We start from the raw sequence: 144179 nt of genomic DNA, 5'->3' as shown, positions 1-144179 counted from the left end.
TACTTCAAGCCAAGTTTATATTTTCAGCAAATGTATGCCAATTTTGATAACAAAATTATATTGAATATACGTGTAAGCGTAATTTATGAAATTTTTGAAAATTTCATGATAATTTCATGGGCAGATAAATATCGACAAAAAAAATTTTTTCAAAATGTTTTTGAAAAACTGGATATTTCTTTATGTCCAAAACGATTTCTTTCTTCTTATATTTTACTTAGACAAAGTGACACTCAATGAAGCTGATAAGGCTAAACTGTGAATTACAAAAGTAGATATTTTATAAAATATTAAAAAATAGCAGTTCAAAATAAATCAAATTCAACATCTGCTATTTGTCATTTGGGCAGCCCCCCCCCCCCCCCCCCCTCACTTCTGGGGGGGGGGGGGCTTCACTACTGTGGAAGGCAAACTTTCCGTTTTGTAAGGTAGACACAAAATAAAACTATTATTGTTCAATGTGGCATGATCACTCAAGTGTGTGATAGCGGTGCCTTTGTTGTGTGGATATTATAACTCAGTAATCAATGAACTGTAAACAAGGGAAGTTTTCCAAAAATGTAGACTGCAAGATATGGAAGTTATCAGAAATGTTTTCCAGCTGAGAATGTAATTAAATCAACATACATTTAGTGTTTGATATCAACATGTTTGTGTCTAACATAATTAATATCTGAAAGCTCACTTTCTGCCATCATAACTTTGCCCTCATATTAAAAATTGGACTCAGTGTGTTATATTTCTGTATTTGCCATGTTTAGCAACAAATAAGGCCAAACATCTACAATCTAAAAATATAGATGTTCTAACCATTAGTTATCATACATATCCCCTCACTGAAGAGGAGGTGGTCACCTGATAAGGGTCTCTCATCCAGTATTTGGACAGTACCAGTTTGCCAAATACCAGAGTAAAATAATTCCATTTATAATATAACATATCCGTGTTCTATGGATTTAATGTGCTAATAGTATATATAATAGTTCTTACATCTTATCAAGGCTTGATTTCAATGCTCCAACTAGAATTTTATGGAATCAGACTGTTTTTAGGGAAAGGCGAAGTCACATAAATATTAGTAAATACTAGCCTTTAATTAGGAGCATGAGGTGTTTTAATGAAACTGTACAGAGTAATTCTTTGATTGATATTTTTAGCGCTATGCCATGTTTTAAGACTTTACTGCATCAGATTATTTAGATTAATGTGTTTTAACATTTCAGTTGATGTGTTTTAAGTGTTAATATTGTAATATACATTGTTTTTATTTTAGGTGTTTATTTTTTGTCCATCTTCCCATTCAAGTGCACTTTTAGTTTGTGCATGTTGTGGTGTTTGTCTTTTACAATTTTACTGTTGGAGCCTGTAAATGGGATTTGTCCTGTAAGTCATCCTTGTAAGTAAATAAATAAATAAATAAATGAATTTTTAAGAGATTTACAAATTGCACAAATATAGCAAATGAAACAACATTTTCCTTGAGGTGTTCACTGCAGCATACTGGTATACTAACTGAATACTACTGAATGTAGATTTTAAAAAAGGTCCAAGACATATGTGGCGCAAATCTAGAATTATGGAATGACTTTATATTCTTTCGATGTCCAGCCAACAGGTACTAACCAACTACTGGACAGAGGAATGGATGTATATAAATATGCTAAAAAGATAAAAAAAAAATATATATATAGTAAATAAAACAAATCTCAGTGGTCGATTCACCTCTTGATCAGTTTTTAATCAGGAATTGATATGCACTTTATTTGTATTATCAGACTAATCCTTTGTAAGCTATTTGATGAATAATGCAAAGAATAAATTATGATGTGTCAGTATTCTGGTAGGCTAAATTAAACAAATGTTTGTTATGTTGTTTTTTTAAAAGATGAAAAATTAATATATTTTGAAATAAAATTACATGTATAGGTGTGTGAATGAATATCTATTAATTTTTAGTTTTGTACATTTGATGATAACAGCTGACAAATATTTGGCTATCATGAATCATTAATTTGAGAATGACATAATGTAACATCTGATTGGTGGATTTTCCATTGTTATAGTAAAAACCAGTCAATGAGAATAGGCCTGTAATGAATTAGTGTGGGTCAAAGGTCATAGACCATATTTATAATATGCGCCCAAGTATCATACATCCTGGTATATAAAGCTGAGTTTATGCAGGGGGGGGGGGGGGGGGGGGTGTGTGCAGGTTATTGTCTGTACTTTGATATTATACCTATGGAGCATACTTACAAATAATTTGATAACATAGTCTGTATACTAACGAGTTGTGAAAATCTTCACTATGCCATGAACTGTATAAACAATGTCAGAATACAGTTTTAATGTCATTCACGGCATCCATATTAACATAGACCAGTAGTCCAGTGGATATACATGATATTTATGTGTTGAGAACAGTTCTTGAATCTTACAATAGAACTTACCATTGGATAGCGCCCTCTAGTGACAAACTAATGTTCATAGCTACATGTAGTTTTATTTCAACAGCTCATATTGCAATCTGTCTAATTGCGAGAAATTAGTTTATAAACAAAAGTGAATGTTCATAAGAACAGAATATCCACTAACAAATTTATTTCTATGTTTTAACTATAGAGGGTGCTATAATGGTTTGAAAGGTCTATATTTTGCAGTGATGGGTTGAACAATCAGAATACATAGAGTACACATAGCTGTCATGTCAAGTTATTGTAAATGTGTTCAAAACTTGACCCTTGCAAACACTAGAGAATAATATATGCTACTGTTACAATTAATTCAAATATCAGTCTGTACATTTTTGTGTCTGCCTGATAAAATGTGTCTGTCTGTGTCTGTGTGTGTGTGTGTGTGTGTGTGTGTGTGTCTGTCTGTATGTATGTATGTCTGTCTGTCTGTCTGTCTGTCTTTGTCAGTGTCTCTGTCTGTGTGTATGTGTGTGTGTGTGTGTGTGTGTGTGTGTGTGTGTGTGTGTGTGTGTGTGTGTGTTGCTTTATGCAGAAAGACCTCAGAAAAAGTTAAGTTGCATGGTGAATTGAAAAAACAAACAAGTACAAATCTCCCGAAAACAATGATGTTTTTATTCTACATTATAATCATGCATTAAATTTTCCAGTTGGTCTTTGAAATTTTTTTAGTGCTCTGAGGTAAAGTGAGCAACTTGCCAAAATATTGCTGCTCTAAGACTTAATGAAATGAGTGCAGTGATAAAAAACAAGAACACTAGAGACTTTGCGAGAGATCATAGTGTCTGCTTTGTTGATATTTAGCTCTCTTTTTTTTTAATTACATTATTAACTTTTATGGTGAAGTGAAAATGGTAGACTCAACAAAATTCAGTCAGTGAAGGGAAATAACAGGTTCCATTAATTCATGTTAATATGTTTAGTCTGCCTACCTCATTATTTTTTGTGAAACTACAAAATGTACAAGAATGGTCAGCTTGAAATATTCAATAAAGTGAACACAAAATGATTACCGAGACAAGTCTATATTTCTGTTATTTTTTCCCTGTATTTCTGGCATCAATCATCAGAAGTTTTGACATGATGTTATCCGAGTTTTTTGTATTATTTATGCTAATTTTACTCTTTTAGATTATTTCAGGTAAAATTCAGATTTATGAGATTGAACTTTCAAGGAATCTAAAAATGTAAAGACGTGTTTTGTGTTGCAATTAAAGTACACCAAAAGATGTACATATTTCCATGGCAACCAAAGTATTATAAGAGTTTTTTCAATGCTTCTGACCAAAATTTTAGTTGCACGCTTTTTGACGTACTTAAGTTTGTGTAATAAAATGAGCAATATCATGAAAAATTAATATTCATAATCCCCTGACCAGCCTGACTAGCCTTAATGATGTAGAAAATGTATGTACTATTACGACTGAATAATCTTTTTTTACAATGATTTTTTTATTGGGCTTCAAGAGAGTCAACAATTGAGTGTAACTTATTTTGAATTTTTATTGCTGTACTTTTTTAAGATTACAAGCAATTAAGAAATAAAAAACCTTGACTTAAAGTTTAACGAAATAGGTACTACATTTTTATTTTGATAAAGAAAACTGACAAGATAGTTTGTTATTTTAGTCAATTTTGCACGATTGAGATCTGTTTCAAAATTAAAGTGTTACGATAGACATATACAGAATATTCAGCTGCAGGTAGAACCCAAAGTTTGGTGCAAAGGTCAGATTATTATGACCTTGATGACCTTACTATTCAAGGTCAAATGACCTACTGGCTTGTAAAGTTTGTTAACCACTTCAGTATTTGTGTGCAGAAATGATAGACCTCACCCCGAAGTGTCAAGAGGCTGTAAAATATAAGTAACATATTGACAAACAAAGTTAACTCTGATCTCTGGAAATCCAAGCAATTTTCTGAGAATATGAAGGGTATGCAAACAATTACTGGAATGGCGATTCAGAATGATTTGAAGGGATACATTGCAGTGAAAATAGGTCACTGGTGATAGATATGAATGGATTATACAAGAGTTCATGTCTGTAAAAGGAGGTTATCATGTTTAATAGGAATTCAAATTAGTGACAGTGGGAGCGTTTAAAAAACCCTTGATGTTTTGATAATAAAAAGAGACTTTTAGTAGAATTATCAGGATTATAAATCATAATTAATATACCAATATATCTGTTGTTACTGTTGTATTAATAATATCTATTGAAGAAGACTCCGATAATAATAAATATACAGAAAGCTAGCTTGCACATCGAAGCTTAAACTGAAACTTTGATAATTTAGCGTTATCGCACCGTACATCTTTCCTCCTTTGACCTTTTTATAGTTGTGAGGTCAACGTACGACAACAAGGTCTGCAAGTGAGAAATCTCATCAGACTATTACATTAAATAAACACAGGAGTTATTTTAGTCTGTTTGCAAGTTAGGACCTGTCGCTTTACATTCAGTGACGTACGTGCTACACTCATGAGCACCCAACTCTCATGTAGGTGCATGAACACAGAGATACAATGTTTCCATCCGGAAATGAACGTTTTATAGAAGCAATTTTTTATTGTTTGAATGAATTATTTTAGTTGAGAAAATGTTCAGTAAATTTCAATTTTGCAGTGGCAGGGATTGAAGTCAGATACAGTATGTGAGATTGGGTATAATATATTACACTACTTTATGCTAATTAAAGACTCACATTGCAATTTAGGTTCACTGTACTGACATATATAGAAACTGTAAATTTAGAGAATGTATTATAGACAGATTATAGACTGTACAGTGTATATAGACAGATTATAGACTGTACAGTGTATATAGACAGATTATAGACTGTACAGTGTATATAGACAGATTATAGACTGTACAGTGTATATAGACAGATTATAGACTGTACAGTGTATATAGACAGATTATAGACTAGTGTATACAGACACATTATAGACTACAGTGTATATAGACACATTATAGACTACCAGTGTATATAGACATTATAGATTACAGTGCATATAGACAGATTATAGACTGTACAGTGTATATAGACAGATTATAGACTAGTGTATACAGACACACTGTAGACTGTACAGTGTATATAGACACATTATAGACTACCAGTGTATATAGACATTATAGATTACAGTGCATATTGACAGATTATAGATTGTACAGTGTATATAGATAGATTATAGACTGTACAGTGTATATAGACAGATTATAGACTGTACAGTGTATATAGACAGATTATAGACTAGTGTATACAGACACATTATAGACTGAAGTGTATATAGACACATTATAGACTACAGTGTATATAGACAGATTATAGACTACAGTGCATATAGACAGATTATAGACTGTACAGTGTATATAGACAGATTATAGACTGTACAGTGTATATAGACAGATTACAGACTACAGTGTATATAGACAGATTACAGACTACAGTGTATATAGACAGAGTATAGACTGTACAGTGTATATAGACAGATTATAGACTGTACATTGTATATAGACACATTACAGACTAGTGTATACAGACACATTATAGACTACAGTGTATATAGACAGATTATAGACTGTACAGTGTATATAGACAGATTATAGACTAGTGTATACAGACACATTGTAGACTGTACAGTGTATATAGACATATTATAAACTACAGTGTATATAGACATTATAGACTGTAGTGTATATAGACAGATTATAGACTGTAGTGTATATAGACACATTATAGATTGTACAGTGTATATAGACAGACTATAGACTGTACAGTGTATATAGACAGATTATAGACTGTACAGTGTATATAGACACATTATAGACTACAGTGTATATAGACAGATTATAGACTATTGTGTATATAGACAGATTATAGACTGTACAGTGTATATAGACAGATTATAGACTGTACAGTGTATATAGACAGATTATAGACTGTACAGTGTATATAGACACATTATAGACTACAGTGTATATAGACAGATTATAGACTACAGTGTATATAGACAGATTATAGACTAGTGTATACAGACACATTGTAGACTGTACAGTGTATATAGACAGATTATAGACTGTACAGTGTATATAGACAGATTATAGACTGTACAGTGTATATAGACAGATTATAGACTGTACAGTGTATATAGACAGATTATAGACTAGTGTATACAGACACATTGTAGACTGTACAGTGTATATAGACAGATTATAGACTGTACAGTGTATATAGACAGATTATAGACTGTACAGTGTATATAGACAGATTATAGACTGTACAGTGTATATAGACAGATTATAGACTAGTGTATACAGACACATTGTAGACTGTACAGTGTATATAGACAGATCATAGACTGTACAGTGTATATAGACAGATTATAGACTGTACAGTGTATATAGACACATTATAGACTACGGTGTATATAGACATAGACTGTACAGTGCATATAGAGATTATAGACTGAAGTGTATATAGACACATTATAGACTTTAGTGTGTATATAGACATTATAGACTACAGTGTATATAGACAGATTACAGACTGTACAGTGTATATAGACAGATTATAGACTGTATTGTGTATATAGACACATTATAGACTATTGTGTATATAGACACATTATAGACTGTATTGTGTATATAGACAGATTACAGACTGTACAGTGTATACAGACAGATTATAGACTGTATTGTGTATATAGACACATTATAGACTATTGTGTATATAGACAGATTACAGACTGTACAGTGTATATAGACAGATTATAGACTGTATTGTGTATATAGACAGATTATAGACTATTGTGTATATAGACAGATTACAGACTGTACAGTGTATATAGACAGATTACAGACTACAGTGTATATAGACAGATTATAGACTGTACAGTGTATATAGACAGATTATAGACTGTACATTGTATATAGACAGATTATAGACTGTACATTGTATATAGACAGATTATAGACTGTACAGTGTATATAGACAGATTATATACTGTACATTGTATATAGACAGATTACAGACTACAGTGTATATAGACAGATTATAGACTGTACAGTGTATATAGACAGATTACAGACTACAGTGTATATAGACAGATTATAGACTGTACAGTGTATATAGACAGATTATAGACTGTACATTGTATATAGACAGATTACAGACTGTACAGTGTATATAGACAGATTACAGACTACAGTGTATATAGACAGATTATAGACTGTACAGTGTATATAGACATTATAGACTGTACAATGTATATAGACAGATTACAGACTGTACAGTGTATATAGACATTATAGACTGTACAATGTATATAGACAGATTATAGACTGTACAGTGTATATAGACAGATTACAGACTACAGTGTATATAGACAGATTATAGACTGTACAGTGTATATAGACATTATAGACTGTACAATGTATATAGACAGATTATAGACTGTACAGTGTATATAGACATTATAGACTGTACATTGAATATAGACAGATTACAGACTGTACAGTGTGTATGGTTATGTATACAAATACTAATAATAACATTCCTTTGCACTGTTAGCACCTGTTACATACAGTTTCAACAAGTATTAATGTGCAACAGTAAAATGAATACAATTCAACTTATAATCTTATTTATATTGATCTAACATTAAATCATGCCCTATAGCTTCAAATGAAACGTATATGTCGACCAATCACATCAAGAAGAACAAAATGCATTATTTTTAATGTAACAAAATTTGATCAAATTAGAAAAGCTTATGTCCTCTGCAATTATATAATATAATACTAAATTATAAATGAATGAATAAATAAATAAATAAATAAATAAATAAATAAATAAATAAATAAATAGAACAATTGAAATAAAAGTACATAATTGTAGTCACTTTAGATTATTTTATTATCTGAATCTAAAATAGAAATATTTTAAAATAACATTGATGAGATGGGCATAAGATAATAAACAATGTTTGTACAATATGTTCAGAGGGACATTATGCAGTACCTGTGTTTGAATGACCTTTGACCTGTTGTAATAGGAAGTTTTATATACTGATGATAAAAAGATGTGAATTTTATCAAATGTCTTCAAAAGTTATTGAATCAGCGACATATAGCTATCTTGGTGGACTACCCCAGAGACTGGCTATATACTGACTTGATTTTGACTTTTCTGGTGACCGACATTGTTGACATACTGGCTTGATTTTGACTTTTCTGGTGACTGACATTGTCGACATACTGGCTTGATTTTGACTTTTCTGGTGACCGACATTGTCGACATACTGGCTTCATTTTGACTTTTCTGGTGACCGACATTGTCGACATACTGGCTTGATTTTGACTTTTCTGGTGACCGACATTGTCGACATACTGGCTTGATTTTCACTTTTCTGGTGACCGACATTGTCGACATACTGGCTTGATTTTGACTTTTCTGGTGACCGACATTGTCGACATACTGGCTTGATTTTCACTTTTCTGGTGACTGACATTGTCGACATACTGGCTTGATTTTCACTTTTCTGGTGACTGACATTGTCGACATACTGGCTTGATTTTCACTTTTCTGGTGACCGACATTGTTGACATACTGGCTTGATTTTGACTTTTCTGGTGACCGACATTGTCGACATACTGGCTTGATTTTGACTTTTCTGGTGACCGACATTGTCGACATACTGGCTTGATTTTGACTTTTCTGGTGACTGACATTGTCGACATACTGGCTTGATTTTGACTTTTCTGGTGACCGACATTGTCGACATACTGGCTTGATTTTGACTTTTCTGGTGACCGACATTGTCGACATACTGGCTTGATTTTGACTTTTCTGGTGACCGACATTGTCGACATACTGGCTTGATTTTCACTTTTCTGGTGACCGACATTGTTGACATACTGGCTTGATTTTGACTTTTCTGGTGACCGACATTGTCGACATACTGGCTTGATTTTGACTTTTCTGGTGACCGACATTGTCGACATACTGGCTTGATTTTGACTTTTCTGGTGACCGACATTGTAGACCTACTGGCTTGATTTTGACTTTTCTGATGACCGACATTGTCGACATACTGGCTTAATTTTGACTTTTCTGGTGACCGACATTGTCGACATAGTGGCTTGATTTTCACTTTTCTGGTGACCGACATTGTAGACCTACTGGCTTGATTTTGACTTTTCTGGTGACCGACATTGTCGACATACTGGCTTGATTTTGACTTTTCTGGTGACAGACATTGTCGACATACTGGCTTGATTTTGACTTTTCTGGTGACCGACATTGTCGACATACTGGCTTGATTTTGACTTTTCTGGTGACCGACATTGTCGACATAGTGTCTTGATTTTGACTTTTCTGGTGACTGACATTGTCGACATACTGGCTTGATTTTGACTTTTCTGGTGACCGACATTGTCAAGCCAGATAGCAAAGTCTCTGGACTTTTCAAAAACTTTATGAGAAGGTAATTACACTGTAAAATTTAAATTATTCCATCTGTTAATTTTAAAGACTATTTACTATATTCTGCTAGCTATCCTAACTGACATTTTCAATTTGTTGAATTCTTGCTATCATTCCAAGTCTATTCTAACAACCATTCAGAGCTAGTCTCAAATGGCATTCCTATATACAACGTGATTGGTCGAATACATAATTAGACATATTTAAATTGCGCAATTACCATGTCTCAAATGGAATTCCTTACGTGATTGGTTGAGTACATAATTAGACTTATTTATATCGCGCAATTAGGCCACAGGATGAATCCATAATTAGATGCCATTGACCCATGTACGTCGATTCTATTCAAATTTACACTTCTGTTTTGCACATGTTATCTATACTAGCTCTGAATAGATCACCAGGGTAGACTTGGGAACGATTATGAAAAATTCAAAAAAATGTCAGTTAGGATAGCAGAATAGTGTAGTTGTGATAGTGGTTCAAGTCTACAGGTAGGCTACAGTTAGGATAGCAGAATAGTGTAGTAGTGATAGTGGTTCAAGTCTACAGGTAGGCTACAGTTAGGATAGCAGAATAGTGTAGTAGTGATAGTGGTTCAAGTCTACAGGTAGGCTACAGTTAGGATAGCAGAATAGTGTAGTAGTGATAGTGGTTCAAGTCTACAGGTAGGCTACAGTTAGGATAGCAGAATAGTGTAGTAGTGATAGTGGTTCAAGTCTACAGGTAGGCTACTGTAAAATATAACTGACAAGGATATACTTGACTAAAATATGTATATATTGTTGACCTACATCAAACTCTAGCCTGATATCAAAATCCCGTCAAACTGACCTAACTTTTATGCCCCCACACAGATGAACAGTGTAGACTTGTGGGTAATTACCAAGTGAGATTCTCAGATAGCTTAATTGCATACATGGTTTGTAAATGTTTATTTCTTCATTGCAACACTTTCCTCACCAAAGACATCTAGTATGTCCCACTTGAAGTATTTAGGTACAGTTTGAAGCACCAGAATTTAATACTGACAGTACAGCACCACTCACATACAACGAGAACAGGGAAGCATGAAAATGCTTAATTACAAATGAAAACATTCCCAAAAATAGAGATTTCTAAATTTGAAGATAGTAAAACTGATGTATTTAGGGTGTGGGTGCAAGTTGGTTTGTTTGTGTACGTCCCAAATCCACAAACACATTGCCTATATTGCTCTATAGAGGGCAGTATACAATTTCACGCCAGTCACGTAGCTCAGGTCCCTGAATTATGAGGCAGGCATAAAGGCCATTGACCTCTGGTATTAACACTTGGAATATTGATATGTCTGCCAGGATAAAAATAGACATTGTTAGGCATGTCAAATAACATTCATGAAAGACTCCTGAAACAAAAGATGAAATTCTCCCCCAAGGAATTGAAACACTTTTTTTTGTGGTCGATTTCTTTGTAGGAGAGAGAAGGTTATGGATTTCTGACAAAGAAAAATTTACATCAACTCCTTAGAGATGGACAAGAGGTGATGCATACTAATAGTGATGAAAATGACAGTATTGCCATGGTAACAATTGATGAAGAAGAAACCATAATTCACGAGGTAAAGCAGGTGAAGTTTTTCATGCCAATTAATTTGATAGGTGGTCGCATACTATACGTTTTACTAACTGCTTATTATCAACTACTTCGTCAGATACAAAATTTCACACAATTTACAATATCTTATTTCGACATGGTGATCATCTCCAGCTTTGCCATTATTTCATGTAAGAGAGAAAGAACACAATATGCTAATTAATAATTCTTTGGGATATTGAATAATAATCATGTATCTATATACAAACATTTCTACATTGCTGCAAGTCAAGAAAAAATTTTCAAAAAAAACATTTTCCAGTGACTAAATTCTCATCAGCATCATCAGTTGTGTATTACCATGAATCCTGAATCCATTCACATTCATTCTTACAATTGTCATGTACTTGCAAAATGAATGTACCAAATAAAACAAAAAACAGTTGTTTCACTGAAATGTGTAGCGCATGTATTGTCAATGTATTTATCTATATATCTATATATGTGTGTGTATGTATGTATGTATGTATGTATGTATGTATGTATGTATGTATGTATGTATGTATGTATGTATGTATGTATGTATGGATGGATGGATGGATGGATGGATGGATGGATGGATGGATGGATGGATGTATGTATGTATGTATGTATGTATGTATGTATGTATGTATGAATACAGTGTGTTTATATATACGGGGGGGGGGGGGTATTCATGATTTAGGATCATTCTTTTTTTCAGGACTGTTTCAATAACTCTACAACTGATATTTTTTACTCAAGTGTTAATTCCAAATCTAGTATCAGTTTCATAGACTGCAGTTATTTATTCACATGTAAATTAATGTCAAACCCAAAGACACTCACTGTCTGATGAACCTTGAAATCACAAAAGGAACAAGTCCATTAATTAATGTAATTAGTCACAATTGTTCAAAACTAGGCATGATGCTATCCTTTCTTTTGTTATGCAAATTAATAGTACCAGCTGTTATGGCAACATGATGGAATGTCAAAGGTTATATGAATAATTTACAAGACTGTTGTCCACATGTGGTCACAGATGATGTTCAGTGTTTTATGAAGTCACATGAACACATCAATATACGAAAAACTAGCTCTGGATTTATACACTATGGGGTTACGACACGAGAAGACGTGTCAAAACCCCATAGCATATAAATCCAGAGCTAACTAAAAACACAAAACCTGACAGATAAAAAACGATTGAGAAGATCTGTTGGAAGATACAGTAAGATTTCACAAACCAGCATATATGCATAAAACATAAATTATACATCTTGCAGACACTGATTTCAAAATAATTGACTTTTATGAAGGCTGATGTCAGATTAGGATAGGACTTTTGCTGTAAAAAAAATACTTGTTCAGAAAAGATAAAGAAAAGTGGTTCTGAAGGAAAGAATAGTGGATATCTCATCCAAAAACTGATACATGGAATAGAGAGAGCTGTGTCCCAGCCTGGAATTTACAAAATAATGGGCTTTTAAAAAAATCATCTCTTGAAAAGAACTAGCAACCATCATCCACATCCTTGTCAGTCTTGTAACTGATATATACTGCAGGTAAAACTGCATTTGTTCAGTCAGTTTACAACACGGCTGTAGTATATGAGGGGCTAGCTGTTACATCATAGTTGCAAGCATTCATGAATTCTATTGCAGTTTTAGCGCCCTCACATTGTCATATATATTTTCTTTTGTTTTTGTTTAACTTCCTGCCTTAAATGTTTTTTTTTTCAACAGGATGACAATGCCACCATCCAGACACCAGGATCCATATCATTATGTCAGTATGAATACCATGTCTTGTATAGCCTTAGTTATTCTGTTCCTGTATTATATTTTAACGCTTCAAAAGAAGGTAGGTAGTTATGTTTTCAAATTCTGTACTTTTTCCATGTTAATGAATCTTATAATGATATCTGGTTTTGGTATTTTTTGAATTTTTAAGTTCAAAATGTACAAAAGATATGAGTATATTTGAACTTGCACTCATTTTACTTTTCCTCACCATCATTTTGAAATCCATTTTGAGGACCACAATGAAAACAAGAGTTAATTGCTTTCTTGTGTTATCCTTGGCAGGAATTTCATCTGTAAAATTTTTGCAATATTTCATTGCCAAATAAATGAATCAATCAAAACTTGAAATCTAAAAATATATCAATAACTTGTGTCTCCTGTGGAGGAAGTAAGAAGAAAACAAAAGGAGAATATTTTAATTTCAAAACAAAGTTTGAAATCTAAAAATATATCAATAACTTGTGCCTCCTGTGGAGGAAGTTTAAGAAGGAAACAAAAGGAATTTCAAAACAAAGTTCAATATGACATAATTGTTTCACTAGAAATGTGTAGAGAGTAAATACAAGGAATGGTAGATTTGTCATCCTTTAGTTTACAAAATATGTACAGAGTTAGAAAACAGACTCTAGCAAACGTCAGCCAATAATATAGAACAACCTCAGGTCACTTCTCACGGTTTGAAAGAATTTTACTGTGTATGGCTGGGAGGAAAGGGGGGGGGGGGTTACTCTATTAATTTGGTCATGTGCAAGAAATGGGGCTTACCCCTGCAAAACCTTACATGTACACTCTTCACAAAAATGACTGATTTATCATGTTTCTTATACATCAATTTTGATGACATGTCATACCACAGACCTAAGTCATGTTTATATTGGATACTATTCTGTCCATAGATGGAAAACTCCTGTCACTGGAGGAAGTTTGGAACAATGTACCAGGCAGTTATCAGTCCAGAATTAGTGATGATAGGTGGTCATTTATTACACAGCAGGTAAAGCACCCTTAGTTTCGTGGATTTTATACAAGACAAAGAAATTGTGATAAATATGCTGTCACACACACCACATGAGGGTCTCCCATAAACCCTTGCAGGAAACTCACATGTCAAGTAGGCTTTTTTACAAAGTTAATTAATTACCAACTATTTAATTGTTATAAAATAGTTGATAGCAGTAATCAATACAGGACAGGAAGAAGGCTGACTGGACTTCTCATTTTCCTTTGATTAGCATTGCAATAGTGAAAAAATGTACTTTATCCCTGCATCTTTGAGTCAACAAATACAGCCATTCCATGTCAACAAAATTATCAATGTCATTGTGTTTGTTATCATGCACAAATACAGCCATAACGGGTATCATGTACGATGATACTGTATACTGATGTATATATATTGTACAATACTGTATACTGTTGTATATGTTGTCCAATACTGTATACTGTCGTATATGTTATACAATACTGTATACTGTCGTATATGTTGTCCAATACTGTATACTGTCGTATATGTTATACAATTCTGTAATTACATGAGAACATAAATGAAACAAAACATTTCTAAGAACAACAAAAGATTATAAGATACAAATATGGCGTGTGAAATTATAACAAGCAATCTGAGTATAAGAACAGTGAAATTCTACTATAGTCAAAAAATTGTGCAAATCATTGTAACAGTTCATAATGGTCTCTTTTTTTACCAGGAGCATCCCTTACTATGCAGACCATTCTATCAGCTACATCCATGTCATACAGCAGATATGATGCAAGCCATTGGAATAGACTGGTCATGCCAAGAGTAAGTATATAAATTTACAATACATGGAATATTTGGTAACGATGTAGGTATACTCACACTGCAATCACAACACTTGAACATAACACAGAGGGTAAATATAGGCAATTACAAATAGGGGTAAGGTAGAATTCATTGTCCTTGATAATTTCTCGGTATAGCTGCCACCAGGCAATGACAGATATGTTGTCTAAAGTAGAACTTCTATTCATCATCAACCATCAACTTTTATTATATATACTCTATTTTCAATCTCTTACAGCAACAATTACCTTATAAGCTGGTTGAGTACTGTTGGGCCTGTGGTAGGTCTGAACTTGGCTCTTAGCTATGGAACACTTGGCAAAGGATGATGATAGAGATGACAGCATGGACGACCGAACTACACCAGAGAGATCAAGATCCTGGTACTTCAGTGGGGCAAATTTGGAGTCTACATGATGACTGTTGCATAGGCTAAGGTCATGGTACACAAGTGATGGAAAGGATCACCATGCTACAACTGAGAGGCCTTCTCAAACTGGTACACGAGTGAAGTTATACAACATTAACTGCTGAGAAAGCTCACAAAATACATCTGAGAGGCCTTCTCACACTGTAAAGTATACATTGGTATGACAATTTGGTCAGTACTCCACTGGTGAAGCACGTTGGTGTACTATTTTGTGGATGGTCAGTCCGCAATATATGTCACGCTAAAAACACCAGTATCATACATGTAATTTGAAACTCTATACAGGATATTTCAATATCTAGCATATGTGACGGTGACTGTGAAGGGAATGTTGACACTTGATTAGGAATGGATACAAGCAAACCTAGCACCAGAGCAACATATCTGCCAAGTTGAGATGTGTCTAGTCATGCCATATATCATGCTATCACTGTCTTTGTGCATCCTTACAAGGTTGAACAGTTGAAGCACGTTCAAACCTTTACTGTGATGAAAAGATTAAGAGAGAAGACATTTCATTACTCACATTCCATATTCACCACCCTCCCAGAAATTACTGTATTCTGGGTTGTCGGTGGCCGAGCGGTTAGCTCGTACACCTTTTACCTCTGCAGCCTGGGTTAGAACCCACAAGGTGTTGGCTGGGTTTGATTAAAATTTAACCAGGTCTGCATGTAGAAGGGTGATGCTCAGTTTGGCCCTGCTGAACAATGCAGGTTTTCCGTGGGTACTCCGGTTTCCTCCTGCTTCTTCAACACTAGGGCACTAGGGCGCTGCTCTTGTGGCAACCATTCAACAAATTTCCGAATTTATTTGGACGATTCAAGTTTTAAAAAAAAAAAATAAATAAAAAAAAATATAAAAAAAATAAACTTACTTCATATGTCAAGTAGAGACTGTCAAATATTAAAAGTTGTTTTATTTATCTATTGATGACTCTCTTTATCAGTTATTGTGATATCCAGACAACATTAATGTAAAATGGATAAATGCCACCTGTCCACATGGTATCCAATCAAAGGATTTTTGGGTCCACACCCTAAAATCAGTACCTCAAGTGCAACCATGATTTTAAATTGGTACAGTAACTGTACTACTTATGGATAAAATCAACCTGTAATTAACATGTACTATCTCTCATTATTGGTATATTTTAACAATTTTCTGAGAATATAAAATCTGATTAAAATCTAATCTAATCTAACTTTTTTGAAAGTTTACAATGAAAAGTAAATTCATGCACATGCGCAGTACAGGGCTTACTCTTACATTATTACAATACTAAACAATGATGTCATACCAAAGAGGTCAATACTGAGGTCATCCCTAGACAGACGGCAATTACAATAAATGACACATTTACACCCGATGAATACAACTAGATTTCTTTATTTACCACTACTTCCTTTGTTTATTATTTTGTTTTGTTGTTCTAGGAGTGATCGCCACCTTCCCACAAAAGGAAAGACTGTGCGACCACTGGAACAACAAAAACGAAAAAAACCGACAATAAAACCAAAAACATGGCGACCACTCTATCACTTATTTCTAAAACATGATGACCCCCCCCCCCCCCTTACATTATCATATTCACATGTCAGGTATTTCATGCTTGACTATGTTTTGCAAATATTTTATAAGACAGCACTATCATGTATAATTAGCGACTACACAGGGTTGAAGTATAAAAACAAAATTTTAATAGCATCTTGACAGTGAAAGGGAGAGGGAATTGGGAAAGTTGAGATAGGGATATGTACACCCCACCGTCCTCTTACGCCTAAAATGGTTGATTCCGATTACCCGACCCCCACCTGCGTCCTGTGTAGTATCCCATACTGAAACCTGAGGGCAAAATATAGACTATTCCATCGCAGCGAACAGTAGATAAGCAAAAAAGGGATAGCCCCCGACGACGCTGCTAGCTAGCCGCACGAACTTATCTAGTTAATAAATACCGTGATGTATGGTCCATCTCACGCACTACTCTCTCCAGTAGAATATTTCATGTGTCACATTGTAGAATTTCGCCACAACCTCTTGATTATCTTATAACTGGTATTTCATTCCTCCAACATAAAACTGACATCGTCATCGTCATAGATATGTTACTACCAAGGAGGTCATAATCAGCCATGCGTCTATCTCATAATTACGATGAAAGCTAAGTACGGAAAGGTGAGTACTCGTATGATCGATGAAGTGAAAGTTGCCTGGATACTTGAAGTTGAAGTGCATGTACCCTAACAACGTGTCATCAATTCTATTTCACAGTCCCACCACATGAGTATACCTGCTATAAGAAAATAACTATAAGAATGTCAATATGGTGGACCATAGTGAGATACAGTAATACATCCATATGAGGACGGACAGACCATGGGTGGCGTGATATGTTGATGTTGTAGTCTAGCTAGTAGTGTCTTAGTTTTTATACCCAGTTTCGCGTTAGTATGATCGATGTCAGAGTCTTTGGAACGTAAAATATGTCGATACCGCGTGACTGTAAGAGAAAAATCACAAATGTGTCGTACACAAGAAAAACGAAAGTTGAATTTTCCATTCAATTTGATAATATTATTGTTTGGATGATTCCCTTCACCATTGCCTGAATCGGGGGTTCCCCAGCAGCCTCATTCTGACCACAATCTTGTCGTCACATTTACTCAGCGCTAGCGCCACCAGCGGTGAAAATATACGTTAAAAACTAACTCTTCCCGTACAATAAAAGAAATTTATGTTACAGGTGCGTAGTATTAAAATGATAATTTTGATTGATATATATATCCTGCTATTACGAAAAACAATGGAAATTAATTTACCCAATAGACTCGTCATTGGTGTCGAATCGAATATTGGATTGTCGAGAGATGCCGCAATAATTGTAGCGTCTTGTTGCGGTTTTGAGGGTTTTTTCGTCTGTTTTGGTGACTTTTTAAGTTTTAGTGTTTAACCCGCACCTAACCGTTAGGTACGGGTTAAACACTAAAACTTAAAAAGTCACCAAAACAGACGAAAAAACCCTCAAAACCGCAACAAGACGCTACAATTATTGCAGTTAGATTGTCGATGGCCCAGTGCAGTGGTTATTGAAGTACGTACTAGTACTTGCTTCTTACCACTAGCTGCGGTCAGGATTTAAGCCATGGATCTTGGTTTGATTAGAAAATCAATGACGAGCCTCTAGGCTAACATCATTTACGTTTTCACTATAGCCCCTGGGTTTACAAAAAAATAACAAGTGACATATGAACTCAAATCACATTATTACAGCGTATTTCCTGACTATCCACAAAAAACCGTTACGTAAGATTTTCCATTGGTGTCTAATTTCTAGAAGATCAACCAAAATGTAAACAAATGCAAACTTCAGTTAATTAAACTGTTTTCATACCGATATATACATGACCTAATACAATTCTTTATTCCCAATTACTATACAGGTGTTCTGATTTCACATTGCGGTCAATCACACACTTCATGGGCAGTTTAGACCCACGGGGAAGAACGGTATTCATTGGTCACTCTGTGCGGTCAATGATCACACACTTCATAGGCAGTTTAGGCCCACGGGGAAGAACGGTATTCAGAGTGACCAGAAGTGACTATCACCTTCATCTAATCTTTCCAATGCATTTCATTATTGGAAGATAATACAAAACTTCGCTAATAACAGGTAACGACCCAAGGTGTTACACATAACTTCATGGCTTTTAGAATTTTTATTTACAAATATCTGAAGGTGAGGGTAGGGGTTTTTCTTTATAATTTCAGGATACATTGGTTGGGGCTACTTACAACAAAGACCGAAGTGGCATATTATGGTGTTTCAAAGTTCGTCTCAGACTTTTTACTGAATATAATTTTAACATGTCCCATTACAATTATAGAAATGTGTTTTATTACAGATTTTTCGGACAACAGAAATGAATCCCTCACCAATACAAAGATGGCTGACCGAAAACTTCCAAATGAATAGAAGTTTCAACTGTGGCATTTTGTCTCAAGATGAGGAGGTGAAACATATTTATCGAGATGCGGAGACTACTGGGACACTACCTTTTAATCGGTGTAAGGTGTTGGAGTTGGGGGATCCCCGTTGTGGGAAAACTAGTCTCAAGCGATTACTTACTGGAGAAGAATTCCGACCAGACGAACCACCGACAGAGGGTATTGAGACAGAAATTTACGAAGCTACCGAAGTCGATGAAACGTGGAGACAGTGCAAAGACGATGAAAAGAATGACTTTGAATCGGGTGCATCTTGGTACACTGCACAACAACTATTGACCACACCCCTCTCCCTGAAACCATCAGTATCGTTTAGGAGATTCAAGTATTTGTACAGTTTTAGATCTCTTAAAAGAGACGTCCTCTTCATATCAAAATTCTTTGTCGCTGCTTTTACATTATTAGCTATCTTTTTCAGAAACCCCTTGAATTTTGGTTTTGCGTTTCTGGAGTGGGTAACTATGTTATCTCTTAAGTTTGGCGGCTCCGATTGGTACAATGCTTACAGATTTTCATCAGCGCTTGCTATTATAATGAGTGTCGATAATTATATATCACACCGTGTAGCTACGACTCAATTCTGTGACTATATTGAGAAGTCTACCGCTACAACCTTCACATGCATTCCCGTTCTCTTTTTAATATGTCTTGCTTTCGGTAGTGTTGTCGGCGTTTTCGCTGGTTCGGGTTGTCGATCAGGAATGGCATTTGGTCTTTGTCTACTTGTCCCTCCAGAACAAGTCATCAAATTCGAGTGGTCGGCATTAATTTCATTAGAAATAGTGAACGTTGTTGATGCACTAATATTTTCCATCTCATTTTTCATTGGATTGGTTCTCTTTCGATATTTGCATATGGTTTCATTACTTTTGCCGTGCGTTGTCGCTGTGATTGTACCCATCTTGTCATTATCATCATTGAATGTAAGTTCATGGTTAGTATCTCTTCTGATAAGGATATCCCTGAATTTTGTGATGGTTTTCATGTCTTGCTTCGTAAGAAATGTAGAAATGAATCTCAATCTGCGATACATACCGAAAAAATGTTTGGGTTTGATTGCTGGAATTACCATTGGGGTTTGTATGGGATGGCGGTTTGGCCCCCTAAGTGCATCAAAATTATCAGTATTACTGTACATACTATCTGTACTAACTCACCCAATCGTAGAATTGTGTGTTTTCCTTCGTGTCGCTATACAAGACAAACCGATTGTACAAATCCGAGATGCAATCAAAAATCAGACAATGGGGAAACAATTAGCAACAAGATTAAGCCTGTGGGATTTTGGTGGCCATGAGTTATACTATTTCTTGCATCCAGTATTCCTACCGAATCACGGCGTATTTGTGATAGTATTCAACCTTGAAGAAGCCGTGGTAAACAAAGAAAAACAACTACAGCGGATTTTATTTTGGTTGTATTCGGTATTTATCCACGCAAAACACAAGGATAGTGCGATATTTCTTGTAGGCACTCACAGGGATAGTACTACTCCAACCGAAAGATGCGACTTGGCAAGTTACCTAGATAATGAATTAAGCAAAGTTAGTAAGTTTTATGACCGCTTAGTTGTAAACAGAGACAATACACTTTTGTTTTCCGTGGAAAACTCCATACCGTTTGATTCAGACGCAAAACATTTGCAATCAGAAATTTGGAATTGTATTCAAGAAACCGAGTACACAAAACGTAAATTCCCAATACGGTATCTACGGTTTTATGATCTGGTGAAAGAAGCGAGAAAACAGAATTCAACCGAAGCTGTTCTTTGTAATAGTGTCTGTCAATACGACCAGGTTTTAGAGTTAGCTACAACGAAATATGACATACACGGCGAGCGCGATTTCCTAAGTATGTTAAATTTCTTTCACGAAGCAGGTGAGATTATTTATCATACCAATGATGATATTTTAAAGAATTATATCGTATTTGATCCCCAGGATCTAGTTGATCTTTTAAGGCATTTTGCGAAAGCACCTCCCTTAGCTAAACAGTCCCGTAACCTGAAATCAAGTTGGAAAATGTTGGAGAATAAAGGAATTGTCGATGGCCGCCTTTTAAGCCACATTGGGAATTTGATGGGGTTGTCAAGGCAACTGACAGAATCGTTGCTAAAGGCCTATGATTTGATATGTCCTATGTCACATGACAACAGTGTTGGTACATTATTCATAGTACCAAGTTTATTGTCCGAATGTGATATTACTGAGTTTGATTGGTGGATGTCTGCCACCGATGACGACATCTATTATGTAGATTTCAATGGATTTCTTCCAGATACGGTATTTGTGCGTCTTTTGGCCAGATGCCTTAGTTCTTATGTGGCTCTAAATCCCACCGTTCGGAAATATGTTTATTCAAATGTTGGAGTCTTTTATTTCGGAAAAGACAAATCAGTTTGTTACAAGTTAGAGCTTTTGCACCATCTTCCAGAACAGAATGTGATTAAGGTTACTGTACAGAAAGCGCCTGGTTGTAACTCTAGAGGATTCATACAATGGCTCCTGCAACAGCTGGAGACCATAAGAAGGCGAGATTTTCAGTACCTCGAGTACACATTTGGTGTTCCTTGTCCGTATGAACGCCATTCAAATTTTGCAAACAGGAGCAAAATTCACATTATTGAGTTAGCGAATGAAAATCAGCAAATCGACGATAAGGAAGTCCTCCCAATTCTCTGTGAATCAAGAAAATTTAACATTCACTTGTTCCAAACTTTAACATTGGATAACAGCCAAGCAACAGAGTTACCAACGGAATCAAGAGACACTCAAGCTACCCTGGTTTAATGAAGTTCATGATTAGTAGATGAGTTGAATTTAACAACCCAATGAACCATGTATAGCATCAAAATGAATTCTGTTGATGTATCGTTTCATTCATTACGTAATCTTTGGAATGGAATTTGCAATTATATATATATATGTGTGTGTGTGTGTGTGTGTGTGTGTGTGTGTGTGTGTGTGTGTGTGTGTGTGTGTGTGTGTGTATGGTAGACAGGAACAACACAATGTTGAAGGGTAGCGTTTATTCTTTATTTTCATTCTTTGGCCTAAATCAAAACAATTGGCTGATCATGAAAATTTACAGATGTCACAAAATATATACGATTCTACTTGCGATTTACACCGAAAAGTGTTGTCAAACTTTGATTTCAACTCAGTACAAGCAAACATAATAAGTAAGAGTTATCACAAACATATACTGAAGTAAAAAACGCTAGCATTTTACGTATACATGTAAGTAACAAAGGCACAGTTGTGAATAGAACTGAAATCAATACTGTCATATACCATGATTTGGAAGTAATAAATATATTGTCAATATGATTTTTATCGTCGATCAATGATGGCGTGATGTCTCATAACAACACCATAGATCCCCTAGCAACGATTGAAAGGCAGTTGACAAAAAGATATTGTTATGGTTTTCTAAAAAAAAAATGAAAGAAATCGATCATTTTATTCACGTATACTCCTATATCGATTACACAGAATAGCTGTGCGTTGAAAACGTTCGGTAGGCAAATCTTACGAAATTGATAACATTCAAATACATTATGATAAGCAATCCAATGTGTGTGTTGGAGCATTGTGTATTCAAATATAGACAGCTTTCGGCTATGTTCAACAGTGTATAGAATTGCCAATACAATATAGAGACAAAAACAGAAAAACAACCAGACTATTTTGAATGGAAATACTGTATACTTTTTGTAGCGAACCATCGAATCATTGATGTCATAACTACTCAACAGTTTAAAGCATAGGCCATTTATGGTAATAGTTCGGTTCCTAGTAATTAGTCATAGAAAGAACATATCTTGTTTGTATTTTCTTATAAAAGAATAATGACAGTTGTAAAGAACTTGCAACAATATAGTAAAAGCTTTGTGAACACCCTGTTCATGTGGTGTTGTACATGTAGGGAGACATACATACATACATACATACATACATACATACATACATACATACATACATACATACATACATACATACATACATACATACATACATACATACATACAAGAAACATTGACATCGTTGTTACACTATCGTCGACAAACCATTTAAGGAAAAATGGTCGAAATAATTATGACATCAATCTCTGGAATTGAACAGCCAAACGTGCATTACCAAATTAGACAGTCAAGTTATGCAATCTTGCACTAGATGATCCGTTCCGTACCTGGTTTTGTTAATCTTCTAAAGGTTGTGTGCTGTCCCTATCTTCTCTAGCCTCCTTGGACCCTAATCCCACCGTCAAATGACGACCATGCATAGAGTATATTCAGTCGTACTGTTTCGCTAGCACGTTACTTCCATCTTCCCAGCAAAGTTTATTTCGAATCGAAATCTTGATTAACAAGTAGTTATTTCAGAATTTTCAAATCACAGAATGTGGGAATCAGATGTCACTGTCGTCAGGCAGTTGCGCCATACTTTTGTAAGAAATCTCTTGATTGTTTTCAGAATAGATAGAGTTAATTTGATATACAATCATGTACACTAACAGACAAATTCTAGATCTACTTACATTTAAGTTATCAGCACATATACATAATACGTATTACTTGGTATATCGATGTATGTAAACAATGTTCGAAAATTTTCACTCTGTGACATTCCAACACTCAACAGGTTGACACCAAATGTACAATGCGTGAACTGTATGTATGTATTTAGTAAAATGTCTACATGTATTTGCAGTATAAAATACAACAAAGTAAATATAAGAAGGTGTTCAGCAAATCTGCTGTGTAGATGTTATCAAAGGAGTAGCAGTCATTCAACTTGAATAATTCGACTTTCATACATAAGATGTAGTCAACCCAAGTCAAGTTAATCACAATAAATTGCATACGCTGTTGCAGCACAAAACAGAGTGGCGTTTTCATACGTTGCTGTAACATAGCCATCAGCTTCGGTGGACCACAGACATCTACTGCTGATAATCAGTGCTTGTTGGTGTTTCTCGCCCATACACACGTGACATACCACTTTGTATCTGTTAATCGAGAGTACAGTCTTCAGATGATCTTTAATGTCATCACTAAATTGTCGACACAGAGTACTGCTATTCGCTCCATCGTACGTCATTCCAGTTAGCCGTTGCTCCAAGAAATGTGTCATCCAATTGTGTAAAGTTTCTCGAAATTCCCCAAATTTGACTTTAGGTTCCAATTGGTAAGTCGGTTGTAAATTGACTTTCGGGGTAGACTGACTCGGGCGGGTAGTTGTTGTCAACGTCGCTCGTCTCCTATTCATTCGCCATCGAGATGCCCATCGTTTTGCTGCCAAAACGCTAGTCACTGTGACCAGCATACGAGCGGGTGCGTTTCCCTTATCCATATTCAAAGTGTTCAAATTTGTGTTAACTTTCGCTTTCTGCAAACGTGTAACGACTACAGTCGTTATAATCAATGCAAAGACCACGAATGTCTAGATATAACTTGTGCTTTGTTACTTTGGAAGTGTAATCAGTGCATACACATCGTTTCGATCAACATATGGAGTGAGAACGCGTATCCCCTTGGTTACCGCTATACACAATACAGCGATGTGGCGAGCACTACGATGGCATATAATTAAGCGCCAATCAACGTTAATTCAAATTCCTGTCGACAAAATCAAATGTCAAAGGTCAACAGGAGCATTCTGCATCCAGACTGTTAAATAGAATATTAACTACGGTGTTGTACAAAGGAAAGTGTAGAATTTGTCAACCCATTCAGTAGCGTGTGTACTTAGTTTTGTAGCCCATCGCCTACCGTACCGTTATCAATGATAGAGGGACGGAGCACTTTTTAAGTTAACAAATGACGATTTCACAGCCGGTGTAGAATTTCAGCGGAGTTATTGACCCGATCTAATAGAATATATACTTTGGGGACACACACATGCATTGCATTTGATCTGGGTCAAGCAAATACAGTACTCAGCTAGTAATTAACATTTCTACATGAGGTAAAGCAAACACGTCACAACTTGACTGATTTTTACTATGCTTAAGACATTTGAGAAATAAACAAAAGCAAACAAATACACATAACGAACAAAAACAAAATGCACTCTGAAGCTATACACATAACACACATGTACGCACGCACGCACGCACGCACACACACACACACACACAAACAAACACAAACATGGACGGACAACGCACCATGCAGAGCACTATACTGATCCTTATCATTTCAGTTGTGCTAAAAACCACGACTTGCTTCGGTCCTTACTGTTCTAAGATTAAAAATATTACCAAAGGCGTAGTTATATTTGAAAATGCTATCCGCCAGCCAATCCATCCCTGTTGTTACCTATGCAATATGTCATTTTACTGTTGTTACATTAGTTGCTGGGTGACTGTGTTTATCTACTTTCCTAAAGTACCCGGCTGTTATCTTTGTCATATACACCATCATTTGGCTGTTTAGTGCTATGATATATACAATGCATATGTGTTCCCTTTTTGGATGCTTATGCATCTCAGTTTTTATTTGTGCAATACACACCATCAGTTAGGTTGCTATGAGTGTGGTCTTGTTGCTAGGCATATTTGCATATATGTTTAAATGTTTATTCACTTGCCTACCCATTTCCTGTATTTTATCTTTCCATCATCATTTGACTGTTGCTATGAGCATAGTCTTGTTGGCATGTTTATATCTTTGCATCATCATTTGACTGTTGTTATGGGCATAGATCTTGTCGGCATGTTTATATACATTTTTAAAATATCTATCAACTTGCCTGCCCATCCCTATCTTTGCAATATACACAATCATTTGACTGTAGCAATGGGCGTGGTCTTGTTGCTAGGCATATGTGCATACATTTTTTTTATCTCTGCAATATACATCAACATTGCATTGTTGCTATGAGAGTAGTCTTGTTGCTAGGCATAGATGTAAATATTTTTTTGGAGGTCTATCCAAATGCCTACCCATCCCTGTTGTTTTCTTTGAAATATAAACCATCTGTATACTGTTGCTTGGAGCCAGGTCTTGTGTCAAGGTCAAGGGTCAAGGGGCAAAGTTTCAAGAAAGAACAACTGATGTAAATATGGAGGCTGCCACTTGAATGGAGAAAAATATTGCAACAATTCAATACGAAGTGATATGAGCATCAAAAGTAACGAATGTGATTATTTAAGAATCCCTTCTTCTGTATTTCCTGCAAACAAAATTAAACAGAATAGGGAACTTGGAATCCAGACTGAGCATGCTCAGACGCCAAGGACTATAGTATTATCTGTGGTTATCGTAATACCTAATCTGGAGCTAACGATAAATTAAACCTCCCACCATGGTCAGGGTAATTATGAATTGATTATTTGTGGTTGCAAACAATGTAACAGTATTGTTTAGAATACCAATTCATTAGTATTTCTTATCACATTTCCCATGATGCAACATTCAACATGGTGGGTTTGCAATTTCCCTATTGGCCACAACATCAAAGGTCAAGGGTTATCAAAACACCAAAACATGTACAGATGAATGACTACTGCATAGTGAGTGACTGTAAAAGAATATACAGATAAACACAAGATATAAAACTAAAAATATTTTATTCTTGCAAATAAAATGTTAAAAATAGCAACAGCCCAGTCTTACTTGGAGAAATACATTGCATTCAGGCTATTAGGAAAAACAAATATGATATTCTCTGAAAAATAACATTGGTGCAAGCAATATTGGGTGTCATAGAAGTTATATTCAATTAATAAACTGCTTCCATAAATAAATAAGATTAAATTCAGAGTTTTCAATCTTTACAGCCAAAACTAAAGTCAAAAGATCTGAAAGTCTTACAGCATAACAGAATTCCATGAAATTGATTTTAAAAAGTCGCTTGGAACAATAACCGTGTTATAGATAAATACTGAAACGTCCTGTAAAATGAAATTAGTTGATATATCTTTGCTATTTTGCAATTTTTTGTCAATGTCATTGTTAAAGAGTATGAATGACAGTATTACATATTTTGTAAACACACTGATTTTACAACTAAGGCTTTATTTTCCATTTCTTTTCTTGAGCAATTCTTGTAAAATATAAATACTAAGTGTACAATCAGTAATACAGACCATGAAAATATGTCTTCAAATTAAATACCCTATCTTACACAAGATGTTGTTGTATCATTAACTAAAATTCTGATGGAAAAAAATAATGTTATTACCGATTTCAAAATTACAGAGAATATCATCCAAGTGCTTCATGATTTGTAACACATGGGAATGCTGTTGTTAGAAAACTATAAACAACATTAGGTATTCTACATCATTACGTATGTATCGGTGATGACGGTGGTGCATATGTATAGTACAGACTAGTATTTGCACTATAGTGTAATACCAAGAATGTTATTGTACACCTGTATGCAAATGATATGCAAATGAGTATGTGATCATTTCTTGAACATGAAATTATGTGATCACACAGTATGATATACAAATGTATAAGGAAATTTGCTTTTACAGATGACCATTTGTAATATACCATGCTGTGTGTGAGTGCCATTGTGGGTACTCAAGAGTATTTTACACTTGTGTTTGCGAGTGTCTACTCATGAAGTTGGGCAACAAAGAACACCACATTCACAAGAATAAATATCTGTAAGTGTGCAACCTTGCACTTAGGTGAAGTTGTGGGCTGCTGTCATACTATTATTCAGAGTAAATAGACGGTGTGGTATGAAAGCAAAGAATTTGTTTCGGTATTGTTACCAGCTGATACTAATGGACACTATACAGGTACAGTAGTAGAAACAACCAACATTAATTCATTCACTTTTAGACTACAATTCATATTGGATGATACGTTCTTAGGTATGATCAACTGCAATTTTGTGTGTGTTTCTTTTCTTTGCTTCCAGCCCACTCAACACATTGTTTTCTTCATAAAGCAAACAACTTGTAGAGAAGTGGGCACACTCAAAATGAAAACTATTCTTAAAATACACATAACACAACACAGCAGATAAGCCAAGTAACTGTTCATTGTCAAACCTAACTGAAGACAAATGTCAATCGCATTGAGATTTGGGCTACTTCAAAACCTGTAAATGTTGTTGATTGGCGATCTATTGCATAGATTATATTTATAAAAGTGCTGTTATGGTTGTTAACCTGAGTAGTCATGACAACTAAGAGGTGTTTTGACTTCAACAATCTCTTCCTGCCAGAAGAAATACATCATCATAAGCCAAACCAAACAGCAGAAGTAAGTTTCTAATATCTTTATAGCTTGCAATAGTGGTATAATACACAAAGATCAAATATACATGTGAACTTGTCACAGAATGTAAGATACATCGTCTCACTCTGCCCTCAACAGTCTTGATCGGAATGGCCAAATCAAGAGGGCGCCCTAACATGGCATATCTTACAGACTAGTAACCAAGTCATACACACACTTCTATTCAATACATTTTTCACCCATGTCTATACATCTATTTTCTTGTGTTACATTTCTGATAAAAATCTATTTTAAATTTGTACATTGCTTACAACTCAACAGTGATTGGAGCACGGCAAAATATATTGGACAGTTTTACATTAAAGGTGAAATAAAGTGGTTACTAATTCATATACTAGTATATCTCATAAATGAAAACAGATGGCAACATCTACCAGTTATAAATGTTTCTTTTTGAATGGTCACAAGTTCTAATATACTAAATGCAATCATAGATGTTTTAGTTTACCAAAAATACCCACAATTTTTAAAAAAGATTTGAATATAGAATCCACAATTTTGAAATTCAAATGGAGTTTGTTTCTTTTAATACTGTGTTTATCATATACTGCTAAAAATAATAAGTTTTCTCTTTTTTTAAATTCGATACCATATGCTTTTACACTGAATGTGATCCAAAATCTGTATTAATGAAAATATTGTATATTTCCTAAAAGGAAAACACATACTCAAAATGTTTAGTAAAGCTACTGATATCAAGCCAACCCTATTTTCTTTTGATATTTGGTCTGACCTTGTGGGTTCCTATAGTTGGTCATTTCATTTGTTTGGAAAATAGGGGTGGAAGACAAATTCTCTCCTGATATGTTAAAGACTAGTATCCATTGATAAATTCTTCTACAGAAATCAAGTTGTAGCAAACTATGACACTGGTAATTCAGCCTTTGGTTTACAAAGATAGACACAAACTAAATCTATCATTCTTCAATGTGGTAGATTGCACAAGTGGTGGTTCCTCTGTTGTATGATTCTAATCACTCTGTGATCAACATAGTGTAAACACTGGAAGTTCCAAAACAGCACTCCAAATTCATGGAACTCTAAATAAACTAATTTTCTCATGATGCCTCTCTACTGAGATCATAATTAAACAAACGTCTATTCATTAGCTTATCACTGTTGTATCAACTTGTTGTAACAATAGTTTTAGTTTGCGTCTATCTTAGAAAACTGAAGGTTCAATTACCAGCATACTAAGATATTCACAAGTACTAAAACCATTGAAACAACGTTAGTATAAGCCATTGATGGGTGTAGATGTAATTTACACTCACAATATGGTGGTGTCTCTGATAGCAAGTTTTCCTGGTGTGGCTCTACATTCGACCTCTTTCAATGTTTACACTATCTTGAACAGACATGGATTATATCGACATAAGCAAGGCACAGCTATCACTTACTTGTGTAATTTACATTGAACAACACTAATTTTAGTTTGTGTATGTACCATAATCACCAACATGTCTAATCTACCACTTGCAACAATAAGTTTCAGTTCATGTCTATTTTAGTTTGCTGATAGTTTGCTTTCCATAGTAGTACTTGCAGACATAGAGTGACAGTGTGGTAGACTCGTTAAGTATTAAAAGTGATTGGTATACTGAACACAAAATAAGGATTGTCTTGTTACATTGATCAAAACAGTCTTAACTTACAATCATCTCATCTATGAACTTCACTATCACTGCTGAAAGCTTTGTACATTTCTTAAGTTGTTAGTTTTTTTTTTAATTTTTATATCAACTATTCCTTCAATGTATGTGACCATAGTCAAAATCCTACTTCTGTTCAAAAAAAAAACAGAGAAAAAGATCAATCATCAACATAACAGTCGTTTCAAACAGAAGCCATTTCCACATTTCTCTCCATCTTTGCAAGAGAAAACTTCTCTAGGTCCACTTTTTTTATTATTCAAAAACAGAAAATAATATTGTCTTTTAAATACAAAATTCTACTTTATATGTACATGACTTCTGACTTTAAATATCTAGAAATGCAAGGAGGAAACTTTCAAACCCAGATATGTTTGGGCTACCTCAAGCATTATCACTTCGTCTTTAATATAAAGCAGCAAGTCTGATTGCTCAAGAAGCCCATTTTGGTGAGACTTTTTAAACAGTAGCATTTATGGGAGGTTCTGATAACTTGTGATTCTTTCAACACTGTTTGCTTACTATGATGAGTAGAGCATTGTCTGTATGGTATGGTGTGACAGGGCGCCCTCATGCATCAGTCAACCCCTTGAGTGTTGGCTGATGCACATTGGCAGGACACAACAAAATGTCATGCAGACCAAGTAGGGCATACCTTCAGACAATTTGAGATAACTGTATTATACTCAAGATCATATCCTATTATGTTGAATGTGTATTCCTATGACTTTACACAGTGACGCTAACAAATTAATGTATTAGTCTATTCCTATGACTCACACAGTGACAACTAACAAGTTAATGTACCATCAGACAACAAGAATCATAACTCATTAGGTATTCATACATTAACCCATGTCTTGAGTTAACAATACATGCCAAACAAGCAATGGATCTGTCTTGTCCAGTGCATCACAGACTTTCTTAATGTACAGAACTTGAACACTTCCACAATACAGACGTTCCAAACTCCTAGTACTGTAGCCGAAACACTTGGCAATTTGGCAAGACACAGGTGTTCATATGCTGTGTCACATAGCCAAGTCTTTGGGCAATATGTACTGTTATCTTAAAATAGTTCACTTTATGTGAAAACCTGAAAACCTGAATACCACATTTGCTTGTTTGATATTTGGTAACTTTTTATTCTCAATTTTTATCTCAATTTTGGCATTTTTTTTTATATCAAGAGCTCTCTGTACATGTATGTTGTAATCTATAAGACTGTATGGTACACTACTAACAAAGTAAACTCCTGTCTACTACCCTACTAAATACTTATCAGATTGTGTCTCAAAACAATACAACCATTGTTAACCTTTGCCTATTGTCTCAAAAGTCACAAATTTTAGATTAAATTTCATTTACATCTCATTCTAAATTAGGAATGTAATGTGCAGTACTTTTCATTCAACTTTGTTATTCTCAGCTATCTTAGTCATAAGCCATCTCATAGTTTTTTTTTCTCTGTACAAAAGGTTTGACAATCGCGACTTGTGTTTAGAAAACTACACATGAAATAGCAAAGTTTTCACCTAGCTAGTTACAAATGATATGATGGCACAGTGTTCGGTTCTACTGACACTAGAAAACCTTTCATGGAAGACAAAATTATAGTACTGGTGTCTGAGGTCATTTTTATCTCCTTTTTTTAAAAAGCTGGATGATAACACAGCACACTGCATTCCCTGGTTCTCCTGACACGCACAGATAAAATCTACTCAAAATTGTGTATAATGTACATGCTACCACAACATATATAGGTTTGAAAATTTCCCCATAGGCACTATCATTGAGCTGTGTTTTACATCTGTGACTTTCCATGTTATTTCTACATTCTAGCTATGATATACAAGGTAACAAACACTTGTAATTCCAACAGATTCTACATTCTAAAGGATTAATTGGTCAATCCAACAATGTCAACTGACTGAAATACTCAAAAGATGTCAATCTCTCAATATATATGGACAGAATTTTTTTTTTCCAAAAAAAAGGGACAACATTACCAGTATAAAATGTTTTTGAGCTGTACATAACCACTGCCATGTTTTCAGCACCAATATATAAACATATAAAACAATGAATGAAAGATGCTTTATTCCACACAGGAGTTGAACAAAAAGGAAAATTTGGACTTAAAGGGGTAAATAACAATCCCACGCCTCCTTTATTTTCTGATTCCTCCCCCACTAACTTTACACACACAGAATGGAATAACTTTGAATCTTTGTACAATATCCTTTCTGTATTTGAACGATTGGTCCTCTCAAACTCAATACTGGAATGGACACACAGCATAGAAGGGCAATTGTTATTACTTGACATCATGCCAATGAATGAAATGAAATATTAATTTCACTTCAGTTTTTCCATCAAGAGACTGCCCCAAGTCCTTAGATGTAAAATAAAATTCCATATATATTTAGCTCTGGAAAGTCCATCCAACTTGTACTTACATGGACATTTTTTATGTCTCTGTATACAACCAGAATAATCTAAATATTCATGTACAGTGAATGCTGCAATTTGACCATGTTATTACAAAAAATTCATGGACATGCAAATTCATTATTTATGTTTGGAATTTCACTTCCTCAAGCAGGATGGTTCATTTTGCATATGTCCATACATAAACATGTTCCAATATTGATATAAAATACCATGATTTTGCAGTCACTGATACTCTTGAAGTCATTTTTTTTTTAAATATCCGGGCGGAGGGGGGGAAAAGGGGAAAATGTTCAAGAAAAGAGAAGGTTCTGTAGACATGGCAGTAGGCATAAAATTAGATGGCAAATGAAAGAATTCTGTAAACACAATCTCATTTCACACTATCTACAATGTTCTGGCAGCGCCTTGTTGTATAAAAGCTTACAAAAAACTCTTCTTTCAATCTCTGGTAAATATATCATCTTAAAATTACTATTCAGCACCGTTGACCTTCGACCTGTAGCATACACAAGTACATGTAGACACATTGTTATCATGGCTGCCCCCTGGAATGTTCACTTGACCTATATCTTTACCAATAAATTAAGTTACCAACTTTCAAAACATATCTTTACAATGGAAAGGAAATGAAACTGTTCAAAAACTATGTACAACATGAACTTTGTGGGTATATGAATAGTCAGTTTATTTTTGCATTTTTTTTAATGAATTTATTCCCATCATGAGGTGCTCCTTCATCATAAATAATTCCAGTAAATACCATCTTGGTTTTGATGTTAATGGCAATAAACTGAACTCAGTTGATCCCTTCATGTACCAGACACGCTTAATCAAAATCTTTTTTCTTTTTTCAAAAATGTATTACAAGAAAAAATGGACATTATCCTTCAATTGCAAGAATGGTCTCTACTATCTTATTCAAAGTAGGGATGTTATAAATGGTATTGTTAAAGGTAAATGCTCCATATTCTTAAATTATCAAGACTTAACAAAAATACCGTGTTGTGTTTACTGTGAGAAGTACTGAATTCAACCTATTCTTCTGTTTGCAATCATGACCACTTGATATGAAACATAATACAAAGTCTCTTAAAATCAAGCTTAACAGAGCATGTACCTTTAAGATTCGGAAGAAAATGATTTTTTTTAAATATATTCCTGATGGGATTTAAATATTATATGGCCTGTGGAAAATGTTCAGGAATATTTTTTTTTTGTACATAATGATTTTCATAACAGCTAATGTCCAATAACTGTTTTTAAAGTACCGGTAATGTATCAACTTAAATAAAATTCTTATGTGAAACTATGAACAACTATATACAAAAAGCTTAAAAACCATATTCAATATGACGCTGCATAAAATGCCACTGGTATAACTTAATCAAACTGTAATTTCACATTCCTTTTGCTCCTTGATTTTATAAACAGGCCCCATTCAAATGCTAAAATTTTGATGTGAAAATGAATAAACGTCTTTGGTTGCAACCATATATTTTGAACCTGAGTATTGCTGACCATGATAATTCCAGGGGGCATTCCCCTATTTGTTAACATTCTATTTACATCCCATTGCTTCCAATAGTAATGCATATTCCTCCAGATGATTTGGAGTTATTGACTTTTGCTCTTCTCTTGGCTAGGGCAGACTCCCCTGGTGGTGACAGACCAAAACTGGGTGGTGGACTTTCTTCATCTTCTTCGACAATATTCTGCCACTCAGTAGACATTGACATGTGTTCTTGGTGTTGTGCTACTAGTCTACCATAGGCTACAGCTTCTGCAGCAAACTGGGCTAAATCTTTGGCACTGTTGTTTCGTTGCAACACATTTGGAGTGCTCAGTGGGTTTGTTGGTGCCTACGATTGAAATGTGATCGAAAATATCGTCAATTTACTTTTTGAAATGCTTATTAACAATGTGACATAAAGCAAATTTAAAAAAAAATTCCAATTGATGTAAAGAAATAGCCTGAAATGACAATATTAAGAAAAGCGAAACATTACATTAAAATTTTTCTTATCAATACAATAATATTTAGGAGAGTCTATTTACCTGGTTGACCCAAGGGTGACGGAGAACCTGGTCTGCAGAGTATCGTAGGTGTGCATTCCTGACTAGGAGACGAGAGATGAGATCCTTAGCTGCATGGGAGATGTGACCCCATTCCTTTTCTGGGAAGTCATATGTGCCTTCCTGGATACTGTTCAACAATGTGTCCTGTAGGGAAATTAAAGTATAGGATCAAGGTTAATCAATGATGAAAATCACACATCTATTTTGCACTTTTAAATAGTAGTATCATATTTGTCATAAAACATAAAATTCTTGGATGCGTTATCTCCTGAGGTACTAAGTTTATCTTCAGACAAGGGTACGCCATTCAAACTGAAAAGTAGAAAGCCACTCTCAGCTATTTTTCATCCCATTGTGACCCATATCTAGGGTATCCCAAGCACACCATTGACAAAGGTTTTGGAGACATACAGTATGCATGAATTGAAAGTATAACTACTGCACTAAATGTGTGGTAACAACCCACACAAACTGATTCACAACTTCAGAATTTCATCCCAAATGTCATCAGCAGAAAGCACTTTAACAGATTCACTTCAAATCTTAGACAAATGGAAAATATAGAGATCACTAATGATGGAGATCAATGTTCAAATAGATATTTGAGTTCTGGGAAGGAATTCAGCTTACCTGACAGCCAATGCATGCCTCCCCTCTCTCCCAGCCACAGTCACTACCACACTGACCATAAAACGGTGGTTTGCCACTCAGCAAGATATAGAGGATCACACCAAGACTCCACAGGTCACATTTTTTATCGTAAGGTGTGGCTTCACCAATAAAGGCGTCCACTACCTCAGGTGCCATGTACTCTGCTGACCCAACCTATTAACATATCAGATCACATCAATGTCAAGACCCATCCTATTAACATATCAATGTCAAGACCCATCCTATTAACACATCAATGTCAAGACCCATCCTATTAACACATCAATGTCAAGACCCATCCTATTAACACATCAATGTCAAGACCCATCCTATTAACACATCAATGTCAAGACTCATCCTATTAACACATCAATGTCAAGACCCATCCTATTAACACATCAATGTCAAGACTCATCCTATTAACACATCAATGTCAAGACCCATCCTATTAACACATCAATGTCAAGACCCATCCTATTAACATATCAATGTCAAGACCCATCCTATTAACACATCAATGTCAAGACTCATCCTATTAACACATCAATGTCAAGACCCATCCTATTAACATATCAATGTCAAGACCCATCCTATTAACATATCAATGTCAAGACCCATCCTATTAACACATCAATGTCAAGACCCATCCTATTAACATATCAATGTCAAGACCCATCCTATTAACACATCAATGTCAAGACCCATCCTATTAACATATCAATGTCAAGACCCATCCTATTAACATATCAATGTCAAGACCCATCCTATTAACATATCAATGTCAAGACCCATCCTAGTAACATATCAATGTCAAGACCCATCCTATTAACATATCCGATCACATCAATCTCAAGCTATGTTGACTGTTGCCAAATGGTCAAGAACACAGCATTATAACACATCGTTTTCATATAAAGTTCAGTGATTGGCTTAGATCATGTCATGAGGTATGAATTAATGACCCATTGTAACCTGAATTTGCATAAAGTGGGCACTAGTCATACACTATTTTCCCTAGGGCACTAGTCATGTAGCGTAGTAGTCCATCCAGTGATTTGCTTTGACTTTGGAAAGAATATGTGCCTGAGAATGTCATCAGTTATCAAGCACTTACTGCTTGGCTTTATTCTGGCATTCATAGGCATCATATTACCCCTCATGCTGTTATGTAGCAACTACTTCCCTCAGTTTTCAACCTCAGGAAATATTGCTGCATAACAGCCCTTGGGGTAATAGACATCAACAAGTGTTATCGTAGAAAGGCAATAAAGTGTGTAACATGTTCAATCTTTTGAAATACGGTAAGATTGAACTATTTTACAAATGTCTAATTATACTGTTACAAACATTTTTAGGGGATTGACGCAAACATCACCATTTACAATTTTTGTTTTCCAGATTACCTTGTTATGGATCTTCATTTTGTTAAAACCTTGAGAAATATCATATCAGGCTGTCTAAATTTGCTGGACAAGAACACAGTTAACAACAGAAATACAAAATTGACTCACTGGAGTAAGTAGTTCTGGCGTAGTAACTGGTGTATTCTGAGTACTGTTCATTGTCAAACCGCTGCCAAGATCAAAATCACATATCTGGATAGGTGACACCTTGTCTGTATACTCGCACAGAATATTCTCTGGTTTCAGGTCTCGATGAGCAATGCCTATATGGAAACATATGACAATATACATGTATTTCAATACATTATCATAGAGTATGGTTGATTTAAAGAGGAACAAAGGTGAGGTCGATTTACTTCTGTTTTGGTCGATGTCCAGTAAGGCATGAAGAGTCACTGTACACCTCTACATGGCAAGACTTCTACATAAAATATGACAAATAAAATTATTTATATCACCAACGAACAGACCCAGACACTGATGTAGGGAATTCTGGGTAGGCAAGCAACGGAGGGGCTTCATTACGTATTTAATGTAAAAGCAGACAGGTTAGGTAAATGGGACATGTTAAGTTGGAGATTGTTCCAAATAAGCATACATCTTTGGAAGTGCTCCTAATTAAAGTTGTCAGGTTGGTTCTGTACACAATCCCCACACATATAAGCTCACCTTTGTTGTGCAAGAACCTCAAGGCTGACGCAATGTCTTTCACAGCCAACGCGGCTTCTTGCTCTGTAAATGTTTTCTTTTTCTTGATGTGGCTAAGGAGGTCACCTCCATTCATTTTTTCAAATACAAGATAGAATCTAAAGATGGTAAAAAAAACAACAACATATTTTTACCAAAAATCACATATTTTGCTCCATATCAATCCTGTGCTGCGATCATTTTGATTTGAAAAATTCCCTAAAAAACCCATCATATCCCAAGGCAATCGGTAGTTTACACAGACACAGACAGAGACAGAGACACAGACACAGACACAGACACAGACACAGACACAGACACAGACACAGACACAAACACAAACACAGACACAAACACAAACACAAACACAAACACAAACACACACAGACACAGACACCTTGTCATGCCTATAGCACAACATGATCTCAGTTCAGTTGTGCTAACAAAAGAACTTTAGTGAAGCCATGTACTATAGTATGATGGAAGATGCTATATTTCGGAAAACAATGGCAAGATTAGTGGTCCACTATTAAAATATACTATCATTTTCTAATACATTTTTAATCATTCTTTTGGACTGATTCTATTCTTTGTTTGAGTTTCTACCACTTCTATCTTTAACTCACCTATTTTCATCTTCAAAAAACTCAATCAATTGTAGGATGTTTTTCTGGCTTTGGCAGTAATAAGCTGTCTCTATTTCTTTGAACACTCTACCCCGACTTCTGCCTGTCTTTTTCTCAATCATCTGTAGAATAAAATACAACATGAAATCATCAATACTCCCAATAGCACACAAGAGGGTCAATAATTGACAGATCCCATGACTGGGTATTCACATAAGTGTTCAGCCTCTATTCTGCAGTCATACTTTCATGAATACCCACACTGACGCTCACGTCATGAGGTTCTGTTCTTAGTACATACGTTTATCTAAAACAACAGTACCATTCTATTTACCGGTAAATCATACTATGTAATCACACAATCGCATACTAGTACAAAGAATGAACATTTGCATATCATTTGCATTCGTGTAATGATTTCAGCAATGCAGTACAAAATACTATTAGTATGGGTGTGCTAAGTTGCAAATAATCACTCAGTCTGGTACATCTGTAATAATTGACAAATCTCAGCTGACATGTAATTAATAAATGATATAACAAGATTGTTTTTTCTCACCTTGACTGCATACTGTTCCCCTGTAGAAATGTTGCGACATGTTTTTACACATGCATAGGCACCTTCACCGAGAACCTCCTCAGTTAGATGATAGAAGTCTGTAAGAAATTTACTTTATTTAATGATTCACAAAGACACAGTATGTTATAAAGTAGTAGTAGTATTTCTGCCTTTTAGAACACTTGTATTGAATACTTCTACTAACATACATAATATATTGATTTTGGGTGATAAAATAGCCCTTTTGTAACTCACCGAACTTTGAAATTTTGTAGAGCAACCCTACTGCAAAAATAATTTTCTTCTGGAACATAGTGTAGAGCACGTAAAAAAGTGTACAATGATTACTTGCACATTACCTTAAAGAACTAGCAATTTAAATCTACTCTTTTCTTCCAAAACAGAGTCACTTAAAATGCTATGTCAAATCTTACCTTCAAATGTACTGGGTATGATCTCTGAATGTCTCTTCTTTTTTCTCTTCTTCTTCTTGACTTCCCTGTTGCCCAGTCCAAGGGTTGATTTGCTGGTGATCATGGGATCTGTTATGACATTGAAAGAAAACGCACATCACTTTATACAGTATGACAAGATACCACTATCAAACACAGTATTGAATTTAACTTTTGTTCCAAAAACAAATATGAACATTTTACCAGAAATATTCAACAGTACACTTCAGTCTTTGTTAACAGATTGACCTACTATTCAGCACACGTAACCTTATGGATACGTGAGTTTAATATGGGGTCATAGGTGCCTGGAAGTTTGTATCGCCCTCCGTCCTTTTACCTGAAATTTTCATGTTTGTGTTTGTAACAAGAGTTCAAATTTGACACTATGGTTTACAAACACAGATGAATTTCTATTTGAAATTGGAGATTATCAAAATGGTTTACTGGTATTATTTAAAGAAAGACCCGTGTAGTAAATAGGAGATATTTACACTACATTAACTCTTAGTACTGAAAGTGCAGAAGAAAACACTCGAAGCTTGAATGCAAATACCTCTGCATACCCCAGGCCTTCACATGCCATCTGGTTCTCTTATTAATGCATATGTATACACATGTACCTGAAACAGCGAAATGCTGTAAAATCATACTGTACAATCCAGCGATTTTGAATACCAGGAACAGCAAGTGTGTATCATTTGAATACACATGTGACTTGTATGTACTTTATATACTGGTGCACACCATCTCTGATTCATACACTGTATGTTATAATAATCACATTCACTTACCGTTATTAGAAAATGCAGGGAAATTGGACTGGACAGTGTCGAGACCTAGCAGATTAGTTGGTCTCTGTGAAGAAGTATCATTGCCACTATTACTAGTACTACCATTATTAGTATTTGTATTGGTACTGGGATCAATGAAATTTTTATTAATGTCTGACGGCATGGTTGTTTGCAGCTGAAAATAAACAAAGAAATGAAGACATGGTATTAATATATTGTGATTCACAGACTTATACTACAAGGAAAAGTGATGTCAGATTTATTTCTGTCTTTTGTATTGATTACTGCTATCAACTTACATTTGATTTTGGGTGATCAAATAGCACCTTGGTAACTCATTCAATTTTGAATTCTTCTAAACAAGCCCGACTGGACTGACATGTGTCTGGGATATCTTGCAAGAATTAATGTGAAATCTCATTTATAAATAACATCGCATGATTTACCACAATCTCTTTGCTTTGCATTTGTTAAGACAACAAGATGGTGGAATTAAAATGTGATGTCATCAGGAGAGGTTTTCATTGTTTAATAAGATATTTTTCCATGTTTTTAATAGTAAAGTGGGTAAAAATCCCCGCCCAGTCATTTAATGAAGAATCCTGCAAGAATTGAGATATTATCAGTGGAAATTTAAACACTACATTTTATATATCAAACCTTACACCAGCTTTCACAAACTTGTTGTGTCTTTGACTTTATTACAGACTATAATGGTATAATGTAAACCTATATGTTTTTGCCACTACAAATTTTTTTGCAATTTTAGTCTTCAGCTAGTTGTGAAAAACAATTTTTTTTACTAATACCCAGACTGGTATATTGTTTTTATGTAGAAGATTATATTTTATTCACTATTTATTTTTTCAATTTTTTGTCCCACTATATCAGTGAAGTAAGACTTCAGTGAAAATTTTGGTATGTCTGATTGTTATGTATATAAAGGCTAACAGTAACACAGTACATGCCCTTCATAGTACATAACTGTTACCAGTATTGAACTTTAACCTTTTCTCAGTGTTTCTCTGACCTTTGACATCCATGTAAACAATCACATGTGATTTCCATTGTGTGTACAAACAACAATGACTAAAACAATGCACCTGGATTATACAGGCAAGCTACATTTTATTGGGCACTCTTTCTGTAATTTCTTTTCATAGTTTTATTTCCACGTAACTATACATGTATCCATACCTTGCTGCGATCCACATAAAATAGTCTTTCCCATAATCCATGTTAGATTTTTCATTTCAAAAGTGTAACTTGAGAAATCAAAACCACAGCTAATGTTACCATATGTCTGTAGTCTCTCATAAATGAGGCTTATTAAGATACTAGATACAATGAAATATGTTTCAGTACTTAGAATGAATCATATAAAAAAAATTTAAAACACACATAGAAGTAACCACTGACAACTACGGTACGTTACAAACTGTGATGCAAATAAGTAAAGTAATTAAATAAAACATTCTGAACTTTATATGTTGTTCTACATTGTTACTCATTTATCAGTTCAACTTCAAACATTTCATTTTGTAAACACATTAACACGCCAAAAAAATTAGTAGGTGAGAAATCATGATATTTTTGCTTATTTCGCTGGAAAACAAAAATGCAAAAATAAGTAATGACTAAAATTTTGTACATAAACAGTGCACCAGGCTTAATAATTCATGAAAAATTAGTCCTTGAGAACTAGCAAAAAAATTTAGAGCTGAAAATATATCGTTGTAGATTTACAGTACTTTGACTGACAAGTCATTTTGACTACATCTGTTCATTTTCATATTATTTTTTATTTCATTACCATAATCCTTCAAAATTAATTCAATTCTGCAAATTGGGCACAGAAAAAGCAATCACATATACTTTATCCTGTACTTTAATCTGCCTTTTGCAGGTATAAAAAATATATCCCCTCTGTGTTTCTATAGTAACTTCTATTTATAGTTTCAGCATCAAAGTCACATGACACATTGGCACTCTGCCAACCTCTACAGACACACCATCAGTGCTGCTGGCACATAACCAGATTGCATTGAAAAGATTAGTAGATACATATAGACTGGAGTCTCATCTCTCTGAGTCTGAGTAACTATTTACAAATTACTCAATATTCACACACCATATGGCCCTAGTTTTCTAGTGGATTTACAGCAAATTTTAAACTCAGATTCTTGAACAGGTACACTATCGTGAGCATGGAGAAATACACTGGTAATGATGAAGTACTATTAATATCTTTCATTGCTTTACTACTAACGTATCTCTACTTCTCAAATGCTAGAAATTTCATACCCAGTTTCTGACATGAAATTTCATAACAAGTTTTATATCATAATGATATTCCACAAGTTGACACCGTATTGTGTTTCATGAAGTGAGACATTACAGCTTTGTAACTGATCACAAGGCTGACATCATTGTTAAGAATAGAATTACACGGATTATGATTACATGGGATGGATGAATACACATTTTTCAATATTTTGTGATTGCATTTCATGGTTAATGATTCATGTCTATACTTACGAAATCTCCACTTTACAAGTTCTACATCTATTTCATTGTCATGTATATAAGATATGTGACAGAGTTGTGCTTACGATGTAGGCTATAGTCTTTCACACTTTTATTCATAAATTTTGTGTAGAAACTTGGCTATCTGGCTCGATATACTCTTCTGGTGAAAGAAAGCAAAGTCTCTAGGCTATGACAATGTCAAGCCATATACTGATATAGCTCAGCTTCTGGACTACAGAAGATGTTCTGGTGAATGACATTGTCAATCAGATAGCCAAGTCTGTACATTTTAGACACACATATATGGTAAATATATACACTTTATAGCATATTTATATAACATGTGTGTGTGTGTGTGTGTGTGTGTGTGTGTGTGTGTGTGTGTGTGTGTGTGTGTGTGTGTCTGTCTCTGTGTGTGTGTGTGCGCGCGTGTGTGTGTGTGTGTGTGTGCATGTGAGTGTGTGGAAGTACCGTTGCTACATTAGTATAAGTAGCAGTAGCACAACAAATGTTTCAAATGGATACAAACATTTAGGGTTGTCACCTGTTTGCCCTTGTTTGCATCATATTCACTTGATGACTTGAATGATACAACACCCAAACATTTAGTTAATCACATCAATAAATGTACCAGATAGACAGTACAAATAAAGTATTCCATCTGTACAACAGTAATGTCTTTAGAATTCAACTAACAAGGAAATACGCTTACTTTGAAGGCCTGGTGAAAATCTTTTAATTCCTGAGTTACTCTGGCCTGCTGCTCAGCTACTGACAACTAAAATATAAAATAGACAGACAAAGCTTTAGCAACATATGGCTGACACGTCTGTGTGATCTCTGACCCTTCATGATCTCTCTTTCTGCTGATGTAGGGAAATATAAGCTGGATGCCACATCACTCATTGTACTAAATACAGTGAGTTGGCAGTCATAATATATTGACATATTTCACTATGATATTTGTAGTGTAAAGAAAAGATAAGGAGCTGATAAATTTGCCTTTTTCCAATTTTCTACGTTAACAATATGAATTATTTGATTTTAGGTCCACGGGTTTGTTTGAAATTTGGTGGAATTTAGATTTTACCATATCTGTTGATATTTTATATGTCAAAATTTGAACAGCGAAAATTGTATGACAAAGCATGACAACATCAAGATATTTGAACTGTTTCAATCTGAAATACAAAGTAGGTGTGATAACCATTATCCTTGAAATAGCAAACCACTGTACTGTACTGTACTGTGCTGTGCAATAACGGCCAGTTAAAATGACATAAATACATCCATGGAATTCCTGTTATGAAACCTTGTACACAGATGTATACATGGGTGTTGTGTGACACTTCTTGAATAGTCACTGTTACAACATCTAAATCTTTTGATGACAACCATTATCTACGAGTTAACAAAATCAATGGGAAAGTCACAGAGATATATTACGGTGGAAACCAAGTTTTTAGGTAACTAAGCCAGACACAAACTAAAACCATTGTTTCAACATAATGATACATGCTATGGAATGGATGTAGGTTTAATTTTCAGCACCTGAAATAGAATATTACTGCCTAGGCAAGTCATAATAATAACGAACATCTGATTTCTTGGTCGACAACATAACTTCCGCTCCACGTTACTCATACATTACTATAGGCGCGTGTGAGAATAAGCCAACCTTCTTGTTCTATTTTGACCCTCTAGCAATAGCTAAAAAGTTATTACAGGTGCCGAGATTTGTACTCACAGTATGATGGCGTTTCTGATGACATCCATGTACATTTTGCCACTTTCAGTATTTACACTACTGTAATTACAGGGTGATTATATCTGAACAAACAAAGGTACAGCTATCACCCACTTGTGTAATCTACCACATTGCACAACAATAGTTACTTGTATCTCTCTTAGTAGGCCGAAACTTCAGTTTCCATAGTAGTATTTTGTGGTCTCATATCAACAGGAAATGATTGAAGACCAATACATGTAGGTCAGGGATATCTTAAGTTTAACTCACTCTAAGATATTAACTTTTACTTCAATGTATACCGTCATTTTGCCAGTTGACTCACTATACTAACATGTACTAGTGATTAAAAGTTTGCACATCAGAAATTCTACTTGGTGAAATCATTATTATTTTAACATGGGTACTCAAGCAATACTGCACTCATAGAGCGGTAAAGAGTGATAGAGGTCAGTCATAATATCTCCTAATATGTAAGGCAATACAATGATTATTGCATTCTGGTATGAACTTGCAAGGTCTCATTACTAAATTTCACATTTTTTTATCATCTAAATGTTTGTGTTACACACAAAAAAAAAATACAGAAAACGAAACAAAAAAGGAAAGAAGTCTTGAAAAAGAAATAAAAGGGGTTAACTCTTTATATAATACACATTTGGCAATTTGAGATTTATACATTTGTAAAATACTCTAGAGAAGGGGATATATTAGAACATTCTAAAGTTACTGACTAGATGTATTACAGAGAGTCTGAGACTATAAGTTCTTCACTCCAAATTTCAAATGTACTGGCGCAGAGCAATCTTAGCAGAGAATTAAAAAGTTCAAACTTTATTGCCCGTCAATAGGTGAATATGTGCCTACTGACTGACTGACTGACTGACTGTCTAGTATTTAGTGGGGCAGCATCATCTACATAAATAATATGTCCATGAATAGGTCTGACTTGGTACCTAACCCTAGATATAAATTGCGATTGTTTACAATGAAAATAGGACACCTGAACCTAAAGCTTGTTGAATGCCTAAAAATAGTAATAAGAATGATATACAATGTGATTAAAAGCTAAAAATGTAAATGACTCATCAACACAACTGCATGATTTCTACATAACAATATCACCTGATGTACGAAGCCTAGATCCTTAAACACTAAGGTAAGACACAACCAAACGTAGACTAGAATCTAGTCATGGAGTGATTTTTGTTGGTACCTTTCCCCAACGCCTGGCATTTCACTAAACGGTTGTGTTGTTAAACCCCCAAATTAGATTATGATTTCCCACAGTGATGAATATGATGATGTTTACATCATACCGCTCAACTTTGAGAGTTGGTTCTAATTACATGGTGGTGCTACTGACATGATCAAAAGATTTACATGTAAAATCCAATAAGAATTTGCTCCTTGATCTTTCTGGTTGCAGCTCCATTAAGTAAAAAGACTGCTAGCTAAATGCCAGGCAGTAGGGGAAATTTGAGAGCCTAAAATACCCACACGATTAGATTCTAAAGCCACAATACTCAACCAAGCACTTCCACCTGATATGATGCACAACACATTATAAAAGACAAAGTGGTAGAGAACAGTAGTACATGTTAAATATGTTAAATACAACAATAAATTGTGTCCTTTTGTCACAAGATTGAGAATGTGTACATTTACCTACATGCACTGTTTCATGACTACGGACGCCAAAGATGACTCATACATACAACATTCCAAGTTTGGGTGACACTGGTACAGAGTACACTACACTCACACATGTACACTGACTACACTACAAATCTTTAGGTTACCTGTAAGAAGGTGAACTGTACCAGACTGTGGCAAAAGATGGTAACTGTTAACATTACAACTCTAATATGTTAGATCCATGCAAGGAAAGCTGGACTGAGAAGCAGAATATGTTGACTACGCAGAAACTAACGATGAAATGGCTGTCACCTGATGTTCATGCTGATGTGATCAATTCTACTGCACTGGATGATGAAATCCAAAACAAAGATTTCCCTGGCTTGTGAAAGCAGATTTTTACATAATTGGCACTGCTTAGTCATAAGGCTACCAACACAACATACAAATAGAAAGTTCTACAACCCCTATTGTGTTGATTCAGTCTATCCACACTACACAATGACAAAATGCAAATGATGGGAATCCATTGACTAGAATAATCCTGTTACCTTGAACTTCCCAGTGCCACTGTCAGGGTGAACTTTGTTTACAGTAGGTTATAATTTTTCTGAACTGTTCAATGGAATGAAGTGAGGACAGTCTACCCCTTTTACTGACCCAAAACTATGACCCTTGCTCCACTAAATTTCTATAACCATGCATTCAAAATATGTATTTCTTAACAAGTTGGGATGTGTTTTCTGTGTGTACATTATAGTCTATAATGAATCCCAGTGTTCAGGTAAACAACAGAACTTATAAATAACAGCAGTGAACTTCAATGTGAACTTGAAGGATACCTATACACATTTTATTGATTGATTTAATAACCCCAACATCAACATGACGATTTCAACTAAACACATAGTTGCACTAGCAGTAGCACTAGCCTATTCACAATAACTGTGGACTAAGCAGTGTCACTGTACTCTAAAAATTGGTGATTCCTGGACACAAAACAATACAGTACACACACACACACACACACACACACACACACACACACACATACATCCTTGTATAATTAGAAATGATGTATGATGGTGATAAGTACCACATGGTATAATTCAACACTACATACTTTGTTGACAGCTATACTAGACATGTTGAAACATAGTCTTGTGAACAGAATTTGAATAAACTATTCACACATTTACATATAATTGGACATGTATGTAAATAATCGAGTTGAAACTTCTAGAACTTTCAGTTTGTACAGAATTCTCCAACAAATTAAACTCAGTATAAAATTCCCCTGGGGTTAAAACAAATTAAGAGACTAAACAGATTACAATGAAATTTTCATTGTTCTCTCTGAAATCAAAATAAACCAGGAAATAAGAGAAAGTCTGGTATGTTTGACCCTAAGGGTGTATTTCTTGCTTGGATGGGAAAACCCCTGCGGAGTTCCAGTAATCATCAACTTGTAATGTGGTACTCGACCTGTCAGACACATGTCCTATCCTGGTCATACTGTAGCCCAAGGATGTAATCAACTTCCTGGAGGCCAGAAATATCTCTTCTTGTGACTTCCATGTAAATACAATGTAATTTGAGCAACCGGATGTGAAGAACTACCACTTGTGAGTGTAAGGTATTTACAACTTGCACATAAAAAACAATGGGGAAACAGAAAGACCATTTGATGGGCATAATTGCTAACAGCTGGAATTCTATTAAAAGTTGGTCCATTCCTGTGTATATAGGTCATCTTACAGCCAAAACAAAACACTCAGGTGTACACAGGTCTGTTTACTTTAATATGTAGCAGTAATATGCCACACCTATCCAATAGGAAATAATAGCCGAACACACCAAATTTGAATCAGACTATGTTTAGTAATATCTGAATATATATAATGACAAAATGTGACAGCTTGGTGCAAATAACCCACCACTATTTGTAGGATTTTTGAACTCTTTCAAAACAAGTTTCTTTGTGGAATATGGTAATGAAAATATCACAGTAATATCTGTATTTACTACTAAGACTGCTGTTTTGTCACTTGTTGTACACTATTGTTCAACCCTACACAAAATAGTGGACTATATGAATATGACCATACAATACAGAATTTTACAGATGACATAAAATGCTAAAAAATAGACTGTACAAATGTACCTGGAACCTATATTTTGAAGGAACAACTGTACACTTTACCACATTGAAACTGCAATTATTTAATGCTTTACTCAAATTGTAGGCTGTATTCTTACCTTGAAACTGATGGTCAAAACTTATTATGTTTATGACATGTGTTCTGCTACAAGTATAATACATATGACTGGATGGTTCTTTTAAAGTCTGCAATGTTTTGGTGTCATAGGGAGTGGCTGTGATGTGATGGAAGTCAGGTGTGCATTTCACATGATGTAAGGTCAAACCATATCTGATCTCATCTTGATAATTATTAAGCATATCCTTGCCCACCTTCAGAGAGTTTGAGTTTTGACATTGGGTATACACTCACAATTTTTGTTTGTTGTGGTGGTGTATATTGGTTTGTCTTTGTCTTTGCTAAAGTGGGGAGACAAACTTTGAAGTGTTCAGTAAAATATACCTAATAATTAGAATCATAGCTATTAGCTTGAGAATGTCTCAATACATCAGACAATATTTCAAGGCAGCTGTCCTTGCCTAACTTTTAAACAGTAACTTAAAAAACAACAACCCACATTTTGCATTTAAATTCATCAGTTGACTTTTATATCCAAACTTATTGTTATTAGTACATGATAATCTAGCCTGGCCAGTACAAATTTAATTTCTTGACAAACAAAAAATGTGTGAAATTATCATCTATATATAATCACAACAAAAAGCAGGAATGGAAAAAAAAACAGGCTGACTGGGGTGAAGTTTTTATACACACATCTTTACATAATAAACTAAAATAAATATATTACTAAATTATAATAAGATTAAACACCTTACAAATCACTTGTATCAACCGCCTACAAGCGGAAAGAATCGGATATTGGTGACGTGTAGTTGTACATGAATCGAGTGTAACGTACTGCAAATTAACCTTTTGATAGCAGTGATCGACCGACCTTCACACATATACATGTCATTACGGCGTCTACATTCAAAAATAAATAAAGTCTCGAAGTACGACCAAAACCAACACAATAAATGCTGTTCATATTTTGAGCACAAAAAAAAAATTCAATCACGAACGATTTCGACCGACCGAATTTAATTTCAGTGGAAATACCCGATTGGGATAACTATGGAAGTGCTGCCTCCATAGGATAAGTTGTTCACAGTCTGTGTTGTTTCTTACGTGACTCAATCAATAACGATTGTGTTATGCTAATTTTCTGTTGTCAACATTGCATCAGCGATCCTATAAATACCACACAATTTACAAATCTGATGACGCCAATGTTTTGGTCTTAGAAATTTAAATGGGTGAAGGAAAATAAAACATTTCTCGGCTCAAAATGCAATCATATGAATAACTCTTCTCGATCTGGCGCTGCAGTGAAAAACACTGGGTTAGGGTTTCTCTGTGGCGCGCCACTGAACCGTCAGCAACTTTATACCCCTCGCATGATTACAATGTAATTAAACCGTCTACGGTCTAGGAAGAAGATTGTGACCAGAAATTTCCTTGTGCAAGTGAACAAGACTACCTTTACAGGGTACTTACAACACAGTGGCAGAGTAAAACGTACATAAAATGTTGATATACGTGCACTATGGCATACTCACAGTGGTCTTTCGGAGAATAATAAACATAGCCCGGATCTACAGTCATCACAAAACAACGAGGAACGAACAAGGAACATTTCGAGTTTTGCCTACCATAACAATAACTTGGAGTGGGAAATTTCCTGTCTATGCGGACGACATTATCATCAAAACTACGTTACTGCAGTTCTAGAATCTTTCTTTAAAACAGAAATATGTTGAATTTTGAAATATTAGGAACGAAAATGGGCAAAACTTACCTCAAACAAGCACCTACTATTATCTACACGGACTCCCTGATTTGACTGCATTGCTGCCCTAGCCCTGAATTTTACCATACGTCATCAACCATGTGATGCCTGGTCAAAGTTCATTGCATCACGTGACATCGATCGCTTGTGTAAAGTGCATTACATCACTAAGTGTCGTGTATCGGTTGAAAATTAACACCGCGTATATTTGTTTACCTTATCATACAGTAAAAGTGTCGATTTTGTGTGAATAACTGAAGAAACGGTAAAGTAATTTTCACTTCTGATTTCTACAAGGTGAGAATGGCGCTAACTCGTGTTGCCTCCCGTGCAAGCCATATGCGGACATCGCTGTTACAATTATGTCGACTTCAAAGTACAGCTTCACGTATCCTTTTGTCTTGATTGGTTCTCAATATACAACTTTTAGAGAATCTGGCTTGGGTTTCGGTGATATGCGGTATTTATTTATTTCGAATCGTGCACGTAAATCACGGTAGTGTGTAGACTGTGTTGTGATACGAGCAGAAAAATCAGCTGTCACATGCATGCTAGGTTCAAACAACTTTTTGGGGACCGGGGTACACAGTCCACACGTACACAGTTTCCATTGCGGACATATTGCCATTATTCCCTTTAAAAAGTTTGTCATTTTCACATCTTAAATACACTGAAACACTTTGTTATCAGAATGTCCCGTATATAGTGACAACTTTTGAAATGAATCGTAAACATACAACACTGTTACATCTACAAGGGAGGGCGCCATTTTGAAAGTGACGTGATATATAACGTCACAAGATGGAGGTCAGCCATCTATGTATATTTAATTTGATTGGCATGTGTCCAAAGTATTTCATCAGCCAAAGTGTTTGAATCACAAGACAAGTAGTCATGGTTCAGAAGTCTCTGTCAGATTCTCTCTTTATTTACATTTATAATAACTGGAGGTAGGAAGTTTGGGTATTCCCCATGTTGTCCCCAATGAGGTCACATGACAAGAATGTCCGTCAGTTGAGCTACAGTTTGGATGGGTACTCACGCCATGGTACTTTCCCATCTAAATATAGACGCTACATCAACTGAAAACCAAAACTTTGTGACTGGGAATTCACCTTCCCATATTTATATGAAATCCATTAGATACCTAGATCTTAATACATGTAGTAAGATTTGCCCATATCCAAACTCAAGCACTTAGCACATACACAAGAATAGAAACAAAACACTCAAAAAGAGCCTTACGAACATAATAATTACGTATATCGCACATATGCCATCTGTGTGATACAAATAATTATTATCATGCCATAATGTCACTATACAATCCAGGAAAAATTTCTAGTACATGAAAGATTAGTTCATATTTGATCCAGTTCTTAGATTATGTTTCTAATGTTTGTAAATGTACATCATGATGTCCTCCCAGATAATAAATTAAGACAACCATACTAACTACAGCAAGTTTATTCCACACAAAGTGTCAAGCCAATATCAGTGCTAAGTGGCCCATATTCATAGGGAAGAACCATCTATTAAATGGTTACCTTTGGTTTTACCTCTATATTGATGTAAGCATTGGTATTTACAGAAGTAAGTTTTGTTTCAAACACTAACTTAAAAAATGTTTGACTGCACACTTCAGTCTTTGTCAACAGATTGAAGATCATTGAATAGTGAGGCAATCCATTGACAAAGACTGTAAGTATGCAGTCAAACATTTTCAAGTTTGTGTTTGGAAAAAAAATTAAATTCAATACTTTAGGTTGCCAAACAGATGAATTTTCATTTTAAAATGATGAACCATGGAATGTAGTTCAAGTGGTAGACTATGCCATAAGAGGTTGGAGCTGCTTGAGAGGACACATGCTCACCATATGACTTAGTGTTACATTGAGGGAGGGGGGGGGGGGACGTGGACATTTGTTATTTGAATGAAGTAACGAGCTGCAAGTTTATGTGTGATATCACTGTTCTAACAGCAAAGTTCAATGGCAGTTGATGAGGTGATCTAAGTAAACACACTGCACCTACCACAGTGTATACCTGGATTTGGGCTGATATATCAGACCATGATTAATCTGAGATAATATGATTAGTAACTAGACACAACATACATGTAGACATGTTATGATATCAGCACCATGACCTGGCTAAATTTTAGACAGTTCGTGTCAATGTCCGTTTGTTTCTTTGTCCTGCATGGAAGGTTGTTCATGTATTAGTGACAAGTAATCAACCATTGCTCCTTGGTAGTATAGTATATCACTGTGTTACAGTTGTTCTCTGACCAATGCAGATTAAACTGGCTTGTCATTCAACAAAATAGAAGGTCACACTGCAATAGCAGCAACGTACATGTAGTAATTTATTTGTAATTATTGTTTAAATGACGTGGGAATCCCAGTATACCTACATAAACAAGCACTGTCTATGATGAGAGGAACTACTAAACTACATGTAGTTCACACTTTTATTTTAACACCTTGACAATGTAACTGAACTGCACTGCACTGCAGTACCCTAAAATATCAGTAAAGTGAACAGCCTGAATGATGGCTGTTAATAGAGACAATGAGTACAATGGAGGCATATCAGATCATGATGTAACACTGATATTACATTAGACTATAAAATACATGATATTGTGGGATCTTTCTGTATTCTTTCTGTCACAGACAACTAACACACTTATCTGTGTTTCTGTGAGGGTTGGCTAATAGTAGTGGTGGGGCAGCATAACATTATGCTGACTCGTCTCTTACAGTTAGATTGGATTAGTGTTGCATTGAGGGGGGGATGTGGACATTTGTTATTTGAATGATGTAAGGAGCTGCAAGTTTATGTGTGATATCACTGTTCTAACAGCAAAGTTCAATGGCAGTTGATGAGGTGATCTAAGTAAACACATTGCACCTATCACAGTGTATACCTGGATGTGGGCTGATATATCAGACCATGATTAATCTGAGATAATATGATTAGTAACTAGAAACAGCACACTGCACTCTAACTGGATTAGAGTAGATTTGATTAGATTACAGATTATCTTACATCACATATATGCACATGATTTGGTATCAGAAAAGACATAGCTAAGTGCTATCTGCTTTGAATGTCTATTGTTTTTGTTTGTGTGAGTGTTTTGTGTGTGTGTGTGTGTGTGTGGTGTGACCATAACAAATTAGAATAACAATAACATTGACAACCAAATCATAACATGTGAATACATTATTATACTCTGTCACTGATACAATATTCCAGTTATCTGTGTTAAACCAAAGTGCTAAATTAATGGCAATTAATACCTCAATATGTTGAAATTATCACCATAACTGTCATAGATAGTCTCATAGATTGTAATTACTTCAGTAATAACTGTCGTATGTATTAGTTTTTGTGTTTTTGTCACATGAGATGAAAGCACAGAGTGCAAAATACATAATGCCCTTTTTGTGAAGTGGCAAGGGATCATTGCCATGACTGTTGCCACATCATCATCCAAGTGGTTGATGGTTTGTCAAGTCTCATGCATATTGTTTTATCAGATGTAAGTAACAGTAGTAGTACAGAGTTGTCCACAGTATCAAATGCCACCTTGAGATTTTATGAAAATAATACAAAGTAATTAATATAACAGTGTCTCAGTCAGTCTTTTATTATGTAAATGTCCATAGTCCTATTGTTATTTTCTGGGGGAAACTCTATTGTTGTCTGTTGATAAACCATTATTGTTATTGTTCATTGAGTTTAGCCTGTGTCAACTCTTTTATTGTGTGTTATATGAATAGTCAGGGGAAATTACCATTCTATTAGGAAATGAGGTGCTGATTAGTTTTTAAAGGGGAATGCCGTTTCAGAATGACATAGATTTAATACAAATTGCCAGAAAACACCAAATTGAAAGTTGCTCCATATTCAGTGACCTTGCAGTGGTCCAGCGTTACTTCTCGGGAGTCCCAATCCTTTTGTATCAGGTATCAGGACATTTCCCCATACAGGATGACAGCATCATGTATATCAGGCATTCCCTTTCTTTCTTTCAAAGCCTATGCACAGAGCATTCAACTATAGGACAGTATGTGTGTATCAGGTATTCCCTAACTCAATGTGAGCTCCTGTACAGTTATACTGATACTTAGGTATACAAAACTTATGCATTATCAATAACCCACTTGCCACATGTATGCAGAGTCTATTATTGCAAGAGATAACCAAACCTTGACAAATATACTGTAGAAGCATTTGTTTGAAATCCTCTCGCCACTGTAATCTGTAAGGTACATGTATATTGTGCTATGGTATCTTCATGTATCGGCCAATCAAAGGCTGTTGAGGACAGAATGACACTCTGTATCTATCTAATAGTCTACCTCTATTATAGACTTGCTGATTTCCTTAACTATTGTAAACAGAGCCAGAATTTTCAGCCAAATCAAAGTCAGATAAGACAGCTAAACGTCCAGTATTTGATTGGCAAGATGCACTGTTATTGAATGACCAGTTGACAGAGGAGGAAATCATGGTTAGGGATCAGTTTCATGATTACTGTCAAGAAAAATTGATGCCCAGAATACTGATGGCAAATAGACATGAAAGTAAGTGTTTTTGTGGTAACAATCTTGCTATATGTGTTGTCTTGTAGTAGTAAGACTTCGAGTCTGAGCTTCAGAAGGTTACCAAATTTAGCCAAAGGATTACAACAGTTCCTCTGTCCGAGCTAGCATCCTGGGTTGATCCGTTTTAGTCATTTTGTATGCATGCATAGATAATACTAATGATAGTCCAGTTCTCCTTGCATATATACAGCATAGACCCTTGAGTGATAGTCTATAATTCAATATGCTTTATGACATAGTGTTTTCCTCCTGTCTCGTACAGAGTTTTACCCAGAGATCATACCAGAAATGGGACAGATGGGAGTGCTTGGTTGTACAATCCAGGGATATGGTTGTGCTGGTGTATCATCCGTGGCGTATGGTTTGATAGCAAGAGAGATTGAAAGGGTGGACAGTAGCTATAGATCTACACTCAGTGTCCAGTCCTCACTTGTCATGCATCCTATCTATGCATATGGGACTGAAGAACAGAGAGAACGGTTTCTACCAAGATTGGGTAAGTATATCCTTGGTGATGTCATTCTGAAACATATCTACAGCGGTGCTCCATTGTTAAGTTTAGAACTAAACGTGCAATTTCAGGACGTGTGCATATTTTGACAGAGGAAAGTTAAAAAGCTAGGTTTGTAATGATTTGAAGTTTGTGTGATATATTTTCAGCAAAAGGGTGAAATTATCGGTGCTTTTGGCCTTTATATTTTCAGCAAAGGGTGAAATTATCGGTGCTTTTGGCCTGACTGAACCTAACCATGGTAGTGATCCAGGTGGTATGGAGACCAAGGCCAAATACAATCCTAGCAGTAAAACGTTCACACTTAATGGAACCAAAACATGGTAAGTTTATGGGAGAATGAATGTTCATGAGATGAGGTGAAACATGAGACATGTCAATTGACAGCTCATTGTAGTACACCACTGAAGATACTGGTCAGAAAATTTGGGATTCAATTAAAAAAATATAACTGAGTAGATAATTTCTACATTCAGAGTGTGTGTGAGATTATTTTCTTTTTCCACCAAACCTAGTTATTTCAGATGTTCCTGTCTTCTACAGCTACTTCACATACTTCAGAGAGAGAGAGAGAGAGAGAGAGAGAGAGAGAGAGAGAGAGAGAGAGAGAGAGAGAGAGAGAGAGAGAGAGAGAGAGAGAGAGAGAGAGAGAGAGAGAGAGAGAGAGAGAGAGAGAGAGAGAGAGAGAGAGAGAGAGAGAGAGAGAGAGAGAGAGAGAGAGAGAGAGAGAGAGAGAGAGAGAGAGAGAAAGGGGGGGGTGAAGAATAAGTTCAAGGCAAATTAGTCTAAGCATATTCAATAAAAGTAAGATCAAGGGAAATGTTTACATTAAAATTATTTCAAAATATAAAAAAGTCAAATTTAATCTGGAATGAAAATATTATATTCTTAAAATTTGGGGAAAACAAACAATATTCAGATTTTGTTATCTTTGAGCAGACAGTAATTTGTTTATGAGTATAACAAGGTACAAGGTACATACACAAAGTGTACAATAACCTCACTTGACAGGTCATACAACCTTGCTACACAGCACAGTGAGTGATGTTTATGAATTACAATAAAGCTAACAGTTATGATGACGCCATCACTGAGGTCAATTGAGGTCAATATCCTGATGAATAATATTGTTACATTTGTCATGATGAACGGTGGGAGTATCTATTCCTTTGCCAGCTGTGTTATTGACAACAGTAATTTAGTCAACATAATTTGGTAAAATATCTGTTTTTGTGTCAGCTTATCATTTCAAAGTGTCAACAACTTTGAGGATGAATAGTTGGTGGTTTGTGTTTTTTTTGTTTTTTTTTTGTGTGTGTGTGTGTGTGTGTGTGTTTGTTTGTTTGTTTGTTTGTTTGTTTGCTTGTTTGTTTGTTTGTTTATTTGTTGGTTTGTTGGTTTATTTGTTTGTGTGTGTGTGTTTGTAACAGCTTATGCATATGTATATGCACTTTTGCATGTGTACAGTGTGTGTGTGTGTGTGTGAGTGTGTGTGTGTGTGTTTGTGTATGTGCTGTATCTGCGTATGTGTGAGTGTGTTTGCATTTGTGTATGTAAAGCGTTAAAGAATAAGATCAGGAAGACAGGGAAGGGTGTTAAAATGTGATGACAAAGCAAGCTAGACAGGTAGCCATCTTGGTCAAAGCCAAGGGAAACAATAATGAAACAACAAGATGTATATAAACAACTACAGTTTGAGTATTAGTTATTGTGAGGTAAACAGAATAACTACTGACGTAAATAAGAGTACAGTTTTTTAAGAAAGCAATGTGAATGAAGAGAACTGAAGGGGACAGTGAACATAATAAAGCAGGGTGCAAATTAGTGATAACAGGATATTGAGTTCTGTTCAAACCCCTCCTGGAGAACACAGTGATTATGTACATAGCATGTAATGTGAGATATAGTACATCTATATGTACTACCTAGAGACTAGACATCATGTAATATCTCAGCTGCTTAGCACTGAACACAAATTCATCTATCAGCTAAAATTATTTGAGAAAAATTAATTTACACATCATATGCACTTCCTAGATATTCGTATGGAATGTGTTTTGACTCTAACTTATTGTTGACGTGACCAGGGTAACCCAGTATGTATGGTGGTGGTGTATTTTTAATTTAAACAATAAAACTATGCAGGTACAAGGTCATAAAGAGGTTAAATTGTAACTAAAAGATGAATTGGTTAAACAGAGATGTTCATTGTAGTGACAAGTGGCTTTAGGCAGGGTTCTGTTGGATACATTCCAACCCAAATACAGACTGAATTGACATAATTACACCTGTATATGGTACGCATGTCACCTACGTCAGATCAGGCTGTACCTGTGATCTATAGATAATTGACTTGATAGATAACGTTTTTTAGTAGCTATAAACATAATTTAGATAAAGGCGTTCACCTTAGTTCAACTGTAGTTGTGGACAGTAGTTTGCTAACATGTCAACAATTGCAATTGAGGAACAGGGCCTTGATTTCACTTTTTTGCTTGGTAGTTTGATTTAGCCAAGTGAACTGTTAGTATTACAGCTACAGTTTTCTATTGATATCCATGGGTCTAACAGACTACCACCTTATACATTGGGCAGTCTAGATACAATGTGTAGTAGTTTATGTGCCCTGCACTACTGCCAATTTGGTAGTCTAGATACAATGTTTAGTAGTCTATGTGCCCTGCACTACTGCCATTTGGTAGACTAGATACAATGTGTAGTAGTCTATGTGCCCTGAACCAATTTGGTAGTGTAGATACAATATTTAGTAGTCTATGTGTCCAGGACTACTGCTAATTTCATCCCTGAGTTGTTAGAATTGTAAAAGTGTATAGAACAGAACCAGTGGAGGAACACTTCATAATATAACATCATACCATATACATATTGTACTTGTATACATGTATATGTGTGAAATTAGAAGTAGAATACTTACTCTACGTCAAAGCAAGGTTATTCACAACATTCACCTATTATTGCAGAGTAGTACCAGTAGTACCATTCACATGCTACAACCTACGTGTACGCATTTCCGTCAGATCTACGACTGGCACCTTTATATTACCATCCAAATTTTCAACAAGCTTTCCCTTTGTGGGCATGAAAGACCTGAAGTCCAGTGCCAGTTGATGTTTACACTGAGACTGTATACCTATACCCAATTGATTAGATTTCTGATGTTATGCATAAATTCTTAATGATAAAGTTGGGTGAAGGATACCTTTCAAATGTGAAGTATCGACCATTGACCTGTTTGAACTTTACACTGTGTCTGTTGTTGCACAAAGCACCAAGGTGTTTTCTATTGTGTTTGCTACAGTAATGATCATTGTGAAATTTAATTAACCATTTCAATGTCATGGTATGAAATGTATAGATTACACTCTGTCAATGAAATGTAAACAGCTGCACCTGATATTAGTCCTGGGACTCTGGTCATGTTGCTATTTGTTGAACAGTTATGTAGAGGACTGAAAGATTTGTTGTGGGTGTTCGATGTCATGATGCGTGTCATTTGATATGGAGTCCCAAAAGGTGGCAGCCAATATTTATCCGTGTGTATGTATGTATGTATGTATGTATGTATGTATGTATGTATGTATGTATGTATGTATGTATGTATGTATGTATGTATGTATGTATGTATGTATGTATGTATGTATGTATGTATGTATGTATGTATGTATGTATGTATGTATGTATGTATGTATGTATGTATGTATGTATGTATGTATGTATGTATGTATGCTTTGTGTGTGTGTGCGCATGTGCATGTGCGTGCATGTGTGTGTGTTTACATACGTAAGTACCTACACGTACATGCACACATGTATGTATTTGTATGTTTCTCTCAAACACACACACACACACACACACACACACACACACACACACACACACACACACACAGTGGGTAGTGATCTATTGAACCATACTTCAAGCACATGAAGCATAAATGCAGGTTTAAGACTTTCACAGCAACTGTTCAATGAAATTAACTTTTGTGACTTTAACTATGGCACGATCAAGCACAAAAACAGTTACAAATTATTATGCTAATGTAATTTGAATTAATTAGCATCCAAACACTAATTTGAATAATTCCCATTTGCAAACTTTGACCTTGTTGATTTGAATGGCATTTAATTGTATACATCCATAAATTGTATGTTTTCTCTCTTTTAAGTCAAATCATATTCAAGCCTTCGGATGAGAAAATATTCACTGATAAAAATCTGCCAAAAATTCTCTTTCTTCATTCCATGCCTCATTCTTCAGTTCTTTATGCAGTCTAACAAGCTGTTCCACAAAAAATGCTTGGCACTTGTTATGAATCACAAAAACTATCATTAGACAACTCTTGAACAGGTGCAAGTTGATATTCAATCATCAATATAAATTTAATATACACATGATTGTTATTTATTTACATGTAACAGCTAAAAAAATGCTACTTTGCACTCCAACCTTTTGCAGAAATTGCTACTGAATCATGTGACTAAAACATTCATGACATCACGAATAACAATGAGCTCATTATAGAAGCATAAGCTCGGTTTTAATACTCATACTAATCTATATCATTGAAACACTCTTATAAGTTATACTGAGATGTCCAGTTTAAACACTGTGTCCTGTGACGTCTGTTTTATCAGTGTGCATTATCCAAACTGTGTCATTTTGATTATTATTTGTATATGTAACAGAGATTACTTGCACTGCTGCATGCGCATACTAGTGGTATTTGCACTGCAGTGCAATACTGAAAACATTATTGCATACCTGAATGCAAATGATATGCAAATGAGGATGCAGTCGTTCTTTCTACACCATAGCAAGGATCACATATTGTCATTTTTATGGAAATTTGTTGTTTCGGATAAACATATGTAATAATAACAGAACCCCATGCCGAGTGACTGCCAGTGTGGGTACTCAGGGGTATTTACACTCATGGTTGCAGTGGTTTCTGCTGCACTTTCACTCACAACACTCGTGAAAGTACTGCCACAGAGAACACGACAAGCACTCATGCAAATATTCCGAGTATGCCACACTTGGACTAACGCGTCATAGGGTTCTGTCAAATTAATATCAATAATTACGTCAACTCAATAGAAAAAAATTAGCACAACAGTCTTATGTATCGAAGGTATTAAAGTTAAAGTTAGAACTATAAACTATATCTTGTTATGTATATATCAACCATTTTTCTGTGTATGTCTATATTTTATCTTGTAAAATCTTGTACATTTCTTTAATTATACATTTCTTTGAATTCACTGTGTAATAGGTGACACTAACAACAACTCTGTCAACAAGGCGAAAGCTAGTCAGAATTTTTGAAACCATTTGAGTTTGTTGAGACTTTTCAGTTTTCATTTGTGTTCCATGTTATTGAAAGAAACTTATTGATACTTCATATTGTTACTAAATCATGTTTCACCATGGTAACCAGTGAACATCATCTGTTTTGCATAACTTCTGACTTTTGCTATTTTTCAGGATTACAAATTCACCAGTAGCTGATGTTTTCATTGTGTGGGCCAAGAGTGAGGAACATAACAACCAGATTAAGGGATTCATTCTTGAGAAAGGTATGAAGGGCCTGGCTACACCAATAATTGAAGGCAAATTTGCCCTCAGAGCATCTATCACCGGTCAGATTGTGATGGAAGACGTAGAAGTACCGGAGGCAAATCTCTTGCCAAATGTCAGTGGGCTCAAAGTAAGTACCATTCTTTATTAGTTTCTGAAATGTCATTGATATGGTTCCAGTGATATGAAATTTCAGATGTTGCTAGCCCAGGAACATGGTAATTATAATAATTAAGTAACCATGGTAACCCCACCCAGTCTACTCATTCAGGGTTCTCCATGCACTGTATTTGATTTCACCCTATGACTTCCAAAGAACACATGACACAATTAACACGATAGTAGATTCTTTTGTTATGCAAATTGTTATTTTAAATATTTCTACGTAGAATACTACTAATTGCTAAAATTCCTTTTGTATTATTTCAGGGTTGACAGGTTTGCTCTTTGGCAGTATTATTTTCTAGTGTAAGAGCAATTCGTTGTGAAAATGTTGAATAAAAATTTGATATGATAGACAATTTATCTTAATATGGTCCATAAATAAGATACTAAGAAATTGCTACAGCAGATGATTTCTGTTACCTTGCTTCTTTATGTTCATTTTAATTTTCAATCTTGTAACTTTAGCAGTTGTCCTTATTAGTTCAGTGGATTTACATTTCATATTGGCAGGAAATGTGTTGTCATTGATGTATCTGATTATCATCGGCGTTAGTGCAGTAAGGTCGTATCTACTGTACAGTTGTATAGACAGATATGACCTTACTGCAATTACGCAACGTTATATCATGAAGTAAGTGATATTATAACAAGTATCATTTTCTTGAATTACCAGGGTCCCTTTGGCTGTCTCAATAATGCTAGGTATGGCATTGCATGGGGTGCATTTGGTGCAGCAGAATTCTGTCTGGCAGCAGCAAGACAGTACACCCTTGACAGGTGAGTATGTTAGTGCTGTTTTACCATAGAGGGCGCTACAGAGAGCTACAAATGTCTGGCAGCAGCATATATCATATGGCTTATATTTACAGTTACTTGTAAGCTCAGACTCCATCAATCCATTCATGTCCTTGCACACAATTAGCTATTTCGGAACATTCATTAACAGCATGCCCCTCAATATGTGAAATTATCCCAATGACCCATGGTTTTTAAGAATAAATGTCTTTGACATGAGGGTTGTTTGACACCAAAAAAAAAATGTCTACAAATTCTTGTATTTACTGCAGACATCAGTTTGGATCACCATTGGCAGGGAATCAGCTTATGCAGAAAAAGATGGCCGACATGATGACAGAAATCAGCCTTGGACTACAAGCATGTCTTAGAGTGGGAAGACTCAAAGATCAAGGAAGGTAAGTCATTGTTATTCCTTTCACTGAGAACATTGCAACCATTATTGTGATGACTAGAATTGACTGAATTCTCCCTATCTCACTATCAAACTGACATAAACTGACTCACAGTGACACCTGGCCCCAGCACATAGCAGGATACAATTTTCACAAATACACACCCACTAAACACACAACAAGTCTGAGATGGCTTGAAGTGCTTCATATTTTCTTAAGGAGTGCATCCTACTACACGTTGTGGCCAAGTGTATATACATTACAAGAGAATTGGTATGTATGATAGGGAGAAGATTTTTCCAACACCTTCAAAGCCACTTATATTTCTCCACAACTCGTTCAAAGCCAACGCTATTCAACATCAATATTGATTGTGTTACAGATGTGTTAGTTTTCCAATGCTCATACTGACAAAACTGATGTACAGACGTCATACAGTCATTTTTTTTTCTTGTTTACTGCTGTGCCTCTTGCTGTGCTTGCAGAGATGAGGCACTTTACAAATCTCCAGTATCATGAAATTATTAATATTATATATGACTGCTCTTCTTCTGTTGCTTATATTTCATTGAAAACTGATTCATCAGAAACGTTTCTAGAAAATGGAACATTAAAACTAATGAAGATTTGTTTTCATTGTACAAATATAGGGCAGCTCCAGAGATGATATCCATGATAAAACGTAATTCAGGAGGAAAGGCCCTGGATATTGCCAGGAATGCTAGGGATATGCTGGGTGGGAATGGAGTGGTTGATGAATACCATATCATTCGACATGTTATGAATTTGGAAGCTGTCAACACCTATGAAGGTAGGACAGAAATAAATCATTATCCATTCACAGAAATGGATTTTGATTGGTGTAAAATTCATTCATGTCTCAAAAGAACGTTTAGTAAGCCTATCAGGAGACTTCTAACACTCCTTCCTTAAATATTTGCTGAAATGAATCTCAAAGGTGAAATATGTATGACTGGGGGGGGGGGGGGGGGGGGGGACAACAAAAGTAAAACTAATCCAGACTTATGCACAAATTTGCTCACTAAAGCCATGATTGGCTCTGCAGTTGTCATCACTGAAGTAGTAATTAATGTAGGGAGGGTTATTTTTGTGTTTTCCCCCGATCTGCAGACTGCATGGGCTGGTTGCACACGAAAAAAAACTGATGTGAGGGTATTTGTCATGCATGTGCACTGACCAGAAATAATAATTCTCCGTTTTTGCCTGAAATAAATGCTGATATCGTTTATTCAAGTCAACTCTTTCCCTTCTATGTTTCAGGTACCCATGATATTCATGCCTTGATTCTAGGAAGAGCTATAACTGGTCTGCAGGCATTCAAGTAAACTACTGATAAGATGATGAACTTCAATGATACATCTTGAGAACAACCTGTCATTATACAAATACACTGTGTGAACCTACTTTGGGAGACATCAAAAGAAATTGAAGTAGGAAATTTTGCAGTTAATGAAAATGTATTCAATGTATATGCATTTTAGTTAAAGTGGTACAAGCTGTGTTTATAAGGTATTTGACTTTGTGAAAATATTTACATAAAAACCTTAAATGAAACCATACCAGTATAATGCTAATGTCAATGCCAACCTTCAATGATACTGAAATCATATTCTGGCTCTGTTAGCACATTTGATAGCATAATAACGGCTACCATGATGATATAGTAGACAATTAGAATATTATATCATTGAATCATTAATATATTATACCCGATACCTAAATACGAGATTTCAGTTCTGACATTAGCAAGTGATAGTTTAACATAATACAGTGATTAGAACACAACAGATATGTTCGATTCTATAGCCAAAAAAAAATACCCCAAAAATGTATAAACTCAGCTTGTGTCCCTTTAACTGTGAATTTTGAACAAATGATCTCTACAGCCATACAGAGTAAACTATGGTTTAGGAGGAGTCTAATAGGTAGAGATGGTATATACAGTTTACTGTTTTCTTGCAAACAGGGCAATGATGATATTACCCACATAGATTGTGTACCAATTTTTGAAGTGTTTCTCAAAGTTAATTTCATAAAATTTGATGTTGAAGGTAAGAATATTTTGTAATATTTATAATAAATAGAAATTGACTCCATTATATAAAGTTAGTAGAGATAAAGCAGGAACGACCTTTGACCTACATGGACATGTATTTACAATAGTCTAATGTAAGGTGACTACACTAGTAGGCCACTTGATGAGATGCTAATGCTGTGTGAATGATTTGGACAAGGCGACATTGTCACGTCACGACTAGATCCCTAGAAAGTAACTTTAGCTGTACTGAATATGCAAATTACCTCATTGATATGCAGTTATGAAAACAATAACAATCTATACATATACTTCTTAAATCCAGGTGTGCTATGCCCAGTATTTTGTGTACAAGGTTCAAATGCCTTCATCAAATCTTTACCAAGTGTATTCTTTCCTCATGAGCTCATTGTGATTTTAATGTAATAACAAATACACTGCCATCAAAATGTAGCTTCCAAAACTAAATTTACAGGGGTGGGTGTTGGTATGGTAAAAGAGCACTCTCAATGCACCATATTCCAGTTACCTACCTAGCAGTCATTTTCAAAAGACGTGGTGTCACAAGAGGGCATCCCAAACAAGGAAGTCCAGGGACTAAATCACTTGACAGTATATGTGCAGTCAACAAATCATAAATGTACTCTTGTTGTCATCATTTCGAGTCCAAAGGCTGCTCATGAATAGCACTCCAAGTGGCCAAGTTATACAATCTTTTGTCTTTTTGGTAACTGGACTATGGTAAAGTACATGTAACCAGCTGATTGAAATACTGTATTAATGGATGTACTACAAGCACATTTCAGGAAAGAATTTTTGTCAAGGCTTTATAAAATGTTCAAAGTCAGATCAGGAAAAATGTGCTGAAGTAATTAAGTCTCAACTTTTTCCATTAGAATAATTTGATTCTCAGAATATATTAGTCTATGAAATACATACTTAAAGTCATCTATGATCAGATTAATTGCTGTGCCATGTTTCAGGACTAGAATTAGATATGAACATTGTGGTTGCGCCCCCCCCCCCCCCCCCCCAAAAGAAAATGAATAATTGCCAACAACCTGGCAAACTAAAATTCAACAAAATTCAAAAACTGATATATTTGTAGTTCTGTGTTACTTATCCAGAATCTGAAGAAATATATATGGAAAAGTCCTGAGGCAGTTTGAGTAAAGCTCAGAGACTGGCTTTAGTGTTACTATGTCAAGAAGGTGTCTACACCAAAAGCCCAGAGAATTGTCTTGGTGTTGCTATATCAAGAAGCTCTCTAGCCCAGAGAATTGTCTTGTGTTACTCTCAAGAAACTCTCTACACCAAGCCAAGGCTTTTGCACTTGGAGGCACAGACATCTGCTTTGAACAGCTCTGCGAAATCTAAGTGGATCGTGTATGCAATCTGTGATGTAGTCATGTCCTCAGTGACTTTGATTGGGAGGGTAACCCATTAAAAGTGCCCAAAGATCCACTTACATTTAGTAGAGCTAAAAATAACTATGAAGTATTCAGTTCTCAAAACTTTGTGAAAACACAAAGATTTTGTGTTCACAAATGTGACTATTTTAGCTTCTGATTATTTTGCAGTGATATTAATTCTTCAAATTTTGAGAATTTTACAATAATACCATAAATTTTCCAAGTGTAAAATTATTGAGAAACAAAGTCTTTCAAGTAAAACTAGGCTAAGTTTTGTTGATTTTTTTCAGTTCTTGTCTACATAGTCTGTAAGGTATGCTGGACACCCTCACACTGTAAGACAATGATGTTTGTTAATTCGCCTCAAAATGGAAAGGCCATAATTAGTCTCAATTTCTCTGTGAAAGTGAATATTAGATAGGCACAGAATGTGATATCAGTGTTTTCACTACATAAATATTATGGCAGCTTTGCAAGTGTCTTGAAGAGGCACAACATGTGGGGATTTTCTGGAAGAAAATAACCAAAGAATATTTTGGTGATGTATATACTAAACTGAGTGCTAAATAAAGTACCTAATTTTATGAAATTGTCGGTGAATGTCAATCATTTTACAATGGACTTTATCTATCCATCTCTCTGTAGTAAGCCATATATTTGCCTTGACCACCTCATTGACCACCTGTCTGTGTTTAGGTTGTCATTTACTAACCACTTGTAACCACAGTCTTTTATAAAATACCTCCTCATATACAGTGTCATGGAATACCTCCTCATATACAGTGTAACATAAAATATCCCTCATGCACAGTGTCATAGAATACCTCCTCATGCACAGTGTCATGGAATACCTCCTCATATACAGTCTGTTATCAAATACCTCCTCATATACAGTGTAACATAAAATATCCCTCATACACAGTGTCATAGAATACCTCCTCATGCACAGTGTCGTGGAATACCTCCTCATATAGTGTAACATAAAATATCCCTCATACAGTGTCATAGAATACCTCCTCATATACAGTCTGTTATCAAATACCTCCTCATATACAGTGTAACATAAAATATCCCTCATACACAGTGTCATAGAATACCTCCTCATATACAGTGTAACATAAAATATCCCTCATACACAGTGTCATAGAATACCTCCTCATGCACAGTGTCGTGGAATACCTCCTCATATAGTGTAACATAAAATATCCCTCATACACAGTGTCATAGAATACCTCCTCATGCACAGTGTCATGGAATACCTCCTCATATACAGTCTGTCAAATTAAGGAATCCCCCTCATTTACAGTTGGACATAGAACACATCACCATATACAGTCATGGAATACCTCCCTGTATATATTGTCTGTCATGGAATAATCCCTCATAAGACTGGCCTGTCATTGAATATCTTGTGCACATGCTGGAAGGGTATTCCACGACACTTTTACACTATCGATATCGACAATGCAATTGACATTCACATCTATAATTTACTATATATGCATCTAATATTACATAATTCACTATGAATTCTCATCGTTGATATTCTTTATTAAAAGCAGATATCTCTATTGATGTTAATGGAACTCGCTCACATAAATTAAACGTAAATGTTGAACACTGTCTAGTAGGAGATGCATGTACTTGTGGTGTACATTTAACAATTATAGTACCGTGATACTAGCCCACCCACCCCAACCCCTATAGTACTCCTACCCCATGCACTCAGCATACCAGTCTTACATTTTCGAATGAAAACAACAATCCACAAACAAGCAAACACTCCGTGCAGTGACTTCTCAAAAACATGGACCCAGATTGCATCTCTGACAACGCAATATTTCAATACTAGCATTGTTCAATCTGTCCTAGTGGTGTCCAACATCTTTCTTTATAACTCAGCTAAAATTTATTTTGATTTTGAATTAATTCTTGATGAAATTATAATGGCAAACAGGCAGATCATTGCATCAAATGACGCTCTTTCATTCAGTTTCGGGAAACCTGTTGGTTCCTCCTTTAAAAAAGGGATCGCTTGCAAGTTTTGATGGCGCACGGTTGAAAATGGTGATGTTGTTTTCTCTTTCTCGTATTAAAGTTGTACTTCATCTCTCTAGTTATAGAGCCTTACACGCCACTTGCTTCCGTTTGGGCACCAGATTCTGCCTTTGGGATATTGGATTTCTGAAAAAGGAAAAATTATATTTGAAATAATGTATCTTAGAATTCAACCATTTAACTTGAGGATGGCTCAATTTTTAATTAATTTATTTATTTGTTTGTTTGTTTGTTTGTTGTTTGTTTGTTTGCTTGTTTGTATGTATGTATGTATGTATGTATGTATGTATGTATGTATGTATGTATGTATGTATGTATGTATGGGGGTATGTATGTGTGTGTGGGGGGGGGGGCGGGTAGGTTTGTGCTTTTCTTCAGTTGAAATAATTTATGTAAAAGCAGTTGTATAATAGCCTATTTTCCTGTTTTTAATAGAATAAGTGAATAAGTGCCATTATTTAGCTAGTTTTTTTATCATGTGTACACTCTGTAGCTGTTGTGTTCTTGTTGATGGTTACATTTGTTTCATACTGAAATATCCTGATAAGTATTATTCAAACTATGAAAGACATACTAAATCACATCCATACGGTGGTCCACAGGTGACAGATGAAAACTAAATCACATCTACTTACTAACACAGATATCACCAAGCATGTCCTATATGACATGATGACCTTGGGGTTTTTTGGAGAGGGGGGGGGGGGTGAAGATAAAAAAAAATCGAGAACGCCAGTTTTGATCACTAAATCTTCCCGTTCATATCTTACCACCTTTAGCATACTGTACTATCGAATACGATTTCCTTATAAGTACGTTTTATTGTGTATTTGCTTATTAGTTTAATATTGTCTGTTACAATGCCATCCTAAAGGAGAATACAGCTCTAGTGAATACATGAATTTTCATACAATTCGAATTTCTCGCGATTGCAAAGAAACGCCAAATTCAAACTTACTAATGAAAATATCTACTCACAGAGTCAAAACATTTCTTAGAAGCGAATCCCAAATATATCAAGGTTACCACCATTGCCGTCTTGGAGGGAGGTGGGGGGGGGGGGGGCTAATGAATACATACATTTTCATAAACCTTGAGTCGATTCCAGTTTTTTTTTTACTCTGTGAGAAGGAATTTTCATTACTAAGTATGAATCCATAGTCCGCATGAACATTTACTCTCGCAAATTCGAACTTGTTTCATATACCATTGTCCTAACAGTAGTCCAGTATTGGCTCATGGGAGTCAGCAGGCATGCATATGTATTAGCTGAACAATCAATATTCATGTCTCAGAACTGCTTATTACCTTCAGATAAATAGTCATGGATATTTATTATTCATGTAACACATATGTATGTCTTCTTACCTCACGAGGCATCGCTGGGCTACTGTTAGGACAATACTGTGTGGAGCAAGTTTGAATTTGGTGTTTCCTGCCGAAAATTGTGTGATGTGAAATCATCGCCAGAAGCCAATTTGAAAGTCAATGACAATTCCGCATTTCCTGGAGTGGCGCTAAACTTTTAACCGCTCAAACTTATATATAATATATGACGTAATGAAATATCATCCAACTCAAGAGTTATATTAACCGTGTTTGCTGAGGCCACACGGTTGCTTCCTTCTTACCTTGGGTTTGTGTTTTGAGTTATACACAAGCCATTCACAAAGAATCAGTGGAATGCTGAGGACGATACCAATAAGTAGAACGACAAAGATACCACTCAGATCAGCCAATGATATTGTCGATGGTTGTATATATTTTTCCTCGTCATTCAAAATGGCGTCCTTCCCACAAATACCTGTAGAGAACCACCATTTATTTTCCAATCTTTGCAATGTTCCTTCGTCTCTCAGTTGCAACAACGCAAAGCTGACTGCATCAGTCATGGGATAGTTCAGCGGAAAAGCAAGTCCGTATGATCTAAGTACTACAGTTTCAGATGTCATGTATAGATTACACTCTGTGTTAATGATGCTATCCAAGAAGGTACTCTCGCCTATGAATGCGTACGCTCCATCCGACGACGCAACTTTACTTGTACCCTCATTATAGCTATCCACAAATACCCTTGGACCGTTTGCTTCCATAAAAGACCACATCTTTTCAAAGACATCATACTTAGAATGTTGAAAGAAGGCTTGTGTCGACGTGTCTGGTATTATACCATACTTGATCTTGGTCTGTCCTGACAAGTCGTTTAAGTTTCGAATCGGAGGTGCCGTCATCCTTGTCATCGTCAGAAAAGATGCCAAATTAGCTAAATATGCGAAGAGAATGACGATGACGAAGAAAAACCAGAAACCACTGAGTAGACGAGTAGCGATGGAACGGGGAGAATTGTGATACCCTTGCAAAGTTAAGGTACTGAATGCAAACCAGAATGAGTTCAGACAATTGAAAGTCTGTCCCTCGGCTCTGGTGACTTCATCGCGTTTGGACAAGGCTCGCCACTCATATGGGCTTAATCGACTTAAAAAGAAAAGTAGTGCACCAACCAATACGAAAGCGACGAAGATACAGATCCACACACCTGCGGAAAATGGCAACAGGAAGGCAAAAAGATCTCCGTGCCTTTCGCTTGTCGGTTTCTTCAAAAGTGCTCGAAGGCCTGCATTCATGAATGGCTTGCTAAAGTCAACCACTTGTTCTCTACGGTAGGTTATAGTCAAGGGTGCCGCTGCCATATCTACCTCCTGTGGTCACAATAAACATGAAAAGAAACATACCAAGAACACATGGTAAAGTACGTTCTATTCACGAAAACCCATTTCTTATCCATATTGCCTCTTTAAAAAACCTTTAAACTAAGCGAAAATAGTAGCATGGAAAAGTCTGATGGTTAAAGATGACTAAAAAATGACGAGTTGGTGGTGACGGTACGGTGAATATCTTGATGTTGTATCTATAGTTACGAGAATTTCATCTGACTTACCCCATTGACCAGCTGACCAATCATTCCAGTCCAGTTACCTTCTGCATGTTCACTACCATATTTTGCATCAGGGACCAGACTAAGTTCATAGTGGAAACCGATCTTATCGGCTAAAAGGCTAACAAGTTCGGGAATATACCCCTCATATTTCTGGCCTCCAGTTACTTCATCATCTTCTAAATACAAGAACGGGGGTCCCTGTATGGCGAAATATTGGGACACCACACTGGTCATGAGTCACTTCAAAGTTATAAGTTCAAAGCATAGAATTATTTGAAGAAAATATTTGAAAAGTACACATCTATGTTCAGCATCGATGTTTTAATATATTGATATAGCGACGTATATACGGGTTTGGATTTGATGAATTGTTCCCTCCCAAAAAAATGAACATCTGAGAACCCCCTCCTCGCCTTGCACGCAAATTTTACTAACACCCCCCCCCTCCCCCTCTAACATAATTGATTATGTCATCCCCGAAAACCCAGCACATTTGTCAATACAGTCTACTGCAAACAATATATACGGTTTACAGTTTTGGTTTGATTTGGCTAAAGACATTTGAATATTTGTAATATATTTACCTCACCAGAACATATTTAGGCAACTTTAGACACCATAAAACCATTGAAACTGTGCGATTTCATAAATGCTGTGCTCTGATTATATCCTATTGAAAGCAGTGTTCATTACAGTAATACACTGTATTCAGTATTTTTCACAGTAGGACTAAGTGTGTAAAATATTTTCGATTCCTTTTTTGTTACCGAAAACATACACTATGACAACGTTATACTTTGTCTCCAGATTACATACCTCAATGGTTGTTATTCTAAGTGTGGGACGGCTATCTTTTGTCGAAGACTGAGTAGTACTAGTAGTAGATGCATCACGAGTTGAACCAGAAGGGATGGATGATGGCGTAGCTGTTTTCTTAGAACCTGGTGTTGCGTCAATGTCCCTCCGTAATCGTGCATGGTTAGCGGCTAGAATGTAAGAAAACAACAGGTGTTAAAATGAAGGCCTTCTGTAAGGTAGTAAGGGAAAAACTATCATTCATTTTGCTTGTCGTTGAAAATACTATAGAAATATATATATATATATATATATATATATATATATATATATATATATATATATATATATATATATATATATATATATATATATATATATATATATATAAATATATATATATAAATATATATATATATATATATATATATATATATATAAATATATATATATATACACACACACATGTATACACCACACACACACACACACACACACACATATATAAATTATATATATATATATATATATATATATATATATATATATATATATATATATATATAATTAAAATATATATGGTCGGATGACGATGCATGCATTCGATGCCAATGAAATCATATTTTGACTTCTATTAGCATACATACTTGACAGCATACAACCGATTTTAGTATATATATGATAAATTATGTATAATATTTCTAAATAGCAGGTTTGAATTCTGCCAATAGCAAGGTATCGTTTAATATACATCAACGATTGCTTTCTAAAACATGCAAACTCAGCATGTTCCCCTTTAATCAAACATTACAGTCATGATGGCATCCACTCAAAAGTCACCAGATTCCACAAAGATCAGACAACAGCTGTGTATTTAGTTGGGCTGTAGATACAGCCTATATATCTTTTCAATCGGTATTTCATTTCTGTTAACAGCAGGGATTTACCATCTCCTTATATATATCTCTCCTAAATATAAACTTCGATCCAAACACTGAACTGGGATGGGATGGGATGGACATTCACTGTGATGGTAACTTGATTTCTGATATAAATAGTCTGGAAATCAATTGAATTTCTGTATTATAAATATTACTTTGATTCCGCGTCCAAGTACTCACGCTAAACGATATTCTGAATTGCAGATAGCCGACGACCGGCAATGTTTTCAATCATGTCATTTTACAGACTACACAAGGCTTCATACAAAATATAAGAAATGAAACTTGCTACATACTACATACACGTAGTATTTATTGCAATGCATTGAAAATTATGTTACGGCTAAAAACAGACAGCGTTCGCCAGATCAGAGAAGATTCGACTGTACGTACGCAGCATACACAATTCATAATCAATGCTGATCATTTGGCAAGTTGGGATTGTTGCACTACTTGTCAGAAAAAAGAACATTTTTGAACAACAGCAGTGTGATGAGTGAGGAGAAACGTTTGTTTAATATAAGTCAGATTTTCTGTCCCCAGCAGTAGAAAGCCATCGTCGCAAACCACGACCGTTTTACGGCACCGTTCTTAACTAGGCGGTCCCTACTGGAGAAATAATAGCCCTGGTTTGCGAGAATGTAAAAGGCGATATACCTACCTATCAAGTAAAACCTACAGCCTCAAGAAGTTACATAATCGACACAGATGTAAATGTATAATATGTTTACACGTACAGTCTTTCTATTTTAGCTGTTCCAGTCTAGTGTAGCGGAAGAAATAAGAGCTCTGGTTTGCGAGCCTGGTCGATCAAGAATTTCAATCACTATGGTTTACTTGTTAGCAATATGAACTTTATTTCACACTGGAGCCATATAAATTATTTATAAATTGACTCACGGAGTCTTCGCATTCCTTAAAGTGGCACATGCTGAATTAACTAACTGTAATTGATGTCTGAAATATAGCAAGTCTGTCAACACAAATTGAGGCACACTGGGGACACGGTAGGCGTTATTTGTTTGACCATAGACCCGGCTACACATGCAGGGTCTATGTGTAGGGTCTATGGTTTGACTGATACTTTGATTTATTTTATATTTGAGGTCACTTCTTGGGTCATGATGACTTCTCTACTATTTACACATTTTAATAGAGGGACAAAACTCACTGAAATTACTGAATACCGTGACAGCTAACAATTGTATGTGGTTTACTATAAATATGGAATCAACAACATTGATATAGTACATTCACTTCTCTTTTTTTCACACAAGTTAATTATTTAAAAGAGGGAGAGAATCAAGTTATGACAACAGTCCACGGCCACAGAGTGAGTCTTGGTACCTCGTTCAACTTTTGACCTAAGACATGTACATGTCTACAGAATAGTTTGTGCATTCGATCCTTGCACACACTTATTATATGTTCATCGAATTATGACACCTGCTTTCCTTTTAAATAGATTTACCCTAAAATATCTCAAACACAAAGACTACATACAGTCTCTGTATTATATACTTTTCAAAGTACTTGTTCAACCTCATCTGTTTTGACAAAAACTCGGTCTCGATTCGATTTTGATTTACAACAACAGTTCGAAGTTGACAAATCTACCTAATTCTGACAACTAATGCAGCACTGACACACACACACACACACACACACACACACACACACACACTCTCTCTCTCTCTCTCTCTCTTTCTTTCTCTCTCTCTCTCACGTACACACACACGCACATACACACGCACATATGTACGCATACATACATACATACATACATACATACATACATACATACATACATACATACATACATACATACATACATACATACATACATACATACATACATACATATATGCATACATATGAAGGACTGTTCTAACGGTTTAAAAATACTGTAACTTGACATGAACTAAGTGTAGCTATTAATGGAGAAAGTCATTGAGGAGTTCATGACAGTTCACAACTATATAACATGTTAAAATAAGCAATATCTTATTAACTAGAAATCTAATATTAAAATATCTTGTTTTCTTTGCACCCGTCGATGAACTTTCATCTGTAAGTCAAATGCAATCATCAGGAAAATATAACCCCCCCCCCCCCCATAAAGCCTAAAATAGTTTAGGTTGAATCCTTAAGGACATTGTAATATCTTGAAGTAAAAGGGCCTCTTGATAACTTTGAGGCCAGGATATCGCAGTTAAAAATATGCAAACGATAAAACCTACCTTCAACTTCCTCGGCAACACAGTTACTGACTGACGATAAACATATGGTAATCATGGTGATGTAAATTAAGTACGACCCCATGATTACGCATAGGATCTTTCCAAAACAGCAGAAATAGTCGGTGTTGGATGCTGTACAAATACTGTAGATATATCAGTTTACAATCGGCAGTGTATAGATGTGTCGTGATATGGTGATCACGTGACTTGTAAATGGAATCCCAATAATGAGAGGAGAGGACGACCGGTGACCACGCCAATGCACTGTGCCAATGAGCAAATAACTGACATCTCCATTTAGTGTCTTATCGATCAATAATTTGTATTTCTTTGATGGTCGTATACATTATGTACACACACACACACACACACACACACACACACACACACACACACACACACACACAAGCACGCACATACATACATACATACATACATACATACATACATACATACATACATACATACATACATACATACATACATTTGTACATTACATACATACACACACATACATACATACATACATACATACATACATACATACATACATACATACATACATATTTTAGAACTAACGTTAACACAGTGAAAAACTTTGAATTTTCAGTGCATAGAGTTTGTATGTCATACAATTAAAAACATTCGCTCTCAAAGAAAAATAACATGATTCGAGGTAAGTCCGGTAAGAGTTTGTCTTTTTCTGTTTTGGCATTCAACAACAGCTACTGTAAACGTTTGACATCAATCATTAAAAGTTATGGTGCTGCCGCGCAAGAAACAAAATAATCATGTACCCGATAATTGGACATTTTACCTGGTTTCCACATTTTCATCACAACGTCTTTAGCTCATATTCTGGAAGCATATGTTTCTGTCGAGTTCGTAAGTTCTGTTATTGTATTGCACAAAATCGTTAAAAATTTCACTACAGTATAGACGGCTAAAACAGTTTTAAATTACCCGTGCACGAAGGCAGTCAGTTCACATCTAGTTAGTTATGCATCCGATAATAACATAATTCATATATCCTGCTACTAACCTTCGTTGTTCTGTTCGTTGCTATCACCTAATGTTGTTATGTTCGTTGCTAGTATCACCTAATGTTGTTATGTTCGTTGCTATCACCTAATGTTCTTATGTTCGTTGCTATCACCTAATGTTCTTATGTTCGTTGCTATTACCTAATGTCGTTCTGTTCTTTGCTATCACCTAATGTTGTTATGTTCGTTGCTATCACCTAATATTGTTATGTTCGTTGCTATCACCTAATGTTGTTATGTTCGTTGCTATCACCTAATGTTGTTCTGTTCGTTGCTATCACATAATGTTGTTATGTTCGTTGCTATCACCTAATGTTGTTCTGTTCGTTGCTATCACCTAATGTTGTAATGTTCGTTGCTATCACCTAATGTTGTTATGTTCGTTGATATCAACTTATGTTGTTATGTTCGTTGCTATCACCTAATGTTGATCAATTCAGCTGACAACTTATATGTTGAAAAACGTCTACGAACTTTAATGGTCGTCTACAGTTTAAGTCTATGAATTTCATTCTGTACATTTAAGTGTTTTGTTTATATATATATTACCATTTTAGACATGTAATTGAGGCTTGACTCATTGCTAGTCAGTACATCTTCAGCTTCATATTTTGTGAATAATGTACTAAAAATGACACAGAAATTGGCAGAGATACTGTATGCACAAAGGATATGATCGACGTGAAGGAAATTAGTACAAAAATTGTCTAAAGTGACTGGTGTTCTCGAATATAAGTGGGATTTTTTCAAGGAATACGTATCTGATTGCTATGACAACATAAATAGTGTACAAAAAATAACGAAACAACACATCGCAGAAAACACAAGAAAACGTTTTATTGCAAATTATCCTTATAAAACAAGAACTATGTTTTGATAAATATTACAAAATACTAATAAATCTATTTCTTAAATACTCTCATATTCAGTCTGGGCATTACGTCAAATTCGACACCTCTTCTGTGTTCTGATGTTTTGTATGAGGTTCTGACATATGAGAAGTTAAGCTTCTGACACATTTTAAACTATGTGTTTGTTAATAAAAAATCTTATTAACTTTACAATGTGATTTAATAAATATGATAGTGCAGGAAAATACTTATAGTCTTTGTGTTACCTATAACCTGCCATCAGTTGATATGGATGAAAATTACTTATAGCTTCATAGTGTCGGTGGTACTTCAGACCACTATAGAAAACCTACAGCGGTCAGAGGCGGTACACGTTTTACGATTTATTAATTAAACTTTAAGGAAGCGTCAAGATGATTAATTTATTCGCAAATATTTTTCTTCATTAAGTCAAAGAAAATAAGAGTGACCTAACGGATCATTAGGTCATGGGTATTTTCTGGCTGAGTGAAGGAAACTACTGGGGAGTAATATGATTATACCTCCTTAAGCATAATTTATGAAAAATCGGTAAAATAACGGCGATTGGAATGTTACGACTCATATTTCCTCACAACCAGTGATGTAGAACGACCAGGTATATAAACCATATTTTCTGTTCAAAGACATTAATTTGGCTTGATGAGTATGGTGGTAAATGACAATTTCTACTTGGCGTTTTAGCGTTGCATGGTTACACAATCTAAAAAGTGACCAAGATACAATACTGGTCATTGCTGGTTTCATTGCATTGTATATCACTGACCAAATATGGATGTTTGCGACCGAAGATCCTATGATAATCCGCCTGGCGTGAGAAGGACCAAAAGCCATCCGTTCCAAAGGTGTACATTCCATATCAGGACTGTATTGATATTACATGGCAAGGGAACGTTTATATGATGGGGCATGTAAATTATTTTTTATTGTGATATTAATCCGGTTAGATTGCAAAATATGATCTTGAAAAGTGAAAATATTTTGCGGAACTACTTTTTCTTGCATATTGCACGTGAGCGAGACAGTATGATACATGTATGTTGAAGCAGGTCTTGATAAAGAATACAATAGCTTAGAATAGAAGCAAGAACCAAATTTCTTTCACAACACATATACTGATTGCACATAGCTATGAATATTCTAATTATCTACTAGAAGGCTCTAATAATCTCAAGCGATTCCATCCTTAATACTCCACCAATCTGTACACCAATTTGCATGCAGACATGACCATGTTGCACACAGTGAGGGTAGTCACTGTTGAAATACGATGCTAGACTGCTACAACATTCCATTCCATTAACTCAGTGACTCTGCCAAGCAACCGAGTGCAATTGCATTTTTCCTTCAAAATTGACATCATTCTTCTATTTAGCTTATGAATGTAAAGATAGTTGTGGCTATATAAATGGTGGCGGTAAAAAATGCAAACATTCCAGGAACTATCCCCACATCCTATCTCTTATCCGCAGCCATACATATGCTATGTATACCACGTTCAGAAGATCCCTCCCGATTTTAGTAATGTAGATCTGATTTACCTTGTTAGTTTGCTATAGAAATACAATATAATGGTGAGAAATAACTCTCCAGGACAAATCATTGTCTTATTTTGTATATTATTTACAGAGAACAAAAGCGAGACTGACTTCACCTAATTAGCTACATCTTTGTATGTAGGAACCCAGTAAAGTTATTTTCACCATCCCCTGCACCACTGTGGAGCCGCTCTGAAATAGACTTATGAAAATTGGAAAAACAATTGGAAAATATGGTGTGGAAGAAATTTACTATACACAGGGAGAGGCACTCTGAAAAACAAAGAAAGCTGGGAGCTCATAACGCCCAAACAATGCCGAGACTATTGTTTCAAGAGAATATAACAGAGTGTTTCCAGAATGCTTCACCCTAGTGTACAGAAGGTATCGTCTAAGCCAGATTTGCTAAGTTTTATAAGTGACAAAATTGGTGATAATGACTTTTCTGGGACCTTACAGTATAAAGGAAAGTCGCTAAGATGACGTCACTGGGCCAGATTCTAGCTCTGAATGTTCAACTTCACAGTGAACTTGCTTATATTTACACCATGACACCAGTTGATTCAGTTTGGGCACCAGAATCGCTCTTTGGCACCTCAGGCTTCTGTAAAAAAAATAAAAAGAAGAAAAAAAAAGTGATTTATTCAAACTACCTCTTAAAGGGGAACACCACGCCAGGATATAAAGGCATTTAAAAAAATAAACTATGGATTCTGGAAAGTCATTTCGTGATTTATAATTACAATTACTTTTACATTTTTTTTAATTTCAGAGAAACATCCAGATCCAATAACGTGTGCCTTTATAGGGTATCTTTGCTGTGGGCCACATTGCCTCATTGGAGCCAGCAGAAGTGACTATTCACTGCGAACAATAAATATTTATGACTCCTAAGTGTTTATTCCGTTCAGTGTAAAATATCTCCCATGAATATTCATTGCTCATCCATGAATGATCATTTCTGTTGACTCAAAATAAAGTAAATAACACAAGTCATAACATGAATATGATACGATCTGATCAAAACTTACAAAACACGAGCTCCCGTATACGTACCTCGACCGGTTTCTGTTTCGAATTATAGAAGACCCATTCGCAAAGAAGGAGTGGAATACTGAGGACGATACCAATAAGTAAGATGATAAATATACCACTGATATCAACCAGAGTTATTGCCGATGCATACATAGGTTTCTTCCCATACTGTTCTGATGAGGTCTTACCGCATTGGCCTGTAGTGCGCCACCACTTGTCTTGCAACATTTGCAATGTTCCGTCGTCTCTGAGTTGCGACAATGCCACACTAAACGAGGCAGTTCTTGAATCGTTTAGCGGAAAAGCGAGTCCGTACGATCTGAGTACGACAGTTTCCGATGTCACATATAGACTACAAACTTGATTGACAACATATTCCAAGAAGGTACTCTCTCCAATGAATGCGTATGTCCCACTGGATTGTATAACTCTCTCCACTCCCTCCTGAACACTCTTCACTAAAAACGTTGGGTTAGAATCCATAAAAGAACCCATTCTTTCAAACATTTCATATTTTGAATCTCGAAAGAAAGACTGTGTAGCCCCGTGATCAAGTGTACCGTACCCGACATAGTACTGCCTTGACAGCTCATCAAAACTTTGAATTGGAGTTGACGTCGCCCTTGTCACTGTCATGAAGGATGCCAAATTCGACAAATATGCGAAGAGGATGACGATGATGAAGAAAAACCAGAAACCGCTGAGGAAACGAGTAGCGATGGAACGGGGAGAATTGTGGTATCCTTGCAAAGTTAAGGTACTGAATGTAAACCAGAATGAGTTCAGACAGTTGAAATGTTTTCCCTCGGCATTGGTGACTTCATCGCGTTTGGACAAGGCTCGCCACTCGTACGGACTAAATCTACTCAACAGGAAAAGTACTACTCCAACCACCACGAAAGCGACAATGATACAGATCCATACTTCGACTGTGAATGGAAACAAGAAAGTGAAAAGATTCCCATCTTTGCCACTTGTCGGTTTCTTTAAAAGCGCCTGAAGACCTGCATTCATAAATGGCTTGGTGAAGTCGACCACTTGTTCTCTACGGTAGCTTATAGTCAATGGTGCGGCTGCCATATCTACCTCCTGTAATCATAATAAAACGAGGTAATTGTGTTAATAATCATTAATCATGTTATTAAATAATCATTGAATAACATTAACATCTGAAAAGAATGAGTAAAATTTGAATGAATTCGAAAACACGACCTTCCATACAGTGAGGATGGTGACATGGTACCAACGTCGGTGATAGAGATATAGAGAAGCTATTAGCTATCTCATAACCATATTGTTGGCGATGTAGACGGTACGACAGCTTTTACCAGTCTTCTCTTACGACTGGCGAGTCCTATAGTATTTTACAAACTATTTTTAAAATGGTCTGTAGGGGGTTACTGGCAGATGATGTATGTATACGTGTTCGTAGTGTTTCTAGGTATTAATGAAACATTGAGTCAAATCTACATGGTCTGTGGTATATAACGACAGTTTCATCTGACTTACCCTTTTGACTAATTGGCCAATCATTCCAGTCCAGTTACCTTCCCCATCGTCACTACCGTACCGTCCATCAGGGACCAGACTCAGTTCATAGTCAAAATCGAGTTTATATGCTAAAAGACTAACAAGATCGGCAATATATCCCTCATATTCATTGTTTCCAGTAACTTCTTCATCTACTAGCTTCAAGAAAGGTGGTTCCTATTAGAAAACACAGATGAATACATTACACTGATCCAATCTGATGTGATGAAAGTGGCTACATGTCTTTATTTACCTCTATTTCCATCGCTTTTTGTATTTTGTTTTGTTCCGGGTGATCGCAGCCTTCCCACATCTGGCCCTGTGTTACAGTCATAGAAATTCTCGTTCAAATCTCGCGCTTTTGAGAGGTTTCTTCAACGAAACAGCACACTTCTCTATTACACAGGGTCAGATGTGAGGAGGCAGTGATCACCCGGAACGAAACAAAATGACAGAAAACTATGGAAATAGAAGTACTAAATAAACACAATATCATCTAGCCGCTTTCACCGTATCATATTTTAATCAGATTGTACACAGACCTAGAGTCTCATTATAAGTAATTGATTGGTTGATTACAAACGTTATTTGACAAATTATATTTTTCAATACAATATTCAACACGATGACGGAGTATTTGGTCCAAATTTAACTGATAATGCGGGGGGGGGGGTATTGGAATGACAAATGTCCACATCTGTCCGTATTTACAAGAGCATGTCGACGTCTGTCCGCATACAGAATGTGTCTTTGAAACTCCTGTCTATTTAAACTAAAACTGTCCAAAATATCACGGTCACGTACTTTGAGGTTTGATGGACATATATGTACGTCACTTTGTTTGGCGACGTAAATGGTCCAATCATAATACAATTCGTAGTAGAAAAATGTTATATAATCCATAATTGAAGGCATTGAATAGATAGAGACTCCATTCAAGTGTCTACACCCATCACAGTGGTAAACTTTTTTAGGCCTTTGACCTTGACCTCCATGCCACTTTGAATAAGAATTGATACAATACATGATGTGTCAACGTACTTGCTGTTGAAGTGCTGCTTTCTAGTCATCTAGGACCCTTTGACCTTGACCTTCATCTTCAAGGCCTTGCCATGATTTCATCTATGACCTGAATAAAGGGGTGGGGTAGGGATGGGGGTGTTTATTTGTTTATGTAAAACGTTTTTCATTACAAATATATATATATTTATTTATTACCTATAAAACAGACAGAAAATCTATTTTTATAGTTACCTACCTGAATGGTTGTTATTATAAGTTTTGGACGACTCTCTGTTGTTGGAGTACCGAGTGTATCACGTGTTGTAGTAGAAGGGTTCGACAAAGTGGACGTTTTCTGACTAGGAGGATTCGGTGTTGCTTGCCTCCGTAATCGTGCATAGTGGGCTAGACAAAGAACAAATACATGTCAATGTTACTGTAGAGTAGGTATTGAACTTCGAACATAGCCCGTGTATATTTGTATGTGAGTTCGTGCGGCATTCGTGTGCGCGTTTGCATGTACACATATGAATGTATATGTATGCGCTTGTGCGCATTGTCAAAATTACGCGTTTGAAGTCATATCTCCGCGTGCCACGTATATTAACTTTAAGCAATGACATTTTTGCTAGATAGAAGAGGGGTCTATATATGTTCGCACTGTCGTGCAGAGGTCGAATTATGAACCGTCTTTGCTTGCGACTATCATTGTCCCATTTATCTAACATAATATAATATTGTAATGGATAGTATATTCAAATAGAAGTTGGTTTAACACCGTGTACTTCATGTACAACACACATGTGGTGGAACTATTTATATCTAAAAATAAAAGTTTCTCAACACTTAGGGGCAGTCTTAGGACACGATAGGTATTCTTGCTTGACTGACTCACTCTATACAATGTCTACATACTAATGACAAAGGTCACATTATTACTTTCTCTATGTTTTTACTTTGTATTTGCTCTGCTTAATCAACATCTTCGTGTATACTAGGTGGTCTAGAAGCTTGGAGGAGGAAGTGCTATCTTAAGGTAGTTTTAGACTTGTGCACAAAAACTTCCCAGCTTTGAATTTGCTAGTCTAAGATTTAATGTATTACAGCATATATTGTGCAGTAAACAGTGTGGTAATCTAGGTGAGAAATTAGGTTTGGGTGAAGCACCACAGTTGAACCATGATCATGGCATTGTAGAAATGATACCTGCTTCCATCACAATCAAAAACACAATACCCCCCCCCCCATCGAACAGTTTCAAGCAGAGTGACCTGCACAATTTCCAATTTCAAAAACAGGAACCCAACCAACCAACACCTTGATTTGATCCACTGACCCCCTCCCCCGAAGAAGATGCCCCGTCCATTATTAATAGTAGAAGTACTAAACAGCATCCTCTTTTCGCCTTGCATGTTATCAGTCTACCTCAGAGTAGAATACCTCCGACACACGTATAATGGCCAAGTACGTTTCACCAGAGTATTTTTGGTATAAGTATCAGTAACATTCATTTTGAAATAATTTCTTATATCTAAATAGCATGACCAAGTTGAGACAGCGGCTATCATCAATCTAGGCACCTCGTTGATCTTTAAACTTTTGAACTTTTCATCTCAAATACTTCGACTGTTTTTATATATCATTTTTTTACGGGAATATATAATAAACTTATTATATTTTGTTTGTATGTAAGTAATATACAGTGTGTATACATTTACTCATCATTGGTTCAATCACCTGGTTTTAAAAGGAGCAGAGTTTGTTTTCATTTAAAACTGTGCTATAGTGCGAAGTAGAAAAACTAAACAAGAAAAACACAAAATTGCAACATGTCACGAGAATTTTGATAATGCACACAAACATTGTAGTGCATAGCATGAATGTAATTATAAACTGAATTCGCCTCAAACATAACTGTTCGTTGAGAAGGTCATAACAGCAGAAGGTCATGGCACTTCAATGTGAACGGCATCAAAATAAAACTTATCATAGTTAAATATATTTATCAAATGAAAGCTTTTGTTCATATTTTCATTTGGTGCTCACTTGAAAGGTCAACCGATTCACATGCAATAATATAGCGGAATAATTATTTTCCAAAAAACACTCAGACGGTTTTCTTCAGTTGAATCGTAAAGGACATTAAAATATCTTGTCACCGCTATGAAGTAAAAGGGCCTCTTGATAACTTTGAGGCCGGGATATCGCAGTTAAAAATATGCAAACGATAAAACCTACCTTCAACTTCCTCGGCAATACAGTTACTGACTGACGATAAACATATGGTAACCATGGTGATGTAAATTAAGTACGACCCCATGATTACGCATAGGATCTTTCCAAAACAGCAGAAATAGTCGGTGTTGGATGCTGTACAAATAATGTAGATATATCAGTTTACAATCCGCAGCGTATAGATGTATCGTGATATGGTGATCACGTGACTTGTAAATGGAATTCGAATAATGAGATACAAGATATTTTACAGCCACTGTCACTCTAGATCTCGTGCGGTGTCTCGTTACTGCTATCCCTGTCGTATGTCATGATCCAGGCACCAATTTGTTTCAATATTTGTTATTCCTAAACAACAGGTTCAGTTTTACCACTAACAATTGATGGTTACGTGTGCTTAAATAACCAATTAGAATAGAACAGGTATCTTTCAATCTACAACAAAAATTAGCACACCTCCCCCAAACAAACAAACACACAAACAAACAGACAAACAAACAAACAAACAAACAAAAACAAAAACAAACAAACAAACAAACAAACAAACAAACAAACAAACAAACAAAAACCGAACTTACACATTCAGCTTGTGGCTCTTTAAATATCAACCATAACATAGTTGTTTTATCACAAGTTCTGACACCATTTAAGTTGACTACAACTTCGTATTAAAAAAGTCCAAGTTTTATTTCTTTGTTTAACATAAAGAAAGTGTCTGTAAGGGGTATTTTCGTAAGACAAAATCACCTTGAATTTTTGTATTTCGTCGTCATTCGTAATCACTGATCTAACTACGTAATTCATTGATAAATGCTGGTTTTGAGCCTAAAAAGAAAGAATATTATTTATTAAATTTATACTTTATTTTCTCTGTAAATTGTACTGAATAGACCCCCCCCCCCTCCTCCACACACACACCTCATATTCTATACACAGTGGAGTACCATGCCAAGCATAAACCCAATTCCCAATATACGGCATATCTAATTGTAACATCATACGCGGTCCAGTAGCATCATTCTCCCTGTGAAACCAACCAAACTAACGAAAAACAATTCTTTGAATGAAATGACAACAGAGACTATACTCCAACATGGATTCAATATCATCTTTATTTTATTCTCTAATCGGCTATACAACACAACAAGCAAATGTCATCTTAGCTAACTTGACCAAAATACTGCAATCACAACCATTATAGGATGAGCATGTACTTTGAATTAGACGAGATGTCACGTTCATTGAGACTGGCCTAAAGATTCAACGCCACAGGATGTACAGGATGAGCATACACTTTCGAGATATCAAGTTCGGCGAGACTGTATACAAGTTTCTTTCATGTGAGGTTAACCTCTATCTTCATTGTCTTTATCTAAACATCAAAACCTGTAGCCAGTCACACTAAACTTGGTATTACATCTCATCTCATCTCATCAAAAACTGCGTGCTTAGACTGTACATAACAAAAGTAATCCAATAGGGAACTTGCAAACCCGCCATGTTGAATGTTGCATCATGGGAAATATGATTATAAATGCTAATCAATTAGTATTATAAACAATATTGTTATATTGTTTGTAACCATAAATGATCAATTCATAGTCACCCTGACCATTGTGGGAGGTTTATTTTATTGGTAGCTCCAGATTAGGTAATACGATAACCTCAGATATTCCCATAGTCCTTTGCGTCAGAGCATGCTCAGTCTGGATTGCAAGTTCCCTATTGTCTCAAGATGTCCACATACTATTGCTGAATCGTTAGTATAATGGAAATATTATCAATTATTAATATACAAGATAATTTATTTAATTGAAAACTAAGATAATATATTATATTTCTATGTTTTCATGCATAACTGTTTGTCTTTAATGTATATATCTTATTCAAAATGTATTGTAATTATTTGACTATTACGATTCGGAATACTAGTAATATTGCCACGATTTTAAACATGTTTGTGGCATGCAGTGACTTCCAATAACACTACTGTGGCAATCAAGCTACCGGCAAAGTAAGATAGGCACAAAAACAGAAAACTATTAATTGTTGTTTGTGCCTGTGGTACATTACACAAGTGGGTGATAGCGTTACCTTGGTTATATTAGTCACTCTGTCATCAAGATGGTGAGAACACTGAATGTGATTGAATATGCTGTCACTTGCGGAAAACTTGCTATCAGAGATTCAGAGATGCCACTCTACTGCGAGTGTAATTACATCGACGTCCATAGATTGCTCATATCAACATGTTGCAACAATAGTTTTAGTTTGTATGTATGTATGTATGTATGTATGTATGTATGTATGTATGTATGTATGTATGTATGTATGTATGTATGTATGTATGTATGTATGTATGTATGTATGTATGTATGTATGTATGTATGTATGTATGTATGTATGTATGTATGTATGTATGTATGTATGTATGTATGTATGTATGTATGTATGTATGTATGTATGTTAGTTTTAGTCTGTAGTCTGATTCACCATAGTCACTTTATTGTAGTCAAAGGCCATAGGCCCAAAATACAATTTCAAACTTACATAACCAAAGATAGGTTACAGTTCCGTTAAATTATTTGCTTCACGTGGGGGTCGCGTGATTTGTTACAGTCCAGTAAGTTTCATAGTCTGATTCCCGCAGTAGTACATATATATCATTTTGACATCAGCATCACCTTGACTTTTGCCAGGATCTGTAAACAGTCATGTTCTGATGTGGGGCGCTTCTATACTCGACACGTCTTTCGAAATGCATGCACTTTATGTACGCGACACCGCGAATTCTGAGCTTGGTTCTATTCAGCTTTCGCTTTCATCTAGATGGATATACAGGTCTACTTTGATTCCATTCAATAAATAGCCAAATGAGTTTACCGGTTATTCATCCATCTTTGTAGCTCCATAATTCATCTTCATCATTGTTATTCCATTTCATGTGCACCTTGTATTATCAATAGTCGTAACTCGTTAATAAAGACCATTAAAAGTACTCAATGTATTTCAATCAAAAATGAGCCTTATTTCACGGAGACCATTTTACACAGTAGAAGCGACACCTTACATTCCTACAACTTTGTTAGGCAAGGTCGTAGAGCTACATTTTAGTTGTATTTCAATTTGAAAACTGTTGTCCTTCAAAACGTTTATAAATTACACCTATCTCCCAAAATAACTATACTTATTTCTATTTTAAAACATTCGGTAATCACACAAACAACATGTCTCTAAATTACTCAGAAATATAAACTGATCGTTATTTCTCACTTTGCCATTACCTCTACAATTAAATGTTCAATAATGAAAATAATTATTGTCACTATACCATCACATATAAAACATTTATAACACGTAATGGGAACTGGGAATTAATTCAGAAGAAAAAGTACATGTTTGTTCTTTGTATGTTATTCTGACCGAATCACAATAACTCTACCCGATTCAATTCAAGCTACATGTTAATCTCAGTGAAGTTACACCGATTCTCGCTTGGCCTTGGGGAGGTCTCGTAGGCAGAACCCCCAGCGGCAAGAGTCTGGGTAATCGAGACTCGCTACACAGGTGTGCTTGTTGAAATCGAGTTCTAGACCGCGGCGCTGGCTGTTCCACTTTGTCCTTCAGAATCGGTCCGAGTCTCTGGTACATCACGTTTCTGAAAGAATAATATGTAATCATCTTATTCAACCATCTTCTTTGTATTCTCTTCTTTGTATATGTATTATCTTGTCTGTCTGTCTGTCTGTCTGTCTGTCTGTCTGTCTGTCTGTCTGTCTGTCTGTCTGTCTGAGAGTTTGTTTGTTTGTTTGTTTGTTTGTTTGTTTGCTTGCTTGTTATTTTGTTTTCAGACGAAGTTCTGCAGAGAAGGATCATTTCCACAAGTTGACTCATCAGTGTATTGATTATTCCTCATAATATCAAAGCACACATTTCGTCGAATGTTGTCTGTATCAAAGGGTGATGTGCTGGTACATTGTCGCTACTCTAGGGATCAAACATCGCTCTCACACGTTAAACTAACATTTCACTTATACTTGCTTGCTTCACATACTATGAGAGAAAAACGCAAAAACAAATGTCAATGTCATGTGGTCGATCATACGAAGTATCATGGCTTTTTTTTTACCTTGGATTTCTGTTTATAAACAACCCATTCACAAAGAAGGAGTGGAATGCTTAGAATGATACCAATAAGTAAGATAATAAAGGCACCACTTAGATTGGTCAGGGATATTGCTGATGCATACTGTGTAGATTGCCCCACATCGGAATCGAAGATGGAGGCATCTCTGCATAGGCCTGAACCACGCCACCACTTCTCATAAAGCATATCTAATGTTCCGTCTTCCCTTAATTCCAGCAAGGCTCTGCTAAAAGAATCGGTTCTGGAATCATTCTTTGGGAAAGCAAGACCAAATGATTTGAGGTTTATAGTACCAGGCATCACATACAAATCACAATCTTTATTTGCGATATGCTGCAAAGTGGTGCCCTCCCCGATGAATGCGTATTTGCCATTCGATTCTAAGACTTTTTCCACTCCTTCTTTAGTAGTCCACACAGATGATGTTGGATTGGATTCCATAAAGGACCACATCCTTTGATACACGCCTATCTGGGAATATCGGAAAAAGGCTTGAGTCGAGCCGCCTGTGATTGCACTGTACTTGATCTTGGTCTGTCGTGATAACTCGTCGAAGCTTTGCGGCATTGAAGGTGACACCACCTTTGTCATTGTCAGAAAGGCTCCTAAATTCGAGATATATGCGAAGAGGATGACGATGACGAAGAAAAACCAGAAACCACTGAGGAAACGAGTAGCGATGGAACGGGGAGAATTGTGATACCCTTGCAAAGTTAAGGTACTGAATGTAAACCAGAATGAGTTCAGACAACTGAAATACTCTCCCTCAGCACTGGTGACTTCATTACGTGTGGACAAGGCTCGCCACTCGTACGGACTAAATCTACTCAACAAGAAAAGCACTAAAGCAACCACTACAAAGGCGACAAAGATACAGATCCACACCCTGGCCTCGAATGGGGATAAGAATTCAAAAAGACTATTTTCAATTATCAGCCCATCCGGTGGTTTCTTCATGAGCACTTGGATGCCGTAATGCATAAAGGGATGACTAAAGTCGACAACTGCCGCCCTAAGGCTAGAAATAGTCAACCCTGCCGCTACCATGTCTGCTTCCTGTAATTAAAAGACATATTTAGTGATAATGGATAGATAGAAGAATAAGGAGATCTTGAAGAAAGAAGTGCCAATTAGAAAAGTATGTTAGCCTATTCTGAAGATGACCGATGATTGTGACGACTGACTTGCTGGTTGGAGTGGGTCATGTTGGTTGCAATGATATTGGGTAGATGGTAAGTGTGTGACAAGACGTTTGTCACTATGTTAAACTCCTGATGACGGTTCACAAGAGTTATGCTAGATTATGCTAGACACTTGATTGTCATGATCTTTAGTGTTTTGAGAAGACAATTTCATACACTATGGTCAAACTGTGTCCAGCAATCTTCTATCACGACGAATTATCCTATTTATTACCTTTTTGGTTGGATTGGGCCATGTCTTGGTTGCAGTTGGAATTGTCACCTTTTGTTCTATTACAATACACCACACTCATAAAGTTGACCCATTATCATGGTAAGTTCACCTCCACTTCCTATATATTGCAGGTGGTTGTGGTGTAAATGATGTTGTTGATGATGATAATAATCATGATGATGATGATGATGATGATGATGATGATGATGATGATGATGATGATGATGATGATGGTGGTGGTGGTGGTGGTGGTGGTGGTGGTGGTGATGATGATGATGATGATGATGATGATGATGATGATACATGTATTTTGTGTTTTGCAATAACTATTTATCTTAAGTTTATTTTTGTATGATTCATGTTGTCTATTTAAAATGTTAATAAATTGGTTCGACAAGCACATTTTTTTTACTAAATGGAAGGATTCATTATATTTTCATTTCATCTTAGTCACAGTTTACAGTTTTTCAGGTACCCACCCCCCCACCTATGCTGATTTTTTCAAGTAACCCCCCCCCCCGATGTGTTTGTGAATGCAGCCTAGCTAGATTATTTTACATTCTTATTTATAATACGAGATAACGCTTTTTGTAATCAAGATGGCGGCAGCAGCGGCATTATTGCTTGTTTTTTCATGGTTGTCATGATACTTACCCCATTGATAAGTTCACCAACCATTCCACTCCAGTTGCCATCTCTTGACAACGAGCCGTACTGTCCGTCTTTGACCAGACTAAACTCGTAGTCAAAACTGAGTTTATTAGCTAGTTGCCCAGTGAGGTCTACGATGTACCCTTCATATCGGCTGTTCCCAATGTTGTTTTCGTCTACTACCAAGAAGAAGGGTTCATCCTGGGAAATTGCAAATCATAAAGAAACATACAAAACGAATTAGTCTAGAGGCTATCCATTGGTTTTTGAATCTTAAGATCCTCGCCCACACGTCTAGAGGAATCGGTGTAATGTATCAAACATCTAGGTAGACCACATACTTACAAATTTGACAATCCAACACACAATGACAGGCTATTGTCATTGGTCACCTTATTCACGCAATTACTCATTAATATTAAATAGGTGAATCATGTTTGACATTAAAAATAATGTTTACTACAACAACCATCTCCAGTCTGAAAGTAAGTCACGTGATGATGCGATAACATCATAAGTTTATATTATACAGCTGTTGGTGATAATTTACATTTTTGGAACAGAAGTTGATGCTATGTTATTTGCAATGGTTACTTAGACATGGAATGAGCTCTTCTGATTCCAAGCCACGGATAGCCTCTGGACTAACTTTGAAACCCTCCATATAGATGAGATGTAGATGTCTGTTATGGAATCAATGAAACACGATCTTTACTATATTTTGCTACCTTCGAAAATATGTAATTATAAAGACCAAGTGTAGTTGATCAATAACAAAGACGTGTAAAAAAAATTTCGAATAACTTCATGTTGTATGTTTTACAAATTTATTAGGTTTTGATTTGCAATTTATTGAGTGACAGAATTCGAGTTCGTCTATCTTCTTTCACAATGATTTTTCAAGTACTGTTGTAAACGTTGTTTTATTGATCAAAAATCCAAAAATCTCATACATTTGGCGGCAATAAGGTAAACATGTCATTTGGAAGCCAAACTCTAAATAACAGACATTCAACTTTTTTTTTCTTGCGCATGACTGTTATATTACCTACCACAATGGTTGTAATTCTGAGTTTAGGACGGCTCTGTATAGCCGAATCTGATGATGGCTCAAGAGTTGCCTCCCTCCGTAATCGTGCCCCATAGTGATCTAGGGTAAAAACAGAAACTGGTAACATGAGTAGTGCATATACAATGAAACTGTATTAACTCATAGACACTGTCTATGATTAACTGTACATGTCAACGTATTACGTGTCACACTTATTGTGATAGCAGATCTAGATTGATAGTAAAAGTTTTGACTGTCTCTGTATACAGTGGGAGTATAATTGATACTAACAGCGTCTTGTTTTCATCGAGATTGCCTGTCAATAGTAGTCTTCACTTTTTTGTAAATATATCTTTGAATACTTTTTAGTTAATTAAAAAATAATTAGAACTAGAACTTGGTACATGTAGGGGCTTGCATGGGGGATACTACGGGGGGGGGGGGGGAGGGGGTTACGGTATTCCTAAGTGTACGGGTACGTGCCGCCAAACTGGGTCACTTTTGAAGAAAAAATCTCTAAACATGGGTCCACTTTTCATCTGAAAATTCCCTAATCGTGGGTCAATAACGTCCGCATTCTTTTCAAAAATCTTCACAGCAACAGAATAAAGGTAACTGACTGGAAGATTTTTCACTCACGACGAACTGATATGCATGATGATGCGATGCAACCCGGGGAACACAATATGCAGTCCTTAACTATATGTATGTTTGTGACTGACAATCCTAACAATGGGTTATTTTTGGATTGTACATGGGTAGATGTTTTCTAATTAAGTTATTATACCTAACACATCTGATGCAATACTATTAATGGTGTACGATATTATAAGTAAGTTATTATACCTAATACAGCTGATGCAATACTGTTCATGGTGTATGATATTACTAGTAAGTTATTATACCTAACACAGGTGATGCAATACTGTTCATGGTGTATGATATTATAAGTAAGTTATTGTACCTAACACAGGTGATGCAATACTGTTCATGGTGTATGGTATTATAGGTAAGTTATTATACCTAACACAGGTGATGCAATACTGTTCATGGTGTATGGTATTATAAGTAAGTTATTGTACCTAACACAGGTGATGCAATACTGTTCATGGTGTATGATATTATAAGTAAGTTATTATACCTAACACAGGTGATGCAATACTGTTCATGGTGTACGATATTATAAGTAAGTTATTATACCTAACACAGGTGATGCAATACTGTTCAGGGTGTATGATATTATAAGTAAGTTATTGTACCTAACACAGGTGATGCAATACTGTTCATGGTGTACGATATTATAAGTAAGTTATTGTACCTAACACAGGTGATGCAATACTGTTCAGGGTATATGATATTATAAGTAAGTTATTATACCTAACACAGGTGATGCAATACTGTTCAGGGTGTATGGTATTATAAGTAAGTTATTGTACCTAACACAGGTGATGCAATACTGTTCATGGTGTACGATATTATAAGTAAGTTATTATACCTAACACAGGTGATGCAATACTGTTCATGGTGTATGATATTATAAGTAAGTTATTATACCTAACACAGGTGATGCATTACTGTTCAGGGTGTACGATATTATAAGTAAGTTATTATACCTAACACAGGTGATGCAATACTGTTCATGGTGTACGATATTATAAGTAAGTTATTATACCTAACACAGGTGATGTGATACTGTTCATGGTGTACGATATTATAAGTAAGTTATTATACCTAACACAGGTGATGCATTACTGTTCATGGTGTACGATATTATAAGTAAGTTATTATACCTAACACAGGTGATGCAATACTGTTCATGGTGTACGATATTATAAGTAAGTTATTATACCTAACACAGGTGATGCATTACTGTTCATGGTGTACGATATTATAAGTAAGTTATTATACCTAACACAGGTGATGCATTACTGTTCATGGTGTACGATATTATAAGTAAGTTATTATACCTAACACAGGTGATGCAATACTGTTCAGGGTGTATGATATTATAAGTAAGTTATTATACCTAACACAGGTGATGCATTACTGTTCATGGTGTACGATATTATAAGTAAGTTATTATACCTAACACAGGTGATGCATTACTGTTCATGGTGTACGATATTATAAGTAAGTTATTATACCTAACACAGGTGATGCATTACTGTTCATGGTGTACGATATTATAAGTAAGTTATTATATACCTCCCAAACCATTTTTTAAACGTCCAAGTCACAGCTAGTGTAGTATTTAACATTTTTAAGGGAATATCTCAACTCTATTTTATAATGCCAATGAAATAACGGGGTTTCTGAAATGTAATGACTTGTATCTCTATATGGACGCCCTCAGTGGTGACATGAGGAAGTCAGAATGGCAGAATTAAATAGCCTAAGACCGGGCATCGTCGCAAACCACGGCCTGTTTTACGGCAACGTTCTTAACGAGCTTCCCGCATTTCGAAATGTAGTGGTAGAAATAATAACTCTGGTTTGCGAGAATGAAGACCGGGGTCAAGCAACTAGATTAGCCAGCCACTTGACTCTCTAGGCAGTGTCGTGAGATATGTTCGCTTATCTGAAGCCTGGTAATGGCACAACCCAACAGTTCAGGGCCGATGCTGACAATATACTTGTTGTTAGGAACCTTCACTGAGGAACTGCAAGGTGGAAGGGCCGGGAGAAATAAAGCCCGGTCTATTGCATATAATGTGTCCCCCCCTCCGGGGTCCCTCCCCGATTCCAGGGCCTTTTCTAAAAAAGTTATCCTCCCTCAATGTCATTGCCTCTAAAATATGACCACGCCCCACGTTCAAATATTTCAAAAAGATGGGTTACAATGATGTCAGAGGTGAAAACAGGGGATTTTCCAATGGCGTCCTTATATATATATATATATATATATATATATATATATATATATATATATATATATATATATATATATATATATATATATATATATATATATATATATATATATATATATATATATATTCCTTTCAACTATTGTGTCATTAGTTCGGTGTCCCTTTTTTTCATTTCATTAGAAAACCTAATTTATTTTAGATTGATGTGGAAGTGTAGTAATTAAAAATACGTCCTCGACGAGTTATAGCTAATCAATAGCATAATATATTTTGCATTTACTCATTTCCTGGTAAGTATCAACTTCAGTGTGGTTTAAATTCTCATAATTGACAACTTATGAAAATCCTATTTCAACTTCAATGAGCAAATGATAATGGCTAGATAAATTAGTAAAATGTTAAATCTTGTATTTTTACAACATAAAAGAAAAATACCTTAGGCACAACAACAAAGTTTTACCCTGATATTAAAGCGTAAAATAAAGACTTTCTTTACTGTGGCAGTTTGACGACCACCAGCAGCGAATACGGTATGGGGTTTACAGTTAATGTTGTCTAAATTCTGACCTTAAATACTCATACGGTATCATATTACTTAAAAAGATAGGATACTAGTAATGAGGCATCCAACATATTGACCTTATGCCATTTGTAAATGAGGCACCAACAGATTGGTCGGGTAATATCTTTGTCACGAGTATCAAACACTGCAGTACATAAATTGAATGTAATGTTTTATTTCTTGCTATATAATTATCATCCATCCATCCAGGGATATGATTCTACAATTACCCCGCTGTTAAGCTTGAAAAAAACACTACACAAAAGCTAACCTTGAATTACGATTTGCTCAGCTCATGCATCATTCACATATTCTTGACGAGCATGTGTAAAAGTGTAATGCAAGAATTTATCGCAAAGAAATCATCGTCCCTGTTTCAACTGTTTAATGAATTATAATCGAACTTGCGTATTAAAACAAAAAGTGATGAAATCTTGGATTATGTTGAGAATGTTGCACAAGCATCCAAAACGTTGTTAAGGGCGTTGTCAAGGACAAAGTACGGATATATATATATAAAACCTACCTTCAGCATCTTCTGCAGTACAGTTACAGATTGATAAAACGCAAACAGTCAAAAAGGCGAGGTAAAATAAATGTGACTCCATGATTACTCACACAAACTTGAAACAATGATGAATAGACGGTGCTGGAAGCCGACAAGAGTGTGTCGAAATATCAGATTGCAAATATTCTGGCCTAGATGCATTTAATACGATCACGTGATGATGGGTGGGATTCAAATTATGAAATACAAGAGGCAAGGGCATTCCAACAATTTCGGATCAACTATCCATTTCTTTTCCAAACATTCAATAGCTAAAAAGTGTAGAAAACATATGTATGGTACCGACACCTTTTATTAAGTTTGTTTTTTAACATATCCTGAGACATTTTGTGGTAAACATTGTGATATTTGAAACATCAATGGATAAAATGCTTCTTCATTATATAAAGTGTGCTGACTTGTTTTTTTAAAAAGGTTGACTGGAAGCAATTTGCTTTTATATTAACATTTTTTTAAAAAGTCATTCTGGCGTAAATGTTTCTAAATAAGTATTGTGATTATAAAAATTATGACCATATTTCCAGAATGTAGTAATGACTATTTTCATGTAAATTCTGGCTATATGAATAATATCGTCACGAACCATGCAATTTTAACCCAAACATTTCCCGGGGACTGGGCTCCTTTTCTTCAGTGACGGTCACCAGTGCTGTCAAATTCAATTTTAACGTTAATGTAAACCACAATAAGGAATTAAGAACTAGCTGCTACGTAATATCCCTCGTAGCATTAGACGTCTACTAGCGCCCTCATAGGCAATAAAGGTTAATTAGTCCATTATCTTCTGGGAAAGCATTGGTATACATTAAGAGGCCAAATGCATAAACTATACAAAACCCATGTCTTGTGATCCTGTCAAACAGACACGTATGAATAACATGGCAGGTTCATGAAATTGATCTTTGCATGGAAAATAATAGCATATACAACATATTTTCACTGCGCTGTCTTCAATCCAAATTTCCAATTAAGTCTTAAGTTCACGTGAAAGCAACCTTAAATACAAGATGAAAGTGATACTAGTAAAAATGTATGATGCAAACCACGTCATAACATGTGGATGTGATCATAGCATAAACATGAACATAAACATAAACTAACGTAACCGATGTGTTATTTGTTTGCTTTCAAAAAAAAATGTATTGCAAATTCACTATGCAACTCTATCGTTCAAATTCACTATGCAACTCTATCGTTCAAATTCACTATGCTAATCTATCGTTCAAATTCACTATGCTAATCTATCGTTCAAATTCACTATGCTAATCTATCGTTCAAATTCACTATGGTAATCTATCGTTCAGTTCTATCAATATAAGCTTTACTATGGAATATTCCTAAAATTTAGAATATGCACTCTCAATCCCTTCCTTTATTATCGTCCTTCTTTTCCAGATGTTATCAAACTATTCACCATGGGGGATTGTTTGGGATAGTTATGTGTGAGATATCGCATGACTACCGGGGTGTTGTCCATGGACGACACCGAGGTAGGAATGCAATGTCTAACATACGCATCGAGTGAGAAAACACGCTCCAAAAATGAGACAACCCACATCTTTTTTAAATCAGTCGCAGAGGTTGATATTTGAGTTTTTGTTTGAATAGTTTGGTCCTATTGTTGTATATTATCAACATATTCGGTTGTTCACACCTTTTAGGCATATATGTTCAGAACAGCCAATCAGAGAAAAGAAATGAGAATGAGGGTCAAACCGATTAATTTCATTGATTGAATATGTAGACACACACACGCTTAGACTGACCCGTCTCATGCGTCTCCCATTGACGGTGAATGCCTTTGTGACATTACAGCATTTGCGATATGCTCCAACGCATCGGTGATATACACCGCTGCCTGCGATGATGGCCACTTTTGCCGTATCACAGAGTTTACGTCACACGTTCACTACTTTTACAAACTGAATATTAATATCATATGGTGTAAATAATAATAATAATAATGATAATAATAATAATAATAATAATAATAATAATAATAATAATAATAACAATAATAATAATAATAATAATAATAATAATAATAATAATAATAATAATAATAATAATAATGATAATAATAATGAATTTATTCATAAAACAGACTGGCTCAATTCCGAAATATATTTCTGTTAAATTCTGATGATGTACAATTCCACCAAAAGCTAGTGCGGCGTATATAAACAAAGCCTTGGTACTTGTATGTCAACCAGCAACCGGCATTCATTTACATATATATATATACAACAGCAAAACAATCTTTACCCACAGCTTTGAAAAAGTCTTGTTAGATACAATAACTTACTCGTAATATCGTATGCCCTGAACATTATTGAATCAGTTGTGGTAAACATATTTTGTTATGATGAATCAAATCAAATTACTCCAAAACTAACGCCCCCAACGGTGAGTTTGTTATAAATCTGTTACTGCTTTACTTGTGGATAAAACCGACCACTGATTAACATGTACAATGTCTGACATCTTAACACTTTTCAGAGAAGAGGTTGTCTGATCAAAAAACGATAGTACAGTTTCAAACTAGTAGTAAACATGGCGACAAATTCAAAACCAAGCTTTCGCTCAAGATTTAAACTAGCCACTACACGACCTACAGATAATATTGACCACAAATTAACATATACAGTGTCTTTTTATAAGTAACTGGCCAATTTTAGATAATGGTACTACACGCTAAGTAAACCAATGTTTACATACATTTTTGTCGACCAAAACAACGAAATATAACAGCGTAATATTTTTTTTGTGTATTCTCAAAAAATATGTCACAGACAGAGGATCGAATGATGTAATTTTGTTTACTCTAAAGATACATCACAGGGGCAGAAATCGAGTGACATTATTCTATCATTCTAAAATGACATCATAAGCAGTAAGATAAGGGGACAATTCTAAAATGACATCATAAGCAGTAAGATAAGGGGACAATTCTAAAATGACATCATCAGCAGTAAGATAAGGGGACAATTCTAAAATGATATCATAAGCAGTAAGATAAGGGGACAATTCTAAAATGATATCATAAGCAGTAAGATAAGGGGACAATTCTAAAATGACATCATAAGCAGTAAGATAAGGGGACAATTCTAAAATGATATCATAAGCAGTAAGATAAGGGGACAATTCTAAAATGACATCATAAGCAGTAAAATAAGGGGACAGAGCTAGAACGTGTGAAAGAGCTAAACGCTGAGTTTCCACATTTTTGGTCGTAAATTTAGTAGTGTATATTATATTAGTGCTACTTTAAAGTTTAAAAGGCTTAGCAATTTCTGACATATACTCAATATGGTCAAAGATAAGTATCATTATATTCAATGATGAAAATTAACAACTGATGATATCAATCTATCTGAATGGAGTCTTTCTGAAGAAGTCCTGAGACAATGACAGAGGAAAAAGTGTTATAATTTTGGATTAAAATCTACAGCATTTATTGGAATTTAGGAAGAGTATTCACTCACGTTTCCCTCTTTGTTATACCATATGCGAATTGTATAGTATCTTAGCTCTGTATAAGTGTACAAGCTTACCACAAATAGTATTTCCTCATTAAAACATTTTGAAGCTGTACCTGAAAAGTCATCACCATTATCACATATTACAACGAACTAGCCTGGGAACATATGTACCAATCATATATCTACACGATGACGTCATCGACTTCTGTATAATAAGTTAAAGGGGGACACCACTCCAGGAAATAGACATTTTCATAAACTATTGGTTGTGGAAAGTCATTTCATGATGTTACATCTCCTACAATTACTTATGATTTCAGCAAGTTTATATTATGCCTTAAAGTTTATAGGATATCTTACAGTGCGCCATCACACGATGGGAGTCAGCAGAACAAATACACCAGTGGTTGCGCAATGAATATTCATGACTCCCGAGTGCTTGTTCCCTTCAATGTAAAACGTCTCTCATGAATATTCATTGTATTTTGAGGGATGTATCACCAGTTGTCTTAAAGGTTTTAGCTGATTTAGTGACTTGTAAGAAAAGCTTGTAGTCATTGACCCGAATACTAGGATTTCGATACCAAAATGAGGAATGCAGACAGCTATAGTAAAATATGCAAAATATTATTGCAGTTTGTAGGTCTTTTTCAAATCAAACAACGTGTGTTGAATTGATTTTGCTTACATTATTGACAATTTGAGTATAACTATATACAAGTTCATTGTCTGTTATATTGTGGTCGTTCGGATTATTTGGTGAAGTTTAATGGACGCTGTCATTATAGACGGTATACTCTGTGATCAGAGGATATTACATCCATAACACGTTGTCTGAGGGTACTTTGGACAATGTATTCGCTGTTCATAGCCGTATACCCAGTACCGACTAGCCTTGCTTTTCCACGTCCAATGAATCTCTGTCACCGGAACTGCCCGAAGAGTGTGTCGCTAAAAGAGAAAATGGGAAATTTTCCATAGTTTAGTAATCAATAAATTTAAATTAAATTTCTTGTAAATTCTCGCCATTTACAGTAAAATAGTTTGTTTATTATTTGCGTTGCTATGGTTTACTGATTGCAATTGTTTTTCGGGATTTATGATTTTCGCCTGTTTCTTTTGTTTGTTTGTTTGTTTGTTTGTTTGTTAGTTGTCTTATTGTTTGTTACCAGAATATCTGAAAAGATTAGGGGTAGATTTCTATGAAACTGTTTGGAAAGATTTTGTGGGAAAATGAATAATTTTATTAGATTTGTATGGAAATCCGATTCAGAGTCTGGACTTTAGTGAAACCATGGCGTTACTAGCTAGCAACATTCATCGAGCGCTAACCTCTGAGGGCGCCATCGGAGTTAGCAGTGGTCTGAGAGGTACTAGTATGCTCTCCGCCAAGTGCTCTATTGAAGACTCAACTCTTTGCCTAGTGCGGCAAGTGACATGTTCACACGATATGTATAAACTGAATGCAGTGACCTTCATTCAGTAGACAACTGGATTCTGGAGAATGGCATTAAAGAAGAACAAAGGCGAGGCTAATTTTATCTTAGCTGCATATCTTTTCCCCAGAAATAATCGTTTTTACCAGTCCTGCATCGCGCAACCTGTCTGAAACTTAGTGTTAAAAATTGGCAAAGCTGGCTTAGGAGAGGCCTTCTGTGGACTTTGGCGAGACATTCTGGGAAACGAACAAAGTTAGGAGTTCCCCGACCTCCTCGTTGGACAAGGATTATTGATATAGGTACTCCAAACTTTGTGTCAACCCCAGTGTAAAGCTAAATAATAAATCAGCCTCACCTGTGAAACAAAGTGAAATAACTAAGACTGCTTACCTGCCGTATGATTCTTTCGTTGGTCGTGTACGATGACTTGTGTTTATCTACCAATGTCTTTGAACATTCATTCAGTCTTTGGTCCTCAGTAGTATTAAGTGGAGTCACCTGGGAAATCGGAGAAAAATATCAATGAGTCAACGAAATCGAAAATGGTTGCTTAGATACCTCAAGTTATCAACACAATCTTACTAATGACATGAAGTGTTAGCAGTCGACTAAAAGAAACATGTAAGGGGAACACAAATCTATTTTACTCACGTGTTTCTTTACATCTTGGAAAACTCTGTCTCCTGACGAATTACGAAATAATTCCTTTGGTAGGAGGGTAAGATGTTGGACTACGTCGTCTTCTGTGTGGTTGACACTGGTCATGCAGAAATAATTAATATGAAAAGTTAACATATTTTTGCATTTGCTGTGTCTGACTCCTGCATTCTTAACAGTGGTAGCGGTGGTGGTGGTGATGGTAGTAGTAGTATAAGTAGTAGTAGTAGTAGTAGTAGTAGTAGTAGTAGTAGTAGTGGTGGTGGTGGTGGTGGTGGTGAAGGTATGAGTAGTAATAGGAGTGGTGGTGGTGGTGTTAGTGGTAGTAGTAGTAGTAGTAGTAGTAGGAATAGTGGTGGTGATGGTGGTGGTAGTAGTAGTAGTAGTAGTAGTAGTAGTAGTAGTAGTAGTAGTAGTAGTAGTAGTAGTGGTAGTGGTGGTGGTGGTGGTGGTGGTGGTGGTGGTGGTGGTGAAGGTATGAGTAGTAATAGGAGTGGTGGTGGTGGTGTTAGTGGTAGTAGTAGTAGTAGTAGTAGTAATAGTGGTGGTGATGGTGGTGGTAGTAGTAGTAGTAGTAGTAGTAGTAGTAGTAGTAGTAGTAGTAGTAATAATAATAGTGGTGGTGATGGTGGTGGTGATGTTGGTTGTGGTGGTGGTAGTAGTAGTAGTAGTAATAGTGGTGGTGGTGGTGGTGGTGGTAGTGGTGGTGGTAGTAGTAGTAGTAGTAGTAATAGTGGTGGTGATGGTGGTGGTGGTGGTAGTAGTAGTAGTAGTGGTGGTGGTGGTGGTCATGTTAAAATGGCATCATACTTAATATATGTAAGGTACAGTGTGTCATGGTTTGGCGTAAAGAGAAAATAGTTTAGGACACTTACAAGTTAACTTTGAGTAAAACAAACCACTTCAACTTCTTATAGCCTTTGCAGTCTGGACATTTGAGGTGACCACAATTATTACATTTGGCACATCTACAAGATAGTAACAATTGAAATTAATATGAATTATACATGTAAAGTAACGAGAAAGTGGACAGATAGACCTAAGAGATATATAGACAGCTACAGTTACTAAACATGCACACCGGGACACATTGTCACATACAAGAAGTTCGTTGGAAATTTTGCAAACTAGGTACCTGCATACCAAATCTGATATGATATTCCAATTAATTCCAAGGGATGTTGATTGGTTGTTTGACTGATTGTGATAGATTTGTGTAGATTGATTTTATAAATCTTTATTACTTACTTGAGTCTCCCAGATCCAGAACATGTGGTACACATCTTAGCAATGCCTTTATTTGTGTATGTCACACCATTTCCCAGACATTTTTCACACCGTTTCTTTACAATGAAAATAAAATAATCGTTGAAATCGTGAAATGACATATATACAATGGCACTCTCCACAGCCCTGGATACCCGTACTTCTATAACCCCCTCCCCAGGCTGGTAGAATGGTGGGAAGGCGAGGTACCTATAATCACAGATAACTAACACATACTTATCTGTGATATAACATAGAAGTCTCTTTCAATGAGGAACAATGAATATGGTAATATAAAAGTTGTGTCATACAGACTATACTACTGCAGTAATCAATATTCCTAACCCCCCCCCATCAACTCTACCATGAAACATCCATATTTTTTAACTATAAATATAAATTTTGACATATGAGTGAAAATTGCAGAAAGAAAAAAGAAAAGAGCTACATTTTGTTCTCACCGTGCCTGTTCCATCACAATCATTGCATTTGATAAGTCCAACTCCTGTACACGTGTGGCACACCTTGATCGTCTCGGTATGGGGTACTTTGACTTCCTTGATTTGGTCAACGAATTCTTGATCAGCGGTGACGTCTATGGTCCATGGAAGAGGTGGTCTACCATTGGACGAACTGTCAACTATACCTCCTGAGGATACAGGAATATAGAAACAATGGGTACAAGAAAGTAAGACATGTAAGATACACTGTGGAGACGAAAGTGGATTTCTCGCCAGTGTTACTATACATCAATACTGTATTGTCGACAACGACAAGAACATACAGCGATCATGCCCCCCCCCCCGACCCTAAATACAAGCAACAGTTCACATTTTTGCAAATGACACTTCATAGATGATTTGTACTTGGACGTGCACCAAATATAATTACCAGTACTTGAGACGTTTTCATTGACCGTACAGTAAGGATATCGAGTGAAGGCAACAAGACTTGACGATTCAAGACAAGATCCACACAAGGCAAAGCAAGGCAAGGTAAGGTAACAACACAACACAACACAACACAACACAACACAACACAACACAACACAACACAACACAGCACAGCACAACACAACAATAAGAAGGGCAATGCAAGGCAAACAAGTCAAGTCAAGTCAAGTCAAGTCAAGTCAATCAGAACGAACTGAACAGAACAGAGGATAACATTCGTACCTGTGAATGCTTCACTGGACCAGTCAGTTTGCCTAGTTTCTGAAAACGTTTCAAGGGTGTACTGAAATGACAAGAATTTAGTTTTAAGGATTACACACACAGTAACATATATCTCATCAACACAAGTTAACATATTATTATGCAATACTGACGATAACAACAATTATGATAATAGTAATTACTATTGTAACAATAAACTCAACAGCCCTACTGTGAAGAGAACAATATACATTTTAGCTATGATAATAATCTATCATTTTATTGGCCAGAGTACATTTTTATCACATTTAAGTTTTTTTTAAAATTCTACCTTGTTGTTACACATGGGATATAGGTATCCATGTTCTCTTTATCGTTGAATTCCTTGCCCTTGAATTAAGTTAAATTTGCATTCCCACATCTTCTTAACTCTATGCAACTATAGTACTTACAATATATGATTTACCATCTTTGAAATGAACTCTATGGTCAGTTACAGCTATTGCGTTTGTCTGTTACTCTTAAAAGTTTTATGTGTCGGCCTTGCAGGTCAAAGTTCAAAGAAGCGCTACCCATTACAAGTACATACTTAGTGAAATAAATGCCCAAGGACATCTTTGAAACAAAATTAGTAGACATTCCAATGAAAGATAACTTACATGCAATCCATAGGCCGATATGATATTATTTAGGTTCATATGTTTTGCAGCCGATTTCCCATAACAAGTTTGACTGCTAGCATAATCTAGTAACACCTGCCGTGCTGCTTCACTGGTCATGGTTGGTGCGCTGTAGGTAAATCGGTGTTTCTGTCAATGTTTGTCTGCACAATATATACAACCAACATTATTATGAGAGCATAGACATGATTTCATTTACTTCTCACATGTTTTGTTACAAATTAAAACAAACACAATAAAGACACTAATAACGCACACATACGCACGTGAAATATTATATCCTATCTCAAGGTGAACACAAATAAACAGGTTTGTGTTTCAATCTTCCTTGTCTCATCCGACGAGGTGGGTGGGTGGATGGGTGGGGTGGGGGTAAATTGCGTCGGAATTAGCCAAGCAAAAGGAAGGGCGAGACTAAGCACAATTTCCCCAAATGTTACACCTTGAAAAAATACATATACGAAATTAAATGACAGCATACCTTGCTAAATTGATCTCATTTGCAGTACTACCATATATCGAAGTCGGTCTTGATTGTGACGTTGGTGGCGTCAGATCTGAGAGGAAATGGTTAATATTATATGATGTATATTGCCCTAGTGCGTGCATGTGTTATGTGTTATGTGTTATGTGTTATGTGTTATTAATTTTATTACACTGGCCACTCATTCATCCAATCATTCACATGTCCACTCATCGTTCATCACCATTCGTCATCGATAGAACATTTCCCTTTCATGGTACATTTCCAAATTGTACTTCTAGATAACAGTTGAATGCGGACATGACTTTATTTGTAGGAGCTGGAGTGACCCTCATTTGTAATTATGTTCATTCAACTTCTGGAATCTCACTTTAGTAACCTTGAGACTAAAAGTAACTGGGATTTTTTTTAAGAAAGAGGTTGACATTTTCCTTTACAAAGCTAAAGATTAAAAACAAGCTCAAAAAATTCGAAAATTGTAAGCCTAAAAAATCTCCCATGGGACTGTAAAAGTCTGTGTATCAACCATAATACGAGCCGTGTGTTCTAGCGCCTTCCACTTCCACTGCATATCTACTTCTCATCATCATGGCAACTCTTTGCAAGTAAACATTTAGTAGATGAATGAAAAAGCTGATGATCTAATTTATGCGATGAATTTCAGCTTTAGTTTTCCATACACATTTGGAGTGAGTAGGATTAGGGAACTCGTCAGTACTGTGCTATTCTCCTTCGTTAGTGACAGGGTACAAGGGTGTTTAAATTTGGATTAAGTTTGCAAACGTGAACTACCATGTACTTAAAGTCAGGGAATTATGTGAATGAAGCGACAGCAACACAGTTGATGCTGTTTTGAATCAGGTGTATTTTTTCAAAAAGGGAATGAGAGAAAGGAAAGTAGAGAATCAAAGTATCATTGAAGTAGATATCTTTCTTTATTCCAATAATATGTGGAACTTATATCTCCGTTTATTATTGAAGAAGAGTATATAGTTACTTAGAACGAATAAAGAGGGCCATGTGAGCCATAACAAAATATCTTGGAAAGACACTGTAGGCATGTAACATGAATAGAAAATATGGAATGTCAACCATACTCTAAAGACACAGTAGACAGCTTATGTAACATGCATATAAAACATGTCAAATGTCACCCCATACTCTATGCTCCATGTCCCTGACCCCTGTTGCCCTGACCTTATCGATCATACATGTTTATTTGCTTTGTGGAGGTTGTAGCTTGTCCTGTGTTTTGCGAAAGAGTAGTTAGTTGCCATAAATCATATGATTGAAATTTCTGCGTTTGTCAACAAGCATTATATTGCGAGAAAAACAATTTGAAAGTCATCCAACCATGTTCTTGCAGACTCAATTCTTAGATCTTCCCGGCCAAATAGTGTTGGCCAAATAGTGTAAATGTTGTAACAGGGATGGATAAACAGGTTATTATCCATTCAATAAAATAAACACATATATGCCTAGTAACAAGACCACACCCATAGCAACAGTCAAATAATGGTATGTTTTGCAAATATAACAACATCGATGGATAGGCAAGTGAATAAACATTCAGAAAATGGACACATATGTGCCTAGCAACAAGGCCACGCAATAACACGTAATAACGTGTAGAAAAACATTGAGATAAAAACAAAAAATGTTCATAGCAACAATGGACACACCTATAGCAATAACCAAGCAGCATTCTCTAATGCAAAGATTACATCAGCTATTGGTGTGAACTAACTTCCTGTGACAGCAGTATATACTACCAATCAAACTCTGACAAGTTAAATCGTTTATTATTTATACTGTACCAGTTGTGCTACAACGCCATTTGGCACATTTACACATTATATCATTTTACTTTGTAGTTTGTTATGTCGTTGGCTCTTTTTTTGTCTCGTGGTGGATTATTTCTTCGACGTAGACGCAACCCTTTCACTTGTTAACACGCTGTATCTCTCCGCATTTAATGTAAGACCATCAAAGGAAAACTTCAATTTTGGCTCGTCTCCTTGCATACATTCAAATCTACACTTATGTAACCACACAGCAACAAACAAAAATAGCTCCATTTGCGCCAACTTCTCTCCCAGACAACGACGTGCTCCCATTGAAAATACGGCTACTTTATTTGTCAGCCTTCTGTTCAGTTGAGAACCATCATTTGTAAGGAAACGTTCTGGAATGAACTTGTCAGGTTCAATCCATTCTGCACCATCATGGTCTGAAGACCAAAGATTCGTTATAATAGGTGTGCCATTCGGGATATGATATCCAAAAAGTGTTGTGTCTTTGATAGTACTGTGGTAAAGTCCCAGCGGAACCATCGATGCATGGCGGAGAACTTCGTGGAGACAAGAATCAACAAGCGGCAGTCTTGAACGATCATCTAAAGTCGGAGGCCGATCATGACCCACAACTCTGTGCAGTTCATCGCCTAATCGTTTTTGAACTTCTGGATACACAAGCATATAGCAGATAAAGACATGGAGCGTCTTCCCAACGGTATCAAATCCGGCTCTGATGAGAGAAACGATCATGTGACTAATCTCACTAGTATGATGTAAAGCATCACTTAATTGAATATGAGACTTATCTCTGCGGGTTTGTTCGTCACTTGGCATAGCCTGTCGCATCAAATCTACCATGTCCATCTTAGCCTGCGGTTGAGGGTTTCGAAGATGTTCAGTTACGTTTTCTTCAATGAAAGTCAGGATATTGTGTATTTGATCTCTCCTTTTCGATTGACTGGGATGGGATGACCAGCTTGTAGGCAAAATAGCCTTAATAGAACCAATACCAGTCAAACGCTGTACCGTCAACTCACCCAAAACGAGACCCCGGAAATACATATCATCATACGAGAAAGATTTACTGAAGCAAACGTTACATAGAATATTGGCAACTCCAACATGAATGATTTCAAAAGGGTCATATACGCCGCCATTACTCATACAATCTACAATTGCGAGTGCCTGTCTGGTTATTACTTCTTCAATCCCACGAATGTTCTCAACAAGACATCTCTGCAAAGCTGTGTACACAAGTTTTCGCAAGAATCTACCTTCTTGGGAGTAATTTGAAAACACTAAGTCTAGTTTCCTGTCATGTTTCACATTCAAGTCAGGAAAGTCAGGTCGCCCAGAAAATGTAAGCACTTGTTTGACCAAAGCTTCGTGTAGTGCTCTATAACCATCTAGTACAACGACTGTCTGTGGTCCAAGTTTGATTTGATAGACGCTACCATATGTTCTTGCGAGTTCGTGAAGGTATAAGTACGCGGGTGGTTTTATGGAGAATAAACTACCAATATATGGCCAACCCCATGGACCAGGTGGACTGGGTTGTCGGTCGATGCTTTGTGTTCTACGCCGAATTATTGTCAGGAGAACGATAAACAATGTAATAAACACTGTCGTGAACCCAAAGACGGTAACAACTGAGTTTGATATCACCAGTAACATGATGGTATGAATCACTTGCCAAGTCCAATGGTATCAACAAGGAGCTCTGCAACAAGTGACTGTGTATAAGAAGGGTTGAACTGACTGTACGTCCTAATTTCAACTCTCATTGGCTCAGGTCACGTAGGCCTTTATTTATGATGGGTCACGTGAATTTTATTGACAATCATTTGCGTGGAGATAAAAAAAATGTCACGGACCGTTGAATTTCCTGCCCTTCTTCCTTGCTTTGAGAACAGTGCCTCTTAATTCCTGCCTTATCAAATATGCGAGTTATTCCTTGCTTTGTATATTTTATTTTCATTTTTTAGGAAAAACACGATATATATATATATATATATATATATATATATATATATATATATATATATATATATATATATATATATATATATATATATAATATATACATACATACATACATACATACATACATACATACATACATACATACATACATACATACATACATACACACATACATCACAAACTTACTGTCGAAACCGAGAGTGTCATAACCTGGTGGAGGTTCTAGATCTGCATTACCGCCTGGCGGCGTAACTACCTCTGGAGGAATCTGAACTGTCAGTTCAAACTCTTCATCGTGTGCTGACATCATTGTGGCTGAAATATAAAAATCAAATACATGTAATAATATGTGTGCATATATATATATATATATATATATATATATATATATATATATATATATATATATATATATATATATATATATATATATATATATATATATATATATAACGTAATATTGCAGTGTAGTTCTTGTTAATCCTTGGAAATGCCTGGTTGAATGAGATGTTCTAGACCGTTGGACGACTTACTTTACAAAATGCTGTTGAACCGAGTGACTGACTAGACTGGCTGTGTGGCTGGCATACTCCAACCGCTTTTCTTATGATTTTTACATAATGGTTTAACTTAAAACCACTTCTCGTTGAACTTATTGACAGAATAAACAGCTGACTGGATGACTTATTTGCATGTCCACCAGTTCACTTCCTCACCGATTCGTCTAAACACATACGCTTACACATTATCACACACGTACGAAACCAATCTATGCTACATAGACACACACACACGCATTCTCCCTATACGTGCGTTTCTCTATGCATCTATCTAAAAAGGCTGTGGCGTTTTTATTTTCGGTGACTGCAATTTATATATATATTAATCTAATAAAGTAGAATTTTGAAATAAAATTTTGAGGGTAATGAAAGGTTCGACCATCGATTAAGTTATTATAAGTAATATGTTCTATCGTGTATCAAGTCCGTATATGAATTGATGCACGACCCTGTTCATTTTTAGCCTAGAGTCAAGTCCTAGTAATTCTCTCTGCTAGTTAATGTTGAAAAGACGGAGGCTTTGATATGGACTGATCCTTAATCTTTGGCAAAGTTAAAATCTCTCCAATTTGCATTATGAAAGCTTGTTCCTGTTCCTCTTGAAATAATAAAACAATATTGGGGTTCACCAGCTTCCCTTCATATTTCCGAGGCGTGTCTACGTTGGTTGCTAAAGAACTACCAAGCATCCAGCGTCAACTCCAGCGAGATGAACCCAGTATAACCTTGGTTATCATTAGTTTCCCCTTCAGAGTATGCTCTATCTTACGTCATTGTGGACGTAGCCAAATCTCAATTTTGTCATATGTGTAATAAGTCTTTCAACTTGTAGCTTAGGCGTCTTATAATTTGTGGAATGCGCTGATGTTAACTTAAACTTGAACGTGTATAGGCGTAATACCTGAGAAAGTAGATCGCTTTCTTTGTATGATGTAAACAATGAGAGAATGGAAGAGAAGGCGCTCGAATATCCCCACATGGGAAGAGGGAAGAGATTCAACCATACTGGTCGTGCCAGATATGTGGATGTAACATTTTAGAGACGAACAAGAAAACAAAGTGAATGGGGAATAGACAGGGGCGGGTAGGGGGACAGAGGGAAACGATGAGTGGGACTGAGGGTGGGGCTCATGATGAGACACAGACAAAAAGAGAGGAGACCGCTCTAAAAACAGTCATACAAAACTTTGAAAATGTAATTAGGTGAATGTTTATATATATCGTACACATACCCTTGATGTTGAATTAGGCTCAACGTGCAAACTGAATACAACTTTAATGTACTGGGGTAATACAAGTTGAATGGGGAACGGCACAATAGGAGTCAACCTCATCTGAACCCCGTCACGACTTAATTCTTTTATCTTTACATTGTTTTGCTTTCCTAAGCAACTAACGATGTCATGCCTTGGAGAATCATAGAGCAACGTGTCAACCAGAATGCAACGTACGATATGGTACGAGATGATAAGAACGTTGGTTACCTGACCTCAACTGGTATTTTACCGATTCTTTACAGTACCGTGAACCCCCCCCCCCATCACACACACACACACACACACACACACACACACACACCACCACCACCACCACCACCACCACCACCACCACAACAACAACAACAACAACAACAATAACAACAACAACAACAACAGCAGCAGCAGCAACAACAAGTAGATCTTAAATTGTGTCGTGTTTCAATGAGTGTATACATTTATACGGTTATATTAATGTCTAAATACCATTAAAAAGTCATCACATTATCAAAATCGCCCTTGAATATCTCCCAATGTTATATTAGTGATCACCTGACGTCTTATGTAATATACTAGTAATATGCCACAACCTTTACGTCACTGTCTAAAACATAACTGCGAACTTAGGTTAAGCCTTGTCCGTAGACCCAGAACATCCATGCACAGCCCCGAATTATACACACAAGAGGTATGTAGATAAAATGAACTACAGACGCTACCAATAGTCGGATTATGTCTGTTTATAAATGCTCATAACTCGAGTCTAGCATGTAAAATATGATTCGTGCAGCATAATGCGATACATGATATCAACCATGGCGACTAAATCGTCAACAGACAGACATACAGACAGACAGACAGACAGACAGACAGACATACAGACAGACAGACGACAGACAGACAGACAGACATAATTTACATGAAAATGACCTGTAGTAGAGCTCAATTTGACAACTCAGCGGTGATATGCGTAACCCACAAAGTCATGGCAAGGGAAAATCTGTTCATTTAATCCTCTAATTAAAACGGTGACTACAATTGTGCCAATTCCTCCGCCGTTTCTACCCCCCCCCCCCCTTCACTTTGTACTGAGTGACCTGCTACCGAAACACTCACACCAAACGTCCGCGTCGCTATATGAATACACATAAATAACAGTATGCTGGAATGTGAGTACATCAGATAAATAAAGATGAGGGTTAACCGGGGGTTAACATGACATGATTTTTCTATATTAAAATTGGAACTACGAAAATGCGAATTTAAATTTAAAAAGTAACAAATTTCTCACCGATTTTGTCGACGTGGCTAGGTAATTTATGATTCGTTCACCTGCTGTGGTAGAAGTGAAATACCGGTACCAGTAACACCGATCTTTTTCAAATGTTATAGCTAGTCACAGTTGTGTGTTTTGGGTGAGGTTGAAATCAGGTAACCTTTGAACTTTAATACGTTATCATAGTTAACGTTTTACTACACCATTAAAATGAACAAGGACTTTGTGAAGTCCAGAAAAAAATTATGTACCAGAGACGGGCACACGGGATGCAGTCGTTGAAAGTGATTTTGTTGTCACCCACAAATTATCCACCTAGCCAACGTATCTTTACTTTCACGTGTGTAAATGTATCTCCAGTTTCCACCTTGATTCCTCATCACGGTTTATACCGGTAAACAACTGGTGACGTATCTACACGATGTACCAGAAACCGTATTACCTTTTAGGCAGTTGTATGTAAATGACACTCTACACTGGTGTACCAATAGAGGTGGAGAGAAAGGGGCAATTAACATAACGCCAGGGGTACATCCACCTCTAAATGCATTATATATTAAATTTTAATAAAATTTAACTTAAAGAATTATACCATTTTTTACTGTAGTCAAGTTGCCACAACTCTTACATTTAAATGCAAGCAATGCTCTTATACTTTCATTTCAAAATATGTTTTGCAACGTTTTACGCATACATGTACCTAAAAACGAACACACGCACAAACATATCCCCACCCATCCCATCCCGACACACACTTTTAGTCTATGCGTAGAGACATTACTCGGTAACTAGCTGCCATGACGCGTGACTCTGACTCATAGTCAGGTTGATCATGTAGGTACTTCAAATATCCAAAGGGCACACATACAACTTATTCTAGTTTTCATTACCAAGGAATGTTTATTACCTCTGTTCGAAGTCCGTATGACTAAAGGGATAATCTTGTTAGACTCATCGTATTCACGTTTACTGTACTTGTCTTGTACACAATCTGTGGATAACAGACAGTCTGTGGTTTGGTATATAGGTCGGACATTGGCCTTCCTCCTCAGGATCAGCGGTTCGCTTCCCATAAAAACCCTGGCTGTTATCTTTTGTTTTGTTGCGATTAGAAAATAATGCTGTCATACGTCCATCGCTTTCATGGCGTATAAATATATTTAGTGACTTGAAAGCTTCCTCAGAAACAACATTTTGTATTTTTGAACAGTTAAGCTTATTAATAAAACAAACTAGAGTTAGGGATTTTCAACAAGAACACATCTCACACATTTCATGACATTTTCACTCCAATTAATCATTCATACAGAGCTACACAAAGTACCAGGAATGATCTAAATATTCCAATAGGGCTAAGCATATGACGTGACAATTTACCAGTAAGTTTGTAGGTTCAAACTTTAAACTTTAGAATAGCATACCAGTAGATATAAGAAATATTCACTGTGGTCGGAATGCAAACAATATCTACAATTTCCAGCTAGTTTCGTCACCAGTAGACAACTTGTTAATTTCTTTTCATATCCTTTCATGTATGAAAATTTATATGTATGCGCTCTTGACTGTATCTATATTATTGTAACTGAATATACAGTTTTGGAACAGCCTAGATATAACATTTTGTCTAAATTTGAAAATATGTTTACAGGTTTTGGACTTGATTAGTTGCTATTCAACTACCTCTAATTATCCCCTTTGCCTATTAGCGTGTAATCATTTATATTAATTTTATACATTCTGGGAATAAATGAACATAAATCATATTTACGATGACTGAGTGATGAATGTTTGATTTCATCCATCTGACCAATACCTCAATCACCTCTTTCTCCCTCTTTAATGCCGGTACTAGAATTATCTGTTTCTGTATTTGGCATTAAGCATGGGTTTGCCCTTCCAGAGTCCAAAAAAAAAAGGCTGTGCAGAGAATTATTTCTGACTGAAATGATACCGTGACCGCGGTACTATATAGCGCCACCAACGTCAATTCCATGCGCTACTTACGCTGCCGTTGTTGATTACGTAATATGCAACATCAGCTGTTTGGCATATCCCCGGCAAGTATATACCCGCGATTCTAATATCGTAGATATCCAGTTGAAAGTAACATCACAGATTCAATCCAACTGACCCAATCTCCCAGGCACCATGTCTTCATAATCAATGGACAAGATACGCTACAACTAGGCTACCACTGGTACGCAAACTCGGTCGCCCTGGTCGACGAATCACTTTCACTAGTCGTGGTAAGTAAACAACAACCAGATCGCGTAATATTTTGCAATGTCATCGATACCTTGTTATAGTTTCCACGAAATGTTGAGGTCAATACCGAAATGTATGATAAAATAGAAAGTCATCTTGTGTGATTTTTGTCCCTAATTCTATGAATCAAGTCTGAGATAGACTTCGTCACGTATACTAGCTAAGGTAAACAGTAAGCCTTACAGTTCCCTACTCGGCCACACCTCAGACCTCTATCGTAGTGGTCTTAGGCCACACATGCAATATTGATTTAAGGCATAGCAATAGTAGGTATTCACATACGTGTACAGTGTTTATTATTATACCACGATTTCCTGTATGAGGCATGTTTAGTAAATAAAGATGCCCACATCACAATGAATGCCCATAGGTCTCAAATACACGTGTACAAGTTTAAATTTCTTGTCTATTTTTTGCCAAAGTTCACATACGTGATATGTCGACGCAAAAGGTCTCACGTAACAATTTACAATTACTTTTATTGTCTCTGCATACTTTTTCTCTCATTTACAATTTACTTTCTTTTTCACCCCTCTTTACTATTGCTGATTCGACCCTGATAAAAGGATTCTTGATAATCCAACAGGTGGCAAAAAACTAGATTAGGACTGTAGGTAGATACTCAATAAATGTGATCGTAACATTACATCGGACATGCATGTCAAAAAAGGTTAGTTGTGTTATGTGACAAAAACATTCTAAAGCCTAGCATACATACATACATACATACATACATACATACATACATACATACATACATACATACATACATACTTACATACATACATACATACATACATACATACATACATACATACTGTACATACATACATACATACATACATACATACACATAAACACACACACACACACACACACACTGGCCGATAAACAGCTATACAACTGCTAGTATTATAATATCACAGCACGACCGATGTTCAGATATGTACAAGTATGCATGACTACAAGTAATATTTTGAATTCGTTCCAGGTACACAAGTAGAAATGGTCTGACTTCACCCAATCATCTTTATGGTTTCCAGTAATGCCCAAGTTCAAATGAGCAATGACTCGACGAAACAGACAAGTATGGTGTTGTTACGTCAGCATAATCTTGTCGATTTCACTTCTTGGAGTATTCTATCCTTACACGTTGATCTCTAAGAAGCAGAAAGTCCAGTAAGTGTACCTGTAATGTTTCCATTCAATAGTATACAGTAGTTTTGTACATTGCGAATTCTCCAAACACATTTACCGAGCACAATCAAAATGATTTTTTTCCCTGGCGTTTTGTTTTACTCGCCAAAATATTATCGCGTGCCAATATAATTCTTTATCAGGACTGCTGTTGTTGTATATTCAAAAGTATTCTAATACTAAGCAAATGTAGGGCTGTGTTACGGAATAAGAATATCGTCCATGTAGCCCCTTAACACCAATATATACATATGTAAATCGAGGTAACATTTGTAGGACAACACCACAGGCGACGAATGAACGGAAAACATAAATTTAACAATGATGCGGGTAGCCAGGATAATTGTCGAGTTATGCCTGTTATTGTAATTTGTAATTAGTAACGTTCTAATGATAACATTATTTACAGACGTTCATTCGACCAAAGTGTAGAGAAAAAGTCTCTTAACAACGGTGTGCCTATCCATGCCACTTCGGGTAGTGAACTCATTTGTACAGACACTAAATGTGGCAACCAAACATCGCTGCTGATACGTTTCAAGTAAGTTGGTATTTTGTCTTATGGACTAGAATTAAAAATTGTTCTTTCAGGGCTCACATTTTTGGACTATTTGCTCCGGCTTTAATTCATGGTCAGTCCAAAGAGCAAGGCACATGTGATAAGTTTCGTTTGGACCAGGTCTGGACTACTTTTGTCGGAGTTAGTCATAATTAGATGATCACAATGCTAACGTTGTGCCTGAACGCGTTTTGTCCAACCCAGTGGTATTTTAATACCTGTACTGTTGTGGGATAGGTCGATTGTTTAGAAACAGGTTCTGGAAAGGAATGATGTCCACAGACAACCAAGTACTATAAGAACAGCCACTCGTACTTTATTGACATCTAACAAAACTCCTACAGATCACACAGAAATAAGGGCTTATATAGGTTTTCCTACATTCCATACATATTGGCACGAATTTGGTATCGACCTTCACATGATTGGTCAATTATGAAGAGATAGGATTGGTAGTAAAGATTGTTTGAACTTGAGATTATCTAATTTGACATAACTTGATTGGTTATGAAGGTTGTAGTCAGGATCCTAAATTTGACTCAAGCTCAGTGTATATTTCATTCCCGATAACTGTCTACAGGTAACAACTAACTGTTGATTCTGTCCATGTTAGTCACACCAATACATCTGTATATGTTCATTAGTTTATCTTTTCTGTGAAATAGTGCAACTGTACAGTAATGAATCATGTCACATGTCAATTCAATGTAGACAAAGGGCGTTATTCAGAATACTATTACCAAAGGTAAATATAAGGATAGTACAGAGAATATTTTATGTAAATTTGCTTGTCAATAGAAAAGATAGCAATCAACAATATTTTATTATTACAGGAAATCTTTATCAAGTCTTGCTGAATCGGAAAACTTAATCCGGGTATATGAAAGGCAGATTGGCAGTGGTGTGTATGAATTCTACCAAGAATTTCCTCTATCTAGGAATATTTCCATGAACAGTGTTCCAAGAAGTGAAACATACAGTCTACCTCTCCAAAAATCGTGTGCTGTAGTTGGCAACGGTGGAATATTACGAAACAGTAAATGTGGTGAACACATCAATAATCATGACTTTGTTTTTCGTTTCAATGTCGCGGACATCGAATCTCATATTAGAGACGTTGGATTGAGGACGAATATCACCGTTATTAATAAACTGATATGTGTACGTATGTATGACTCGATGACGAAAGGGAATAAAAATTTCTTTCCCGGTGAAGTTACAAAGAAAGACGCTCTCCACCGAATGCGACACCTAAACGATACCATTGTGTGGTATCCTGAATCTATGAGTGACGTCAGATGCACTCGTCCTATGCTACAATATGTAGTACATAATTTACAGACTAAGTTTCGTCTTCCCTTCAGAATGGGTTACACTGGGTATGGAAATTTGTCAAATTTGACAAAAAGGTAGGCAATAGTGTTTTTCAATTTGGAGGCTGTGATGAAATTAAACTTTTTTAGGTGAGAGAGAGAGGGAGGGAGAGAGAGAGAGAGAGAGAGAGAGAGAGAGAGAGAGAGAGAGAGAGAGAGAGAGAGAGAGAGAGAGAGAGAGAGAGAGAGAGAGAGGGAGGGAGGGAGGGAGGGAGGGAGGGAGGGGGGCAGGGAGGGAGAGAGAGAGAGAGAGAGAGAGAGAGTGAGAGAGAGAGAGAGAGAGAGAGAGAGAGAGAGAGAGAGAGAGAGAGAGAGCCTCGGAGCGAGAGAGACGTACAAGCGAGGGTGGCTGCAATAATTGTATTTTGCGCTCTTACCATGTCGTTGTGTTGCGCTTCAGTTACTGCAGTTACAGTGGGAGGAGTGTTGTTCCACATTCTAATACTGACACTGTTTCATTTGAATGCGTAATTCGGCAAATCTGGACAAAAGTTTCTTCAAAGATGTCGGAAAACTACGCCAAAGATTTAGCTTTAAGCAGAAAGAAATTTATATGTGATTCACTGACATGTGTTCATGTATATGAAATCTTATGATGCCTGCTATTGTTCTTTAACAGATTTCTAAAACTTGAAGGGCTACCAACTGTGGGCATACGGACTGTACTAACAGCTCTCCTCCTCTGTGATGACGTCACAGTCTATGGATTCTATCCCTTTCCAACTGACTCGAGGGGGAAAATGGTCCCTCATCACTATTACGGCGCATGGTCACACAAAGTCAACAAGTATGAAAAGAGTGTGCACGGTTGGGATGAAGAATTTGCATCTTTGCAATCTTTGCACAAAATGGGTGTGATCAGACTCGTAACATCAAAATGTGCGTAAAACTAGTTGAATGTCCACACTCTGGCCTATATATTGCCACTAGAGGGCACTGTTTGAGTGAATTGATGATGACGACAGCAACAACATCGGTAGTTCCAATGACATCAAAAGTATTAGTTTATAATCGAGGCTATGAAACCATGACAACAATGGTAATTAATTGAAAAACATTGCGGTAAAACTACAGACCCCTGTACGGCACTGTTCGATGCACACCATGATTATTTTTCGTTGTGATAAACGGAATAAATGTGCGTTGGTTTGTGAGAATCATTAAAATGACAATGTATTAGTTTTATGTTAATTTATCATGACGTGTCGTGTATTTTTGACGAGAACTCTCAATGTTGATGACAATCAGTACAAAAGTTGCAATATTTTTTTCAAGTGTTCTTCAAGTTAGACATTGACGTCGATAGAATATTAATCACTACAACTCGCACGACAATAATATTTGTCATGTGATGTGAATATCTGAAGTATTACAGTCATAGGCGGTAGTCCACACCGTAAGAATCCGCTATTTACCATGATATGTGTAGTGGTGCGCCACCAACGTTATTTGCGGTCCAGATACACTCAAGACAACAGAAATTATGATGATTTAATGCAAATATTGAAATATCAAATAAAATATATTGACTAATTTTTCGGATGAAATGCTTTCTTTATCATATCACCTCTTTTTATGAAGTCAACTTAATTTGACGAACAAAGATCTACTGTAAACATTATAGGACAATTAGTCACTATTCCCCAATATTTGTCTTCGTAAAGCTAAGGAAATTATTCGTGCCCTAAAGGGGCCTCGTCACTACGAGTCGCTAGGCGAGTAGTGACAAGTGTTTGGTGACAAGTTTTCCGGCCGAAACAACACTCAAATCTGCGATTGGCTCATTACTATTACTAGAAAGACTTCGACCATGAACGAAGGTACAAAAATAAAAGCACACACAGAGTATGAAATAATTTGACCTTTATTTCACTAGCATAGACTGTCGTTCCGTCTTCATCGGTCTTGTGAGAGCGGTAGGCCAATAGAAGATAGAGGGCCCCTCACGCGGCGTATGTTACAGACTTTGCTCTAGAGCTACATGTATATAAAATGAAAATTAAATCATTCTTGTGTAGATTCTGAATCCCAACTTTGTAACTTTGAAATCTTAGATATAATGGATTTAAAATTGGCCTATTCGAAGCATGTCTTCTTCAGACTCACGGAGCAATTTCTAAGACTCATCAGACTACCCATGAGAATATACCATGGCAACATTCGCGTCCAATATTGTATTAAAGTAAGGCCCAAATTGTTTAATGTCGGTGCACAAAATAAATATACAGAATACCACATCGTGTTAAAAAGCTACTCTGAGTCAACGCACAGTATATAATACAGGTGGTCAATTATTCGCCAATGGGCGTGGTCATGGTATGGCGAATGATTTGGTATGTCATTTTATGACGTCACTTTCAATGGTACCATATGTGAATGCCGTCTATATCCATAATACTAGTTATGTTATAGACATGGGTCAATATAGTTTAGTGGGTTTTGATGATAAATTTCAATATGCAAAAATAATAAAGTTTATAGACTTTGTCCCTCTGTCTAATATAATACATCATTGACGTAATGTGTACAACATACTGCCCCTGATACACGAGGGACAAAGGTTGTGAGATATACAAAGTGAGTAAAGTCGAATGCAATAATGCACAAAGATGCTAACGTTGCTAGGGTGGTTTAAAGTATCGTTTAAGTCACGTGATACCAAGGTAAATTTGTCACGCAAACTAGAGTCATGTTCCACTGTAGCTATTGCGCTCTCTTGAGAACCAATTGAAATCAGTGTTTTTTTTCGTCTCATGTCTTCCCCGCTTCAAATGATGATTTCAAATGTAACTCGACCAAAGTCGGTCAGGGGTTGAAAGCCTGACGACTGTGTCAACGAGGACGGGAGCGATCGGTGTCAATATTGGTGAAGTGGTTGATTGGCAAACGATCACTAAATGTTAGGGTCTAAGGCTACAATTATCTAATCTAGAACTGAGTGCAAAGCTTAAAGAGGTACAAGAACTATGACCACGACGACACAGAAATGTTAAATGGCTTGTTCATGTCCATCATCATACACTGAAACACTTCTGTACCATGGCTTCATTTCATCACATACTATACAAAACACACACTTCTATTGGGAATAGACACTTCATGACGGTATTTCCTCTACGCCAAGCTCAGCAGTACATTCAGCACATTCAACTTCATTTTCTATACGACATGTATAAAACCCTATATCTTCCACTACGGCATCCTTAACTATTAAAGCACATGAATAAGTACCACCATCTTCTGAGAATTCCAATTCGTATCTCCCTCCTTCGCGAATCTGTGTGCGTTGTTCAGGTTCCGCATCTTCATCGGTGAAAAACCATGTCACCTCCGGTTCTGGATGGCCCTCGTACTGAACTTCAAGTCGAGCGTGGCTGCTTTCTACTACAGGCGTATCTTCCAACTCCTCTACGAATATCGGAGCCCGTTTGTCCGTCATGATATCCCGTTTTACAAATGTTCTGTCTGATGATATTCTCCACCCGCCAATATCAACTCCAGTACGTGTAAGTGACGCGACCTGAGTGCTCGGGGACCAGTGATTGTTCAACCTCAACCGTTGGTATACGTGTGGGAACTACTTTGAATATACATACTCAGAGCTTGGTAAATATCAATTAATGTTTATTATTTACCAATGGTTGACACTTTATGGCCACCTGGTTCTAGCTGTTCAGACTTGAATTTTTATGTTGATATTTACACACGGGGATGCACATGTAATAGGTCTGACCCTTTTGGCACTAAAGATAAGTTATATATAAAAGGTGAACGAGATAGTCACCGTGTTAATCTCGTTCGACATTTTAGTGAGATGTTATTTCTGTTGTTGTAGCCTTGAATTGATGTTTACAACCTGTTCATTCAGGGAACGACATAGTCTCGGATACCCAGCCACTCGCCGCTTGGGGCTCTGCCTACGAGACCACCCCAAACGAGAGTCTGGGGAACGACGTTCCAACTATCCAGTAGGCAGTAGCCTCTGGAGCAGTGCATCATTGGGAGTACTTCACGTCCCACGTCACTTCTCAAGCGACTGATATATATTAAGTACAACAAACGGGCCTTTTTGGGGCTTAGACTGTGTATGGATGTATTAGTGAGAAATACATCCATGGACTGTGTGACGGCCGGGGTAGTTGGAACGTGGTTTCCCAGGCTCTCGTCTGGATGGTCTCGTAGAAGAGCCCCCAGCGATGAGAGTCTGGGTAACCGAAACTAGGAACGACATAATTTGGCTGAGGAGAAAATGAGGTGGGGGACGTTGGCGTGCGAACGTGGGTCTTGTAAATTCTGATGGTCTGAAGGGGCGAGGGCTTGAAACATTTTACGCTTGATTTGTGGCTCTTTGAACCAAATGTAACAGGTAACACTCAAGTAAAGCACATTCTCTATGTGCTACACTCGTTTATTTTTATAACATTCATACCAAGAGTAAAAGTGTATTGTTTCAATTGGTTTATTTACAAACCTAGCATGTAAAATCTCAGGAGGGTCAGTAAACTGGTATGAGAGATTGGATGGAATATACCGTAAGTGCCATAAAGCAGGCTAAGCTGCTGGGCAAATAAACTAAACATCACAGATTTTAGAGTTCTCTTCAATGACGTGAAAATTGTATTGAACCTCATTGCATATGTGCCGTCAAACTATACTGTTGCAGAAGCAAATATGTATAATGTGTCGTAAGGAGTTCTCAGAGTGTAAGCTACATTGTATTGATGTAGTAACTAAATGGATATATAAAATGTTATGTCTGGTAGCACAGAATTGTTCTTTGCGACAAGCCATGAAGGAACAACAATCCAAAGGTTTGACCTTACGGATGGCATTCAGTTTATATCTGGTTACTGAATGGCTGTCATATTTGTAGTTAACAATCATGATTTACTCCATGACTCAAATACAATTTAATACATATTAGAGACTTTATCAAGTGTCTACCCCTTTATCATCAGTTGGAAACTTTCCTATAAGGCCTTGACTTTGACATTCACGAGCTCATTATTAAAATAAAGCCACTTATTTTATATCACAGACACATTATTTGATGCCACCAATTTCTTTCAAAGCATACCACCATTGACTATTAGAAGTAAAATATTTGAGGGGTTGTGTCTTTTATGAAGACTTGTTTCTCTTATTTATTTATTTTTTAGAAAAGTCGCGCTATGTAGAGTAGTGAAGACTCGCTGGACATCAACCAAAGCAGCTGGGACAAAATCAACCTTGCCTAGCTTTGTTCATAAGATGAAGAATTCAAGCATGATGCATATTATACATTACAATCATTTAAAAGGTTGTTCTAGACCCATAAAGAAATAATTTGGATTTATGGCCTGTGTTGCAATGTTGCATATGGGCTTGGGGAGTTTATGTCATTGTCTTACGATTCCCAAAAGGCAGAAACCCTCTTAATCTAGCCTTATAGGCGACCACAACATTAATACAAAAGCTGAACAAATTAAATGTGACTTTAGATGCCTATAAGCTTACTTATGGAATATACTCCATGGTTTCTGGGATGAAATAGAAACCAGATATTTCAATGTCGCCCCCTCCGGAATATTGATCGTTACCATATCAACTAAGTTGAATTGTGACTTTTGTCATAGGTGCAACAACAATCTGATTTCAAAATGATAACAGTGTTACACAAGACCTTTCTTGTTTTGGATCTTAGACTAAAACTACATGTCATTACTCACAGTATTAAGACATCCATACCATGAATTGGAAGTTTCATTCTTTTAATATTTCCATGCTGAAAGGAGAGATGAAATTGCTAAGAAAGATTAATGTGCGATATAAGAGTTGAATATTAGGTTAACTGACTCAGATCGACGAATAATGGTCCTTTTCGAATCCTGTGGGTACGGATTTACTTGCTAATTCGGTTTCTTACAGACAAACGCCATCATAAGATCACATGGAATATCGTTCCACATTTTATCTGTCAATAAAAACGATAATTATGTAAGTAAAATATGAAAAGATACATACAAAAGGAGAGAGAGAGAGAGAGAGAGAGAGAGAGAGAGAGAGAGAGGGGGGGAGGGAGGGAGGGAGGGAGGGAGGGAGAGAGAGGGAGGGAGAGGGGCGGCGGAGACTAGAGAGACATAGAGAGGTACAGACAGACAGAGGAAGGCATACACGTACACAAATACATTCGCATGGGTAAACAAATGCTCTTGAGGTTTAATTTGGTTCAAATCATGAGCTAAACATTTCGGGGCCCCCTTTCAGACCATCAGAATTTTCATGCCCCCCCCCCTTCTTTTGAACACTCAATTTTTATTGCGTAAGTCCCTCTGGGCACACAAACGCTGTAATTGGAAACATATATAAACACCTACATAATTTATATCCTTTGTATATGCATTTTCTCTACTTCAATTTTTTTTTTGCAACTAGACTTGTCAACTCCCTTTTTCACAAGGCAGGCCATTGGGACTGTCTTTTAATAAAAAAAATATAGAGAATGTCTTTGGGTAGATAGGTACAGAACGAGAGGTACTACACTGTGTTCGAGACCTGCCAATGTAAGGGCAGTTTTTTACACACACTTTACAGAATGACAGCTCACAGGTGTAAAATTAGGCGCGGTAGAACACAGTGTCAGGCAGGGAAGCACATGTTGGTTGCATTGTAACAGTTGACAAGTTGGGGACAGTGCTATAGAAATGATTAACAGGCTGAGGACAGTTTCATTCATGGGTTTAAAGTGTTAGAGGACAGTTCCTTTCATGGATTAATGGCATGCATGCAGACATTTTCTTTGTGTAAAAAGTGTCCTGTCCACTGAAAATGTGCCCGCTTAAATGAAATTAAGAGCACAGTTGAAACAACGGGGAAGAGTCAGAAAGGAGTATAACTATACATACAATCTGGTGGGATTTAAATTTGAAAGTAATTTTTTCGTACTCGAATGTGAATGGACGGCACAATCCTCGTGACCATTATAGTCGTTTGGTTCTCCATCAGCCCATTTGGTATAATTCAGTGTTGTACCATCACTCCATCTGAAATATCCTTCCTGTAAAAAGGTTATAAACATTGTAATAATGAATTATGATTTAATACCATTTGGTACTTTTTCATTTAAATTTCTATTTTAATAGAAGAATCAATTACTCACCGTGGAAAGATCATTTAAACCAAGCCAGACGGTGTTATCAATCAGACTGTCTACGAACAGTTGTTCATTGTGTGAATGAATGGAGACATGGTCTGCATCGTGGGCCACTCTGCAAGTATCTGATGCGTCTGTCCAGGTTTTCAACGAATTTATAAAACGGTAACAACTGTTGCCAAACGGAACGAACAACGGGTCACAATCATGATCACTGCCTACAACAATAGAACAAAATCATTTAATTTTTTTCATAATTCGTAACCGGCAGTTTTGAAATAATGATCATTTAGACCATTAAGACAGTTACCCAATTAAATCTTTAAAGAATTTCAAGTGAATGTTTTCAGATTTATAAGATTTAATCATTGTAGACCTAATTTCTCTATGCAGTATTGTGTTTAAATTTGTACACTTGTTTTGTTTTATATTTTCACCTTTCGATGTTTTGTCAACGATGAATTTCCGTATTTTTATGGATAATAAAAGTAAAAACATCTTATCTCTGACATTTGCAAAGAATGCCTTATCATTCCATATGTACACATGAGTGCGCAGTCCATATATCAGAGAAATCCGACCATCTGTTTCAGAAGAGATCACTTTTGACCCCCCCCCCCCCATCTTCTTAAAATAGAATATGATGCGTATCAACTTGGCATGGATAAAGCTGATATAGCGTCCAAACCCCAAGGCACGTACGTGTACGCGTGCATATCAAATATCAAAAGCAATCCGATCATCGCGGATTGGTTTTGAAGAAGAAGTCGATATTTCCACATTTGTTAAATAAAATGGCGTACGCACGCGAGTCAAGTCGTGGTCGTTGGGAAAAACACGAATTACTAGTACCAAACGTGGATTTAATAGGATCGGGCAGCCAATACATAAAGGTCAAAGGTCGTGCTTATCACCTGCACGTCGTTCTGGTGACAGGCGTGTGTCAGCAGAATCGGCTTTTTAAAAAGCATTATAACAAGCAACATTGCTTCCTGAAATAAGGGAGTATACCGTTACCTGGTTTGGTTATAGTGGTCGACTGTGCCAGACTTCTATCAACAGACGTGTCTATCATAAACGTTGGTGATGTTAGATTGGTGTTTGGCGCATTTTCAGTTGACATCTTTTCATCTTTTCCATCGACGTAAGTTTGCCGACCTTGTATAGCTAACGTTTGAGTGGATGTTTCTGAATTGCCAATATTGGTCACACTTTTCGACACTACTGCCATGTAGGATGGTGGAACAGTCGTTGTTAGTGTGGCATTCTCAGAATTCAATTTGATTCTTGGTATCAGTGCTTCTGGGAAACTGACTTTATTCCTGCAGCAGCACCACCAGCCTAATTAGTGAACATGGGAAAACAACTGTGTTTGTACACCGGCGTGGGCGTTACTTGTCAAGCGACAGTGATTAATCGGGCGATCAGCCAATCAGGTGTCCGCAAACTTCCCGCTTCAAAATCCAGGGAGCTGAGAATATGAAAAATACCATCCGGGTAATGAAAAGTCCATACCCGGAGTATATTAGACAGACATGGTAATGAAAAGTCAACATCCGGAGTATATTAGACAGACATTGACTGTGTGCGCAATAGACTCCAACATGAAGATGTTTGTATCGAAGTATCGAGTTTGTTATCAACCAGAAAGAGCTGTCAAAATGAATGATTGATGATGGCGAAAGCCCAACCAAATAAACGTCAATAGCTTGGTTAGTGTGTGTGAACCTTTCAGTAGCTAAGCATGTCTTGTCGAAAGCGACGTTTCGGTCAGTTTACATTTAAGAACATGGAGAGTATCCAACTTCATTGATGTATGTCTTCTAACTCCAATGTAAAAACATCCTCTGAGAAAATGCACAGTACAGCAGACACTGTATTTGAGAACTTGTAGTGTGAAGTGAGTGTCTAATTTTGTTAGGGGGTGTATGTGTATTAGCTAGAGTGTATAAATAGCCCGGAAGATATGCAGACATGCACGATGGCGCAGACACTGTTATTATTATTGTTGTTGCGGTGGTATGATAGCAGTGTATGAGTTATCTCCGGAGTATATTGGAATTCGAACTCAATACACAACAAAGGAAATTAGCCGGTGTACAAAACAGATACAATCCGACCAATATGCGCCTCGCTACCGCTCGACGCATATTGGTCGGATTGTATCTGTTACTTGTTGAAGGCCATTTTTTCTTTATTTAGTGTTACTCTCAAATACAACTAAAACGGTATGTCTTGGTTCAAAGTTGCAAGGTTCAATAGAATGTCATACATGTAACAAATAAGACGTAAGCAAGTCCCTTCCCTGTACATATGTGAAGGTTCTATAATTAGATTGTTGTTACCATATATTAAGAGTTTCGTTATTTACTATTGATATCATCCCAGTACCTCGACTAAGCACAACCCAACCCAACACAGGATATCCGACAGCTAGCATGTTATCACCAGGCTGCCAGACCGGAAAGTAGTCGCAGAAAACAAAATAAATGAGCTCTGGCCAGTACTTTGACTATTTTACATTTATTACATTTTAACATTCTATGGTTGCACGAAATACATTCTAGGCCCAGGCGACGGTCCGGGCAGCTTGCACGAAATACATTCAATATATTTAATACATTTTTTACATTCTAGGTTTGCACGAAAAACATTCCTGTTTTAGAGTAAATTGTTGCACAAAACGGCAAATGCTAAGCTCTTATGACCAGGATTCAGTGTGTCTCAAACAAGGATTGTGTGTGTCTCAAATAAGAATTGTGTGTCTCAAACACCCAAATGCTAAGGTTTTATGACAAAAAGTGTATTTTGCGGCACTCTCTCTCTCTCTCTCTCTCTCTCTCTCTCTCTCTCTCTCTCTCTCTCTCTCTCTCTCTCTCTCTCTCTCTCTCTCTCTCTCTCTCTCTCTCTCTCTCCAACGTCTATGATTCTACTTATAGATCAATTTGGCAACTTCATTTAAATCCCATTCTACAACAGAATTACAATGTAAATAACGTACCTTCCTCGACACGAGTTCTAGTAAAGAACATAAACGGTATTATAACCACACAGCTTACAACAACCGAATGAAATATCAACAAGGTTACTACGTTACAGCTGGAGTCAGCTGCCATGTTTTGACTTCTTTGAAACTACTGCGTATCTCAGTTTTTGAAAACGAGGTTTGAAATGAAATGTAAACTAATAAAGCCAGTATAAAAGAGGTGGCGATGTGTGATTGGATGTTCATAAATAAACTGGCTAGGTGTCCATTTACGTTCTTAACCGCTCATTCGTTTGTATATCTTAATATCTCTTTGAGGGTTGATTAAATATGATAATAATATTCGGAATATGCGCCGGGATTTGCGACAGGTTGACATTAAAATCTTTGTCAGTTGATTTGCGTGACATTCACTATCATAAAGGCATGGCTGTAACTTCCATTTTATAAAACAGCTTGCATAATTAATCAAAAGACTCTTGGTTTCGACAGTAAGTTTGTGATATTATGGACTTCTGTATGCATAGATGTATTTAAAAATGTTAAGATTATACTAAAAAATGAAAAGAAAATATATAAAGCAAGGAATAACTAGCATATTTGATAAGGCAGAGACTAAGAGACACTGTTCTCAAAGTAAGGGGGAAAGGGCACTAAATTCAACGGTCATTGACATTTAAATGATTGTCAATAAAATTCACGTGACCCGTCACAAATAAAGGCCTACGTGACCTGTGCCAATGAGAGTTGAAATTAGGACGTACAGTCAGTTCAACCATTCTTATACACAGTTACTTGTTGCAGAGCTCCTTGTTGATACCATTGGACTTGGCAAGTGATTCACACCATCATGTTACTGGTGATATCAAACTCAGTTACCGTCTTTGGCTTTACGACAGTATTTATTACCTTGTTTATCGTTCTAGTGACAATAATTTGGCGTAGAACACAAAACATCGACCGACAACCCAGTCCACCTGGTCCATGGGGTTGGCCATATATTGGTAGTTTATTCTCCATAAAACCACCTGCGTACTTATACCTTCACGAACTCGCAAGAACATATGGTAGCGTCTATCAAATCAAACTTGGACCACAGACAGTCGTTGTACTAGATGGTTATAGAGCACTACACGAAGCTTTGGTCAAACAAGTGCTTACATTTTCTGGGCGACCTGACTTTCCTGATGACTTGAATGTGAAACATGACAGGAAACTAGACTTAGTGTTTTCAAATTACTCCCAAGAAACTAGATTCTTGCGAAAACTTGTGTACACAGCTTTGCAGAGATGTCTTGTTGAGAACATTCGTGGGATTGAAGAAGTAATAACCAGACAGGCACTCGCAATTGTAGATTGTATGAGTAATGGCGGCGTATATGACCCGTTTGAAACCATTCATGTTGGAGTTGCCAATATTCTATGTACCGTTTGCTTCAGTAAATCTTTCTCGTATGATGATATGTATTTCCGGGGTCTCGTTTTGGGTGAGTTGAAGGTACAGCGCTCGACTGGTCTTGGTTCTATTAAGGCTATTTTGCCTACAAGCTGGTCATCCCGCCCCAGTCAATCGCAAAGGAGAGATCAAATACACAATATCCTGACTTTCATTGAAGAAAACGTAACTGAACATCTTCGAAACCCTCAACCGCAGGCTAAGATGGACATGGTAGATTTGATGCGACAGGCTATGCCAAGTGACGAACAAAACCGCGGAGATAAGTCTCATATTCAATTAAGTGATGTAATACATCATACTAGTGAGATCAGTCACATGATCGTTTCTCTCATCAGAGCCGGATTTGATACCATTGGAAAGACTCTCCATGTCTTTATCTGCTATATGCTTGTGTATCCAGAAGTTCAAAAACGATTAGGCGATGAACTGCACAGCGTTGTGGGTCATGATCGGCCTCCGACTTTAGATGATCGTTCAAGACTGCCGCTTGTTGACGCTTGTCTCCACGAAGTTCTCCGCCATGCATCGATGGCTCCGCTAGGAGTTTACCACAGCACTATCAAAGACACAACACTTTTTGGATATCATATCCCGAGAGGCACACCTATTATAACGAATCTTTGGTCTTCAGATCATGATGATGCAGAATGGATTGAACCTGACAAGTTCATTCCAGAACGTTTCCTTACAAATGATGGTTCTCAATTGAACAGAAGGCTGACAAATAAAGTAGCCGTATTTTCAATGGGAGCACGTCGTTGTCTGGGAGAGAAGTTGGCGCAAATGGAGCTATTTTTGTTTGTTGCTGTGTGGTTACATAAGTGTAGATTTGAATGTATGCAAGGAGACGAGCCAAAATTGAAGTTTTCCTTTGATGGTATTACATTAAAGGCTGAGAGATACAGCGTGTTAACAAGTGAACGGGTTGCGTCTACGTCGAAGAAATAATCCACCGCCTGACAAAAAGGAGCCAACTACATAACAAGCTACAAAGAAAAATGATATAACGTGTAAATGTGCCAAATGGCGTTGTATCACAACTGGTACAGTATAAATAATAAACGATTTAACTTGTCAGACTTTGATTGGTAGGATATAATGCTGTCACAGGAAGTTGGTTCACACCAATAGCTGATGTAATCTTTGCACTAGAGAATGCTGCTTGGTTATTGCTATAGGTGTGTCCATTGTTGCTATGAGCATTTGTGTCTGTATCTCAATGTTTGCCTACACGTTATTACTCTTATCTTACATCTAATAAAGACCACTGTTTTTGTTGTTGCCATGGACATGATTTGCTTGGCATACATGTGTAATAAAATTATTTAAAAAAATGTGTATCCACAAGCATAACCATTCCACGTATTACCGTATCTTTACAATGCACTATGTTATTTAGGCCTAATAAAAAATTGTGTAGTTCCAATTCGTTCAATTTTAGAATAGGTGGGGGTAGGTAGATTTTTTATTTTATGTTATGATGTATTTTTCATGTGCGAGTGTCTAGTACAGGTTTTCCATTGTTTTTCAAATGGTCTCTGTGTTGTTTATTTCTTCCTATCAGATGTACATTAATTACAGATTGGAAGAACAGTTTTATTTTGTCTTTTTAAGTTGATGTCAGTTTTCCGCATCCACTATTTCTCGTGAGACTTCACACAATTTTTGCGATTTTATTATTTTTTTCTCGAATACGTAAAAAAATAGGGATGGCAGTGAAAAGATAGGTAAGGTCGGGTAACCGGAACCAAACAATTATCTTTTTAGACCTAAACCGCTGCTATGGGCGTGGTCTTGTTGCTAGGCACATATGTATCAAATTTTTGCATGTTTACCCACTTTATCCATCCCACACCCGTTGTTATCATTGCAATGAACATTATAATTTCACTGTTGCTATGGGCGTGGCATTGTTGCTAAGCACATATGCGTCCATTTTCTGAATGTTTATTCACTTGCATATCCATCGATGTTGTTATATTGCAAAACATATCATTATTTGACTGTTGCTATGGGTGTGGTCTTGTTACTAGGCATATATGTGTTTATTTTCTGGAATGTCTATCAAACTGCCTTTCCATCCTTGTGTTACTACATTTACAATAATGCAACACTATTTGGCCGAGAAGAATTGAGTCTGCAAGAACACGGTTGGATGACTTTCAATTTGTTTTTCTCGCAATATAATGCTTGTTGACGATCGCAGACTTTTTCAAATGATTTATGACAACTAACTACACTTTTGCAAAACGCTGGACAAACTAAACCCACCACAAAGCAAATAAACATGTATGATCGATAAGGCCAGGGCAACAGGGGTCAGAGATATAGAGTATAGAGTATGGGGTGACATTTGACATGTTTTATACGCATGTTTCATAAACTGTCTACTGCGTCTTTAGAGTATGGTTGACATTCCATGTTTTCTATCCATGTTACATGGCTACGTACAAGGCAAAACATTTAATCATTTTAAAGCGTGTATTGATAGCCACCTAAGAACAGTAAGAGGTCTTTAAAAGCCTCAATGGCGTCATACCTCACGAAAATTCAAGGTAAATTCACGGTAAATACAGTGTCTTTCCACATGGCCCTCTCTATTCGTAATCCAAGTAACTATATACTCTTCTTCAGTAATAAACGGAAGTATAAGTTTCACATATTATTGGAATAAAGAAAGATATCTACTTCAATGATACTTTGATTCTCTACGTTCCTTTCTCTCATTCCTTTTTTGAAAAAATATTAACACCCTGTCACTAACGAAGGAGAATAGCACAGTACTGACGAGTTCCCTAATCCATAGACCCTCCACCATACATACATGGGTGGAGGGGCTATGCCTAATCCTATGCACCCAAATGTATGGGAAACTAAAGCTGAAATTCATCGCATAAATTAGATCTATTTATTCATCTACACACTAAATGTTTACTTGCAAAGTGTTGCCATGATGACGAGAAGTAGATATGCAGTAGAAGTGGAAGGCGCTAGAACACACGGTTCACACAGTCCCTTGGGAGATTTTTAGTCTTATAATCTTCGAATTGTTTGAGCCTATTTTTCATCTTCTAGTTTTGTAAATGTCCTCAAGCTTTTTTTTAATTTAAAAATCCTAGTTACTATTAGTCTCAAGGCTATATCGACTGTTTTATAATCACTTAGTCAGATTATCAGTTTCACACAAAAGTATACAGTTGTGTGTGTTTTTAAAAATGTTTTTTTTTTTTTCACATAAAGAATGAAAAAAAGCCCGTTGAGCAAGTCTAGTTGATACAGTGTCAGTGAGATACACGTAAGTCGGGCCAGTTTCATGGCAACCTTTGTAATCAGCTCAACAACCCATGAACAATTGGAAAAAAACAGTAACAAGATGACAGAGAGCATTAGATTTAATTCCTACAACGACGAGTACTCCTCAAGATTCTCTTGTTAAAGGTACTTACAATATCTGACAGATGTTCCGGCCGAATGACAGCTAAATTTGATACACAGTGACGGACCTAGAAACGTATTTAGATATGACATGTAGAACGGTCGGTTACTATGTAGTTATCACATGATACGGGGCAGACATAATATTGAAAGGCGTGTCACTTACAAAAAAAAAGAAATAAGTATATGCCTGGTAATCTTTGCATGAAACCTACATTTTAAAATGAATTCAATAACAATATTAGTTGTTATTCCCCAACATTTTTCTTCGTTCAGCCAAGGAAAATACGATATACATATACAATAATAGTAACTGTACATTGAATAATACAGTATGTACATAATAACTTAAGGTTAGTACATAATAAACTATTTAATACACATAATAACAGTGTTAGCACATACAATAATAGTAACTGTACATAATAAACTATTAAATGCACATAATAACATAGTGTTTGCACATACAATAATAGGAACTGTATATAAACTATTCAATGCACATAATAACAGAGTGTTTGCACATACAATAATAATAACTGTACATAATAAACTATTAAATGTACATACTAACATAGTGTTTGCACATACAATAATAGTAACTGTACATAATAAACTATCAAATGCACATACTAACATAGTGTTTGCACATACAATAATAGTAACTGTACATAATAAACTATTTAATGCACATAATAACATAGTGTTTGCACATACAATAATAGTAACTGTACATAGAATAACACAGTATGCACATAATAACCTAAGGTTGGTACATAATAAACTATTTAATGCACATAATAACATAGTGTTAGCACATACAATAGTAGTAACAGTGAATAATAAACTATTTAATGCACATAATAACATACCGTTTGCACATACAATAATAGTAACTGTACATTTAATAATACAGTATGCACATAATAACTTAAGGTTAGTACATAATAAACTATCTAATGCACATAATAACATAGCGTTAGCATATACAATAATAGTAACTGTACATTGAATAATACAGTATGCACATAATAACTTAAGGTTAGTACATAATAAACTATTTAATACACATAATAACAGTGTTAGCACATACAATAATAGTAACTGTACATAATAAACTATTAAATGCACATAATAACATAGTGTTTGCACATACAATAATAGGAACTGTACATAATAAACTATCAAATGCACATACTAACATAGTGTTTGCACATACAATAATAGTAACTGTACATAATAAACTATCTAATGCACATAATAACATAGTGTTTGCACATACAATAATAGTAACTGTACATAATAAACTATCTAATGCACATAATAACATAGTGTTTGCACATACAATAATAGTAACTGTACATAGAATAATACAGTATGCACATAATAACTTAAGGTAAGTACATAATAAACTATTGAATGCACATAATAACATAGTATTTGCACATACAATAATAGTAATTGCACACTTAAGTCAGTTGTGGCTTTCCATAGACAATGGTCATATTTAAAGTATGAGTTTATATTTAAAAATGCTGTATCCGTAGCTTATTAGGCAAAAAAATGCTTTCTACATGTAGTTGCTATTGAAGAGAAAATTTGCAGTCGTGGTGGCCAACAAAAATTGCTATTGGCCGGGGTCAAAATCCTAGGCCCTGAAATCAAATATAGTTTACCCCAAACCACAACAAAAGAGGGGCCGCTGTTGTGTAAAGCTACACTACAGTACGCTCGATCTGGCGCGCTGTCATGGTATTTTAACTAAATTGTATCAATTTGTGACGGCTACTGGAATTTCCAAACAACAAAATGGCTGATGAACAGGGAGCGAGACATGCATGCGAAGGGCTTTATTTCCAGGATCAAGAAATCAAAAGCATGACAACAACCCCAGAAGTGAAGTTTGCCTGTACTAATATACAGAGGTAAGTTTAGTTCGAGAAATATTAAGTACACAAGATGCAGAGATGAGTTATCAACACGCCACTCAATAAATCGACATGATGGCATGCTATCAACTATGTTCACCTTCTGCTTTCATTTATCAGCTCTGTCTCTTTTACCATATGCATAATTTCACATCCAAACATCATAATGTATCAGAATTTTACATTTGCTCATGTCATATTATGTAAAATTCGCCGAAAGTCTGTTTTTAGTAATGAACAAGATCAATGTGTACTCATTTTGATAAAAATTAAAAGTAACATTTAGTACTCGTCTACTAGTAGACTCTAGACAACGCGAAAAACAAATACGATACAACGTTACCTAGTAATGAAATGTCATTTGAATAAATATCAGATTAAATTATAATGCATGATGAATGCGTAACATATTATGAAATGAGGCCAAAAAGCGAACATAACTGTACATAAGACTGTTCAATTTTCGAAAAGGTAAAAACCCTGCGGCTTCATGGCGTTTGAAAAATCGCAGTGATATTGGATGAAATTTACCCAAGTTATTTCGAGAAATCCGAATGAAGATTTTGCCTGAATATCGATATTCTATCGTGAGATTTAAATAGGTATATCATAATCACTTGGCCACATTACGTCACGCATTATGATGACACATTCGAGGAAATTTGGCATCCAAGTTTTAAAATTAATACAAACGTAACGCATGCACGTACCGTACCGATATAATTATATGACTGACTGTACTGCCGTGTGACGTATGAAGATAATGTTACAATTTACATACATATATGAATATACCAACGTATATGTCCAACGAAATGTGACGTAGAACTCTGTTCATTTCTTTAAAAATGTTATAAATTGCATTGATTTATATGTTATCTTCCTCACAATACATGATTATGAACATTACAGTTATTTACATAAGCACACTAGTGACAAGTTGTAGCCACATAGTGCACTGAGTGTACGGGATGTGATTTTGCCATTCAGTAGCCTAAGTAGGCCTAACAAACAAAACATTGTGTGGTTCCGATTACGCTCAATTTTAGAATATGTGGGGTAGGTAGATTTTTTTTCATATGTGAGTGTCTAGTTCAGGTAGTTATGTTTTCCATTGTTTTCCATATGTTCTCTGTGTTATTGGTTTCTTCTCGATCTCATCAGATGTACAGCCGTTACACTGATTGGAAGAACAGTTTTACATTGTCTTTAAGGTCATGTCAATTTCCGCATCTTGCATGCAAGACTTCACTATTTTAGCGATTATATTATATTTTCCCCTCAAGTTTAGGGTCGGCGTGAAAAACAAGGTGGGGTCGGGTAACCGGATCCAAACAATTTTAATAGGCCTTACAGAGAATAAAAAAAGACAAATCATGATTTCCTTTTATTTATTTATTCATTAATTTTTGATATACAGACACCATTTCAGTGCATTAGCACTGTTCTCCCAATGGAACCTGTTGCAAGATTACTTACAGTTACACAGAAAACAAACAAACAAAAGTGACAAACCAGGACAAAAAGTTACAGATGCAGAGTGCACTTTAAAAGATATCCACCCACATTATTACCAGACTACATTCTTAAGATGTCTTTTAACTATCTTAACCATCACTAACGTTTATTTGACAACATCATTTCTAGAGCAGTCTTTAATGAAAGCTATCAGGAGGATGGAGGCCCTCAGAATGGCGAACAACTTGATAGGGATTGTTTTAATGGTGTGAACCCATTACCCACTATTGCAGGTAAACTACAAGCTCACTATTTGAATTATCTGTTAATGAAAAATGACAGATTTCTCCTCAAGAAAACAGCAACAATAAAATGGTTACATATAATAATAATAGTAATAATAATAATGTTAGTTTTATATAGAGCTTTCCCACTCTGTGCTCAAAGCACTTTACAATTATTACCCCTGGCATGGATCTATAGCTGTACAAGGGCCCTTTTTGAAACTACCCCAACTCCGTGGGGAGCATTGAACAGCAGGGAACACCATCAAATGAACACTTTGTTTACGGTAAAACGATAAGAAGTTTTTAATGACAAATAAGAAAATTCGAATGATATATTTTTTTCTTATTTTATATGTAGATATTCCTACTGATAAAATTCACCTAGAAATTCCCTTTATTGATGTTAACCAATCAAAAGCCAGCTCAACTACTTATGCTGACTCAAACCAATTGAGTTACAGTTCCCAAAGTTTATCCTCATTTGGTATGGGGTCAGTGTCTCCTGGCGCAGATAAGTTCTTGCAGCCGAACACAAGTCATCAAAACCTCTCGTTACCTTCACCCAGAAATCCATCATGGAATATGGCTAGCTTTTTACAAGGTTGTCACCAACCACGGGGTCTCCGCTTCCCTCGGAAGAGATGTGCTTCAGAAATGGAATCACCTTTCAACAGCCAATCAGAAGACTGTATGTCTGTGACATCATCAGAAAGTGACAATCGTTCATGTTTTGGCTCTGACAGCTCACCTTTCCAGTCACCAATTTGCAAACAAACATACAGACACTGGTCTGTTAGCACAGCAGATTCTGGCATAGACATAGACTGGGAAAAAGAATTGGTAGAATCAAGAGAAAAGAAAAGACATTTACTCTTGCAGAAAGCATATGAAAAACTGAAATCAAAATTACCTGAATCTGGATTACTTGAAAACCATAATGCTCAAGGTACAGTAAGTTGCTTCTTATAGATTAAGCAAAAAATGTTGAAATAGTGATAAAAAAATAATTAGAAGGAATTCGATATAGACATATTAATGTTCGATCTTAGAGTCCCACTTTGGATCAGGATTGAAATTAACATGTGAAAAACAGCTGTCTGATAGAGCTATAGAAAAGGTTAGTGTAGAATAAAACAATAATCCCATGTAATCCTCGTGGCTCCACAGATAAGATAACACTAATGCAATGACCCAGGATTAAAACACAGCCCTTTAATGGAATAGCCAGCCTTTGTCACTCTTGTTTGTGACAATGTTAAATTGGAATATTTCTGTTTCTTTATGATTAAAAAAATGTAAACAAATTTAAAAAAAAAAGTGATAAATAATTAGATAATATGATAGTCCAAGAATACACTTTTCTGCAATCACTGATCAACACATATTAACAAACTTTACAACATAACAAACTCCAATGTTTATATCATTTCAAAATTTAGTTATCATACTCTTTGTTATGCCTCCATTGTTCAAACCATTCAGGTTTCCTCTTTTTTGGATAACAAGACACATATCTTTGGTATGAACTCTAGTGAACAGGACAGTTTCAACTCAATTCAATTCTCATCCATAAGGCTACTTTATAGCCTAGCAAATTAAATCTTTGGGCAAGATTTTGGATTGTTAAATTTTGGGAACAAAAGCTCCTAGTAGGAGACAGTAAAATAAAGTAGACACGCTGGCAGGTTTTTGATTTTAATTCTTTAATATCAATACTTATTGTCTCAAATGGCATGTTTATCTGTCAAATAAAAATAATCATCATCAATGGTGTTGAATAAAAATGTTCATATTGATGCAACAGTGTTCTACCGAGGCCGTGACCCTGCCTTATTTCCGGGAAAAAATCTCAGATGAGTCATGACTCATCTAAACATCTCGATTAGGGCCTTCAATTTTCTAACCAAAATTGACTTTCAATTGTTTGTAGCATAACGTGTAAGACAAAACAACTATTAAACTCAGTATGGGTATGTCCATGATCATGGAATATTTTCTTTTTGTAGATGGTAGTGAAGCGAGTCAATGCAACATTTTACAAACCACAATGCAGCACATTAAGTTACTTCAAGCTATGTACCTAGAACTCAGAGGTTTAAAAGCAAGACTGCATCAAGGTCAAGGTCAAAACATCTATGAACACTGTGGTAAGTTACAGCTAATTATGTCATCTTTATCAAATCTGAACTGATAACACTCAAGTTGAAATATATGTCATACATGGTCCAACCTAATCTTAAAATAGTAATATGTGATAATGTAGTGGTGAAAGGCCACCTTGCTCTGATTCAAACAATCAACTAAGTACAAGTTGGTCTTCTTTCTGCCTAGGTGATATTTGTTTGTACACAACTAAGTACAAGTTGGGTTAGTTTGCATCTAAGTGTCATAATTCCTGGCTCAATAAGCTACAATTGTCATTTCCACTAGAAAACATTTCACTGAGAGGTGTCAAACAATATCTATGTAATGCCCCCCCCCCCCCCCCACACACACACACACGCTGCTCTGCCAACAATGCATATCAAACTAATGTATGGGCCCCTGAGTGATACTTTTAATGACGTCTAAGTTGGTTATAGTTCAAGAAGAGATAAATCTTCATGGATAATTTTTGCTCTGCTTCACTCCGTCAAAAAATTATCCATGAAAAGATCTCATACCAAATTCTAACTTTTATGAAGACCACATAACTCCTCCTCTCACTAGAACATCCCCTTTTAAGCCCATAAGGAAGAGTTTTTTTTTATCATGAGGAATGTTCAATCTCAAATATTTCCCCATGAAATGAGAAATTGGTAAATTTTATCAATAGTGGACTAGAATTTGACAATGACAAGTTTTCTTGATCTGATTTCTCAACAGGTGCCTTATCAAATGAAGATGATCACCATCATGTTTTCAAGACATCCTTGATGAATCGTCAGATCACACTGGACATGCTTGACAGGCAAGGGTTATTAGACCCCACTTTACCAATGGATATATGAGAGAACTCCCAAGCCACCAGAACATTGAGCAAATCAATAACCACAGATTTTCCAGCTAAATCTAGTTAACATTATCTTACTTTTATTATGTAAATGTTTACTTGAAAACTTTTCAGTTACAGATGTCATAAATTTTATTTGAAATTTGAGTTATATATTTATGTAAGTTATTATATAAATTTATTTTAAATATTTGATTTATGTGATATAAATTATATTTGAAATAGTTGGGTTATATGATATAAATTGTCCATGATTGTCACATAGATGACCAAACAGTTCATTAAGTTGTCAGACTAAATGACTTTAATACACAGGTTATAACTCACAAGCAGTTCAAAGTTTTTTTTGCATTGAGCTTTCGATTTGTCTTGGTCAAGGATCCTAATCAGATTATGAGATCCTCATCACAATGACAGATCGCAAGTTCATTGCTCGAAAACCGAACTGCTTGACATATATTATAGCCTTTGTAAGTCATAATATAAATTGTATTCGTAGACATTTGAGTTTAAATTCATTATATGTTATACAGTATGTAAAGTTTACCTGAAAACGTATGATATAAATTTATGTGAAAATATTTGAGTCATACTAGTATATTACTAAATTTTACTTGAAACATTTGAATAGTGTGAATAATCTGAATACAAAATTTATGTGTTCCAATGATGACTTTAAAATGATGTCAATAATTGTTAAAATTTGAAAGTTTTGTTTTGTTGATTTTCAAATGAACTTGTACATTACCAGATATTTCTTTAGCAATCACAGCATGGAAAGAGAGACTTTTTATGCAAATAGTAAAGTATGTGGCACAAGCTGGGTGTTAAGTTTTTTTGACTTGAGTGAAAATACTTACATAAAACTATTCTAGTGTCAATTCATGCCTTGATGGTACTGATATAGTACTGGCACTGTTATCCTATTTATTAGCATAATAGAGGTTCCTTTGACATATAATTAGTATTATCATGTTAATTATGTCATTTAATCTTTCATGCATTATTTTTAACCCATACAACACCACCTCTTCATATATGTAGACAGTCCCTTCCAGGTTCCAAGGCCACATCTGCATATATGTAGACAAGTTTACTCATTTGCATAAGCCCAATTTTCACCTCTTCACCTCATATCCAGCTAAATTAATATTCATTTGTCAAAATATATATATATGTAATGGATGCAGGAAAAATGGGATTGATTGTATGTTTTATTATTCCTTTCAAGTTAAAGTTGATAATTGTAGAGTAGGTAAGATCCTACTCTGTAGTGGAAAAAATGCTTGACCTAGGGAGTCTTTTGTTTGAAAAGTGCATCACAGCTTAGCTTTATATGAGATTTGAAATCTGCCAATAAGAGATGATAGTTAGATATGCTTATGTTAGAATACATAAAAAATTATACCCCCAAAATGTGTAAACTCAGCTTGTGACCCTTTAATTAAGTTTTGGTATTCTTAATCTGTACAAATACTATCTCTGGAGGAGAAGAAATAAATAGTATGTGTTCAAAGTTAATACTTTTGTCTATCTATGTGTGTGTTTTTATTGACATGTCTCATCATGTATTGGTAGGGTACAAGTAATTCCTGATGATGGAAGATACATAACTTATTGTGTTAAGACTTCTGTGTCTGCTTTTAGGTAGCACATACTGAACAGTGTTCTACCTCAGACGACTATAGTGGTCTGTGGTTCTACATAGAATCTTGTTTCATTTTGTTTTGTTTTGTTTCGTTTCGTTTTGTTTTGTTTCGCCGAATACCATTGCTTTTAGGTAGCACATACTGAACAGTGTTCTACCTCAGACGACTATAGTGGTCTGAGGTTCTACATAGAATCTTGTTTCATTTTGTTTTGTTTTGTTTTGTTTTGTTTTGTTTTGTTTTGTTTTGTTTCGCCGAATACCATAAGCCCTTAAAAGTCTGTTATCAAACCAAATTTTATAGTATAAAACAAACAAGATTACATAAAGCAATGAAATAGAAGTACCTTTGGTTGCCAACATTATTGGTAATGTATATCAAAGAGGAGGAGCAGAGAAAAACATATAGGGGAATGCCATCCAGAAAATAAAGATTTTTTCATTTATACATAAATTTTGCTCAGTGCTAGTGGCCAAGAAATACCAACTCATAAAATGGAAACTCTTGTTCTTTCAGTGGTATGCTGTTGCCGCATGGGACTTAGCATACATTAATATTTATTAGATGAACAAGCTGAGACGTATAACACTGAAAGAACAATGCAGTTGAAAAAAACCCCCATGTAAGTGAATTTATGCCGGTGACGTGAGCTTATGAAATGACTGGCTTTCCCTTTGTTATTGCTTGTCTAAGACCCCTTAACCGTCATGAAATCATGACGTGAAATTTCAATGTGGTTAGGGAGTTTTATTCAAGATGGCGGCGCCCTTGTCGAACCAGGTGAGTTACGTAAATCTTAAATCTATTTTGATTTGCGTCGAACATTGGATTTGGATGTTGTTCTTCCGTCAATGAGAAGCAGGGACAGCACATTGTACACACATTTCAAACAGCAGAGTATGTGTACATGTAACTTCACCGTAAAAAAAACGCGAGAGACGGCATTCGTGTACGTGGTGTACCTAACCTAACGTGCACAAGTTTCGTAACTGAATTTTGTGTAGCTTGGTCAAAACATGGAAGTATAACCCATGATCAAAAGGAGGTGTAGATATGATTTTGCAGGTCATCATATTTAGAATTTACAAAATTAAACTATTGAGTTAAAAAAAACGTAAATTGCTGCAAAAGGGTCACGATAAACTGGTTTTCTGACAATGAAAACAAGACTATTACAGTTTGCAATGGAATGATTTTCCTTGTAAGTTGTTGACTGTTAAAGAGTGTTGTACCATGGACTACTTCCATGGTTGTACCTAAAACTGTGTAATGTCTGACCGAAGTTGTCAAGCACTTTGTACCTTAATCGTTGCACGTGGCATTCACTTGTGTAATGGTCTGTAACTTATCGTGATACTCAAAGGTGGAAAGAAATGTAGCGATAAATATTAATATTCGTTATGAATTCACAGGGTAATAATTTACTAAGGCTGCTGTGTTGTCGACACATGCATACACATAATCTTTTTTTGTTAGCGGTATCTGGGTGTACCCGGTAGCTGTAATATAAATCACAATTTGGAGATGTTGAGTGTTGCATGTATTTTTTGCAATCTGATTAAAATCTTATGTGAAAGCGGCTAGATGTCATTATTTGCCTCAATTTCCATCGTTTTGTGCTGTTTCTTTTGTTCCGGGTGATCGACAGTGGCAATCACCCGGAACAAAAAAAAAGACACAAAGCATTGGAAATAGAGGTATAAAATAAAGAAATCTAGCTGCTTCCACCACATCAGATTGGTAATTTTTTGCAGATAAGTGTTACATGTATTTTTTGTTATTTTTATTGTATTTGTAACAAACTATTATAGTATTGTTTACCGAAAGAATTTTTGCACCACTTTTTGTGCTTATGGGTTGTTGATCTGCCAAAATAAATTTGCAACAGGAAAATCCCCCTTCTGCTCAAGTATGTGTACTTTAAAGCAATCAGAATATTTCAAATATGTTATGCCGCTTCATAATATTGATTTTGATCATGGGAATTTTTTTATAATGGGGTGGGGGAGGTATACTACTTTTATATACACTATTAGATTAATTTGTAAGCATGAATCATAGTTGTATACATGTAAGTTATGGTTCAGTTTGTTGTCTAGGCTATTTTTCATTCCCATTCTTTACTCGGTAAAAACATTTCATAATTTTGTTAAAAATAAAGATATTGACTCCAAATTTTTCAGTTTGTTCTTTATATATTTCACCTATCAGAAAAAAAACATTAAAATATTGTTTGTTTATGTTTTTTCTATACGAGAAATAGAAGCAACAGCGAGTGTACATACTTCATCCAGTGACGTAACTCTCATTTGAATAGATCTGTTATTCAAATATTCAGTAACTGACTCCACATTCTTGTATACAGTTGTTCTGAAATGTGTCAGCAACAGTTGTGGCCTAGCTGTAGTGTCTAATTTTCTCTTGCAATGTCTGCAAAATGAAAGTGTGCATGACAAGTAAGGGATATTTTCATGCACGTAAATGAATGTCCACAGTAGGTTTTCTTATTGACTCATGTCATATTTATTTTATGTATGATCATTTTTTTGTAAACACTTTGCTAGAAGAAGCCAGACGCGGATTATATTTTGTCATATTCCTAAAAAAAATACCTTCAGAAATACTTTTTATTCATTACTTATTGTGTGTACATACATAAACTATAACATGCAATATAATAATCAGAATGCAATGAATACTATGCACATTGTACAGAACACACGTTACTTATGGCTGAGTATCGATCAAATGTAAAGAATGTTACAGCTATATTGTCGCCGATGCAGAAAATCAATGACTTCTTGCGCAAACATAGGTGCCAGTTATATCAGAAAAAAATGGTATATGTACATGTCAACAATGTGTGATACATGTACGTATGTGCATATCGAGAATGCATGATTTTGATGAATGGAAGACATAAATATGAAAGTGAGAAACAAGACTAAGCCTAATACTGAACGTTACACATCACATTTCTTTACTCACCCTCCGTCTATGATTTTGAGCTGAAATTGGCAGCAGGCCTCTGAATACTTTGTCTGTTTTGACATTCGAGTGTCGTATTCCACCATTACAGGATATGGTATACTGAGAATTTCGTCGTAGCGGGTGCATTAGACTCCCCAGCAAATGTCAATTGTTAATAATCATTGTTTATGGTTATTTGAAATGTACATATCCTGTTTTCCCTTTGCTAATTTTTACTCAAATGTGTCTGAATACATTTATTAAAGTGGATTTACATGTTTTTATTGATAAATTTAACTGTCGCCCTAGCCCAACAGCCTTAAAGCTTACATTTAAAGGCAGCACATACAAGTATTTGGAAGTGTTCATTTATGATATGGTTCTTGTATCTCTTATGGTCTTATAAGCTGTTAGATTTATAGGTATTTGTTGTGATTTCTTTTATCTAGAATTTTCCACAACTGAAGAATGATCTCATACTGAGAGCAGCAAGAGGTGAAAAGACAGAAAGAGTACCAGTATGGGTGATGAGACAGGCAGGACGATATCTACCAGGTAAGAAAGAGTACCACTGTACCAGTAATGGTGATGAGACAGGCAGGACGATATCTATTAGGTAAGAAAGAGTACCAGTATGGGTGATGAGACAGGCAGGACGATATCTACCAGGTAAGAAAGAGTACCAATATTGGTGATGAGACAGGCAGGGCGATATCTACCAGGTAAGAAAGAGTACCCCCCCCCCCCCCCCCCCCCCTGTAATGTGACCCTACTTCCTCAAATTCCTCTGATCCCCCAACATAAATAATGATGTCTTCCTAGTTACGGTAGAGATACTCAAATGTTTGTCATATTTTTTTGATTTCAGAATTCAAAGAAATGAGAGCAGAGAATGATTTCTTTACTGTTTGTCAAACACCTTCCAAAGCTTGTGAAGTCACTTTACAGGTAAATGTATACACAGCACAATTAATGTGTCATCTCTACACACCCCACCCGTCACATCTATACAATTTGTGGTATAACCCTCAAATGGATAGAAAGTCTTTCTAACTACACGACAACAACATGATGCCGTAGATGACGAATATTCAACACCAACCTCAGTGCACTTATTTTCCAAAGGGGTCCATACTAGGAAGTCTTCTCTTACTTCTATTCATCATCGTCATCACCAATAATATTTCTCCAGATACCAAACTTCATCTCTTCACACATGACTTTCTTATACAGACACATTGAC

At 36.0% G+C, this 144179-nt stretch overlaps 15 protein-coding genes across 17 annotated transcripts in view; 5 read left to right on the top strand and 10 right to left on the bottom strand.

Moving 5' to 3' along the window:
- The first annotated feature begins 10819 nt into the window (after positions 1-10819).
- LOC144436899 (ubiquitin-like-conjugating enzyme ATG10) lies at positions 10820-15894 on the top strand. The gene is made up of 6 exons (XM_078125761.1): positions 10820-10840; positions 11419-11562; positions 13304-13421; positions 14260-14357; positions 15070-15164; positions 15424-15894. The coding sequence occupies exons 1-6, from the start codon at positions 10820-10822 to the stop codon at positions 15512-15514; spliced, it is 567 nt and encodes a 188-aa protein (XP_077981887.1). The 3' UTR covers positions 15515-15894.
- An 8576-nt stretch (positions 15895-24470) lies between these two features.
- LOC144436898 (dynein light chain Tctex-type protein 2B-like) lies at positions 24471-24980 on the bottom strand. Its single transcript, XM_078125760.1, has one exon. It carries the CDS (start codon positions 24978-24980, stop codon positions 24471-24473), a length of 510 nt encoding a protein of 169 aa, XP_077981886.1.
- A 2261-nt stretch (positions 24981-27241) lies between these two features.
- Positions 27242-50259, bottom strand: LOC144436196 (MAP kinase-interacting serine/threonine-protein kinase 1-like). Of its 2 annotated transcripts, none has more exons than XM_078124917.1 (11): positions 50162-50259; positions 43490-43555; positions 40249-40423; positions 39437-39544; positions 39003-39100; positions 38444-38565; positions 37800-37936; positions 37239-37393; positions 35707-35901; positions 35056-35220; positions 27242-34859 (listed from the first exon to the last, which is right to left on the bottom strand). In XM_078124917.1, exons 1-11 carry the CDS (start codon positions 50237-50239, stop codon positions 34563-34565), a joined length of 1596 nt encoding a protein of 531 aa, XP_077981043.1. In that variant the 5' UTR covers positions 50240-50259; the 3' UTR covers positions 27242-34562. The 2 variants fall into 2 exon arrangements, with proteins under 2 accessions (XP_077981043.1, XP_077981044.1); XM_078124918.1 differs by lacking the exon at positions 50162-50259 and adding an exon at positions 46327-46535.
- A 30-nt stretch (positions 50260-50289) lies between these two features.
- On the top strand, positions 50290-66292 carry LOC144436197 (glutaryl-CoA dehydrogenase, mitochondrial-like). Its single transcript, XM_078124919.1, has 9 exons — positions 50290-50540; positions 54568-54750; positions 55034-55267; positions 55476-55605; positions 60788-61010; positions 61719-61822; positions 62113-62238; positions 62886-63046; positions 63517-66292. The coding sequence occupies exons 1-9, from the start codon at positions 50456-50458 to the stop codon at positions 63579-63581; spliced, it is 1311 nt and encodes a 436-aa protein (XP_077981045.1). The 5' UTR covers positions 50290-50455; the 3' UTR covers positions 63582-66292.
- Positions 66293-67244: 952 nt separating this feature from the next.
- LOC144436377 (glutamate receptor 2-like) lies at positions 67245-74840 on the bottom strand. Its single transcript, XM_078125169.1, has 5 exons — positions 74676-74840; positions 71516-71685; positions 70700-70897; positions 69393-70460; positions 67245-67887 (listed from the first exon to the last, which is right to left on the bottom strand). The coding sequence occupies exons 1-5, from the start codon at positions 74755-74757 to the stop codon at positions 67831-67833; spliced, it is 1575 nt and encodes a 524-aa protein (XP_077981295.1). The 5' UTR covers positions 74758-74840; the 3' UTR covers positions 67245-67830.
- A 1736-nt stretch (positions 74841-76576) lies between these two features.
- Positions 76577-84082, bottom strand: LOC144436378 (glutamate receptor 2-like). 2 transcript variants are annotated; one of them, XM_078125170.1, is made up of 5 exons: positions 83952-84082; positions 81970-82118; positions 80691-80888; positions 79203-80270; positions 76577-78750 (listed from the first exon to the last, which is right to left on the bottom strand). In XM_078125170.1, the coding sequence occupies exons 1-5, from the start codon at positions 84031-84033 to the stop codon at positions 78688-78690; spliced, it is 1560 nt and encodes a 519-aa protein (XP_077981296.1). In that variant the 5' UTR covers positions 84034-84082; the 3' UTR covers positions 76577-78687. The 2 variants fall into 2 exon arrangements, with proteins under 2 accessions (XP_077981296.1, XP_077981297.1); XM_078125171.1 differs by having other exon boundaries at positions 76577-78747.
- Positions 84083-86430: 2348 nt separating this feature from the next.
- LOC144436677 (glutamate receptor 2-like) lies at positions 86431-88789 on the bottom strand. Its single transcript, XM_078125521.1, has 2 exons — positions 88078-88789; positions 86431-87606 (listed from the first exon to the last, which is right to left on the bottom strand). The coding sequence occupies exons 1-2, from the start codon at positions 88684-88686 to the stop codon at positions 87538-87540; spliced, it is 678 nt and encodes a 225-aa protein (XP_077981647.1). The 5' UTR covers positions 88687-88789; the 3' UTR covers positions 86431-87537.
- A 19-nt stretch (positions 88790-88808) lies between these two features.
- LOC144436897 (putative glutamate receptor) lies at positions 88809-95320 on the bottom strand. The gene is made up of 5 exons (XM_078125759.1): positions 95172-95320; positions 91215-91312; positions 90166-90363; positions 88884-89151; positions 88809-88816 (listed from the first exon to the last, which is right to left on the bottom strand). The coding sequence occupies exons 1-5, from the start codon at positions 95251-95253 to the stop codon at positions 88809-88811; spliced, it is 654 nt and encodes a 217-aa protein (XP_077981885.1). The 5' UTR covers positions 95254-95320.
- Positions 95321-99499: 4179 nt separating this feature from the next.
- Positions 99500-103990, bottom strand: LOC144436060 (protein SSUH2 homolog). The gene is made up of 8 exons (XM_078124717.1): positions 103871-103990; positions 103233-103293; positions 102519-102706; positions 102040-102134; positions 101667-101759; positions 100786-100891; positions 100525-100632; positions 99500-99646 (listed from the first exon to the last, which is right to left on the bottom strand). Exons 1-8 carry the CDS (start codon positions 103988-103990, stop codon positions 99500-99502), a joined length of 918 nt encoding a protein of 305 aa, XP_077980843.1.
- Positions 103991-106288: 2298 nt separating this feature from the next.
- Positions 106289-108464, bottom strand: LOC144436896 (cytochrome P450 1A1-like). Its single transcript, XM_078125758.1, has 2 exons — positions 108341-108464; positions 106289-107793 (listed from the first exon to the last, which is right to left on the bottom strand). Exons 1-2 carry the CDS (start codon positions 108462-108464, stop codon positions 106289-106291), a joined length of 1629 nt encoding a protein of 542 aa, XP_077981884.1.
- A 6113-nt stretch (positions 108465-114577) lies between these two features.
- LOC144436895 (CMP-N-acetylneuraminate-poly-alpha-2,8-sialyltransferase-like) lies at positions 114578-117527 on the top strand. Its single transcript, XM_078125757.1, has 4 exons — positions 114578-114690; positions 115118-115249; positions 116101-116676; positions 117260-117527. Exons 1-4 carry the CDS (start codon positions 114578-114580, stop codon positions 117525-117527), a joined length of 1089 nt encoding a protein of 362 aa, XP_077981883.1.
- Positions 117528-119737: 2210 nt separating this feature from the next.
- On the bottom strand, positions 119738-120079 carry LOC144436894 (myosin light chain kinase, smooth muscle-like). The gene has a single exon (XM_078125756.1). It carries the CDS (start codon positions 120077-120079, stop codon positions 119738-119740), a length of 342 nt encoding a protein of 113 aa, XP_077981882.1.
- Positions 120080-122493: 2414 nt separating this feature from the next.
- LOC144436893 (echinoidin-like) lies at positions 122494-125003 on the bottom strand. The gene is made up of 4 exons (XM_078125754.1): positions 124790-125003; positions 123779-123990; positions 123565-123676; positions 122494-122593 (listed from the first exon to the last, which is right to left on the bottom strand). Exons 1-4 carry the CDS (start codon positions 125001-125003, stop codon positions 122529-122531), a joined length of 603 nt encoding a protein of 200 aa, XP_077981880.1. The 3' UTR covers positions 122494-122528.
- Positions 125004-127608: 2605 nt separating this feature from the next.
- LOC144436892 (cytochrome P450 1B1-like) lies at positions 127609-129165 on the top strand. The gene has a single exon (XM_078125753.1). It carries the CDS (start codon positions 127609-127611, stop codon positions 129163-129165), a length of 1557 nt encoding a protein of 518 aa, XP_077981879.1.
- Positions 129166-139271: 10106 nt separating this feature from the next.
- The window catches only part of LOC144436339 (uroporphyrinogen decarboxylase-like), a 9253-nt gene continuing 4345 nt past the window's right edge, over positions 139272-144179 (top strand). Inside the window, exons 1-3 of the mRNA XM_078125112.1 lie at positions 139272-139524; positions 143386-143491; positions 143805-143884. Coding sequence (XP_077981238.1) covers positions 139498-139524; positions 143386-143491; positions 143805-143884 — 213 coding nt within the window. The 5' untranslated portion in view covers positions 139272-139497. The remainder of the gene's footprint in view (positions 139525-143385; positions 143492-143804; positions 143885-144179) is intronic.

This window comes from Glandiceps talaboti, chromosome 6 (genome assembly GCF_964340395.1).
Source record: "Glandiceps talaboti chromosome 6, keGlaTala1.1, whole genome shotgun sequence".
NCBI classification, from domain to species: Eukaryota; Metazoa; Hemichordata; class Enteropneusta; family Spengelidae; genus Glandiceps; species Glandiceps talaboti.
This window is presented reverse-complemented; position numbering and strand designations above follow the sequence as displayed.

Excerpts from the sequence above, each read along its gene's own strand:
- LOC144436899 (XM_078125761.1), top strand. The coding sequence starts at position 10,820 with ATGAACAGTGTAGACTTGTGG. Across the intron at positions 14,358-15,069 it reads GGTCATTTATTACACAGCAG|GAGCATCCCTTACTATGCAG; the intron begins GTAAAGCACCCT and ends TTTTTTTACCAG. Across the intron at positions 15,165-15,423 it reads ATAGACTGGTCATGCCAAGA|CAACAATTACCTTATAAGCT; the intron begins GTAAGTATATAA and ends AATCTCTTACAG.
- LOC144436898 (XM_078125760.1), bottom strand. The coding sequence starts at position 24,980 with ATGGATAAGGGAAACGCACCCGCTCGTATGCTGGTCACAGTGACTAGC.
- LOC144436196 (XM_078124917.1), bottom strand. The coding sequence starts at position 50,239 with ATGGTAAAATTCAGGGCTAGGGCAGCAATGCAGTCAAATCAGGGAGTC. Across the intron at positions 43,556-50,161 it reads ATAGTAGGTGCTTGTTTGAG|TTGTCAGTAGCTGAGCAGCA; the intron begins GTAAGTTTTGCC and ends TTTATATTTTAG. Across the intron at positions 39,545-40,248 it reads CCCTGCATTTTCTAATAACG|ATCCCATGATCACCAGCAAA; the intron begins GTAAGTGAATGT and ends ATGTCATAACAG.
- LOC144436197 (XM_078124919.1), top strand. The coding sequence starts at position 50,456 with ATGGCGCTAACTCGTGTTGCCTCCCGTGCAAGCCATATGCGGACATCG. Across the intron at positions 55,268-55,475 it reads ACGGTTTCTACCAAGATTGG|CAAAGGGTGAAATTATCGGT; the intron begins GTAAGTATATCC and ends TTATATTTTCAG. Across the intron at positions 55,606-60,787 it reads CTTAATGGAACCAAAACATG|GATTACAAATTCACCAGTAG; the intron begins GTAAGTTTATGG and ends GCTATTTTTCAG.
- LOC144436377 (XM_078125169.1), bottom strand. The coding sequence starts at position 74,757 with ATGGGGTCGTACTTAATTTACATCACCATGATTACCATATGTTTATCG. Across the intron at positions 71,686-74,675 it reads TGTTGCCGAGGAAGTTGAAG|CCGCTAACCATGCACGATTA; the intron begins GTAGGTTTTATC and ends CTTACATTCTAG. Across the intron at positions 70,898-71,515 it reads TTAGAATAACAACCATTGAG|GGACCCCCGTTCTTGTATTT; the intron begins GTATGTAATCTG and ends TTCGCCATACAG.
- LOC144436378 (XM_078125170.1), bottom strand. The coding sequence starts at position 84,033 with ATGGGGTCGTACTTAATTTACATCACCATGGTTACCATATGTTTATCG. Across the intron at positions 82,119-83,951 it reads TATTGCCGAGGAAGTTGAAG|CCCACTATGCACGATTACGG; the intron begins GTAGGTTTTATC and ends TTCTTTGTCTAG. Across the intron at positions 78,751-79,202 it reads CGAAACAGAAACCGGTCGAG|AAGCCTGAGGTGCCAAAGAG; the intron begins GTACGTATACGG and ends TTTTTTTTACAG.
- LOC144436677 (XM_078125521.1), bottom strand. The coding sequence starts at position 88,686 with ATGACAAAGGTGGTGTCACCTTCAATGCCGCAAAGCTTCGACGAGTTA. Across the intron at positions 87,607-88,077 it reads TTTATAAACAGAAATCCAAG|AAACGTGATGTACCAGAGAC; the intron begins GTAAAAAAAAAG and ends TTATTCTTTCAG.
- LOC144436897 (XM_078125759.1), bottom strand. The coding sequence starts at position 95,253 with ATGGAGTCACATTTATTTTACCTCGCCTTTTTGACTGTTTGCGTTTTA. Across the intron at positions 90,364-91,214 it reads TCAGAATTACAACCATTGTG|GATGAACCCTTCTTCTTGGT; the intron begins GTAGGTAATATA and ends GCAATTTCCCAG. Across the intron at positions 89,152-90,165 it reads TTGGTGAACTTATCAATGGG|GAAGCAGACATGGTAGCGGC; the intron begins GTAAGTATCATG and ends TTTTAATTACAG.
- LOC144436060 (XM_078124717.1), bottom strand. The coding sequence starts at position 103,990 with ATGACCAGTGAAGCAGCACGGCAGGTGTTACTAGATTATGCTAGCAGT. Across the intron at positions 102,135-102,518 it reads ATTGTGATGGAACAGGCACG|AAACGGTGTGAAAAATGTCT; the intron begins GTGAGAACAAAA and ends TTCATTGTAAAG. Across the intron at positions 101,760-102,039 it reads TCTGGATCTGGGAGACTCAA|ATGTGCCAAATGTAATAATT; the intron begins GTAAGTAATAAA and ends ACTATCTTGTAG.
- LOC144436896 (XM_078125758.1), bottom strand. The coding sequence starts at position 108,464 with ATGATGTCAGCACACGATGAAGAGTTTGAACTGACAGTTCAGATTCCT. Across the intron at positions 107,794-108,340 it reads TGACACTCTCGGTTTCGACA|TGTTTATTACATTGTTTATC; the intron begins GTAAGTTTGTGA and ends GGTTCACGACAG.
- LOC144436895 (XM_078125757.1), top strand. The coding sequence starts at position 114,578 with ATGACTCGACGAAACAGACAAGTATGGTGTTGTTACGTCAGCATAATC. Across the intron at positions 115,250-116,100 it reads TCGCTGCTGATACGTTTCAA|GAAATCTTTATCAAGTCTTG; the intron begins GTAAGTTGGTAT and ends TTATTATTACAG. Across the intron at positions 116,677-117,259 it reads TTGTCAAATTTGACAAAAAG|ATTTCTAAAACTTGAAGGGC; the intron begins GTAGGCAATAGT and ends GTTCTTTAACAG.
- LOC144436894 (XM_078125756.1), bottom strand. The coding sequence starts at position 120,079 with ATGACGGACAAACGGGCTCCGATATTCGTAGAGGAGTTGGAAGATACG.
- LOC144436893 (XM_078125754.1), bottom strand. The coding sequence starts at position 125,003 with ATGGCAGTAGTGTCGAAAAGTGTGACCAATATTGGCAATTCAGAAACA. Across the intron at positions 123,677-123,778 it reads GTTTAAATGATCTTTCCACG|GAAGGATATTTCAGATGGAG; the intron begins GTGAGTAATTGA and ends ACCTTTTTACAG. Across the intron at positions 122,594-123,564 it reads TGCCGTCCATTCACATTCGA|ATAAAATGTGGAACGATATT; the intron begins GTACGAAAAAAT and ends TTTTATTGACAG.
- LOC144436892 (XM_078125753.1), top strand. The coding sequence starts at position 127,609 with ATGTTACTGGTGATATCAAACTCAGTTACCGTCTTTGGCTTTACGACA.